At 44.3% G+C, this 142,500-nt stretch overlaps 5 protein-coding genes across 16 annotated transcripts; all 5 read right to left on the bottom strand.

Annotated features, from left to right (window-relative positions):
- Window positions 1-41,232: 41,232 nt before the first annotated feature.
- Window positions 41,233-42,451, bottom strand: LOC100019961 (uncharacterized). Its single transcript, XM_056796496.1, has 4 exons — window positions 42,143-42,451; window positions 41,656-41,752; window positions 41,456-41,556; window positions 41,233-41,367 (listed from the first exon to the last, which is right to left on the bottom strand). Exons 1-4 carry the CDS (start codon window positions 42,434-42,436, stop codon window positions 41,314-41,316), a joined length of 546 nt encoding a protein of 181 aa, XP_056652474.1. The 5' UTR covers window positions 42,437-42,451; the 3' UTR covers window positions 41,233-41,313.
- A 16,005-nt stretch (window positions 42,452-58,456) lies between these two features.
- On the bottom strand, window positions 58,457-60,287 carry LOC103105433 (uncharacterized). The gene is made up of 3 exons (XM_056826260.1): window positions 59,970-60,287; window positions 59,375-59,671; window positions 58,457-58,981 (listed from the first exon to the last, which is right to left on the bottom strand). Exons 1-3 carry the CDS (start codon window positions 60,285-60,287, stop codon window positions 58,457-58,459), a joined length of 1,140 nt encoding a protein of 379 aa, XP_056682238.1.
- A 7,410-nt stretch (window positions 60,288-67,697) lies between these two features.
- On the bottom strand, window positions 67,698-79,549 carry LOC100020073 (zinc finger protein 345-like). 4 transcript variants are annotated; one of them, XM_007492283.3, is made up of 5 exons: window positions 79,485-79,549; window positions 77,418-77,472; window positions 77,184-77,304; window positions 76,513-76,608; window positions 67,698-71,665 (listed from the first exon to the last, which is right to left on the bottom strand). In XM_007492283.3, exons 2-5 carry the CDS (start codon window positions 77,442-77,444, stop codon window positions 69,633-69,635), a joined length of 2,277 nt encoding a protein of 758 aa, XP_007492345.1. In that variant the 5' UTR covers window positions 77,445-77,472; window positions 79,485-79,549; the 3' UTR covers window positions 67,698-69,632. The 4 variants fall into 4 exon arrangements, with proteins under 4 accessions (XP_007492345.1, XP_007492344.1, XP_007492347.1 ...); XM_007492282.3 differs by lacking the exon at window positions 79,485-79,549 and adding an exon at window positions 79,357-79,460; XM_007492285.3 differs by lacking the exon at window positions 79,485-79,549 and adding an exon at window positions 79,357-79,460 and having other exon boundaries at window positions 67,698-69,080.
- An 8,508-nt stretch (window positions 79,550-88,057) lies between these two features.
- LOC100619449 (zinc finger protein OZF-like) lies at window positions 88,058-110,863 on the bottom strand. 3 transcript variants are annotated; one of them, XM_056796494.1, is made up of 4 exons: window positions 109,921-110,863; window positions 104,405-104,531; window positions 95,651-95,746; window positions 88,058-92,842 (listed from the first exon to the last, which is right to left on the bottom strand). In XM_056796494.1, exons 1-4 carry the CDS (start codon window positions 109,951-109,953, stop codon window positions 91,353-91,355), a joined length of 1,746 nt encoding a protein of 581 aa, XP_056652472.1. In that variant the 5' UTR covers window positions 109,954-110,863; the 3' UTR covers window positions 88,058-91,352. The 3 variants fall into 3 exon arrangements, with proteins under 3 accessions (XP_056652472.1, XP_007492348.2, XP_056652473.1); XM_007492286.3 differs by lacking the exon at window positions 109,921-110,863 and adding an exon at window positions 104,640-109,884; XM_056796495.1 differs by lacking the exon at window positions 109,921-110,863 and adding an exon at window positions 107,677-109,884.
- A 1,976-nt stretch (window positions 110,864-112,839) lies between these two features.
- LOC100619491 (zinc finger protein 883-like) lies at window positions 112,840-134,067 on the bottom strand. Of its 7 annotated transcripts, none has more exons than XM_056796491.1 (5): window positions 132,913-133,425; window positions 132,500-132,622; window positions 127,238-127,364; window positions 124,874-124,969; window positions 112,840-113,474 (listed from the first exon to the last, which is right to left on the bottom strand). In XM_056796491.1, exons 1-5 carry the CDS (start codon window positions 133,117-133,119, stop codon window positions 113,455-113,457), a joined length of 573 nt encoding a protein of 190 aa, XP_056652469.1. In that variant the 5' UTR covers window positions 133,120-133,425; the 3' UTR covers window positions 112,840-113,454. The 7 variants fall into 7 exon arrangements, with proteins under 7 accessions (XP_056652469.1, XP_056652467.1, XP_056652463.1 ...); XM_056796489.1 differs by lacking the exons at window positions 112,840-113,474; window positions 132,913-133,425 and adding exons at window positions 113,849-120,032; window positions 133,506-134,067; XM_056796485.1 differs by lacking the exon at window positions 112,840-113,474 and adding an exon at window positions 113,849-120,032 and having other exon boundaries at window positions 132,913-133,441.
- Between the last annotated feature and the right edge of the window lie 8,433 nt (window positions 134,068-142,500).

The raw sequence follows: 142,500 nt of genomic DNA, 5'->3' as shown, positions 1-142,500 counted from the left end.
GAGCCATCCCTTATAACATTTGTGTAGAGGGAATTTCATCCTCTACCCCTCCTGGATTGCCACCAGTTCACCAACATTTTTCACATGCCAGCTCTGCATCTGTGAATGTAAATGAAAGAGGGTGGGTGGAGCCCCCCTGGGTCTTTTGGCACTACTGCCTTGAACAGGCAAGTGAGGAAGGGATGGAGAGTCCTAAAAGGTGGGCTACATACACATGGTCAAACTTAGAGTAAGGTAAAGATTTTATATCTATGCTTATCGACCTTTTCACTCTCAAGTGATTATTAATAAACTTTATGGAAGATAAGAACTTGTAGATATTAAATTTAAATATAACACATTGAATTTTATTTCAAAGTAAAAGAGAAAGCAGAGGAGGAAAAACATTTCCCCAAACTGATTAACACACACACACACACACACACACACACACACACACACACACACACACCATGAATCCTGGCCTTTGCCAAAGGGATGGGTATTAGGAAAGTTAGTCTTCTCGAGTCTTTCCTTTGGGACCAAATTTTGTTCTTCAGTATTTCTCAGCATCCAGTTTCAATTGTTGATGATTCTTTTATTTATATTTACATCACAATGTTAGCATGAAAAATCTGAATACTCTTATGGTGCCTTTGGGGCCTTTCTTTTCATCAGTGCCCTACTTGGTGTAGGTACTAAACTGTGGAATATCTGAGTTAAAGGGTATGAATTTTTTAATCACTTTATTTGCATCATTTCAAAAGACTCTCCAGAATGAATCAAATGAGATCACATTTTAAGAGCATTTAGGATATTTATTTCCTGGCACACTGAAGGCATTTAAAACTTGGAACTGGTAGAGGGACTGGATTTGAAGAATAGTCACAAATGTGTCAATGTCCACTGAATTGGTAATATACTCATGATGACAGCCTCATTTCAAATGCTTAAAAAATGAGCAAATAGAATAGAATAAAATTCCAAAGTGAATAAAATAGAATTTCATACAGATCAGTCTAATGCCTCAAAATACCAAAGGTGTGAGGGGGCCTACAAGAGAAACAGTAGTTGGGAGCTAAGTGCTTTCTTAGTGAGCCATTCCCTATCTCCTTGGGATAGTGCTGTTGGACTACTGTTACAGTCTATTGTGACCACAAAAATGCGGGGGTCAAGACTCTGCATTGCCAAAACTGTAAAGATAATTTTTAGTGTCTTGATTTTATATTAAAAATAAAGTGGTTGCCATGGGAAAAATTCCCAAATATGAAATACCCAAGTCAGCTGGGTTTTATGGAGATTTTAATGAATACAATTAAAGGAATTAAAGAAAGGGGGAGAGAGAGAAAGTAGGAGGAAATAGGGCCTAGGCCTTTCTCCTTAAGAGAGAAAACTAAGTCAGTCTTTAATCACTCACCACAAGATTTTGTTCCAAGCAAGCGCTAGTGTTCAGAGACACCCTTCAGTTTAGCTCAGATAGCTGAACTCCCTTCAGAGCTCAGAGACCCTCCTTTTAAAGAGAATTTTCTCCTATGTCACCTCCCCTAAATTTTCACATCTACCAATCACAGTAGATGCTTTCCGAAGAACTGACCATTCTTAATTCCCATCTTGTTATCACCGTCTCTGGATAGACTAAAACCTCACACCTCTTGCTAAGCTTGCTTGACCTTTTAGTGATTAATTTGACCTTCATAGGTACTTAGCACCTTTTTGTATTAGATCTAAAAATAGACCCAGCTTAAGGGTTTTAGCTTTACTTTAAGTATGGGCTGGGTACCTTTCCATTGTTCAGTAAGGAGTTTTACAACTTTATCTTCCCATAAAGTATGCTTAAGTATGGGTGGAGTAATGGTAGAAGTTCCCACATTCCTGATCAAGTACCTTCATTGTTTAAAATGGGTTTAGCTTAATTAAATCTTCTGAAGTAGAGTCTGAGAAATTTTAAGATTCACAAGTCTGAGAAATGTTAAGATTCACACTATGACCATCCTCACTTGGAGTATGAAACTCCATATTTTTATGGGTGAAGAATTAAAGACAGAGCTCCTTGCCACCCCTACCCTCACCTCCTGTAGGTTTAGAACCAGGAGAACTACTAACATTTCTCACTTCTGACATCATGCTGACAGTTACAGAACCCCAAGGATGAGAAACACTGATAAACTGGTTTTCTTGATAGTGTGGTGTAATACTAATTTTGTAAAATGTTGTGACAGGGGTCTCATGAGGTTGGTTTAAATGACCAGATAAATAAGCATTTTACTTTTGAAGGTATAGTTTTGAAACATATGAATGATTTATGATTGTGCCCTTAGAGAAAGCTCTGTAGTCATTAGCAAAAAGACTGGGATGTCCTGAACTAGGGAGGGTCATTCTTTCCAGTGTGGCTCCTAAAGCTGTTCTATACTCTCATATCCTCAACTAAGTGACAAAAAGGAAAGCAAAGAATGGGTTAAACCACAAACATTTATGAGAAATAGTGTTAGATCAATGAAACATTGTCTTTAATATGATGAAAATGTAATGGGAGCCTGGCACATGTTCAGAGTTCCTTGGATGGCATCCATTGAAATGGAGAGGATGTAGAGTGCTTCTGGGAGACTTGTGATGCCACAGAATGGAAGTGCCTTGGAGAGACTTGAACATGCAAAGCCACTGTGTAAATGGATCTGATTTGGCTCACCACAAGAGCTCTTTTTCAATTATTTGGAGTCAGAATTGGAGACATCTTCAAATAACTTCAAAAAGCTTTTCCTGAGATACATTGTTTGGAGTTCTCAGTGATTCCTTCACTCACCGTATCTGATCAAAGAACCAAGCCTAAGAAGAAAGCCCTTGGGAGCCTTCTCTTCTGAGAACATTGGTTTTGTCAAAGGGATTGAATGTTCTAGGCCTCTAAATTTGTTTTTTTTTTTCATATTAGGTAAAGGAATGGGAATCTCTAGCCATGTGAGATTCAAAAGGTTGGGAGAGAACTCCAGTGTTCCCAGTGTTTGCAGCCAGCTCAACAATGATACCCTAGGGAGCAAGGGGTGATCTTCAAGAAGGACCTTCTGGGTGAGAGCATTGGAGCAGAATATTCTATTTCTCAGCTGATCCACAAAAGGCAGGTAGTAGTCATGATTTCTGGCAGAGATGGGGAAAATGGATATAATTGAAAGGGACAAATAGGGTAACTATATTATGTTGGGGGATTGTGACAGAGGCTGGCACTAGAGAAAACGTGCCAAGCTGAAGAGTATGTGAAATGGATCACCTTGATGGGGGAGGGACCCCAGGAGTGGAAATCCGAAGGAGGAGAAGACTCTGGCTGAGAGAGCAGTCAGTGAGGCCCTCAGTTGGGAGAGGGGGATTAAGACTTTCTCCTCAGGGTTACCCACTTTTCCTGCTGGTGACTGGAAATCTTTCCCCCCAACACTTCCCAATTGAAGAGACTTTCTGAAGAGAAAACCTGAGCACACTTTACCTCAGCTCCTGTTGCCCGGGGGTGAGTCAACCTGACTTTCTCTCAGGGGGCTCAGGCTGCCAAGGCCTGAGTTTCCCCCAGACTCAAGGAGGGAGGGGAAAGGGTTTAGCTAGAGACAGGGACCTCCTTCTCCCTACTCTCCTTTTCCCTTTCTTCCCTGCCTGTTATTTCTTTTCTTTACCTGATTGAGTTAACATTAAAAGTTATCTGTTCCCCAAGCTGAGTGTGAGTGAACGGATCAAGGGGAGACCTTTTGGTCTTGAGTAGTGGAGGGGGGACAAGAGGGACAAGAGCGAACTGGGGAGAGAAGATTTAGCTAAAGAGGGAAGGCAGAAGGGGGAAAATCTTCAAATGCCCTCTCCTCTCTCTGAGGCAACCTGTTACATCTCCTGTCTCCCCTTGTACCCTGCTTTGTGGAAGGGGGTCCTTCTCTCTTTCCCCCTCTCCATACCAAAAGTTCAAACCTCCTTTGGGGTACAAAAGCTTCCCTCTTTTGTCTTTTTTAAATACAGATGGCACCCTGGATTTAAAAGAACCCCATTTATTAAAGAAAAAAGCTTTAGTGACTAATTGTCATCAATTGTCAGTTGTGAAGTTGTTGTCAATTACAAGTCCTGAGGCTATCAGCCTGTAAAGGGTGAATCCCAAATAATAAAATACCCAAGTCAACTGCCAAATTTTATGGTGATTTAATTGATATAGTAGAGAAGATTTTAAGAAGAATGAGGAAAGAAGGGGTTAATACTGGGCAGGAAGATAGGAGGTCTAGAAAGTAAGGGTTTGAGTGAGAAGGAGGAAAGAATCAGCTTGACCTCCAAAGAGGCTTAGCTAAGATGCCCGAACCTGAAATAAGCTCCTGGGCAAACTGACCATCCAATACTCCAAGATGTTGGAACATTTAGCATGCTGCCAGCCAGAGTTGTCTCTCCAGGGAAAGAGAAAGAGGCAGAAACTGACTTGCCTTATATGGACATTTTTACATCACTTTTCTGCATCTCATCTGTACCAATGAGGACTTAGCTTGACTTACGGCCCAGAGGTCTGTCCTTTTTTTGCACATGTCTGTTGAAGGCCATCTCCTCAGATAATTAAATCTTGAGTTTGATGCAGACCTTTCAAAATCTTGTTAAACTGAGTAGGGTGGAGAATGTGGGTTTTCCAAGACCTGATTCTGTTATTCCAAGCATCTCCATTGTTATTGATCAGGAAGTAGCTAAATCAGATCTTCTGAAGAATGGTCTGACCAGGGTGGAGTAGTTTTAAAATTCACCTCGCCTCCCAGGGCGGAAGAAGACTAGTCTCTCTGATAGGTCTTGTAAACATACCAGCTATGAAATAACAATAGTTAAAGATAAGGAGGAAGTAGGAGAGAGAGAGAGAGAGAGAGAGAGAGAGAGAGAGAGAGAGAGAGAGAGAGAGAGAGAGAGAGAGAGAGAGAGAGAGAGAGAGAGAGGTTCCTAGAGCAGAGTGAAGATCCAGGAGAAAATTCATGGGGCCTCCTTCTGTTTTTATTGCAGGGTGTAAGTGGGTAGCACTTGCAAGCACATAGCAATCACAATACAAAGCATAGATAATTCAGATTGGATGGCGAGGTGAAGGTGACACCTTTATGGGCGTGTACATATCACCCCGCGCTTTCGACTCCGAGCCAAAATGTTCACGAGTTTGTCTTAGGCAACAGCCATGTGGCCGGGTCAAGATTCCACTCACAAATATCAGAGTATTACCTTGTGTCTGAAGACACCTTAATCATACAATCATTTAAATTTCATCGATGTGAATATGCTTGGAATGCTACATGAAGTTGTTATTAAACTGTGTATTCCTTCCAATCATCTTAAGGAAGGTTCTACATTCCATCATTTTGTGGCCCTTCTTCTCACAGAAGTGGCAGGTTACTGATTTATTTGTGAATTCCCGCAAAGGGGCTAGGGTCTCTCCCTTATTTTTCAATTGTCTCTTTAACATTTCAATTTCTTTCTTTAAATCTTCCACTAAAGTATTGCCTTCCTCAGGTCTTTTTACACAACCTTTATAAACATAGGTTGCTACTCTCCTCAACTCTTCAAGGTCCATAGAGTCCCAATTAGGACAGCTACTTTTAAAGTAGTCTTTTACCACTGAACAACAATTCTCAACGAATTGCCTATGTATTTGTCTAATGTCTCTTTCTCTGGATAAATCAAGGTCCATATATGTATTCCCTACGTCAATAAGTCTGTCCATAAACTGGGAGGGTGTTTCATTAATATCTTGTCGGGTTCTTTCAAATTTTGACCATTTTTCAGGTCTATCAGAGCAAGCTCTCATGGCTGTCAGTAATGCTTCTCTGGCCTGGTTTAGTTTTGTGTGATCTAGTTCAACATTGGGGTTCCAATGTGGATCTTCAGTTGGCCATTAATGTCCTTTTTTACCTTGTTTTTGATTAGCCAGAGAAATGATATTATTTTTCTCTCTCTTTGTCAAAAATGCTTCTAATAAATTCTCAACATCCATCCAAGTGGGGTCAAAAGTTCTGAATATGTTCTCTAATTTTTTTATCATTAATATTGGTTCTTCCTCAAATGATGGCATATCTTCCTTCAATTTATTTAAGTCCTCAGGGCTAAAAGGTGTATGATGTCTTACAGATACCAAGTTTCCATTCTTATTAAAAGTGGGTACTTCCCTTAAAGGAAATAACCTATGTGAATTATTTGGTACTCCTGTTTCTAGGCTTCTACCTCCATTCTCAGTGGGGTAAGTAGGAGAAATAGAAGAGTTGGGCACATTGAGGGAGAGGATTTGTTGTTGTCCCATAGTGCCAGAAAGATCAGAGGTAGGAAGGATCTGAGAATTGAATTGAGCAGGGTAGGAAGGAGGAGCCAAGGGAGAAGTGTGAAAGGATACAGAGGTATTAGGATTGGAGGAATCAGTAAGGTGTGAAGTGGAGGCATTAGGATCAGAAGTATGGGTAGGGTATGAACTTAGAGTGGATTGTGTAGAGTCGGAAGCGTGGGTGGGGTGTGTACTTAGAATTGAGGGGTCGGAAGCATGGGTGGGGTGTGTACTTAGAGTTGAGGGGTGAGGTCAGAAGTATGAGCAGTGGGAGGAGTGAGTTGGTTAGAAGTAGGGTTTTCTGAGGCTGGTGTGGCAGGGGGAGGGGTGGGTTGGTCAAGAGCAGTGGGTGGGGTGTGTACTTAGAGTTGAGGGGTGAGGTCAGAAGCATGAGTAGTGGGAGGAGTGCGTTGGTTAGAAGTAGGGTTTTCTGAGGTCGGTGGGGCAGGGGAGGGGTGGTTTGATTAGATGTAGGGTTTTCTGGGGCTGATGGGGCAGGGGGAGGGGTGGGTTGGTCAAGAGCAGAGGGTTCTAAGGTAGAGGTAGCAGGAGGAGCAGTGGGTTGGCTAGGAGGGTTAATGTCCAGAGCAAGTTGGGACAGAGATTCTGATAATGTTCCTAACTCTCTTTTAATGTTTCTTATGAAAGCTACAATCTCTCCCTGACTTTCCTCTATAAGCTCAAGCCGAGTATTTAGTTCTGCATTTTGTTGAGTAGTAGAAGGAACATTCGGTTGGTTTGACTGAGAAGTGGGTTTTTTAAGGAAATACACTGTTACAGCTATAACAATCAAAATCCCAAGGGGGAGTACTTTGTCGATTATATTTTGCCATAAGTCCCATGGTATGAGAAATTTCAGAGAGACAAAGAATGCGAATTTTACAAGCTTGGTCATAGAGCTGAATAGCCAGTTGTTAAGTATGTTGTGAACTGGCTGTAACCACATATTTCTAAAGTAAACACGTGGGAAGCAGGACAAGGCCAAAAGCTTTCCCAGGTTTTTCTGGTCCTAATTTAGGCAGTTGCTAGCCAGGACCTTAGGACCCTGTTGCTAAGATCTAAAATAGCTTAATTTAAGGAGAATCAAAAAGGTTTTTTACTCACCTGTTCTTGCAGCTGTATTTTTGAAGCCAAGTTAAAAAAGAAAACAAAACTGACTGATAGAGCAAGTAATAAAGCAAAGAGATAAAGGAAAAAGATTTCACAGAAATTTTTTGAGGGTTTTCTCACCAACCTCGTGGTCAGCCATAAACTGTAATGATTAAAATAGTGGAAGACATAAATTGTTGTAGATATAAGAGTGGGTGAGTAAATTGAGTAAATTGTGACCGCAGAAAATATGGTTTCAAGACAGTGTCTTGTTTTAAAATCAAATATATAAGGTGGTCACCAGGGAAATATTCCCAATTATGAAATATACCCAAGTCAACTGGGTTTTATAGAGATTTTAATTCATCCAATGAGGAATTAAAGAGAGAAAAAGGAAATAAGATGAAAATAATAATTATATATATATATATACATATATATATATATATAATAAAATAAAATGAGAAAAGGATAGGCTAGCCCAGGGCAGCTCTGGCCAACCCAGGCCTTAAGCCCTAAGAGAAAGATCAGTCAGTCCTTAATCACTCACCACAAGATTTGTTCAAGTAAGGATTCTAGTGACACCAGGCCAGCTTCATCTCAGCTGACTTCACCAGCTCAATCCTGAATCTGAATGTCTCTGAGCTCCTATTTAAAGGGAATTTTCTCCTATGTCACCTCCCCTAAGTTCTTCCATCTACCAATCACAGTAGACGTTTTTCAAAGGACAGACCATTCTTAGTTCACACCTAAGGCGGCTTAAATTTTTTTATTAAGTTCACACCAGAAAACTTCTGAGTAAGTTTCTCACCTCTTTGCTCCTTGTAAATTCACAACTTGCCTGACCTTTATAGGTACTTAGCACCCTTTTGTATTATATCCAAAAATAGGCATAGCTTAAGAACTTTTTGTCTTACTATAAGAATGGGTTTAAATACTTTTCATTGTTCAGCAAAGAGTTTACAACTTTATCTTCCCCTAAAGCATGCTTAAGTATGGTGAAGTAGAGTTCTCACATTCCTGATCAAGTACCTTCACTGCCCAAATGAGGAATGGTTCCAATGGGGAACGGTCTTAACCCAACCTTATGAAGTAGGGTCTGGGAATTTTTTAAGATTTACAATCTTAACCTTATGAAGTAGGGTCTGAGAATTTTTAAGGTTCACACCCCTCTAGGGTAAGCCGAGGGTTCCGGGGCTCCAGATCCACTCTAACCCTCTCACTGTCCAGGACTAGTCAGGGAGAGTCAGGCCCAGAGCATGGAGATCATGCTGGGCCAAAGGCACCTCAGGGAAAGCAACAGCCTGTGGCCCGGCTCTCCAGGGTCCCTTTTTAGGGGGCCCTGGTGGCTCCTGGAGGTTCCCCTGAAAAGGCAAAGGGGGCCTGGGGAGGCTGCAACAGCCTCAAGCTACAGCCCTGCTCAAAGACTTCAGAGCTTTCCCCAGAGCCCCTGCCTAGAATGGGGGCTGCCTGTCCTTCCCTCTCCAGAGCTAGCTGAGCAGCGGGCCTTGGGCTTTGGCTCTGAGCTCTGCAGGAAAGGCCCCGGGGCGCCTCCTGAGATAGGCCCAAACTTTCGGGTGGCCGCCCCCCACCCCCTTTGTGGCCAGGGGCTGGAGAGGGTCTTCTTCCGGGGTGCTGCCCCCTTCTTCCTTGTCCTGCCTTGCATGGGACCCGGGGAATGCTGCCAGCTGGCCCCCCCTGACCCTCCTGACCCATGCATGAGGTCACAATGGGGGCTTCCTGGCTGTGTTACGCCTGAGAGGCTGCCCCTTCTTAGCTCAGCTGTCCCAGAGAGCCATAGCCAGTCTGCCCTCCCGGCAGAGAGTGTCCTGGCCCTCCTCCAGCAGCCCCCTCCACCCCCACCCCAGAGCCCTGATCCTCAGGCGCACCGAGACTCCCTGAGCCCAATGAAACCCCAGAAACCCTCACCAGGTGGGGCCCCGGCCTGGGGGGCTGCAGGGCTGCAGGGGAGCCCGCAGGGGCCGGCCAGCCCCCAGCTCCGGCCTGCTTCCTCCCTGCTCCCAGTTGTTCTGCCCGGAGAGCTCCACCTGCCGGAAGAGGAAGTGGAAGCGGAACTATCCTTCCCGCTGTGCTTCCCCAAGCCTGGCCCGCTGCAGAGAGCCATGGCGGAGGGCAACTACCCACCCCTACCCGCCCCTCGGGCCCCTCACGGCCATGTTTGAGAGCGACTTTGTCCAGGTGACCCCAGGCAGGCCGATGGGCCAGGCTGGGGAGGAGGGCTGGGAGGCGGCTGGGGGCCGTGGGGGGGGCGCGGGCGGCCCGTGACCCCCATTCTTCCTCTCCCCCAGGACGAGAGCGCCCCGATGTCCACAGCGGGTGAGAAAACCCTCCTCCTGCCTCCTGCCCCGGCGCCTCCGCCTGGCTCTGGGTTTCTGAGGCCCTTCTGGTCCCTCCACAGAGGCCCCCCCCAAACGGAAGGAGGTGGCCTTCCCGCCCCAGTACCCCGTCCCGAGGACCAAGGGGAGCCCAGGCTGGACCGGGGACAAAGCACTGCACTACCCTGGGCCGCTCTCCCAACTGATGGACCAACAGACGGCCCCGGCCCTCCCGGAAGTGATGTCGGAAGTGATGTCGAGAGCGGAAGCCGCCCCCATGCCTTTCGGGTCCCAGCAGAAGCTCCCAGTCAGGAGAGAAGAGGAGCTGAAGTGGGCGTGGCCCCGAGCGTGCGGGGGCGGGGGGCAGGGGCGGGGGCGGGCACAAGGGCCTGGAGGAGAGAGGGAGGGCTGGTCCTGGACACCCAGCACGCCAGAGTGCGGTGGACCTAGATCAGAGCCCAGACTTTTCGGGAGGAGCACCCCGGGGAACCTAGTGGAAGTGGAAGGTAAAGGACGCCCCCCTCCCCCCTGCTCCCCTGCTCTCTGGCTCGGGGCTCTTCCAGAGGCCTAACCCGGTCCCGAATCCCCCCAGGGCAGCGTCACCATCTGGACCCTCTTCAGACATATTTCCAGCACTCTAAGCCGGTCCAAGGTACTAGGGAGGCTGGGACTGACTGTCAGGCCAGCTGGGCCGGGCCCAGAGGCCCGGCGTGACTCCTCCCCCATGCCCTTGCCAGGCTGCCTCACCTTCGGAGACTTCCTCTTCAGGGCCCTCCAGGCCACCCTCCCAAGAGCACCCCAAGGAGCGGGGCACTGCCAACAAGCTGCCGCTTCCCCAAGAGCAGCTGCAGCCCCAAGAGCTCCCCCAAGACCAGCTGCAGCCCCAAGAGCTCCCCCAAGACCAGCTGCAGCCCCAAGAGAGCTCCCAAGAGAGGCGCCATTCCAAGGGGCACCACCATTCAAAACGGCACCGCCATTCAAAAGGGCACCGCCACTCAAAAAAGTGGCAGCTTCCCCAAGAGCAGCCACAGCCCCAAAAGCTCCCCCAAGAGCAGCCACACTCCCAAAGTCGGTGCGAATGCCAAAAGGCACAGGCAGCCGCGGCTCCGGGCTAAGGTGCGTGACTCCTCAGGGGAGCCCAGAACCGTAGCAGAATATATATTTAAAAAATTAGAGATCTGGGATGCCAGGCAGCACGGGTGGGTCCTCTGCCAGCCTCAGGAAGCCGCGTCGGCCTGGTCCCGGGTCGCCACAGAGCAGCCCAAGGACAAACCGAGGGACAGACCGGAGCCCACCGAGGCCTCACAGCCCTCCGCCAGTTTCAAAGCTCTGCGGAAGGCTATCTAGAAGCCACCGAACTGGCTCACCAGAGCATGGCAAAACTGCAAAAAGGTGGTCTGCACCTGTACCAGGGGCTCCAACTAATCCCCTGCCCAGGCCACCTAACTGCATTAGATTTTTTTTTAATTTTTTAAAAATATATTTTATTTGATCATTTCCAAGCATTATTCATTAAAGACATAGATCATTTTCTTTTCCTCCCCCCCCCCCCCATGGCTGACGCGTAAATCCACTGGGCATTAGATGTTTTCTTGATTTCGACCCATTTCCATGTTGATAATATTTGCATTAGAGTGTTCATTTAGAGTCTCTCCTCTGTCATGTCCCCGCAGCCATTGTAGTCAGGCAGTTGCTTTTCCTCAGTGTTTCCACTCCCACAGTTTGTCCTTTGCTTATGAATGGTGTTTTTTTCTCCTGGATCCCTGCAGATTGTTCAGGGACATTACACCGCCACTAATGGAGAAGTCCATTACGTTCGATTATACCACAGTGTATTAGTCTCTGTGTACAATGTTCTCCTGGTTCTGCTCCTCTCGCTCTGCATCACTTCCTGGAGGTTGTTCCAGTCTCCATGGAACTCCTCCACTTTATTATTCCTTTGAGCACAATAGTACTCCATCACCAACATATACCACAGTTTGTTCAGCCATTCCCCAATTGAAGGGCATCCCCTCGTTTTCCAGTTTTTGGCCACCACAAAGAGCGCAGCTATGAATCTTCTTGTACAAGTCTTTGTGTCCATTATCTCTTTGGGGTCCAGACCCAGCAGTGCTATGGCTGGATCAAAGGGCAGACAGCCTTTTATCACCCTTTGGGCATAGTTCCAAATTGCCCTCCAGAATGGTTGGATCAGTTCACAACTCCACCAGCAATACATTAATGTCCCTACTTTTCCACATCCCCTCCAGCATTCATTACCTTCCTTTGCTGTTATGTTAGCCAATCTGCTAGGTGTGAGGTGATACCTCAGAGTTGTTTTGATTTGCATCTCTCTGATTATAAGAGATGTAGAGCACTTCTTCATGTGCTTGTTAATAGTTTTGATTTCTTTATCTGAGAACTGCCTATCCATGTCCCTTTCCCATTTATCAATTGGAGAATGGCTTGGTTTTTTGTACAATTGATTTAGCTCTTTATAAATATGAGTAATTAAACCTTTGTCAGAGGTTTCTATGAAGATTTTTTCCCAATTTGTTGTTTCCCTTCTGATTTTAGTTACATTGGTTTTGTTTGTACAAAAGCTTTTTAGTTTGATGTAGTCAAAATTATTTATTTTACATTTTGTGATTCTTTCTATGTCTTGCTTGGTTTTCAAGCCTTTCCCCTCCCAAAGGTCTGACATGTATACTATTCTGTGTTTACCCAATTTACTTATGGTTTCCTTCTTTATGTTTAAGTCACTCACCCATTTTGAATTTATCTTGGTGTAGGGTGTCAGGTGTTGATCTATTCCTAGTCTCTCCCACACTGTCTTCCAATTTTCCCAGCAGTTTTTGTCGAAAAGTGGATTTTTGTCCCAAAAGCTGGGATCTTTGGGTTTATCGTATACTGTCTTGCTGAGGTCGCTTTCCCCCAGTCTATTCCACTGATCTTCCTTTCTGTTTCTTAGCCAGTACCAAAGTGTTTTGATGACTGCTGCTTTGTAATATAGTTTAAGGTCAGGGACTGCAAGGCCCCCATCATATGTGTTTTTTTTTCATTATTTCCCTGGAGATCCTTGATCTTTTGTTCTTCCAAATGAACTTTGTTATGGTTTTTTCTAAATCAGTGAAGAAGTATTTTGGTAGTTCAATGGGTATGGCACTAAATAGATAAATAAGTTTGGGTAGGATGGTCATTTTTATTATATTGGCTCGTCCTATCCATGAGCAGTTAATGTTTTTCCATTTGCTCAAGTCTAGTTTTAGTTGTGTGGCGAGTGTTTTGTAGTTGTGTTCATATAGTTCCTGTGTTTGTCTTGGGAGGTAGATTCCTAGGTATTTTATTTTGTCTAAGGTGATTTTGAATGGGATTTCTCTTTCTAGTTCTTGCTGCTGAGCTGTGTTGGAGATATATAGAAAAGCTGATGATTTATGTGGGTTTATTTTGTATCCTGCAACTTTGCTAAAGTTGTTGATTATTTCAATTAGCTTTTTGGTTGAATCTCTAGGATTCTTTAAGTAGACCATCATGTCATCCGCAAAGAGTGATAACTTGGTCTCCTCCTTGCCTATTTTGATGCCTTCATTTCCTTTATCTTCTCTAAATGCTACTGCTAGTGTTTCTAGTACAATGTCAAATAGTAGAGGTGATAATGGGCATCCTTGTTTCACTCCTGATCTTATTAGGAATGCATCTAGTTTATCCCCATTGCAGATGATATTAGCTGATGGTTTTAGATATATACTGTTTATTATTTTTAGGAATGACCCTTCTATTCCTATGCTTTCTAGTGTTTTTAATAGGAATGGGTGTTGTATTTTATCAAATGCTTTTTCTGCATCTATTGAGATAATCATGTGGTTCTTGCTAGTTTGCTTGTTGATGTGGTCAATTATGTGGATGGTTTTCCTAATGTTGAACCAGCCCTGCATCCCTGGTATGAATCCTACTTGATCATGGTGAATGATCCTTCTGATCACTTGCTGGAGTCTTTTTGCTAGTATCCTATTTAAGATTTTTGCATCTATATTCATTAGGGAGATTGGCCTATAGTTTCCTTTCTCTGTTTTTGACCTGCCTGGTTTTGGAATCAGTACCATGTTTCTGTCGTAAAAGGAGTTTGGTAGAACTCCCTCTTTGCTTACTATGTCAAATAGTTTGTATAGTATTGGGATTAACTGTTCTCTGAATGTTTGATAGAATTCACTGGTGAATCCATCAGGCCCTGGGGATTTTTTCTTAGGAAGTTCTTTGATGGCTTGTTGGATTTCAATTTCTGATATGGGATTATTTAAGAATTCTATTTCCTCTTCTGTTAGTCTAGGCAGTTTGTATTTTTGTATATATTCATCCATTTCTCCTAAATTGGTGTATTTATTGCCATATAATTGGGCAAAGTAATTTCTAATGATTGCCTTAATTTCATCTTCATCGGAGGTACTGCCCCCCTTTTCATCTTTAATGCTGTTAATTTGCTTTTCTTCCTTCCTTTTTTTAATTAGATTGACCAGTACTTTGTCTATTTTGTTTGTTTTTTCAAAGTACCAGCTTCTTGTCTTCTTTATTAAATCAATAGTTCTATCACTTTCGATTTTATTAATTTCTCCCTTAATTTTTAGGATTTCTAGTTTGGTTTTCTGCTGGGGGTTTTTAATTTGATCGCTTTTGAGTTTTTTCATTTGCATTTCCAATTGATTGATCTCTGCTCTCCCTTGTTTGTTAATATAAGCATTCAGGGATATGAATTTACCTCTGATTACCGCTTTGGCTGCATCCCAAAAGGTTTGAAAGGATGTCTCGCCATTGTCATTTTCCTCGATGAAATTATTAATTGTTTCTATGATTTCTTCTTTAACTAAACAGTTTTGGAGTATCATATTGTTTAATTTCCAATTGGTTTTAGATTTGGTTTTCCATGTACCATTACTAATCATTATTTTTATTGCCTTGTGATCTGAGAAGGCTGCATTCATTATTTCTGCTTTTCTGCATTTGTGTGCTATGTTTCTGTGACCTAATGTATGGTCAATTTTTGTGAATGTGCCATGTGGTGCTGAGAAGAAGGTGTATTCCTTTTTATCCCTATTTATTTTTCTCCATATGTCTATTAATTCTGATTTTTCTAAGATTTCATTCACTTCTTTTACCTCTTTCTTATTTATTTTTTGATTTGATTTATCTAAATTTGATAATGGTTGGTTTAAGTCTCCCACTAATATGGTTTTATTGTCTATTTCTTCCTTCAATTCTCCTAGTTTCTCCATTAGAAATTTGGGTGCTATATTATTTGGTGCATACATGTTGATTAATGATATTTCCTCATTGTCTAAAGTCCCTTTTAACAAAATATAATTACCTTCCCTATCCCTTTTGATCAGGTCTATTTTTGCTTTGGCTTTATCAGATATCATGATTACCACTCCTGCCTTCTTTCTGTCAGTTGAGGCCCAGAAGGTCTTACTCCATCCTTTAATTCTGACCTTGTGGGTGTCAACCTGCCTCATATGTGTTTCTTGAAGACAACATATGGTAGGGTTTTGGATTCTAATCCATTCTGCTATTCGTCTACGTTTTATGGGTGAGTTCATCCCATTCACGTTCAAAGTTATGATTGTCATTTGTGGACTCCCTGGCATTTTGATAGCCTTCCCTAATTCTAACCTTTTCTTCTTCGGCTCTACCTTTTAGTCCAGTGATTTACTTTCAATCAGTCCCCCTTGTCCCCTCCCTTGATGTTTCCCTTTTTAGTCCCTCCCTTTTTGTTCCCTCCCCCTCCCCCCTCTCTTTCCCTCCCTTTTTGTTTACCCTCTCCCCCTCTCCCCCTTGGTTTTCCCTTCTCCCTACCCTTGTTGGGTAAGATAGAATTCAAGATCCCAGTGGATCTGGATGTTTTTCCCTCTCAGAGTTGATTTCCCTGAGATTAAGGTTTAAGTAAAAAACCCCTCTCTTCCTCTCCTTCTTATAGGAGTTTTCTTCCCCTCCCCTTCCCATGTGAATCTTTGTGTGAGAAAGATTATTCTATTTGGTCTTTCTTTACCCCCTATTTATACATTACATTTTCCCCACATATTAGTATACATAGATTGATAGAAATGTAGACCTTAAAGAAGAGAGTTTGAGTAAAAGAAGAAGATAACATTTTTCCCCCTTTCATTAATATTTACCTTTTCAAGTATTCCTTGCTCTTTGATTTTCGGTATCAAACTTTCCACAGAGCTCTGGTCTTTTCTTTGCAAAAAGTTGGAAATCTTCTATTTTGTTGAATGCCCATACTTTCCCTTGGAAGTATATAGTCAGTTTTGCTGGGTAGCTGATTCTTGGTTGGAGACCCAGCTCTCTTGCCTTTCTGAAGATCATGTTCCATGCCTTACGATCATTCAGAGTAGAACTTGCAAGGTCTTGTGTGACCCTGATTGGCATTCCTTTATATCTAAATTGTCTTTTTCTGGCTTCCTGTAGGATTTTTTCTTTTGTTTGATAGCTTTGGAATTTGGCAATTACATTCCTGGGAGTTGTCTTTTGGGGGTTTAGTGTAGAAGGTGTTCTGTGAGCTGTGTCAGTGGCTGTATTGCCCCCTTGTTCTAGAATCTCTGGGCAATTTTCTTTGATTATATCTTGTATCACCATGTCGAGTTTGGTGTTTATTTCTGGCTTTTCTGGAAGTCCAATTATTCTTAAATTATCTCTTCTCCCTCTATTTTCCAGATCTGTCACCTTGTCGGTGAGATATTTTATGTTCTCTTCTAATTTCTTGGTATTTTGGCTTTGCTTTATTAATTCTTGCTCTTTTACACGATCGTTGTCTTCCAGCTGCCTGATTCTGGCCTTTAAAGCCTGGTTTTCCTTTTCAGTTTGGTCACACCGGTTTTGTAGATGTGTGAATTTCTTTTGCATTATCTCCCACTTTTCCTCCCAGAAGGCTTCCATCTGTTTGGTCATTTCTGATTCAAATTCTTCATGGGTTTGTGGAGAGTTTCCATTTCCTTTGGAAGGTTTCGGAGCATTTTCTTGCATATCTTCTTCTATCTCCTCTGTATTTTGTATTTTGGCTCCATAGAATGTGTCCAAAGTCTCCCCTTTCTTCTTATTTTCCTTGGGATTTGGGGGCTTCTGTGCTTCTGTGGAGTTTGCCATCTCTGAATGGGGAGGATTAGCTTTTCTTATCTCTGTCTGGTGTTCAGAGGCTTTAGTCCTGGGCAGATTGTCGGTTCTATGAGGTTTCCCTGGGTTAAATTGAGTATGCCTCACTGGAACTGGAATGGAAGGGTCGGACCAGGGGGCCACACTCTCCCCCGGCTCTCTGGGTCGGGTTGTTTTCCGGAAGTTGCCTTCAGAATAGCTGGCCGTGAGGCTGTTTTGTCGGCCCTGAGGGTTGCTGTTGTTTCAGAGGACCCTGCTCTTTGCGGGGGAAGGAGTCATGGCTTCCCAGAGCTCTGAGGGCAGTGACTTTCACTGAGACTTGGATAGCAGGGTCCAGCTGGTGAGGCTGTCTTGCCCGCCCTGAGGGTTGCTGTTGTTTCAGACGACCCTGCTCTCTGAGTGGGGCAGGGCTGCGGCTTCCCGGAGCCTTGGACTCTGCGCTCCTACCCCTTAGGTCCGAGTGATCTCGGGTTCTGGCTTTTGAGGGGGGCCATACCTTTTGATCCAGGTCCAGGTCCAGGAGGATGATTCCCAGGGTCTATGCTGTTGATCGTTTTGAATTTCGGCTCCTTAGGAGCTTATAGTTTGAGATCGGTCGGGAAGGGTTTTCCGGAGATCTGAACTTTAGCTTTCTCTAAGCCGCCATCTTGACCGGAAGTCCCCACTGCGTTAGATTTAAGATAGTTTTGTGTTAAATAGTTGTAGATAAGAGAGTGGGAGCCATAAACTGTGATAGTTAAAATGTTTGGGAGCAAGGGAAATATATATATCAATTATGACCGCTGAAATATGTTTTCTACTGTGACTTGGTTTTATATAAATATAAGATGGTCGCCAGGGAATATATTCCCAATTTATGAATATGCCCAAGCCAACTGGGTTTTATAGAGAAATTTAATTTATAATACACTGATTAATCAATAGAAAAAGAGAGAAAGTAAGAAAGGAATGAATGAATAAATCAGTCAGTTGGTTTTATCACTCACCCAAGATCTCTCTAGGTAAGGCTTCTCATGCCAACCTCAGGCTCCACCTTCAAGAGAGCCTCCTTTCAAGAAATGTTTCCAGAGAATTCTCTTCCTTCAGAGCCAGCCTTCTCTCCTGGTCCTCCCACAGAGCAACCTCCTCAGTCCTCCTTCAGAGCCACCTCACTCAGAGCAAAACCTCTCCTTAGAGCAAAACCTCTCAGAGCAAAAAACTCTCCTCCGGCCCCCTCCTGTCCTCAGACCCTGCTATCTTTAAGGACACCATCTAAGTCCCCTCCCCTCAGTTCTCACATCTACCAATCACTGTCGATGTCTCCCCTGTGCCAATGGTGGCTCTAGCTTAACCTAGGACCACCCAGAGGTCTGTTTCCTTTGCACATGTCTGTTGTAGGTCATATTCTCAAATAATTAAATCTTGATCTATGCTGCAGCCCTTCCTAAATCCTGTTAGACTGAGAAGGGTGGAGATTGTAAGTTCCAAGACCTGGTTCTGTCATTCCAAGTATCTCTATTGTATCAATTCTAAAATCAATCATAACTCAAAGAACTTCCTGTTCTATGCTTAAGCATAGGTCAAAGCCCTTTCCATTGTTTAGCAAAAGGTTTCAGTCCTAGAGTAGCCTTAAGTAGGGAGGAGAAGGACCCTCCCATGCCAAGGGTTTTCACATTCCAATAGAGTTCTTACTATCAGTAGGAAATTTTTTCCAAGTATGAAATTTCCCAATGGTGAAATTTCCAACATTCATAGGTCTAAGGAATTTTAAGGTTTACAACTGCTGGCTCACGCGCACAGCGTACCCCAGGCACAAACACCCCAAAAAGTCTTCCTCCCCCACCCCTGCCAAGGCCTCCCCCGAGCAGCCTCCTGGGAGCCCAAAGAGCAAGAGCTCCACCTCACCCTTCTCCTTACTGCCCAGCAGAGCCTCCTCCTCCCCTTCCACCAAGGCCGCACTCCACTCCGGCCTCGTGAAGCCTGGCCAGCCTGGAGAGCTCTCTGCCCAATGGCTTTAGGCCTCCCCGAAGGACCGCCTCCAGGAGTGCTGGTAAGAGTTGCGCCCAGGTATCCATCCCACCCCCACAGCATTTCAGCTTCCCCCTCTTCGGTTCTCACTTGTCTCTGACACCAAATACCTCTTCCCAAATCCCCAGCCCATCAAGGCTCCTCTCTGCCTCTCTCTCCCCAGTGCACCCTAGCTCAGACCCAGGACTCATAGTCACTGAGTCCATAGTAGGAGCCAGAATTAAGGCAATGAGTGATCATGGTCCCAGGATGCCAAGTCTCCATCCTTTTGTCCCCTTGGAGACTCTGTTTTCTTATTTATTCTAAGACAGAAGAGTAACAAGGGCTGGGCAATGGGGGTGAAGGGACTTGCCCACGGTCACCCATCTAGGAAGTGTCTGAGACCATATTGGAATCCAGGTCCTCCCAAGTCACTGTGCTACCTAACCATCCTGACAGACACCCAGGCTTTAAACCCCATTAGGACCCAGGTATCCAGGTCCCCAGGCCTTTACTCCCTTCCAGTGTCCAGAGTCTTGGCCTTCCTGAAGGACCTGGGCATCCAGACCCGCTCCCTCTCCCTGTCCTCTCCATATAGGTTCCTTGGTGTTGGGGAAATGCCTCCTCTCCCTGACAGCTCACTGGAAGAAAAGAATCAGACACTCATTTGGAACTGCTGAGGGGCTTGTGGCCACTGGATTCACCTATTAAAAGGCTGTGAATGAGCACAAAGGAGAGGCCCATGCATGTGTCTCCTCCTACTCCCACCAGTGTGTGTGTGTTTGAGACCGAGAGAGAAAGTCACATTTCCCAGAAGCACCAGAGGCAGCTCCACTGACCTGGGTCATTTGGAGCAGCAATAAGAACAGCAGTCCAGAGTCCACAGGTTGGAACTTGTGTAGGCATGACTTAGACAGAACAGGGGACACGACACGCAGATTAGGGGAGCACAGAACAGCCTGCCTATTAGACCTAGAAAGGTGTCGTGTCTCAAATGACGAGAGAATTGGTTTGCAAACTGTAAGGACTGAATACTCTTTTGTAGCAGTCCAGGCCATATATATAATTAAGATGTAAGGCTTGCGTGTGGACACATGGCCATTCCTGTGCATGGCAATGAACTCCCATCCCAGCATTGCTAAGGTTAAGGCGCGAAACTTAGATCCCTTTGTCTTATCCACCCTGGGATAAACTCCACCTTTACCTTGTTCCAATCTACCAATCAATACACTCTGTATTCCTGATTATGCATTCCGCATCTTTGCATATCAAAGACATTAAAAGCAGCAGCCCACAGGTACCTCCCTCTCTCTCTTGGATCTCAGGCCTTGCCCAACACTGTCTCTCTCTCCTCCTCTTCTCTCTCACCTGGGACCTGGCCTTTGGCCAGGCACTTTCCTTTTCCAGTGCTAATACCTAGCTCTTTCTAATTCATCCTATTATCTACACCCTATTCTCTCAGCCATAGGGTTCCTGCTTGGCAACTAGCCCAAGGAACCTAGGCTAATTTCTCAGCTAAGCTTTAGCATTCCTCTGACCTGAGTGGTGTTAATTGTGGACTCCTGGATGGTTCTTTCCTTTGAGATTTTCAGTGGTGGGAGGGGTGCTTGGGGCTCCATCAAAATCAATCCGGCATGCTTTCTGACTCAATTCATCTCGCCCCCGTGGAATTCAAACTACTCTCCTTTCTCTCTTCTTGAGCCATTCGCGGGCGAGTGCCTCATCTTTCTACCCAGATATTATATATTTTATAAGGTTTATGGGAAAGGGTAGACAGCCATTCCTCTAAGTAACCTGACCACGTGGGCCCTAGCCTGCAAGCCTCTTCCTCCTTCCCTTCACCTGTTCCCGACTTCTTCCTTCCTCCTTCTCTTCTCAGTTCTCTCCCTCTCAAGCCCCAAAGCCTCGACTTTTCTTGACCTACCGTAGCATGTAGAGGGACCGAACCTGGCACAACTGTATTATCTCAGGAATGTTTGATGGACGGGTCAAGTGACTCAGAAGGGGGAGGGAATGAACTTCCTTGACACAAAACGTACAAGAAGACAAGTCATTCCCCAAATGATAAATGGTCAAAGAAGAAGGTCAGGGATGTTTGGAAGAACTCCAAGTGATCTAGAATCATGGGGAAAACTGTTCCTCAATCACTGCTGATTAGAGAAATGCACATTAAAACAGCTCTGAGGTATCACCTCACACTTAACAGAAATGACAAACACTGGAGGGACTAAAGGAAAAATAGGTAAACTAAGGAACAGTTGATAAAGGAGCCAACGGATCTAACCAATTTGGAGAACAGTTTGAAACCAGGCCCAAAGGGCCATCAAACAGCATATCCTTTGACCCAGTGATACCACTCCTGGGTCTGTATCCCAAAGACATCAGAGAGAATGGAACACATGTGGACACAAATATTTCTAGCAGCTCTTTTTGTGGTGGCAAAGAACTGGAAACTGAAGGGGTGTTCATCAACTGGGGAATGGCTGAACAAATTGTGGTAAATGATGGTGATGGAATCCCGTTGTGGGTTTAAAAATTTTTTTTTACCTTCTGCCTTAGAATAGATACTCCATCTAGCATGTTTCTTTGCTTCTGTCCTTGCACTTATAGGATGGAGCTAGTGCATTTGGTCAGCTAACTGCTTCACAGAGTGTTAAATTTATTAAGATTAGCAAAGTTTCGAGCTAGATAGCACAGTAGATAGAGTCAAGCCTAGACTAGGCTGGAGGTCCTAGGTTCAAATCTGGCCTCAGACACTTCCTAGCTATGTGACCCTGGGCAAGTCACTTCACCCTGTAAGAAAACACTCTGAGGACAGATAAAATACCAGAGGTGAAAGCGAGGAGAGGCAAGGAGTTTTCTCTCCTAAAGCAGTGTTAAGTACGGGTGGATTAGAGGTCCTCCCATTTCTGATCCTGGCGAGTTCTCACATCAAAATGGGGAATGTTTCCAGTCCAATGGGGAAATTTTTAACATTCACAAGTCTGAGAGATTTCAAGATTTACAGGCTGTGCCCCACACTTGGAATGGTCTCCCTCGTCATCTCCACCTCTTGACTCCTCTGGCTTCCTTCAAGTCTTAACTAAAGTCTAACCCTCTATAATAAGCCTTTTTCCTAATCCTAATCCCTTGGGTTGTTCGTCTCTAACAAAAAGTTGATTCATTTATTTTAAAGTATTTTTCTGTGGTTACATGATTCTTGTTGTCTCCCTCCCCTCTTCCCTCCCCCCTCCCAGAGTTGACAAGCAATTCCACTGGGTTGTACATGTGTTATCACTCCATACCCATTTCTGTATTATGCATTTTGCAATAGAGCCATCTTTTAAAACCAAAACCCCAAATCCTATACCCACAAGGACAAGGGATGAATGATATGTTTTGCTTTTGGATTTCTGCTCCCACAGTTCTTCCTCTGTGTAGCACACCAGGCATGTTGGCATCTGGGAAGTATGACTGATGCATTGATATTGTATTACCAGACACATGGTCAGACCTCTTGATGGTCATTGTATGGAAAGGTATAGGCCAAAGCACTAGCAAAGGATGGGCAAATTCATGGGCTGGGCCTTGATGGGGCCAGGATTCATCAGCTTGTCAGGTCACCAAATGTTAAAACCTATGTCGTGTTAGGTATTCGTTGATCCACGTTCCTAAAAACCTTCAACAAAGACTGGGGAACTCGTGCGAAACTCCCTCTGACTAGCTCTTAGTAGCCCTTTACTAGCTCTCTCCTCCTTCACTTCCTCTCTGTCTTCCCCTCCTCTCCTCTTAGCTCTCTTGCTTCACTATGTCTCTTTCATAGCGACACGGTCGCTATAGGAGGCACCAGGGAGTTGAGACTCCCCCTTTCTAGCGATGTTGTTGCCCCCAGTGCCTCCTACTAATGCTCAGACTCCCTTGTCTGTAGGAGGCACCAAGGAGTTGAGGCTCCCCACCTATTCTCTTAATCCTCTTATTTCCTCGGAGTTCCCGTTACTCCCCATGTGTTTCTACTTCTGTCTTTGAGTCATTATTATTCTCCCATTTCCTTAGCCTCCTCTCTCCACCTCAGGTTATAACCCACAGATAAATATTCTAGGAATCCCATGGGGGGTTGCTATACTCTGCATGGGGAGAGCTCTCTTTTTTAAGTCCCTCCGAATTGACCTGGGTCATTGCATTGCTGCCAGTAGAAAACTCAGTTACATTTCATCGTGCTACAATGTATCCGTCTCTGTGTACAATGTTCTCCTGGTTCTGCTCCTTTCACTCTGCATCAATTACTGGAAGTCCTTCCAGTTCACATGGAATCCCTCCAGTTCATCATTCCTTACCGCACAATAGGATTCCACACCCATCACGTAGCACAATTTCTTCAGCCATTCTCTAATCGAAGGACACCCTTTCATTTTTTTTTTGCATCCACAGAACGCACAGCTATAAATATTTGTGTACCAACAGGACCTTTCCCATTTACTATAATCTCTTTGGGATGCAAACTCCGTAGTGGTATTGCTGGATCAAAGGACAAGACAAGGAGGATGTAATTCTTTGTGTTCTCTACATCAACCCCGCTTTCATGTTCTGGTGGTAAATGCCAAGACAACAGAGAAAGTTTTACGCTGCTCTTTCCAACACGCTTCCCACAATTACATGTTACATTCATAGATATTTATGATCTCATAAAAGGTAAAAATGAATTTCAGCCTCTCTTGATACCATTGTAACATGGGATCTCAGGGGGTGAATTGTTATACATATTAACAAATTTCCCCACATTTTGGGGTCACTCATTCTTTATCTAACCACCTATTGATGCCGCTATTAGGGAAAAACATATTTCTACACCACTTCAGTTTTTTTTTAAACCCTTACCTTCTGTCTTGGAATTAATACTGTGTATTGGTTACAAGGCAGAAGAATGGTCAGGGCTAGGCAATGGGGGTTTAGTGACTTGCCTAGGGTCACACAGCTGGGAAGTGTCTGAGGCCACATTTGAATCCAGGACCTCCATCTCTAGACTTGGCTCTCAATCCACTGAGCTACTCAGTTGCTCCTCCTTTTTCAAACCACTATTTCAGGATTACAGTAAAGATCTGGTTAGATACCAACATTTTCCCAGGACAACTTGTGCAACCCCATTACATTACAACCCCATAACAAGAGCCTCCATTATTGCTCCATATGGCTGTGACCTGAACACAGGACTGGCCACAATGGCTGAGAAAATGTGAATGAACATGGATAAGCTACTTAGCCCTAGAGCAACCTCTGAAGGTATTTAGAGGCTCTTATCACAGTGAGGAGATCTAGCAACAGACAGATCATCAGGCAATGCTTTGATGCTAACCTCAGGTGAGGAATGATAACAAACTGGCTTGGATAAACCCTTCACAGCTCCCCTGGGCCCCCCACCTCCCCCCCGCCATCTCTCCCCACAACAAACAACCCAGTCCTCTGACCCCGACTCTGCTTTCCTGGCTGTCCCATGTCGTGGGCAGGGAGGTCCTGGGCTGCTTCTCAGGACCCCCATTTGCTGTGCCAGGCCTCGGCCAGGAATATGCCCAGGATGATAAGGACGAGCCCTGCCAGAGCTATGCGGACGATGTTACCCACAGTGTAATCTTGAGCTGAGGACTAGGAGAGCCTCTATGAGTGACTCGGCCTTTCCCAGCACTCCCCCAATGGCCCGCTGTGAGTCAGGCTCCCTCCCCAGCCTGGTGTCCTGTCCAGGAGCTGAGTGGGAGGGACGCCAGAGGGCCTACATCCTGGCCTGGCCTGCAGCGAGTCTCCTGGCTATTTCTCTCCCAATTAGTGCTCATCCAGCCTGTCTTTGGAGAACTCCACAATGGGGGAGGCCCAGTCCTTGGAGGTCATCCCAGTTACTCTTGGACAGTTCTGGTGCCAGAGCTCGCCCCACAGCAACCCTGCAGCCACACAACACCCATCATGAGTCTCCTCCAGTAGTCTGCAATGAGGGATGCTTTGGAGTCTAGGAGGACCTGGAAGACTCGAGTGCAAATGTAATCTCAGTCACTTACTAGCTGAGACATCCTGGGGAAGTCCCTTCAATTGTTTTCCTCAGTTTCCCTAAGAATAAAATGGGGATATCCAGAGTACCTACCTCCTAGGGCATTGGGGAGGGTAAAATGCACAACTTTTGAGAAGACTGTGCATGGTGCCTGGCTCGTGGTCGGTGCTCTATTTGTTCAGTTATTCAGAGTCTTCCTGACCCTCTTTGGGCTCTCTTGAAAGACATACTGGACTTCCGGTTAAGATGGCAGCTTAGAGAAAGCTAAAGCTCAGATCTCCGGAAAACCCTTCCCGACCAATCTCAAACTAGAAGCTCCTAAGGCGCCGAAATTCAAAACGATCAACAGCACAGACCCTGGGAACCCTCCTCCTGGACCTGGACCCGGTTCAAAAGGTACGGCTCCCCTTAAAAGCCAGAACCCGAGATCACTCGGACCTCAGGGGTAGGAGCGCAGAGTCCAAGGCTCCCGGAAGCCGCAGCCCGGCCGGCTCAGAGAGCAGGGTCCTCGGAAACAACAACCCTCAGGGCCTTCTACAGTCCCGGTGAAAGTTACTGCCTGGGGCCTCCGCTGCAAAGAGCTGGTCGGTCCGGGTGAAAGTTACTGCCTGGGGCCTCCGCTGCAAAGAGCTGGTCGGTCCGGGTGAAAGTTACTGCCTGGGGCCTCCGCTGCAAAGAGCTGGTCGGTCCGGGTGAAAGTTACTGCCTGGGGCCTCCGCTGCAGAGAGCTGGTCAAAACAACAGCAACCCTCAGGGCGGGCAAGACAGCCTCACGGGCTGGATCCTGCTATCCAAGTCTCAGTGAAAGTCTGTGCTCTCGGAGCTTGGGGAAGCGGCAGCCCATCCCCCCGCAGGCCGACGAAACAGCCTCACGGCCAGCGATTCTGAAGGCAACTTCCGGAAAGCGAGCCGGGGGGAGAGTGTGGCCTCGTGGTCCGACCCTTCCATTCCAGTTCCAGTGAGGCATATTCAGTTTAACCCAGGGAAAGCCCATAGAACTATCTGCCCAGGACTGCCTCTGAACACCAGAAAGAGACAAGAAAAACTAATCCTCCACATTCAGAGATGACAAACTCCACAGAACCACAGAAGCCCCAAAATACCAAGAAAAATAAGAAGAAAGGGGCGACTTTGGACACATTCTATGGAGCCAAAATACAAAATACAGAGCAGACAGAAGATAATATAAAAGAAAATGCTCCAAAACCTTCCAAAGGAAATGGAAACTCTCCACAAACCTATGAAGAATTTGAATCAGAAATGACCAAAAAGATGGAAGCCTTCTGGGAGGAAAAGTTGGAAATAATGCAAAAGAAATTCACGCATCTACAAAACCAGTTTGACCAAACTGTAAAAGAAAACCAGGCTTTAAAGGCCAGAATCAGGCAGCTGGAAGACAACGATCGTGTAAAAGAGCAAGAATCAATAAAGCAAAGCCAAAATACCAAGAAATTAGAAGAGAACATAAAATATCTCACCGACAAGGTGATAGATCTGGAAAATAGGGGGAGAAGGGATAATTTAAGAATAATTGGACTCCCAGATAAGCCAGAAATAAACACCAAACTGGACATGGTGATACAAGATATAATCAAAGAAAATTGCCCAGAGATTCTAGAACAAGGGGGCAATACAGCCACTGACAGAGCTCACAGAACACCTTCTACACTAAACCCCCAAAAGACAACTCCCAGGAATGTAATTGCCAAATTCCAAAGCTATCAAACAAAAGAAAAAATCCTACAGGAAGCCAGAAAAAGACAATTTAGATATAAAGGAATGCCAATCAGGGTCACCCAAGACCTTGCAAGTTCTACTCTGAATGATCGTAAGGCATGGAACATGATCTTCAGAAAGGCAAGAGAGCTGGGTCTCCAACCAAGAATCAGCTACCCAGCAAAACTGACTATATACTTCCAAGGGAAAGTATGGGCATTCAACAAAATAGAAGACTTCCAACTTTTTGCAAAGAAAAGACCAGAGCTCTGTGGAAAGTTTGATACCGAAAATCAAAGAGCAAGGAATACCTGAAAAGGTAAATATTAAGGAAAGGGGAAAATGTTATCTTCTTCTTTTACTCAAACTCTCTTCTATAAGGACTACATTTATATCAACCTATGTATACTAACATGTGGGGAAAATGTAATGTATAAATAGGGGGTAAAGAAAGACCAAATAGAATAATCATTCTCACACAAAGATTCACATGGGAAGGGGAGGGGAAGAAAACTCCTATAAGAAGGAGAGGAAGAGAGGGGGGGGGGGTTACTTAAACCTCAATCTCAGGGAAATCAGCTCTGAGAGGGAAAAACCTCCAGATCCATTGGGATCTTGAATTCTATCTTACCCAACAAGGGTAAGGAGAAGGGAAAACCAAGGGGGGGAGGGGGGGAGGGAGAACAAAAAGGGAGGGTAAGAGAGGGGGGAGGGGGAGGGAACAAAAAGGGAGGGACTAAAAAGGGAAACATCAAGGGAGGGGACAAGGGGGACTGTTTCAAAGTAAATCACTGGACTAAAAGGTAGAGCCGAAGAAGAAAAGGTTAGAATTAGGGAAGGCAATCAAAATGCCAGGGAGTCCACAAATGACAATCATAACTTTGAACGTGAATGGGATGAACTCACCCATAAAACGTAGACGAATAGCAGAATGGATTAGAATCCAAAACCCTACCATATGTTGTCTTCAAGAAACACACATGAGGCGGGTTGACACCCACAAGGTCAGAATTAAAGGATGGAGTAAGACCTTCTGGGCTTCAACTGATAGAAAGAAGGCAGGAGTGGTAATCATGATATCTGATAAAGCCAATGCAAAAATAGACCTGATCAAAAGGGATAGGGAAGGTAATTATATTTTGTTAAAAGGGACTATAGACAATGAGGAAATATCATTAATCAATATGTATGCACCAAATAATATAGCACCCAAATTTCTAATGGAGAAACTAGGAGAATTGAAGGAAGAAATAGACAATAAAACCATACTAGTGGGAGACTTAAACCAACCATTATCAAATTTAGATAAATCAAATCAAAAAATAAATAAGAAAGAGGTAAAAGAAGTGAATGAAATCTTAGAAAAATTAGAATTAATAGACATATGGAGAAAAATAAATAGGGATAAAAAGGAATACACCTTCTTCTCAGCACCACATGGCACATTCACAAAAATTGACCATACATTAGGTCACAGAAACATAGCACACAAATGCAGAAAAGCAGAAATAATGAATGCAGCCTTCTCAGATCACAAGGCAATAAAAATAATGATTAGTAATGGTACATGGAAAACCAAATCTAAAACCAATTGGAAATTAAACAATATGATACTCCAAAACCGTTTAGTTAAAGAAGAAATCATAGAAACAATTAATAATTTCATCGAGGAAAATGACAATGGCGAAACATCCTTCCAAACCTTTTGGGATGCAGCCAAAGCGGTAATCAGAGGTAAATTCATATCCCTGAATGCTTATATTAACAAACAAGGGAGAGCAGAGATCAATCAATTGGAAATGCAAATGAAAAAACTGGAAAGCGATCAAATTAAAAACCCCCAGCAGAAAACCAAATTAGAAATCCTAAAAATTAAGGGAGAAATTAATAAAATCGAAAGTGATAGAACTATTGATTTAATAAATGAGACAAGAAGCTGGTACTTTGAAAAAACAAACAAAATAGACAAGGTACTGGTCAATCTAGTTAAAAAAAGGAAGGAAGAAAAGCAAATTCACAGCATTAAAGATGAAAAGGGGGACAGCACCTCCAATGAGGAGGAAATTAAGGCAATCATTAGAAATTACTTTGCCCAATTATATGGCAATAAATACACCAATTTAGGAGAAATGGATGAATATATACAAAAATACAAACTGCCTAGACTAACAGAAGAGGAAATAGAATTCCTAAATAATCCCATATCAGAAATTGAAATCCAACAAGCCATCAAAGAACTTCCAAAGAAAAAGTCCCCAGGGCCTGATGGATTCACCTGTGAATTCTATCAAACATTCAGAGAACAGTTAATCCCAATACTATACAAACTATTTGACATAATAAGCAAAGAGGGAGTTCTACCAAACTCCTTTTACGACAGAAACATGGTACTGATTCCAAAACCAGGCAGGTCAAAAACAGAGAAAGAAAACTATAGGCCAATCTCCCTAATGAATATAGATGCAAAAATCTTAAATAGGATACTAGCAAAAAGACTCCAGCAAGTGATCAGAAGGATCATTCACCATGATCAAGTAGGATTCATACCAGGGATGCAGGGCTGGTTCAACATTAGGAAAACCATCCACATAATTGACCACATCAACAAGCAAACTAGCAAGAATCACATGATTATTTCAATAGATGCAGAAAAAGCCTTTGATAAAATACAACACCCATTCCTATTAAAAACACTAGAAAGCATAGGAATAGAAGGGTCATTCCTAAAAATAATAAACAGTATATATCTAAAACCAACAGCTAATATCATCTGCAATGGGGATAAACTAGATGCATTCCCAATAAGATCAGGAGTGAAACAAGGATGCCCATTATCACCTCTACTATTTGACATTGTACTAGAAACACTAGCAGTAGCAATTAGAGAAGATAAAGGAATTGAAGGCATCAAAATAGGCAAGGAGGAGACCAAGTTATCACTCTTTGCGGATGACATGATGGTCTACTTAAAGAATCCTAGAGATTCAACCAAAAAGCTAATTGAAATAATCAACAACTTTAGCAAAGTTGCAGGATACAAAATAAACCCACATAAATCATCAGCTTTTCTATATATCTCCAACACAGCTCAGCAGCAAGAACTAGAAAGAGAAATCCCATTCAAAATCACCTTAGACAAAATAAAATACCTAGGAATCTACCTCCCAAGACAAACACAGGAACTATATGAACACAACTACAAAACACTCGCCACACAACTAAAACTAGACTTGAACAAATGGAAAAACATTAACTGCTCATGGATAGGACGAGCCAATATAATAAAAATGACCATCCTACCCAAACTTATTTATCTATTTAGTGCCATACCCATTGAACTACCAAAATACTTCTTCACTGATTTAGAAAAAACCATAACAAAGTTCATTTGGAAGAACAAAAGATCAAGGATATCCAGGGAAATAATGAAAAAAAACACATATGATGGGGGCCTTGCAGTCCCTGACCTAAAACTATATTACAAAGCAGCAGTCATCAAAACAATTTGGTACTGGCTAAGAAATAGAAAGGAAGATCAGTGGAATAGACTGGGGGAAAGCGACCTCAGCAAGACAGTATACGATAAACCCAAAGATCCCAGCTTTTGGGACAAAAATCCACTATTTCATAAAAACTGCTGGGAAAATTGGAAGACAGTGTGGGAGAGACTAGGAATAGATCAACACCTCACACCCTACACCAAGATAAATTCAAAATGGGTGAGTGACTTAAACATAAAGAAGGAAACCATAAGTAAATTGGGTAAACACAGAATAGTATACATGTCAGACCTTTGGGAGGGGAAAGGCTTTAAAACCAAGCAAGATATAGAAAGAATCACAAAATGTAAAATAAATAATTTTGACTACATCAAACTAAAAAGCTTTTGTACAAACAAAACCAATGTAACTAAAATCAGAAGGGAAACAACAAATTGGGAAAAAATCTTCATAGAAACCTCTGACAAAGGTTTAATTACTCATATTTATAATGAGCTAAATCAATTGTACACAAAATCAAGCCATTCTCCAATTGATAAATGGGCAAGGGAAATGGATAGGCAGTTCTCAGATAAAGAAATCAAAACTATTAACAAGCACATGAAGAAGTGTTCTACATCTCTTATAATCAGAGAGATGCAAATCAAAACAACTCTGAGGTATCACCTCACACCTAGCAGATTGGCTAACATAACAGCAAAGGAAAGTAATGAATGCTGGAGGGGATGTGGCAAAGTAGGGACATTAATTCATTGCTGGTGGAGCTGTGAACTGATCCAACCATTCTGGAGGGCAATTTGGAACTATGCCCAAAGGGCGACAAAAGAATATCTACCCTTTGACCCAGCCATAGCACTGCTGGGTCTGTACCCCAAAGAGATAATGGACACAAAGACTTGTACAAAAATATTCATAGCTGCGCTCTTTGTGGTGGCCCAAAACTGGAAAATGAGGGGATGCCCATCAATTGGGGAATGGCTGAACAAACTGTGGTATATGTTGGTGATGGAGTACTATTGCGCTAAAAGGAATAATAAAGTGGAGAAGTTCCATGGAGACTGGAACAACCTCCAGGAAGTGATGCAGAGCGAGAGGAGCAGAACCAGGAGAACATTGTACACAGAGACAAACACACTGTGGTATCATCGAACGTAATGGACTTCTCCATTAGTGGTGGTGTAATGTCCCTGAACAACTTGCAGGGACCCAGGAGAAAAAAACACCATTCATAAGCAAAGGATAAACTATGGGAGTGGAAACACCGAGAAAAAGCAACTGCCTGAATACAAAGATTGAGGGGACATGACAGAGGATAGACTCTAAATGAACACTCTAATGCAAATACTATCAACAAAGCAATGGGTTCAAATCAAGAAAACATCTAATGCCCAGTGGACTTACGCGTCGGCTATGGGGGGTTGGGGGGGGGGAGGAAAAGAAAATGATCTATGTCTTTAACGAATAATGCTTGGAAATGACCAAATAAAATATATTTAAAAAAAAAAAAAAAGAAAGACATACTGGACTGCTTTGCCATTTCTCCAGCTCATTTTACAGATGGAGAACTGAGGGAAACTGAGGTAAGTGACTTGCCCAGGGGGTCACCAGTGTCTGAGCAGGAAAGCAGGAAATTGGGGGGAAGGTTGATAGGCAGCCTCTGGGAAATAGGAAAGTTTGTCCAGTTGATGCGAATTAGGGCCGCCCCCTGATTGATGAAGGGACCAAAGACACTATTGCTGAGTCTGCTTCCCAGAAATGAAAAAGGATCGAGGGCAGAGGGGACGGATGCCCAAAGATTGGGGAATGACCGAAGAAATCGAGGAGTCTGTTGGAGATGGAATGTTCCTGGGTCCTAAGAAACAAAGAGCAGAGGCCGCTGGGTAGCTCAGTGGATGGAGAGGCAGGCCTAGAGATGGGAGGTCCTGGTTCAAATCTGACCTCAGACCCTAATAGCTGGGTGACCCTGGACAAGTAACCTGACCCCCACTGCCTCTCCCTTATTGCTCTTCTGCCTGTAACCAATACACAGGACTGATCTGAGATGGAAGGTGAGGGTTGCTTAAAAAAGAAACGCTGAGCAGATGGATGAAAAAAACCCTTGAAAAGAGTCAGATAATGAAGGGTGAAATGAGTCAGGGCAGGAGAACGTGACACACAGCCGTGGAACGAATGCCGGAAGAGCAGCTGTTGGCTCCAGGAAGTGAAGCACGACAGGCTTCATTTACCCGAAGGAACGTGACGGTCTCCCAGAGAACATCGCCTGTGTCTTGGGGAGTCTGAGGTGGGGTTGGGCCCCTTCTGGATGGCATTTATTACGTGGATATGAAGTTCAGTGAGCTAAACATGTTGGAGCTTTGAGACTGCATTTGTGTATCCTCTGCTTCTTCTTTGGACATGGACATGCTCGTTTGTAACATTTGGATGAGTGTGTGGGCAGAGAATTCAGGGAGTTGCTTCTTCCTGACTCCCAGGCCAGGGCTGCCTCCACTGTGCCACCTAGTGCCCAGCCACTGTGGAACGTCAGCTGCCATCGTCCTCCTTACTGGTGTGACCCTCTATGAGCCCCAATACCCATCGCGAGGTCTCTATTTCCAGGCTCTCCTCTCACCTGTCACCTCCAAGTGCAGGACGTCACTGGGAGATGATGCTCTCCCTTCCAGTGAGTAAATACAGCTGTAGCTCCCAGCATCCTCAGCCTTCACAGTTTAGAGAGTGAAGTTGGCCACATACCATTGTGGTCTTTGTTGCTCTTCGGGTCCTGACACTCCAGACTTCAGCAGAGAGAATGTGAATTTTTGATTATTATGGTGGGATAACGCCTGGCACAGGAGAGTCACTGTCTCTCCTCCCGTGACCACAGTGCTTGGTGCTCCACGTAAGGAGGGTTTGGAGAAATGTCCTGGGAATGAAAAGAAGCAGAATCAGAAAACAGATCCGGTCATCCCCCAACAGATAAGCAGCCCCCAAACAGGAAGTGTTCAGATGGAGAAAACAGTCCTATACATGAATATGAAAATGCTCTAAATCGCTGTTCATGAGAGGAATGCAAACCAGAGTAATTCTGGGCTCTCCTCTCACACTCATCTGATTGGCCAAAGTGACAAATGTTGTGGAATGTGGAAAAGAGGGATTCTGATACATTGTTGGTGGAGCTGTGAGCTGGAGGGCCCTTCCAGCTCTGAGATGCTGTTTTATCATCTGTTTGCACCTCAAATGCCATGGAGCATCAGCATTGGCCCAAGGTCGGGCTTTCTCCAGCCTGGGGCAGAGGCAGAGAGGGCCCAAGGAAGGAGAGAAAAGGTGGGCTCTGTTGCCTCTTCATGCCAGGAGTGTCAGGAGACAGGAGGATCCCAGAGGCTGGGCAGTGCTGGGCTCTCCAGCAAACTAGTCTGTAGGTGAAGGATTCCAGGAAGAATCTCTGAGCTGAGCCACAGAGAGCTCTGCTCTGGTCTGGTCAGACAGCATTCCTATACATGATTCATGAGCAGACCATGTTCTGGGAGTTTGAACAGAGTGGGCTGAACTTACCACGCCTCTGGCTTGTATGCCATGGATTTGTCAAGCCAATGTAAATCCTCCACATGCATTACCTATCTCTGACATCTTCACCTCAATAAAGAGAGGAAGGACTCGGCCCTCTTCCTCTGGTTCCTTCTTTTCTCTCTCTCTCTCTCTAACCTGCCTGCTGGCCACATGGATCACTCCTGTGATGGAGATCCAGTGGGCCTCTAAAGATCTTCTTTCTTTATTCTTTTCCTTCCTTCTCACCTCACTTCTGATTCCTAAACCAGACATCCTGGGTCATTTTTTATCTTTCTTCATTGTATGCCCAGCAAAGGAAGATAAAAGGGAAGCCATGTCCTTCCATAGCAAGATATGATCTGGTGTCTATCCCTATTCATTAAACTCTCCCTCTGACTTCTTTCTCCTCCTCAAAATCATCTTCCTGTAGCTATTCCCTTTCTGTGTAGTGGCTGCAGGACCGACTGCTACATTCTGGTGCCCATGTGCTTAGAACTCTTCCCCTGCACTCAGAGAACGAGAGTGCACTCAAAGTTGAGGAGACATGGGTGGTGAGAGACTGAAGTCAGATCTCCACTTACACTCGAGAGGCCATCAAGGCAAGGCGCAACTTTTTCAGGGAGAGGGTCTGATTGCTTTAGATTGGGAGGTCCCAGATGATTGCATGGGATCTAATAGCTAAAGAGCTAAAGAAAGCATCAGAAAGAGGGACACAAAGTATTGCAGATCATGTTGAATGCGTGGGAAAGTAGTAAAAGGATTTTGGCGGATCAGCCAATGCAAAATGCCGATGACAAGGAACAGGAACCTTCACAGAATCAAGAGGCAAAAACCTCTGGATTCCACCCCCATTCACATTGGTGATGGAATTCTGAAGTGGGGGAGGTGGTCACCCCACCCCCAGCCTTTCACTGATAGTATTTCTTTACCTGAGACTGTCTTCTCTACTCGGTAAGGCAGTTGGCCACAAAGAAACATTCTCCAGGCTTAATTCTAACCTCTTTACAATAGCCGGTAATCTTTGAACCAAGCACATAACAGCTCATAAACTTCACAAAACCCCAAGGAACTCCTGCATTCAAAAGCAAAAGGGGATGACATGCAGCCCCTCACCCACTTTTCCTGGAGTTCCCCTCTGCAGTATGCCCAACAGCAAATAGCCAAAAAGGAATCAGCTCCAAAGCAGAACTCTTACCCTGAGATATTTACAAGAGATGAAACAGACTTTACAAAATCATTCCAATGCTTATGCATCCCAACCATTTGGCTCGCCTCCACCCCCTCCTGCATTACAAGAGGCCATTGAAAAGGTGTCAGTGAGGCTGAAAACAGCCCATGCAAAAAAGGAAGCAGAATATTTAGCTTCCCCTGTATTCCCTAGGGAAAATCCAAATGTCCAAAATCTCTTACACCAGATGATTGGAAATTAAGAAAAATATTCCCTGCAATTGAGAGCAAATGAGTTAATTGATATGCTGCATTAACTATGGAGGATGAACTTACTTCTCAAGTTTCTGCTCCCAAACCTTTTCCTAACTAGCTACTAACATGGAATTCTTCTTTGCTCTTATCTATGCATGCCCCTAAACCCCATCCCCACTGCCAGCTCACTGCAGGGGCTAACAGGCGTATTTTCCCTTCAAAGAATACTTAATGCAGTATTACAATTATTTTACATCTATAGAAGAAAAAAAGCAGGTAAAAATGCTTCACCGATGGGAATTAAGATTTAAGTTTGAAAGTGCAAAGGGAAATTTACTACAGCCTAAGAATCAGGCATTGAGATCCTGACTTCTAAACAAATGCAAAGCAGGGTGATTCAATATGTTAATCAACTTCGGTTGACTTAAGCTTACTGAGTTAGATAAAGCTAGCTATTTCCAGAGCCAGATTATTCACATCAAGCAAATCTAAGTTTATTGCAAAAGATTTCTTTACTTAAAAATTGCTTACTTCAAAAGTTATGCAAGGAACAAGCTAAAAATCATAAGGTAACTCACGTGCCCCTTATCGATCAGAAGCTATCTGGCACAGGTAAATTTTGAAGGATTAATAGGCAATTGTTATGAGGAATTTAAATGCAATTCACCTTGAAAGGAAGAACACGTGTTTGCTTTGACTCAAACAAAGTGGGACACTTCAAAGGATCAGAATCAATTTACAACAGAGATAGTTTCTAATAGCTTTTTATAATAACACCACAGGTCTAAGCAAAATTAATAAATTGAGGTAATAATATTGAGTTACTTTGAAATTCAAAAAAGGCTAGTTGATGCAGATATGTTGCTCTCCAGCAGCCGGAGCCACAAACCTTCCTATTCCCAGTAAAATTTAGCAATATTTTATCACAACAAAAAAGGATCTAGGAAGCTCTTGGTAACACTGCCAGAGAATCCGGGCAAGCTATTGTGTAAAAACACAAAGGTGAAAAATCTGATTTAAAAGGATCATTGATATAAGGTGGAGATACTGTAAAGTCAAATATAAAAAAATTAAATTGTTCTAATTTAGAGTGGGCGTGGCAAAATTATAAAGGAATGTCTGATTATATTTCTTGATAGGGAAAGTTAAAAATCTTTATCTGACTTATGTCATATGCTACAGAATATTTGGATGAGAGATATTTTATCTGTAATAAAATCTTAATATAAATTCTAGTGTACTTGTAGATTAACTACCAAGGTGAAAACAGAATTTTTTAAGGCTTTTAATTAGATGTGAACCTACATGATCTTTTCCAACCACGTGGCTTGCTTCTAAACAGAAATTAATCCTGCCACGTGGAGGGTAGCATCCCTGCAACTGAGGTTACAAGTTTTTATCACAAGTAAAGCAATTGATTAAAAGGAAAGTTAATATTGAGTACAATGGTTTAAATGACAAGCATGAAATGGTATATGCTTTAGAGAAATTTCTAATACATTCAAATTTTAAATATGTAGGAATTATTAAGATTTTTTAAGCAGGACATAAGATCAGCAAAGATAGAAATTAGCAGGCATTGTTTAAAAAACCCGAATGAAGTTCAGAAACTTTATATAAGATGTATTAATGCAACTTTATCCAAAAAGCAAATTATTTATAATTATTCACTCTCAAAATAATGTAGCACCAATTCTAAAAATGAGACAATCTCAGCAGAGTAGACACATTGTTGGAAGGATTTAATCTGTTAACCAGTAATTAATTATTAAGGTTATTAATTAATCTGTTACCCAGTAAAGTGATTTATTAGTGATTTAAAATTGGCAGTACTGCTACTTACTCAAATTACAAATATTGAAACTGATCATTATATTAATATAAAACCAATGACAAGAATACAAGTTCAAATGTTACTTGCACAATATGATCTATTTTTGCATTGGAATTTTGCAAAGTTTGCAGATAAAGTTGATAATTCTAGTTCCAGTATCAAGATCTTTTCAGTTATGAATTTATATGTAATAGTTTACAAATGATAACATCATTGCACCTGCTTGATAATGATGTGCATACTTTTCTCATCTATTTAAGAACAAACAGAAAACAGTACTGTAATATTGATACTTGTGCAGTATAAATTTTTACAAAACACAAAGTTACATGCGGATAGACAAATGCTTAATATCACAGCACAAATTGGTAAATTCAAGTGTGATTTATGGTATGATGTTTTTATGATTATTGTTTTAAAAAAATGAATATTTAACATCTATGTATGCTGCCTTGCAAATGCAAGGGGAAAATGTTTTTCAAAGGTAAATGGCTGTGAAGCTGCTGCTTTTTAGCAGGCAGATCGCTGGCACTCTCTGCTTCGGCAGAGGGCCAGATCTATTGTACCTCAATATCCTATACAAGCAAGTGAAATGGCTTGCCAGTGGGAAATTTGGTGGATTATATTCACCTCCGAAAGATATCTGCTACATTTTAAGAATTACACATTGTGGAATAAGGGATGCATTGCAACATGCTCCTGTGATAAAAAAAAAAAAACTGAAAACACATGTGATTGGAGATAGTTACTCTCCTGATTTATGGGATTCAGCTCTAAATGAAGAAGTATGCAAAGTGATTACAGATCTTGTAAATAATGGTGCACAGTTAACTATTCCAAACAACTTTGGAATAACAGTGCTTTTAACAGCAATAAATGGGCTGAATTGGATAGCTCATGGTTTATATGCAAGCGATTGCAGAAAGGGCTCAAAGGAATTCATAAGCCCCAAGGTTCAAAAACTGGAAGGACATATGTTCAGTTACTCTCTAACTTAATAAGACCCAATGAGACTTTCATTTGGGGTCGAGATTTTCTGTCTATTTTCTCAGATATGAGAAGTCCATGGAGGATGACCGAAGCATCTAGCTGAAAGAAAGTCTGCCCAGAAAGCAAATAATGCAGAGGTGTCTGGCACAGGACACCAGAGAAAAACAGCAGATGAGCTGGAAAGGCAATAACACTGCCTTATAGGCAGGTCTGATGCACTATCCACACAAATGTACTTTTATGAAAAACAATTTACTTACAGAAGGATCTCATTAATTTGCTTCCAAACAATCTATTATACAAATATATGGGTAATTGTTTTAAGATCAAGCCTTATCATATACCTGAAAATTTCAAATGGTATTTGTACAACATGTAACTCACAATTATTTCATTGGAATTGGTCCATGTTACCCAAATATGATCAAATAACTGATACAATTGGAAATGTTATGTCAGTATAATGAATACTGTCCAATTGCAGCACAAATTGTTGCTATCATTCCATATGTATGCATGATAATTGTCTTATAAGGTTCATTTTATATTTGCAAAGAGAAAATAGATCTTTATTAGTATCAGTCTCATTTAAAAGTCTATGTTATTGGAAAAGGCATTGAAGCTTTTAAAAAGACAAAAGGGGTGGACACGGTATTCCTAAGCACCCATCTCTCCTACACCCCAGAAGGAACATGAGCTAACATTTTGGAATAACAATTCACATGTCATGATAAACGTTGCATTGTATGTTGTCCATGGATTGGGCTGAATATCACCAGGACCTTAAGACTGTCAGGGACCCAACAGGATACCTTGGGTCAAGGGTTTGTTTGTATGTTGACAGAGAGTGAAAACATCTGGTCACCCATCAAGCACGTCATGCCAGCCAACGCTAGACCAGGAAGAGAAGCAGATGAACGTGGATGACATCAGCTAACTATACACCAGCCACAATCAAAGAAACTGTCACTGGTGACCACAAACACACCAAAGACTGACATGGCACTACTTGTAATGACATTTGCTATTAGGCTACTGATGGACGCTTGTCATGCTGACATCCCTTGGTCTGTTACACCCAAACCGATATCCAGAATGTTAACTCAGATGGACTAAAGCCCCCTCGTGTCTGTCAGGGACACCAGATGGATCCCACACTCCAAAGGCTTTATCATGGGAGCAATACGAAATAGCTAATTGTGCAGGTGCCACCATATACCTTTCAGGTTGGATGTCTGTGCTAGATGCTGTCAAAAGGAATTTCTTGTGTGGGCACCGTAAAACTCCTACTTGTATTGTAACAATGCTGCTGCTGACAAAGCAGACATCGGTGTGACTCTCCAAAGAGAAGGACATAGACATGTCTTCATTCATAGCAGAGTTCTAATAGCTCCAACAACAAAAAATGGCGTTTAAAGCAGGATATGCTGCACAGGGTGTACAATGGACAGATGGTCCTGCTGTCACTCTCAACAAGGGATGAGATGCCAGACAAAACGCACTTTGGAATTCTAATCAGGAACCCACGTTATGGAAAAAGATCATTCCCGTCTATGTAGAGATGAGCTTCCCGGCAGTGCCTATGTGGACATTACGTGCCAACCACCATTGGTGTGGTTAACTGTTAATACCATGTGGATCATCATGGAGCCGTGGGCTCCGCAGGACCCTTCTCACCCGCCTTTTCTCTTCCCTTTCCCCCCTGGCCCCAGACTGCAAGCCCAACTGCAAGGTAGGCCAGAGGAGCGAGCGGGCTCCAGCATGGGGAAGGGCAGGAGGAGGGGGGCCTGGAGCTGAGGAGCAGGGCCCCCAGTTTGTGCCTGCAGATGGAGGTGCTGCAGGACATCGAGGTCACCTGCTTCTTCCGGGAGCCCAACGAGCTGTGTGAGTGCTGCACCTGTGAGAGGTGAGCCTGGCGGGAAGTGGGGGGACCTCCGGGGCACCCCTTGCCTGGCCCCGGCATCCCCGCCGCCTTCTCTCCTTCAGGAAGGGAGAAGGCGCCTTCCGCCTCCAGCCCCGGGAGCCCATGGCCTGACTCCCAGGACCTGTGAAAAGTAGGAGCAGAGGGAGCAGAGGGAGACCAAGAGGAGGCTGAAGAGCTACTGGGAGACCCGGGGCCCCCAGCTGCCGGGGGGCCCAGCACTGCTCCCACTTCCACACCTTGCACCGCCTGGACCTGCTGTGTGGTGAGTGTGCTGCTCACACCCCTGGGCCAGGGGCTCCTCCTGTGCAGCCTCGCCCTGACCGCCCTCCCTGTTCGTTACAGCTCTCTGCCAGCCCCTGCGCCTGCAGTCCCTCTGATCGCTCCGCCCTGTGGGTGCAGTGGCTGCCGCAGACCCCCCCCCCTTTGTCCTCGGCCTGCCGGGGGCCACACCCTTGGGTCCCCCGAGTGTCCCTGCACCGGTGGGGCAGCTGCCGGCCCCGGTGCCACCTCCGAGGGGAGGTCACGGTGGTCTTGCCCCCACCTGCTCCTGCCTGTGCCCCCCCTCCCGCCCTGCCCTGCTGCAGGACTGGCACTGGGCCCAGCGCTCCGGGCTGCACTGCATGGTTCGAGTGGACCTGAGCGGCGCCCCCAGCCCTGAGCCCCCCAAGCATCTGCGCCTTGTGGTCAGCCACCGCTCCATCACCCTCCACGTGAATGGGGGGCACTGAGGGTAAGTGGGGGGCGCTCGGTGTTCCCCCGGCCCTCCCCCTCCTGCAGGCTGGCCCTCCACAGCTACCTAGGAGGGACCTGGGCATGCAAGCTAGGCTTCCGCTCAGGGCCGTCTCTCTCTCTCTCTCAACTCCCCCCTCCCTCCCCCAGTCTGTCAGGCTTGTGCAGGACCCCCTGTCCCGGGTTCGAGGGTGCCCACGGCCCAGCTCTTGGGGCCAGACTTTCAGGACTTCTCTTCCTTTCTCTCCCAGCTAGTTCCCTGAAGGCTTGAGCCAGGCGTCCCAGCAAAGTGGGGCGGGGGGGCTAGATTTCAGGGTGCTGCTCCTCCCCCTGTGCTCGGGATCCCCAATCCTTTCATAGGGAGCCCCTTCCTCCTTCCCCTTGCCCGGGGCCCTCTTGGGGGGGGGGGTTATGGGGGCGGCGGCCGCCCTCCCGTCTGACCCGGCAGGGATAACCTTAGCAAGGGGCGGCCGCCACCTGGTGGCAGGAGACCCCAACCCAGCAGGGAGGGACAGCAAGGATCCCTCCCTCAGCCTCAGGATGGTTCTAGACTTTTACCTCCTGCCTCAGTGGCACCCCGCCCCCCCAGGGGGAAAGCCATAAAGGGGGAGGGGAGGGGGCTCCCGCAGCCGCCCCCCCCCTGGCTCTCAGGGAGGCCGCCCCGCCTCATCTTTCTCATGGTGCTATAGCTCCGGTGCCTCCCGGGGAGTGAGGGGAGCGGGGGCCAGCACAGCCAGCCGGGGCCCTCGGCCTCCCCACCCCGGTCCCAGGGATTGCGGACACTGGGTGACGGGCAGTTTGCAACTGGTTTTTTAATAAAAGTCTTCTTGTTAAGCCGGCCGGCTGCGAGGATTTTTCGGGGGGCCCCTCAGATCTTCCCGGGGAACGTCCCCTCCCGGATCTGGTCGGTCCAGCGCTGCACCTGCGGGGAGGCAGGCAGGGACTGAGGCAGGTGGCCCTCCAGAACCTGGGCCCGCCCCTCCGCAGCCCCGCCCCTTCCCCCTCCTCACCCAGCTGAGCGGGCACAGGGAGTGGTAGACCTTGCGGTAGTAGTCGCAGGGGCTCGAGTCCTTGCCCCGCCTCTTCATGATCTTGGTACAGCGGTGAAAGTCTGGGAGGAGGTGCCGGGGTCACGCCGGGGTCACGCCGCGGAGCCCCGCCCCCGCCTCCCCCTGCTGCGGGCTCCGCCCCCCGCTGCCCCCCCACCAACCTAGGAAGTTCTGGTAGCAGTTGCGGGTCTGGTTCTGGTTGGGAAAGCGAGGGTCGAAGGGCGGGGTCGAATAGTTGCTCATCGCGCTCTCTCGATCCTGGGAGGAGGCAGAGACCGCCGGTAGCCTGGCAACCCCGCCCCTAACGGCAGCCCCGCCCACCCCTAACCGCCGTCCCTCCCCTGGACGGCTCCGCCCCGAACGGCGGGCCGGGACCCTCCCCGGAACCTCCCCCCGGCAGCTCCACCTCTCGGGGGGCCGCGCTTCCCTCCCCGCCCCCCATGGGCAGCCTCACCTGGTACCCTCACCCGCGCTGTCCCACCAACAGCCCTGGTGCCCAAGGAGGAAATGCGGCCCCTGGCGACCCCGGGGCCGGAGGTATTCCTCGATTGGCTCTGCCCGCGGCCGTCCCGCCAATGGGATCCCACCACACGCGGGGAACTTTCTAGAACTGTGGCCTCCCTTGCCGCCCCCTTTAGGCAGGCGCACCCCGAGGCAGCGGTGCCCAGCCCGGGCGGCCACCTCGCCGGGTCTTCCCGTCGGTGCTTTGAGACCTCTAGGTAGGAGGGACTCCATTCCACTCCCAGCCAGAAAGGGAGAGTCCCCGGGATTCGGGGAGGCCTGGGCCCTTGAGCCCCCGCAGCGGGTGCCGCCCCTCTTCTGCGGCCGCCGGCCTCTGTGGCTAACTGCCCCGGCCGCTCTCAGGGCGGCCAGCTCCCCTGGCCTTTCCTCCGCCGCATCCCGCCCCGCCACCTCTGCACCCCCCCCTCTCCTGGTTTCCATGGCAACGCCCTCGCTCCTCGCCCCTCCCCCTTGATTTTTTCAGGGTCTTTAGCTTCGTCTTCAGCCGCTAGACCAGATGGACGTGGTCAGGCCCGAGCCTCTCAAACTCTCCTCCTTGCCCCTCCCTCTCTCCCTCCCTTCCCAGTTCCTGTGGCTCCCCCCGGGGGCCATCTTCTCTGCCCACTCGCTCCAGCCGTCCCAGGGACTTCCCTGGCTTCCAGGTCTCTGGGTTCAAGAGAGAACCTGCCCCCTCCCGGGCCTTGGCTGTGCGGGTCCTCCGAGGGCCCCCTGTGGCAGCCCTCCAGGCTCTCCTCGCCCTTCCCCCATTCCTGGCAGCCTGAGCTGCGCCTGCGCAGCCACAGGCCGCTTTCTCCTCTTGGGCCCGAGTCCCGGGAACCTCTTGGGACCCAAACAGCGAAAGCAGGCCATTCCCAGCACCCTCAGCCCCAGCGGGCTGTGCGGGTCCCCAAACTGCCCCAGCCTTTGGTTCCTCTTCTCAGCCTTTGGAGGGGTCATCCACGCTCGCTTGTGAAACACCTACTGGGCGCCAGGGCTGGGCGAACAAGCAGATACTTGTCTTCAAGTGGCGGACCTTCTGGGGAGAGGACCAGCCTCTCTCCGTCTCTCCGTCTCTCCGTCTCTCCGGCACTCCGGCACTCCGGCACTCCGTCTCTCCGTCTCTCCATCTCTCCATCTCTCCATCTCTCCTCTCTGTCTCTCCCTCTCTCTCCGTCTCTCCATCTCTCCGTCTCTCCCTCTCTCTCTCCGTCTCTCTGTCTCTCCGTCTCTCCATCTCTCCGTCTCTCCTCTCTGTCTCTGGCTCTCTCTCCGTCTCTCCCTCTCTCCGTCTCTCTCTCTCTCTCTCCTCTCTGTCTCTGGCTCTCTCTGTGTCCCCCTCTCTGTGTCCCTCTCTCCCTCTCTCCTCTGTCTCAGGCTCTCTCTGTGTCCCTCTCTCCGTCTCTCCCTCTCTCTGTCTTTCTCTCTGTCTCTGGCTCTCTCTGTGTCCCTCCCTCTCCCTCTCTCCTCTCTGTCTCTGGCTCTGTGTCCCTCTCTCCCTCTCTCCTCTCTGTCTCTGGCTCTCTCTGTGTCCCTCTCTCCGTCTCTCCCTCTCTCTGTCTTTCTCTGTCTCTGGCTCTCTCTGTGTCCTTCTCTCTGTCTCTCCCTCTCTCTGCTTTCTGTCTCTGGCCCTCTCTGTGTCCCTCTCTCACTTCTCTGTCTCTCTCTCTGTGTCTCTGTGTCGCTCTGTCTCTCCTTATTTCCCTATCTCTGTCTGTCTCTGTCTCTCCCTCCCTCCCTCTCTCTCTCTGTCTCTCTCTGTCTCTCTCTCTTCTCTCTCCCTCCTTCTCTCTCTGTCCTATTCTATCTCCCTCCCAGTCTCTCTCTCTCTCTCTCTCTCTCTCTCTCTCTCTCTCTCTCTCTCTCTCTCTCTCTCTCTCTGCCTCGATCTTACCCCCACCCCCACCCTGTCTATCTCTCTGTCCGTCTGTCTGTCTCTGGCTCTCTCTGTGTCTCCCTGTCTGTCTCTCCTCATTTCTCTCTGTCTCTGTCTCTCCCTCCCTCTCTGTCTCTCTCCATTTCACCCTCTCTCTCTCTCTCTCTCCCTCCCTCTCTCTGTAGCATTCCAGGCATATTCACATCTATGAAATATAAATGATTGTATGATTACTGTGTCTTCAGACACAAGGTAATACTCTGATATTCTCTGAAATTCCCAGACCCTACTTCATAAGGTTGGGTTAAGACCATTTCCCATTGGGACCATTCCTCATTTGGGCAGTGAAGGTACTTGATCAGGAATGTGAGAACTCTACTTCACCATACTTAAGCATGCCTTAGGGGAAGATAAAGTTGTAAACTCTTTGCTGAACAATGAAAAGGACTTAAACCCATACTTACAAGACAAAAAGTAAGACAAAAAGTTCTAAAGCTGTGCCTATTTTTGGATCTAATACAAAAGGGTGCTAAGTACCTATAAAGGTCAGGCAAGTTGTGAATTTACAAGTAGCAAAGAGGAAAAAACTTACTCAGAAGTTTTCTGGTGTGAACTTAATTAAAAATTTAAGCCTTCTTAGGTGTGAACTAAGAATTGTCTGTCCTTTGAAAAACGTCTACTATGATTGGTAGATGGAAGAACTTAGGGGAGGTGACAGAGGAGAAAATTCCCTTGAAAAAGGAGCTCAGAGACATTCAGATTCAGGATTGAGCTGGTGAAGTCAGCTGAGATGAAGCTGGCCTGGTGTCACTAGAATCTTTCTTTGAACAAATCTTGTGGTGAGTGATTAAGGACTGACTGATCTTTCTCTTAGGGCTTAAGGCCTGGGTTGGCCAGGGCTGCCCTGGGCCGGCCTATCCTTTTCTCATTATTTCCTTTTTTCTCTCTTTCTTTCTAATTCCTCATTGTATGAATTAAAATCTCTATAAAACCCAGTTGACTTGCGTATATTTCATAATTGGGAATATTTCCCTGGCGACCACCTTATATATTTGATTTTAAAACAAGACACTGTCTTGAAACCATATTTTCTACGGTCACAATTTACTCATCCACTCTTATCTCTACAACAATTTATGTCTTCCACTATTTTAATAATTACAGTTTATGGCTGACCACGAGGTTGGTGAGAAAACCCTCAAAAAGTTTCTGTGAAATCTTTTTCCTTTATCTCTTTGCTTTATTACTTGCCCTATCAGTCAGTTTTGTTTTCTTTTTTAACTTGGCTTCAAAAATACAGCTGCAAGAATGGGTGAGTAAAAAACCTTTTTGATTCTCCTTAAATTAAGCTGTTGTAGATCTTAGCAACAGGGTCCTAAGGTCCTGGCTAGCAACTGCCTAAATTAGGACTAGAAAAACCTGGGGAAGCTTTTGGCCTTGTCCTGCTTCCCATGTGTTTACTTTAGAAAAATGTGATTACAGCCAGTTCACAACATACTTAACAACTGGTTATTCAGCTCCATGACCAAGCTTGTAAAATTCACATTCTTTGTCTCTCTGAAATTTCTCATACCATGGGACTTATGGCAAAATATAATCGACAAAGTACTCCCCCTTGGGATTTTGATTGTTATAGCTGTAACAGTGTATTTCCTTAAAAAACCCACTTCTCAGTCAAACCAACCGAATGTTCCTTCTACTACTCAACAAAATGCAGAACTAAATACTCGACTTGAGCTTATAGAGGAAAGTCAGGGAGAGATTGTAGCTTTCATAAGAAACATTAAAAGAGAGTTAAGAACATTATCAGAATCTCTGTCCCAACTTGCTCTGGACATTAACCCTCCTAGCCAACCCACTGCTCCTCCTGCTAACTCTACCTTAGAACCCTCTACTCTTGACCAACCCACCCCTCACCCTGCCCCATCAGCCTCAGAAAACCCTACATCTAATAAAACCACCCCTCCCCCTGCCCCACTGGCCTCAGAAAACCCTACTTCTAACCAACTCACTCCTCCCACTACTCATGCTTCTGACCTCACACCCTCAACTCTAAGTACACACCCCACCCATGCTTCCAATCCCTCAACCCGACAAGATATTGATGAAACACCCTCCCAGTTTATGGACAGACTTATTGACGTAGGGAATACATATATGGACCTTGATTTATCCAGAGAAAGAGACATTAGACAAATACGTAGGCAATTCATTGAGAATTGTTGTTCAGTGGTAAAAGACTACTTTAAAACTAGCTGTCCTAATTGGGACTCTATGGACCTTGAACAATTGAGGAGAGTAGCAACCCATGTTTATAAAGTTCGTGTAAAAAGACTTGAGGAAGGCAATACGTTAGTGGAAGTTTTAAAGAAAGAAATTGAAATGTTAGAGACAATTGAAAAATGAGTAAGAGACTATAGCCCCTTTGCGGGAATTCACAAATAAATCAGTAACCTGCCACTTCTGTGAGAAGAAGGGCCACAAAATGATGGAATGTAGAACCTTTCTTAAAATGATCGGAAGGAATACACAGTTTAATAACAACTTTAGAAGTAATAACTATAGAAATTATGATAATGGTCATAGAAACCAGAATTTTAGAAATTTTAGAAATTATAATAATGATTATGGAAATGACTATAATGAATATAGAAATAAGAACTTTAGAAACAAGAATTATAGAAATAGGAATTGGGAAAATGATGACAGTGCTCAAAATGAAGAAAATGATAATACCCAACAACAAAATATAAGAAATGGAGCTCGTCCAAAAAATACTCGAGGTGCCCTTCAGGGGGGTGCCCAAGGAACATCCCAAACACAATGAAGGTGTCTGAGGGGGGGGGGCTGGGGCACAGGAATCAGAGGATACAACCTTTGATTTTCCAGACCCTGATGTCCTACTACCCGTTGTCCCTATCCACTGCCATCCCCATACTAATGAACCCCATGTTACCTTAAAGGTGGGAAACACTTATTATGATTGCCTCTTAGACACTGGAGCTACCAGGTCTGTATTGAAGAATGTACCAGATTTAAATTGTTATTCTGTTGACTCACAAAGTGTAGTGGGAGTATCAGGAATCAGGAATACCCCAAAGAGTTAAAAAAACTTGCTCCTAGAATGGTGTCTGAGTAAATTTGACCACAGCAAATATGTTTCACTACAGTGTCTTGGTTTTAAATCAAATATAAGGTCGCCAGGGAAATATTCCCATTTATTCAAATACCCAAGTCAACTGGGTTTTATAGAGATTTTTACTTAATAATATAATGAGGAATTAGAGAAAGAGTAGGAAAGGAATAATTATGAAGGGCCTCAAGCCAATATGGCCTAGACCTGAGTCTTAAGAGAGAGAATCAGTCAGTCAGTCTTTTAACATTCACCACAAGGTCTGCCTAAACAAGGATTCTAGTGACACCAGGCCAGCTCCATCTCAGCTGACTTCACCAGAGAGAGCTCCAGCGAGACCTCCTTAGAGATTGTCCTCCAAGAGCTTCCCTTCTCCAGAGCCTCTCTCAAGAGATTCTTCCCAAGCGATCCTCATCAGAGATCCTCCAAAAGGATTTCTCCAAAAGGATTCTGCTTTTTCTTATATAGGGGTTTTTCTCCCATGTCACCTCCCCTAAGTCCTTACATCGACCAATCACTGTAGACGTTTTCCAAAGGCCTGCCCATCTAAATTCCTGCTAAGTTGACCAATCTCCTCAGTAAGTCTGAATCAGAAAAAATGCTGCTGTGTTGACCAATCTCCTCAGTAAGTCTGAACAAGAGAAAACACAGCTGAGTCAGCTAATCTCATCAAGAGAAAACTTGTCCGACCCTTTTAGGTACCTAGCATCCCATTGTATCAATTCTAAAAACAGGCCTGGCTCAAAGAACTCCTTGCCCCACCATAAGCATGGATCCAAGTACTTTCTTTGTTTAGCAAGGAGTTTTCTGCCCTAAAGCATTCTTAAGTACAGGTGGAATAGAGGTCATCCCATTTCTGATCCTGGCGAGTTCACACATCAAAATGGGGAATGTTTCTCAGTAGGGAATTTGAGGATTCCTCAATGTGGAGTAAAATTTTTAACATTCATAAGTCTGTGAAATTTTAAGGTTCACAATGGCAAGTACCTCTATAGATTCATACAGGATCTGAGGGCGGTGAATAATCACATTATAAAGAGACACTCTGTAGTTTCCATCATAAATACTATTATTTCCTCTATTCCTAGCCCAGCTACATACTTTACAGTAGTAGACTTGTGCTCAGCTTTCTTTTCCATACCTATACATGAGAACTCCAGGCATATTTTTGCTTTTACCTGGAAGGGCTCACAATATGCATGGAGTCCTCTGCCACAGGGTTATGTGGAAAGTCCGAGTTTATTTGAGCAAATTTTGAGCCAAGACACAGTCAATATAAAATTTAAAAATAGCAAATTAATCAAATATGTAGATGATCTACATATGTAGATGAAGCAGTTAGCTGACCAAATGCATTAGCTCCATCTTATAAGTGCAAGGACAGAAGCAAAGAAACATGCTATATGGAGTATCTATTCTAAGGCAGAAGGTAAAGATTTTTTTTAAAACCCACAACAGGATTCCATCACCATCATTTACCACAATTTGTTCAGCCATTCCCCAGTTGATGGTCACCCCCTTCAGTTTCCAGTTCTTTGCTACCACAAAAAGAGCTGCTAGAAATATTTCTGTCCACATGGGTTGTTTTTTTTTTTCATTCTCTCTAATGACTTTGGGATACAGACCCAGGAGTGGTATCACTGGGTCAAAGGATATGCTGTTTGATGGCCCTTTGGGCCTGGTTTCAAACTGTTCTCCAAATTGGTTAGATCCATTGGCTCCTTCATCAGCAGTTCCTTAGTTTACCTATTTTTCCTTTACTCCCTCCAGTGTTTGTCATTTCTGTTAAGTGTGAGGTTATACCTCAGAGCTGTTTTAATGTGCATTTCTCTAATCAGCAGTGATTGAGGAACAGTTTTTCCCATGATTCTAGATCCCTTGGAGTTCTTCCAAACCTCCCTGACCTTCTTCTTTGACCATTTATCAATTGGGGAATGACTTGTCTTCTTGTAAGTTTTGTGTCAAGGAAGTTCATTCCTTCCCCCTTCTGAGTCACTTGACCCATCCATCAAACATTGCTAAGATAATACAGTTGTGCCAGGTTCGGTCCCTCTACATGCTAGGGTAGGTCAAGAAAAGTCGAGGCTTTGAGGCTTGAGAGGGAGAGAACTACGAAGAGAAGGAGGAAGGAAGAAGTCGGGAACAGGTGAAGGGAAGGAGGAAGAGGCTTGCAGGCTAGGGCCCACATGGTCAGGTTACTTAGAGGAATGGCTGTCTACCCTTTCCAATAAACCTTATAAAATATATAATATATGGGTAGAAATAGTATTCAGTCCTTACAGTTTGCAAACAAATTCTTTCGTTATTTGAGAAACGAGATCTTTCTAAGGCTAAGAGGCAGGCTGTTCTGTGCTCCCCTAATCTGCGTTTTGTGTCGTGTCCCCTTTTCTGTCTAAGTCATGCCTACACAAGTTCCAACCTGTGGACTCTGGACTTCTGTTGTTATTGCTGCTCCAAATGACCCAGGTCAGTGGAGCTGCCTCTGGTGCTTCTGTGACTTTCTCTCTCTCTCTCTCTCTCTCTCTCTCTCTCTCTCTCTCTCTCTCTCTCTCTCTCTCTCTCTCTCTCTCTCTCTCTCTCTCTCTCTCTCTCTCTCTCTCTCTCTCTCTCCCTCTCTCTCTCTCACACACACACACACACACACATACACACAAACACTCACACACTGGTGGGAGTGGGAGGAGAAACACACATGGGCCTCTCCTTTGTTCTCATTCACAGCCTTTTTTTAAAACATTATTTTATTTGGTCATTTCCAAACATTATTCATTGGAAACAAAAATCATTTTCTTTTCCTCCCCCCCATCCCACCACCTCTCCCATAGCCGGTGCATGATTTCACTGGGTATCACATGTGTTCTTGACTTGAACCCATTTCCGTGTTGTTGGTATTTGCTCTAGAGTGTTCATTTAAAGTCTCTTAGTCATATCCCCTCCATCCAAGTAGTCAAGTAGTTGCTTTTCTTCGGTGTTTTTACTCTCAAAGTTTATCCTCTTCTTGTGGATAGTATTTTTCTCCTAGATCCCTGCAGATTGTTCAGGGACATTGCATTGTCCCTAATGGAGAAGTCCATTACCTTCAATTGTACCACAGTGTATCAGTCTCTGTGTATAATGATTTCCTGGTTCTGCTCCTTTCTTCCTGCATCACTTCCTGGAGGTTGTTCCAGACTCCATGGAATTCCTCCAGTTCATTATTCCTTTGAGCACAATAGTATTCCATCACCAACAGATACCACAATGTGTTCAGCCATTCCCCAATTGAAGGGCATCCCCTCATTTTCCAATTTTTGGCTACCACAAAGAGTACAGCTATGAATATTCTTGTACAAGTTTTTTTCCTTATTATCTCTTTGGGGTACAAACCCAGCAGTGCTATGGCTGGATCAAAGGGCAGAGTCTTTTATCGATCTTTGGGCATAGTTCCAAATTGCCCTCCAGAATGGTTGGATCCATTCACAACTCCACCAGCAATGAATTAATGTCCCTACTTTGCCACATCCCCTCCAGCATTCATTACTTTTCCATAGCTGTCATGTTAGCCAGTCTGCTAGGTGTGAAGTGATACCTCAGATTGCTTTGATTTGCATCTCTCTGATTATAAGAGATGTAAACCACTTTTTCATGTGCTTATTAATAGTTTTGATTTCTTTGGCTGAGAACTGCTTGTTCATGTCCCTTGCCCATTTATCAATTGGAGAATGTCTTTTTGTACAATTGATTTATCTCTTCGTAAATTTGAGTAATTAAACCTTTGTCAGAGGTTTGTTGCTTCCCTTCTGATTTTAGTTACATTGATTTTGTTTGTACAAAAACTTTTTGATTTGATGTATTCCAAATTATTTATTTTGCATTTTGTGACTCTTTCTAAGTCTTGCTTGGTTTTAAAATCCTTCCCTTCTTAAAGGTCTGACATGTATATTATTCTGTGTTCGCCTAATTTTCTCATAGTTTTATTCTTTATGTTCAAGTCATTCACCCATTTTGAATTTATCATGGTGTAGGCTGTGAGGTATTGATCCAAACCTAATCTTTCCCACACTGTCCTCCAATTTTCCCAGCAGTTTTTATGAAATAGTGTATTTTTATCCCAAAAGCTGGGTTCTCTGGGTTTGTTGTATACTGTCCTGGTGAGGTCACTTACCCCGAGTCTATTCCACTGATCCTCCTTTCTGTCTCTTAGCCAGTAGCCAAAACAAATTGTTTTGATGACTGCTGCTTTATAATATAGTCTGAGATCTGGGACTGCAAGACCCCCTTCATTGTTTCCCTGGATATCCTTGATCCTTTGTTCTTCCAAATGAACTTTGTTATAATTTTTTCTAAATCAGTAAAAAAAAATTTTGGAAATTCAATGGGTATGGCACTAAATAGATAAATGAGTGCGGCGAGAGGGACTGGCCAGCAGCCCTCACACAAGAGGAAAGATAGATAGACGTTTATCTTTGGGGGAACCAGGATCTGAAGCCAGGAGGGATGGCAAGAGAGAGAACCAGGCACCAAATACATAAATCGAGCCCACAGATTTTAGCTCCAGCCTTGCATTTCATAGATACATGAGACAGTGAGAAGACCATAACACAACATCATGGGCAACAGAAATAAGCTTAGAGATCAATAGAGACAAGCCACAGTCCTTAAACTTGTGCTTTTAGCACGGACTCTTACAGCTTAATGATAGGGATTAGAGAAACAGAGGTGCTGAGCATGGCCAGAGGCCAGCTCCAAGAGAGAGAAAAAGAGATAGTAGCAAAGGAAGAGAGATGAGTGGTAAAAGCTGGGCTGGGTCTGTGAGCTCGTCTTTTATTAGTTTCCACATGCAAAGATAAATAATACATATTAATTAAAGACATAGCAGATTATCATTGGTAGAAAGGTAAATTGTCATAAGATCAGCCTGGGTAGAACAAAGAAACCAGATTTCGTGCCCAAACTAGTTGGGATCAAAGTTCATTGCCTTACTGACCATGCGCAGGACAGAGAATGTGCTCTCCTCAGGCCAACTTTATAGCTTAAATTTATCTCTTTTGAGTAAACAAATCTGCGGGCTGCTACATCGAGTTTGGGTAGGATGGTCATTTTTATTATATTGGCTCGTCCTACCCATGAGCAGTTAATGTTTTTCCAATTGTTCAAGTCTAGTTTTAGTTGTGTGGAGAGTGTTTTGTAGTTGTGTTCATATAGTTCCTGTGTTTGTCTCGGGAGATAGATTCCTAAGTATTTTATTTTGTCTAAGGTGATTTTGAATGGGATTTCTCTTTCTAGTTCTTGCTGCTGAGCTATGTTGGAGATATATAGAAATGCTGATGCCTTCTGCAGGTTTATTTTGTATCCTGCAACTTTGCTAAAGTTGATGATTATTTCGATTAGCTTTTTGGTTGAATCTCTAGGATTCTTTAAGTAGACCATCATGTCATCTGCAAAGAGTGATAACTTGGTCTCCTCCTTGCCTATTTTAATGCCTTCAATTTCTTTTTCTTCTCTAATTGCTACTGCTAGTGTTTCTAGTACAATGTCAAATAATAGAGGTGATAATGGGCATTCTTGTTTCACTCCTGATCTTATTGGGAATGCATCTAGTTCATCCCCATTGCAGATGATATTAGTTGATGGTTTTAGATATATACTGTTTATTATTTTTAGGAACAACCCTTCTATTCCTATGCTTTCCAGTGTTTTTAATAGGAACGGGTGTTATATTTTATCAAAGGCTTTTTTTGCATCTATTGAAATAATCATGTGATTTTTGTTGGTTTGCTTGTTGATGTGGTCAATTATGTGGATGGTTTTCCTAATATTGAACCAGCCCTGCATCCCTGGTATAAATCTTACTTGATCATGGTGAATGACTCTTCTGATCACTTGCTGGAGTCTTTTTGCTAGTATCCCATTTCAGATTTTTGCATCTATATTCATTAGGGAGATTGGTCTGTAGTTTTCTCTGTTTTTGGCCTGCCTGGCTCTGGGATCAGAACCATGTTTGTGTCATAAAAGGAATTTGGTAGAACTCCCTCTTTGCTTATTATGCCAAATAGTTTGTATAGTATTGGAGTTAGCTGTTCTTTGAATGTTTGGTAGAATTCACTGGTGAATCCATCAGGCCCTGGGGATTTTTTCTTAAGAAGTTCTTTGATGGCCTGTTGGATTTCTTTTTCTGATATGGGATTATTTAAGAAATCTATTTCTTCTTCTGTTAGTCTAGGCAATTTATATTTTTGTAAATATTCATCCGTATCACCTAGGTTGGCATATTTATTGCCATATAGTTGGGCAAAGTAGTTTTTACTGATTGCCTTAATTTCCTCTTCATTGGAGGTGATGTTCCCCCCCTTTTCATCTTTGATACTGTTAATTTTCCTTTCTTCTTTCCTTTTTTTAATTAGATTGACCAGTACTTTGTCTATTTTGTCTGTTTTTTAAAAGTACCAGCTTCTAGTCTTGTTTATTAGTGCAATAGTTCTATCACTTTCGATTTTATTAATTTCTCCCTTAATTTTTAGGATCTCTAGTTTGGTTTTCTTCTGGGGGGGGTTAATTTGTTCATTCTAAAGTTTTTTGATTTGCATTTCCAATTCATTGATCTCTGCCCTCCCTAATTTGTTAATATATGCACTCATGGTTATGAATTTTCCTCTAAGTACTGCTTTGGCTGCATCCCATAGGGTTTGAAAGGATGTCTCACCATTGTCATTTTCCTCAACGAAGTTATTAATTGTTTCTATGATTTCTTCTCTAACTAACTGATTTTGGAGTATCATATTATTTAATTTCCAATTAATTTTTTATTTGGCTCTCCATGTACCCATACTGATCAATATTTTTATTGCTTTATGATCTGAAAAGATTGCAGTTATTATTTCTGCTTTTCTGCATTTGAGTGCCATGTTTCTGTGACCTAGTTTATGATCTATTTTTGTGAATGTGCCATGTGGTGCTGAGAAGAAGGTGTATTCCTTTTTGTCCCTATTTATTTTTCTCCATATGTCTATTAACTCTAATTTTTCTAAGATTTCATTCACCTCTTTTACCTCTTTATTTATTTTTTGGTTTGATTTATCTAAATTTGATAGTGGTTGGTTCAAGTCTCACACTAATATGGTTTTACTGTCTATTACCTCCTTCAATTCTCCTAATTTCTCCATTAGAAATTTGGAAGCTATTCCGTTTGGTGCATACATGTTGATTAGTGATATTTCCTCATTGTCTATATTCCCTTTTAACAGAATATATTTACCTTCCCTATCCCTTTTGATCAGGCCTGTTTGTGCTTTGGCTTTGTCAGATATCATGATTGCAACTCCTGCCTTCTTTCTATCAGTTGAGGCCCAAAAGGTCTTACTCCATCCATTAATTCTAACCTTGTGAGTATCAACCCACCTCATATGTGTTTCTTGAAGACAACATATGGTAGGGTTTTCGGTTCTAATCCAATCTGCTATTTGTCTATGTTTTATGGGTGAGTTCATCCCATTCACGTTCAAAGTTATGATTGTCACTTGTGAATTCCCTGGCATTTTGATATCTTCCCCTAGTTCTGATGTTTCTTCCCTAGCTATATCCTTTTGAACCAGTGATTTACTTTAGGTCAGTACCCCTAGTCCCCTCCCTTGGTATGCTTCCCTTTCTAGCTCCTCTCTTTTTATGCTCCCTTCCCCTACCCCCTCTTTTTCCCTCCCTTTTCATGCTCCCTCCTCCATCCCCCTCCTTAATTTCCCTTTCTTTCTTACCCTGTTGGATAAGATAGTATTCAGGATCCCACTGGATCTAGATTTTCTTCCCTCTCAGAGTTGATTTCACTGAGAGTAAGGTTTAAGTAATACCACTTCACACTCTCTTCCTCTCCTCATATGAGAGATCTTCCCCTCACCTTCCCATGTGTATCTTTGTATGGGAAAGGTTATTCTATTTAGGTCCCCCTCTATTTCTTGAAGTAAATCTTAGTATTGTCGATGCTTCCCCCCTCCCTTTTCCTTTCTTTGCCCCCCCTTTCACCAAATCATCTTGATGCCCCAATCTTTCCCTATGCGTGATTCTTCTAACTACTCTTATGGTGCATACAATTTTTGAGAGTTACACAATACATTTTCCCCACATATTAATATATATAATTTGATGTAAATGTAGTCCTTATAGAAGAGAGTTTGACTTAAAGAAAAAGATAAGATTTATCGCCTTTTCCCTTTCTTTCATATTTCCCTTTTTATGTTTCTATTGCTTTCTGTGATTGGATATCAAATTTTCCACTAAGTTCTGGACTTTTCATAGCAAATGCTTGGAAGTCTTCTATTTTGTTGAATGCCCATACTTTCCCCTGGAAGTATATAGTCAGTTTTGCTGGGTAGTTGATTCTTGGTAGGAGACCCAGCTCTCTTGCCTTACTAAATATCGTGTTCCATGCTTGCGGTCTCTTAGTGTGTTAGCCGCTAAGTCATGTGTGATCCTTATGGGAGCCCCCTGTATCTGAAGCTCCTCTTCTTGGCTTCTTGTAGGATATTCTCCTTTTCTTGGAAGTTCTTGAATTTGGCGATTAAATTCCTGGGGGTTGTCTTTTGGGGATTTAGTATAGAGGGTGTTCTATGAACCCTTTCTATTTCTATTTTTCCCCATTGCTCCAGAACATGTGGGCAATTTTCTTCTATAATCTCCTGTAGTATAGCATCAAGGTTTTGTTTCTCTCTGGTTCTTTGGGCAGACCAATAATTCTCACGTTGTCTCTTCTTCCTCTGTTTTCCAGGTCTGTGACCTTTTCAGTGAGATATTTTGTGTTTTCTTCTAATTCATAATTTTTTTGGCTTTGCTTTATTAATTCTTGCTGTTTTGCATGCTCACTGTCTTCCAGTTGCTTAATTCTGGTCGTTAGGGACTGGTTTTGTTTTCAGCTTTGTCTGCCCTTCTATTAGATGCTTCCAGCTCTTTCTCCAATTGTGAAGTCTTGTCTATCAGACTGCTGATCTCTTTCTCCCATTTTTCTTTCTAGAAGTTTTCCATCTTTTGGGTAAGCTCCAATTTGAGTTCTTCCAGAGCTTGTGGATAATTTCCATTTTGGGAGGCATGTTTTGATTTTGTTTGGGATTCATCCTCTTTCTCTTCTTTTCCTTGGGTACTCCCACCATAAAAGTTTTCAATAGTCACCTTTTTCCCTTTCTTCCTGGAGGCTTGATTTTGGGCCATGTGAGCCATCGCTTTGGTGGTTTTATTCCCCTTTCCTTTTTGGTCTGGGGTCTGGGTGATATGGGCGGGTTTCTGTGAATTTAGGTTGCCTTGGACTAGTTCTTCCCAGCCTCTGAGGTTTCTTGGAGTGCTGGCGCCTTTGCTCAGCGTGGCCACCCCTTTACTCAGCGCAGCCTCTCAGTGGGGCCACCCCTTTGTTCAGCTCAGCCTCTCAGCAAGGTCACCCCTTTGCTCAGCATGGCCGCCCCTTTGCTCAGTGCAGCCTCTCAGCGAGGCCGCCCCTTTGCTCAGCACAGGATTTTCCCGTGAAACCGCCCTGAGAGGTCGTTTTCTTGCAGTCTTTAGATCCCAAGGACCCTGGTGTGCCCCCCCCCCCGCAGACAGAGATGCTCCTCACTTACTCGCTGTCCCAGTGAGCGCTCTGATACCTTAACTCTGGTTTGGTGGGGGGTGGGGGAGAAGGGCGGCTCAGTTCATGTTTTTGTACAAGCTTTTCCTCCGCCTTATAGTGTGGAAATGTTCAAGCCCCACGTACCTTCATTTCTGTGGGGTACTGGAGAGTCCCTCTGTTCTTCCAAAGGTGATTTTTATGCTCTTTTGAGGTAGTCTATTTCGTTCCGTGCTGGGGAGAGGAAGTGATTCGCGTCTAGATTGCAGCCATGTTAACCCAGAAGTCCGCTCACAGCCTTTTAATAGGTGAATCCAGGGGCCACGAGCCCCTCAGCAGTTCCAAATGAGTGTCATATTCTCTTCTTCCAGTGAGCTGACAGGGAGAGGAGGCATTTCCCCAACACCAAGGAACCTATATGGAGAGGAGAGGGAGAGGGAGTGGGTCTGGATGCCCAGGTCCTTCAGGAAGGCCAAGACTCTGGACACTGGAAGGGAGTAAAGGCCTGGGGACCTGGATAGCTGGGTCCTAATGGGGTTTAAAGCCTGGGTGTCTGTCAGGATGGTTAGGTAGCACAGTGACTTGGGAGGACCTGGATTCCAATATGGTCTCAGACACTTCCTAGATGGGTGACCGTGGGCAAGTCCCTTCACCCCCATTGCCCAGCCCTTGTTACTCTTCTGTCTTAGAATGGATACTAAAACAGAAGGTAAGGGTTAAGGGGTGGGGAGACGGGGCCTTTGAGTCTCTGAGGGGACAAAAGGATGGAGACTTGGCGTCCTGGGACCATGATCACTCGTTGCCTTAACTCCGGTTCCTACTATGGACTCAGTGACTACGAGTCCTGGGTCTGAGCTAGGGTGCACTGGGGAGGGAGAGAGGCAGAGAGGAGCCTTGATGGGCTGGGGATTTGAGAAGAGGTATTTGGTGTCAGAGACAAGTGAGAACCAGAGGGGGAAGGTGAAATGCCATGGGGGTGGGATGGATGCCTGGGCGCGATTCTTACTGGCACTCCTGGAGGCGGTCCTTCGGGGAGGCTTAAAGCCAATGGGCAGAGAGCTATCCAGGATGGCCAGGCTTCACGAGGCCAGAGTGGAGTGCAGCCTTGGTGGAAGGGGAAGAGGAGGTGGCTTCCCCCACTTGAGGAAGGAGGTTCTGCTGGGAGGTAAGAAGGGTGAGGTGGAGCTCTTGCCCTTTGGGCTCCCAGGAGGCTGCTCGGGGGAGGCCTTGGCAGGGGCAGGGGAGGAAGACTTTTTGGGGTGTTTGTGACTAGGGTATGCTGTGTGCGTGAGCCAGCAGTGGTCTAGGTGGCCTGGGCAGGGGGTTTCTTGGAGCCCTTGCTAGAGGTGCAGAACAAGTTGTTGAACTGTCTATACGCTTTTGTGAGCACGGTGGCTTCTGGATGGCCTTCTTTGGCAGAACCTTGACATGGGCAGAGGGCTGTGAGGCCTGGGTGGGCTCCGGCCCATCCCTCGGTTTGTCCTTGGGCTGCTCTGTGGCGATCCGGGACCAGGCCGACGCTGCTTCCAGAGACGGGCAGGGGACCCACCTGGGACACCTAGAATCCCAAGCCTCCAACCTATCTAGAATACCTTCAGCAATGGTTTTGTTTGACTTTTGTTCTAGGGGCTCCCGTGAGGAATCTTGTCCAACCAATCCAGAACTTCAGAATAAAAAGGACCTTTGAGATTACCAAGCCCCAAGTGCCCTCCAATATCTCCAGGGACAGAGTGCTCGCCCGCTACTTCAGCGGCTCTTCTCCATCCCCCACCTGCTGTTTCAGGAACACTGGGGGCCCAGTGGATCCTCTCTGGGATACCCATAGGCATGGACAGATCACTTCTTACCTGGAAGATCCCTTCTTTATGGGCTTGTTGAAGATCTTCTTTATGGCTCTTAGGCACGTGGTAGCTCTTTGTAAAGGCTCCACTCTTGGGGGCCCTCCTGAGGCTGTGGCCCCTCTTGGGGACAAACCGGCTCTTGGGGATGCGGTGGCTCTTTGGAAAGGTGCCACTCTTGGGGCTGTGGCTGCTGCGGCTTTTTGGAATTTCGCCACTCTTCGGAGTGTGGCTGCTCTTGGAGAAGCTTCCGCTTTTTGGAATGGCAGCTCTCTTGGGGCTGTGGCTGCTGCAACTTTTTTGAATTTCGCCACTCTTGGGGGCCCTCTTGGGGATGCTGCTGCTCTTGGGGATACCTCTGGTCTTGGGGGTGCTCTTGGGGGTGTTCTTGGGGCTCTAATGGGTCATTGAGCATGGAACTACTCTCTTGAGATTCAATTTCGGAGCTCTGCAGCAGCCCTGAGTAAGACGAGCTCTTGGAATCCTCGTGATGGCCCAGCCAGGAGGACAAGGTCTGGACTGGAGTCGAGCACGACGGGGACCTGGAGGGCCCTGAACTTGAAGTCTCCGATGGTGAGGCAGCCTGGCAAGGGCAGGGGGAGAGGAGTCACGCCAGGCCTCCGGGCCAGGCCCAGCTGGCCTGACAGTCAGTCCCAGCCTCCCTAGTACCTTGGATCAGTTTAGAGTCCTAGAAATAACACTGAAGAGGGTCCAGATGGTGATGCTGGGCTGCCCTGGGGGGATTCGGGACCAGGTTAGGCCTCTGGAAGAGCCACGAGCCAGAGAGCAGGGGAGCAAGGGGGGAAGGGGGCGTCCTTTACCTTCCACTTCCACTAGGCTCCCGGGGTGCTCCTCCTGAAAAGGGTGGGCTCTGATCTAAGGAAGCAACCCATGGGACTCTGGCCTGCTGGGTGTCCAGGACCAGCCCTCTTCCCGGTCCTCCCCCAGCCGGGCCCACCGGCCTGCCTGGGGTCACCTGGAAAAAGTTACTCTCGAATATTTGCGTGAGCTGCCCGAGGGGCTGGTAGTTGCCCTCCGCCAGGGCTCTCTGCAGCGGGCCAGTTTTGGGGAAGGAAAGCTCTGCTTCTGGCAGGTGGAGCTCTCCAGGTGGGACAACTGCGAGCAGGGAGGAAGCAGGCTGGAGCTGGGGGCTGGCCTGCCCCTGCGGGCTCCCCTGCAGCCCTGCAGCCCCCCAGGCCGGAGCCCCACCTGGTAAGGGTTTCTGGGGTTTCATTGGGCTCAGGGAGTCTCGGTGCACCTGAGGATCAGGGCTCTGGGGTGGGGGTGGGGGGGGGCTGCTGGAGGAGAGCCAGGATACTCTCTGCGGGTAGGGCAGACTTGCTATGGCTCTCTGGAATAGCTGAGCTAAGAAGGGGCAGCTTTCCAGGCAGGTTAGAGAGCCAGGAGGCCCCCATTGTGACCTCATGTATGGGTCAGGGGGGTCAGGGGGGGCCAGCTGGCAGCATTCCCCGGGTCCCATGCAAAGCAGGACAAGGAAGAAGGGGGCAGCACCCCAGAGGAAGGCCCTCTCGAGCCCCTGGCCACGATCTGGGCGGGGGAAGGGGGGGCACTCGAAAGTTTGGGCCTGTCTCAGGAGGCACCCCGGGGCCTTTGCCGCAGAACTCAGAGCCAAAGCCCAAGGCCTGCTGCTCAGCTAGCTCTGGAGAGGGAAGGACAGGCAGCCCGCATTCTAGGCAGGGGCTCTGGGGAAAGCTCTGAGGTCTTTGAGGAGGGCTGTAGCTTGAGGCTGTTGCAGCCTCCCCAGGCCCCCTTTCCCTTTTCAGGGGAACCTCAAGGAGCCACCAGGGCCCTCTAAAAAGGGACTCTGGAGAGCTGGGCCACAGGCTGTTGCTCTCCCTGAGGTGCCTTTGGCTCAGCATGATCTCCATGCTCTGGACCTGACTCTCCCTGACTAGTCCTGGACAGTGAGAGGGTTAGAGTGGATCTGGAGCCCCGGAACCCTTGGCTTACCTTAGAGGGGTTTGAACCTTAAAAATTCTTAGACCCTACTTCATAAGGTTGGGTTAAGACCATTCCCCATTGGGACCATTCTCCATTTGGGCAGTGAAGGTACTTGATCAGGAATGTGAGAACTCTACTTCACCATACTTAAGCATGCCTTAGGGGAAGATAAAGTTGTAAACTCTTTGCTGAACAATGAAAAGGACTTAAACCCATACTTATAATAAGACAAAAAGTTCTTAAGCTATGCCTATTTTTGGATGTAATGGACATGGCAGAATTGTATAGGAAGGTCTAATTGTATTTCTTAAAAGGCAAAGCTAGAAAGTTAAAAATATTTCTCTGACTTTTGTCATTTGCTACAGAATATGCAGACAAAGAGATATTTTATCTGTAATAATATTTTAAAATGGATTCTAGTATAACTGTAGGTTAAATACCAAGGTATAAACACTATTTTTTCAAGGCTTTTAGAGGTAAATCCACATGGACTCTTGCGACCATGTGACCAAAACTATTTGGAGCTGGCAGTTTGATAAATTGATCCTGCCACATGGAGGGCAATACTCCTACACGTCAGGTTACAAGTTTTTATGACGAGTATTGAATATTATCAAAAGGAAAATTAATACTCAGTGCAATTGGTTAAATGACAAACAGGAATTGGTATATGCTCTAGAGCAATTTCTAATATCTTCAAATTTTAAATATGTAGCAATCATTAAATTTTTAAACAGGACATAAAGTCAGCAAGGGTAGAAATTAGCAGATATTATTTAAAAACCTGAATGAAGTTCAAAAACTGTACGTAAGGCACATTATTGCAACTTTATCCAAAAAGCCAATTATCTATAATTATTCAATCTCAAAATAATATAGCATCAATTCTAAATAGGAGGCACATTCTCCGCATTGCCTGGCAGCAGAGTGAACACAGGGCTGGAAGGATTCAAATTGTTAATCAGTAGTCAATTATTAAGGTGATTAATTAATTTGTTAACCAGTAACAGTGACTTATGTGTGGTTTTGAATTGGCAACACTACCACTTACTCCAATGGCATATGTTGATCCTGATCATTGTATCAGTCTAAAACCAATGACTAAGATACAAGCTCAAATATTACTTGCACAATATCTATGTTGGCAATGGAATTTGGCAAAACTTGTAGGTCCAATTGATAGTTCCATTCACATTATCAAAATCTTTTCAATCTTGAATTTAGATATGATAGTTTAAAAATAATAACATCAGAGCAATTGCTTCATAATGTTGTGCGTTCTTTTACTGCCTAAGACAGTACTGCAATATTAATGGCTGCACAGAACAAATTCTTACAAAAAGCAAAATGGCCTACAGATAGGCAAATACTTAAGATCACAGCACAAACGGGTCAAATCAAATGTGATTTCTGGTACGATGTTTTTATGATTCCTGGTTCAAAAGGCAAATGGCCTGGAGGACACTGCTTTTAGCAGGCACAGATCACTTGCACTCTGTGACGCATCAGAGTGCCAAGTCCAGTATTCCTCCATATTTTATGCACACAAGTGAAATTGGCTACCAGTGCAAAATCTTGTGAATGTTATCATGTCACTCGTGCACCTCAAACAGGTGTCTGAACTGGACATTGTGGACTGAGGGAGGCATTACTACATGCTTCTGTGGTAAACAATTGGAAAGCTGACATGTGATGGGAGATAATCAGTCTCCTGATGTATGGGATTAAGCTCAAAATGATAAAGTATGCAAAGTTATTAGAGATCTTTTAGATAATGGTGCATATTTAACTATTCCAAAACCCCTTTGGAGCAACAGTGCCTGTAAGAGCAGTACATGGCCTGAAATAGGTAAACCGTGGCTAAAATGCAAGCAATTACAAAAAGGACTCAAAGGAATTGATAAGCCCCAAACTCCAAACACGAGAAGGATTTATTTTCAGCCACTTTCTAATGTAATAAGACCCAATAAGGCTTTCATTTGGGGTCGAGATTTTCTGTTTATCTTCTCAGATACCAGAAGTCCATGGAGGAAAACTGAAAGCATCCAGCTGAAAGAAAGTCTGCCCAGAAAGGACAAGGCAGATGTCTCTGGCACCGTCCACAATGTGACACAGAGGCCAGACAACAGAAAAAGCAGCACATGGGCTGCAGAGACAATAACGATGCTTCCTATGCAGGTCTAATGCAATATTCACACAAATGTACTTCTATGTAAGACAATCTACCTAGAAAACTATCATTCATTTGCTTACAAATATTCTATTGTGCTAGTTATGAGTGTTTGTTGTAAGATCTAGGTTGATCATGTACCTGAACACTTCAAATGGTATTTGTACAATGTGTAACTTGCAATTATTTTATTGGAATTGTTCTATGTTACCCAAATATGTTCTAATATCAAACGATACAATTTGAAAGGTTCTGACAGTACATGGAATACTGTCCAACTGAAGCACAAATTGTGGCTATCGTCCAAAATGTATATATGATAATTACCTTATAGGGTTCATTTTATATTTGCAAAAAGTATAAGTCTTCATTAGAATCAATCTTATTCAATAGTCTATGTTATTGGAAAAGGCATTGAAGCTTTTAAAAATAAAAAAGGGGTGGACATGGTATTACTAACCATCCATCTCTCCTACACCCCAGAAGGAATATGAGCTGATATTATTAAATCACAATTCCCATGTCATGATAAACGTTGCATTGATTGATATACGGGGATTGGGCTGAATATCACCAGGACATTAAGACTGTCAGGGACCCAACAGGATGATAACTGTGGGTCGAGGTTTTGTTTGTATGTTTACAGAGAGTGAAAACTCCTGGTCACCCACCAAGCACGTCATGCCATGTGGCACGGGACCAGGAAGAGAAGCAGACCAGGAACATCAACAATGCCAGCTGATTGCATAACAGGCACGTTGGAAGAAACCATCACTGGTGACTATAACCACACCAAAGACTGACATGACACTGTTTTTAGTGACATTTGTGACAAGGAAATCACTTTAAAAGACTGATATATATTAATTTAAAGTCGCCAAGGAATTCAGCTATGTAATTCCTAAATGAAAACTCAAATCAGCAGTCAACCTTTTATGGAGTTTTTAATTACAAACAGGAGGAAGAAAGGTATTAGAGAGAGAGAGAGAGAGAGAGAAAGGGGAGAGAAGGGAATAGGGCTTAAATACCCACTCTGTTTAGGCTGGGCCAAAAGGCCCAAGCCCTTAGATAGCTGAGGCAAAGAAAAGAGATCAGTCCCTATCACTCACGTGACCAAAATGGAGAAACAGTCTCAGGGACCTCCACCTCCAGCTTCCTTCAGAGCAAGCTTCTCAGAGCACAACCTCTCAGAGCAAAACCTCTCCAACCACCCCTCAGTCCTCAGACCCCTCTATCTTTAAGGAAACCATCCAAGTTCCCTCCCCCTCATTTCTCACATCTACCAATCACTGTCCATCTCTTCCCTGTGCCAATGGTGGCTCTAGCTTAACCCAGGACCGCCCAGAGGTCTATGGCTTTGCACATGTCTGTTGAAGGTCATATTCTCAAATAATTAAATCTTGATCCTTTGCTGCAGCCCTTCCTAAATCCTGTTACCCTGAGCAGGGTGGAGATTGTAAGTTCCAAGACCTGGTTCTGTCATTCCAAGTATCTCTATTGTATTGATTCTAAAATCAATCATGACTCAAAGAACTTCCTATTCTATGCTTAAGTATAGGTCAAAGCCCTTTCCATTGTTCAGCAAAAGGTTTCTGTCCTAAAGAAATCTTAAGTAGGGAGGAGAATGACCCTCCCATGCCAATGGGGTTCACATTCCAATAGACTATCAGTAGGAAATTCTTCAAGTATGAAATTTCCCATTGGTGAAATTTCCAACATTTATAAGTCTAAGAAATTTTAAGGTTTACACGTTGACTATTATTCCACTGATGGACAGTTGTCATGCTGACATCTATTGGTCCTTTATACCTAAACCAACATCAAGCAGGTTAACTTGTATGGACTAAACCCCACTTGTACATATCTATGACATATCTATGACACTCCAAAGACTTTATCATGGGATCAAAATCGAAACAGCTATGATTGTTTAGACACTAACGTATACCTTTCATTTTGGATGTCTGTGTTATATATATGTCATGAGGGAATTTATTGTGTGTGCATTGTAAAACTCCTACTTGTATTGTAAGAAATGCTACTAGTAACAAGGGTACCGACATCAGTATGACTCTCCAAAGAGAAGGAGATAGAAATGTTTCATTCCCAGCACAGACCTAGTAACCCTGACCACAAAAATGATGTTTAGTGCAGGAGATGCTGCACAGGGCTGTTTATTGGACCGATGGTCCTGATGTCACTCTTAGAAAAGGGCTGAGATGTCAGGCAAAATGCACTTTGAAATTCTAATTAGGAACCCAAGTTATTGAAAATTGATCATCTACATCCATGTGTAGATTATGTTCCTGGCAATGCCTATGTAGACATTATGTGCCAACTGCCATTGCTGTAGTTAAATGTTAATATCATTGTTGATCATTAGTCCTGAAACTCCATCTTCTTGGGGAATATCTTTATGGGAACTCTTTCTTGCTCTCTAACTCCAGTCCCAGAATTCAGGCAGGCCACTGGATTCGGGGTCTATTAGCTTCCACTTCAAGTACTGGAAGACGTTCTGGTATATGAAAGTAAAGCCTCAGCAGTAAACTGAGTGCTCTAGGTTGGACAATCTCTGTGGACGCGCAGTTGTTGACCCTCCTGGGTGTAATAGGTTATTGCACACATACATGGAGCAAGGGCAAAGTATTCCCTCAGTTTCCCCTTTTGGAGTATGTATTGAAAATGGGAAAAAATGGGCACTAATAAGCTTGTAGAAAAAGCACATGGAATATTATTCATTGACAACTAGGAAAAATAAGTCACATCAAACTCTATATGAACAAGAAGTTGTAGAAATTGCTTCTACATAGAAAGCAAATCAAGCTTCTGTTAATCCAAACATTGGTTTGGTGGAATGAATTTTGCAAACATTGGTTACGGTATATTCTTGGTTATTCTATTGAATGGTTCATTTACCCAGAAGCAGAGATTTAAATAAGGCTCATATAAGAAACATGCAGCCAGAAGGTGCAAGGTCCCTTCAGTAGCTTTATGCATGTTATCTCAACAACAAATCAAAATGTAACGTTTATGGCCATTTTGATACTTGAATTGATGTTTGCACTGCTGTTTGGAAAATGTAAAAGATGTGAATATATTTGGTATGCGATTCAAAAACAACAAAAAGGGGATGAGAGAAAGTATTTTAAGAACATTTTTATACCATTTTTATATCACTTTTCATTTTATTGAGCAATCTTGATTTGATGCTCTCACTTTATTTTCTCTGAATACTTTGATTCTCCTCTGTTGTTTTTCTTTTCTTACATTTTGAAATATATTTCAAGTACTTTTAACACTCCGATCCTGAGCAATGAAGGTGCAAAACTTTTTCTCTTGATATGTACCCAACAGTGTGCGATTATGAGAACATGACAGCATTTGGTAAGTTGCAGGTGACTATCCTGGGAGACCATCACTGATTGCATGAAAAGGGAATGCAGAGGACACCTCAATGGGCCAGACAGCCAAAGCCACACACAGACGTATATTCCATAAGAGATGGATGGATGTGGGCTGCTGAGGTTGGAGGTACTGGGACACGGTGTTTGACACCCTCCTTCGCAGGTGGCTCGAGTATCAAAGTCCAACCGTATTGCCATGTGGCAGGCATCTGGGCGGGTATATCCCTAAAATGCATAATCAGGACAAGGGAGAGAAGGGAAATTTCCCTTCATATCCACATACAGTCATCTTTTCTTTGGCTATGAAAGCTCTGGCACCTTCTTCTAATCCTAACTGTGTGTGGGCACTATCTGCTAATGCACCTGTCCTATGATCTATGGGACTGCTACCTCAATAATTCAGGATAATTCGAGGGAAGATCATTTTCTTATTATTTTTATCATTACTTTAAACTTTGATGAGACTTTTATCTTCGATTTTCATTACTAAGCATTGAGATCATTTTTATCTCTACAATATTATTAATAAGGTGAGAGTGAAATTGTTATTATTGTTGACAATCACAATTACTTTTCACAGCCAGAGGTTTGGCTACATATTTTGGATGTTTACTTTGAATCACTTGAAGTATCAATTGATGATGCTACATGATTTTTCTATTTTTAATTTTACTCCCAAATTTCGTTACATTTTATATCACTCACCTTTCACTTCATTTGATTTTTAAAACAAAAAAGGGGGATATGTAGCATTCCAAGCATATTCACATCTATGAAATATAAATGATTGTATGGTTACTGTGTCTCCAGACACATGGTGATACTCTGATATTTGTGAGTGGAATCTTGACCGGGCCACATGCCTGTTGCCTAAGACGAACTCATGAACATTTGGTGTAGAGTACATCCCTCTGAGAAAGTGCAGATTGGAATCAACATGCCCAAAAGGAATCACCCTCACCATCCCATCCAATCTGAATTATCTATGCTTTGTTACGCGGTCATTGATCCTGGCTATCCCCAATAAAGCCTGGGGTAAAGGCGTGATTCCCTCTCTTGCTCCAGTGATCTTGAAGCTTCACTACTATCTCTTTACTAAGGCCTCTCTGGGCCACATGCTCTCTATCTCGGAATCTTTACTTCCACTTGTCTGCAAACTTCTCCCATTCTCCTACCTAGGAGAATGTCATAGGGATCACGCCTGCCTTGTCAATTACTTTGACTTGTCCGTGTCTCATTCTTCACTCATATTCTCAGACTCCTCACTCCCTAAGTCCCAACCCACAAAGGAAAAATCTCTTGCACTGCATCAGTCAGAATGAAGCGAGATAGTTGCCCAAAGACATCCACGTGCGGTGTCCAGACAAATCAAGATGACTGGTGATGGTGGGATGCAGTGGATGACCTCAGCTTCTTCCATGACTATAATGCTCCACAGTGCATGCTTCAGTCATCTTCATGGCTACTGGAACAAGTTTTTCTCATCTGCCCCTTCCACCAGAGGAAGTCTTTCATGTGCCTGGAGTAGACACCCCTTAACTTACAGACAGGTTTGAGGCCTGCCTGGGGTATGGCCACTGGGCATACTACAGTTTCTTGGAACCATAGGCAAGACCAGGGTGGCATGTGTATGCCAAAAGAGGAAATCAGCCCTGAAATGGGCTAAGCAAGCCCTTCTACCACAGATGCTTGTCTTTACTGAAAACTCATACACCCCAGTGCTTAATGTAGAGATGTGGGAAATGATCACTCAAGGAAGGCACTTATGGTTATAGACTAGTTTATTGGAAGAAAACATCAGAACAGGAGACCTGCAATAATAGCCTCAGAGGTGTAGCTGCCTTGGACTTGAATTTTCCTGACTCTGGGGTTCACAGTGGGTTTCATCAGATGCAAAATCCTTAGTGTCACTTAGGATAAAGATACAATGGTGGGCAACCTACTGACACTCCCCCCTTCCAGTTGAGGAGGACAGCTGGAATTTTCTAGCTACAGTGGACAAGGGCACCTCCAAATATGTTCATCCTCTCTGCCCCAAATAGAATCCCACTGTAGGAACTCTCTGGCACATGCTTGCCACTTGGATTGCCAGGGAATCAGTCCAGATTGCTAGCCTCCAAATGCCCACAAAGACTTGAGAGAATACAAATAGCTACCAACCCATATCCTAATTTTCTCATTCTTAAAAACATTATGAGAATGATCTATGTGCATATTAAAGATATTTGGAATGAAAATGTAATAAGCAGGCTACCCCCCCCCACCAAAAAAAATTCTCTACATCAGACATCCTTAGTCACAATTAGTTGACTGAATGGTGCCAAGAATACAAGACCTCACAATATATGCTCACCGACTACCAAAAAACCCCAAACAATAGACATTTAACTAGATAGAGCAAAGTACCTCCTCAAAAGACTCCCCCCCCCCCAAAGGAGGGTCTCATGCATATGTTAAGTTCATACAATATTCCTTGATAAATACATTCACAAAGATGACAGTGCAACAATACCCGAATCTTTAATGTTATGAGGCACAAACAGGGAAATGTATACTTGCCCAAATCCATATTTTTGCCACTGCTGTGATGGATTTTTTGCACCAGGTATAAAATGGAGGCGATTTCCTACAGCAGATTTCTATTAGAATGCAAGCTCCTTGCTTTATTTCCCCAGAATTTCTGCATAGTGCTTGCCCTAATCTAAGGTCTTAATGTATGTTTTGTTGGTGTCACCTAACTTGAAGAACTGTCCTCCAATGCTGTCAGTGGATAATATTGGGTAATCTAACTACATCCCTCCCTGCTCACCTCCTATCCCCTGAAAATTTGAAAACTGCAGGGTCTTTTCAGTAAGACTCATAATTATTAAAGGAGAGCTTGGCTTAGCAATTGATACTGGATAAAGCAAATGAATGAAAAATTTCTGTTACCTGTGATTATGACATATAGCTATAGACATATAATCCATTGAATTACCCCATTAGAACAAGTTGCTAGAGCAGAAATTATAGTGAGGAAATTATGCACCAATATTAATGACCCCACAGTTTACTGGCTTGTCAACATAAATGATTTTGTAAGGATGGCATATTGTTGCATGTATTGGAATACCACCATCTCCATGGAAACAAAATTTGCAGATGACCTAAAGGAAAGAGAAGGTGAATCTAGGTAAGCTATGATATTTTTCCAGTGATGATCTGTGTGCAAGAAATGGCATAAGAGATACCATTGAGGAAACACATGACCAGAAGTTAGGTGAGGTCATGTGGAAAAAGTGAAAGCTTACAGGTGGACACTTAATAGGAACTTATAAAATGCAAGATACCAGAGGATGGTCTGTAGCATACAAGATGGATTCTTGGGGGTAGGAGCTCTATGGGATGATGTGGATGAAAATTACCACAGATGAGAGGGTACAATGGGTGGCAATCAATATTGATGGAAGGAATACCTCTGTCAGTGAGACCACAGATTCACTAAAAGCATTAAAGGAAAATGAGAATGAGAATCTGCCCACACTATAACATGACCATATATTCTTGCTGCTCTGAGGTGTCTGTTGAGAACTGAACCCTACCTGAAGGGCTTTACATTTTCACCACATTTACTATACTTCTCACTACTAGAAATGATCTGATGTTTGGTAAGGCTTCCCCACATTCATAGATGAATGACCTTTTCTCAAAAACAAAAATCAAACACAATCCTTGATAGCATCAGCTGCAGCTAAAAGCCGGTTGCATTTATTATATTTCTCAGCTTCTTTCCTATGTGTTTTCTGATGCTCAGCAAGGGATGTGCTTTGGTTGAAGGCTCTGTCGCACTGATTACATTTGTAGGGTTTCTCCCCAGTATGGATTCTTTGATGTCGGGTAAGGTTCATATTCTGGCTGAAAGACTTTCCACATTCATTACAGTGATAGGGTTTCTCTCCCGTATGAGTTCTCTGATGTCGAGTAAGATTCATACTATGTGTGAAGGCTTTCCCACATTCATTACACTTATAAGGTTTTTCTCCAGTATGAATTCTTTCATGTTGAGTAACTGAGGAGCTATTACTAAAGGCCTTGCCACATTCACTACAATTATAGGGTTTTTCTCCGGTGTGAATCCTCTCATGTTGAGTAAGTGATGAGCCATTGCTGAAAGCTTTACCACATTCATTACATTTATATAACTTTTCTCCAGTGTGAATTCTTTGATGTCGTGTAAGGTTCATACTTTGGGTGAAGGCTTTTCCACATTCATTGCATTTATAGGGCCTCTCTCCAGTATGAATTCTTTGATGCTTAGTAAGACTTCCTTGCTGACTGAAGGCTTGTCCACATTCATGACATATGCAAAGTTTCTCTCCAGTATGAATTTTCTGATGACGGATAAGGCTTGTGCTCTGACTGAAGGTTTTTTCACAGACATTACATTTGTAGGGCTTCTCTCCTGTGTGAATTCTCTGGTGTTGAATAAGAGTTGTGTACTGGCTAAAGGTTTTTCCACATTCATTGCATTCATATGGTTTCTCTCCAGTGTGAATCCTATTATGTAGAATAAGAGTTGAGCTGTTGCTGAAGGCCTTACCACATTCATTGCATTTATAAATTTTCTCTCCTGTATGAAGTCTCTGATGTTGAGTAAGGTGTATATTTTGGCTGAAGGCTTTTCCACATTTTTTACACTTAAAGGGCTTCTCTCCTGTATGAATCCTTTGATGTTGAATAAGACTGCCCTGTTGACTAAAGGCTTGTCCACAGTCACCACACTGATAGGGTTTCTCTCCAGTGTGAATTCTCTGGTGTATACTGCAGGATGAACTGTTGCTGAAAGTCTTACCACATTCATTACATCTAAAGAGTTTTTCCCCGGTATGGACTCTCTGATGTCGGATGAGGTTTGTGCACTGACTGAAGGCTTTTCCACATTCACTACATTTATAAGGTTTTTCACCTGTATGAATCCTCTGGTGTCTAAGCAGGCTTGTGTGCTGACTGAACAATTTCTCACATTCATGACATTTAAAGGATTTCTCTCCAAATGGAATTCTCTGAAGTGGAGTAAGGGACAAGCTGTCACTCAAGACTTTCCTACATACATCACAAACACAGAGATTCTCTCCGGTATTAATTCTCTGATGCAGAGTAAGGGACAAGCTATCACCAAAGGCTTTCCCATGTTCATTATATATGTAGAGGTTCTCTCCAGTGGAGGTTTTCTGCTGTTGTGTAAGGTCACCTTGGTGAGAGGTTTTCCCAAATTCATAACATGTATAAGTTTTCTCTCCATTAAGTATTCTATGATACTGAACAAGGTCTGAGGAGTAACTGAAGGTAATACTACATTCATCATAATGACAAGGTTTTTTCCCTGAGGCAATCCTATCAAGTTGAATTAGGTCTGTATGTTGTTCAAAGCAAAGTCGATGTGAATCATACCTAGGGATACTCTTTCCAGCACTCTGTGGTGTCATAAGAATTGGGTCTGAACAGAAACGTCTCTCAAAGTCATTATATTTCTGACCCCTTGGCTCCTCAGTTTTCTTGTGGGCAAGTGGTATTTGCCTGACATTTCTCTCCTGGTTCCCCTGATGCCTCTTAAACCTGCTACCACATTCCCAAGATTCCCCCCAATTAGAACCCCAGGAACCATGCCAGGTAAAGCTTTCTTGGAATGATTTTTCCATAGCAAAACAAGCCTTTGCAATTGCCTCCTTGGTTTCAAACCTGGCCTCCCAATCTGAAAAAAACAAGAAAATGTAAATGTCCCATGTTCCACAGACAATCATCAATCAGTAATCATTTATTAAGCACCATACATACATACATACATATATACATATATCCCAATACTGTGCTAAATGCTGGGGTTACAGAGGAAAACAAAAAGCAGCCTCTGCTCTCAAGGAGCTCACAGTCTAACAGATGAGACAGCATATAAACAACTATAGGCATACCAGATAGTTACATGATAAAATGGAAATAAGCAATGATGGGAAAACAATAGCTGGAAAGCCCACCTGTGGCAGGTGAGATCGGGATCTGAGTCTTGAAGGAATCCAGGAGAGCAAGGAGGTAGAGGTGAAAAAGAATTCTAGGCAAATAAAAGGCGTGAATTCAGGAGACAGAGCATCACCTTCAAGGAAGAGAAAGCAGGCTGGATTTGATAGAGGACATGAAGGGGAAAGGAGAGTTAAGGATGATATCCAGGCTGTATTCCTGAGTGACTACCAAGATGGCAGTGCCTTTGCCAAGAAAGGGAAAGTCAGGAAGAGAAGCAAGGGTTTGGGAGGAAAGAAAATGACCTCTGTGTTTCACTAGCTTACAGGGTATCTAGCGCAGGATTTCCAAGAGGTAATTAGTGATGGGAGAATGGAACTTAGGAAACAGGGTCTCCAAAATGGAGGAGGAGCTATGTTGCAAAAACCCCAGAGAGAATCCATTAGAAAAGGAAGATCAGCAATGTAAAAGGCTACAAAAAGGAACCGAAAGGAAGCAAAAAAAGTCATCTGATTGGGCAAAAAAGAGTTCACTGGAGACTCTGAAGTGCTTTCAGGTGGATCAGGAGATCAGAAATCAGACTGCAGCAAACTCAAAAGGTAATGAAGGAGGCCCTGACTGTAGCTTTCTCAAGGAAATTTGACTGAGATGGGGAGATTAGATAGAGCACCAAAAAGTACAAAAAAGTGAGGGCATTTTAAGGGGGAGGGGACGGGTTGGAAATATGGTCATGGCAGCAGGGAAGGAGTTACAGTGCAGAGAGATTAAAGGTTAAAGACTGGGGAATATTGCAGATTAGAGACTAGGGAAGTTGAGGTTATTAAACGAGGCAATTCTGTAGAGGAGTTTGAAAAGATGGGTTTAAGGATGCCAAAGAGGGATTTGCCTTAGGGAGAGGGTCACATCTTCATACCAGACAAGGGTGAAGGAGAGAGTAGCAGAAGGCATCTAAGTGATATGAGATAAAGTGGGGACAAGAGGGAGTTCTTGTTGCATGGCCTCAATTTATCCTCAGAAAGGGAAGCAATGGGAGAGCCTTGAGGAAGGACAAAAAGAACTGGAATCGCCACTGTACTGAGTGGGAAGAGTGAATCAACAAGGGAAGTATATAAAGCTGCCTTGCTACAATAAAGGCCCAGGGAGGATGATCTAACAAAGCTGTCATGGACCCGGTTACTGTGGTTATGACTTTCTCCAGCTCCATTAAGAAGCACACAAAGAGGTGGCCAAAAACTGGAAAACGAGGGGATGCCCATCAATTGGGGAATGGCTGAACACATTGTGGTATATGTTGGTGGTAGAATACTATTGTGCTCAAAGGAATAATAAAGTGGAGGAATTCCATAGAGACTGGAACAACCTCCAGGATGTGATGCAGAGCGAGAGGAGCAGAACCAGGAGAACATCGTACACAGAGACTAATACACTGTGGTATAATCGAACGTAATGGACTTCTCCATTAATGGTGGTGTAATGTCCCTGAACAATCTGCAGGGATCTAGGAGAAAAAAACACTATTCATAAGCAAAGGATAAACTATGGGAGTGGAAATACCAAGGAAAAGCAACTGCCTAAATACAGCGGTTGAGGGACATGACAGAGGAGAGACTCTAAATGAACACTCTAATGCAAATATTATCAACTTGGAAATGGGTTCGAATCAAGAAAACATGTAATGCCCAGTGGATTTACGCGTTGTCTATGGGGGGTGGGGGGAGGAAAAGAAAATTATCTATGTCTTTAATGAATAATGCTTGGAAATGATCAAATAAAATATATTAAAAAAAAAAAGAAGCACACAAAGAGCAGGGAGAGCTCTAGATTGTGGAGTTTGGCAAGGTATGATCAGTGACAGGAAGAGAAGAAAAGAGTTTCACCCAGAGGGTTGAGCTGATTCACGGAAGAATTAAGGCAAAGAAAAGAGGAAAGCGTAGGCGTGATGGCCTAGGAAAGGACTGAGGGAAGGAGAGATTGGAGGTCCCAGTAGAGACTGGATGATGGGAAGCTTTGATCAGATAAAGGAATTTCAGCATCCATAAACACAGAACTAGAACCTTTGAGGGAAATGCTCCTGACAATGGAGCCTCACTATTCACCATGGCTTCCAGGAGCAAATATACGCTTCTTCTATTTACCCTTCATAGATCTTCATAGCTTGGTCCCTTCCCATCTTCCCAGGTTTCTTAGACTCGGCTCCCTTCCACAGAATCCAGGCTGACCTGTTTACTATTCCTCATAAGTGACATTCCAGCTCCTCCAACTCTATCAGCTCAAAGGTCCCCTTCCCTTCTCAGGACTGACTTCCAAGGAGTCCTCATTGATTGTGAAAGAACCTTCATTAGCTTGGGAGCTCCTGAAGGGCAGGCCTGTTCTTATCTGTCAGCCCCAGGCCGTGCGGCCCCATAGCCTGGCTCAGGGGACGTGGGCACTCCGAAAATGCTTCTTAACCGATGGATCTGATTCATTTACTTACCTCATTTGTCTCCGAAGGATTGTGGCGAGGCTCACATAAGAATAAGGAGAACAGTGGGCAGCTGGGTAGCTCAGTGGATTGAGAGCCAGGCCTAGGTTCAAATCTGACCTCAGACATTTCCCAGCTGTAATGACCCTGGGCAAGTCATTTGACCCCCATTGCCTAGCCCTTACCACTCTTCTGCCTTGGAGCCAATACACAGTATTGACTCCAAGATGGAAGGTAAGGGTTTAAAAAAAAAAAGAATAAGGAGAACAACACTACAAGCTAGCTCCCCCTTGTACCACAAGGAAAGGTTTGAAAGTGGTTTAGAAATATCGCCTTATTGACCCTCACCACAGTCCTGGGAGGCAGGTGGTAGCACCATCTTCATTGGGCAGATTTTGCAGGGAAGGAAATGGAGGCAGACAGAGAAGATGACTTGCTTAGGTCACATTTGAAGCCAGAACTTCCTGTCTCTGAAGTCCAGTGTGCCACCCAGCTGCCTCAGAGAATGTCTACAAAGCACTTTGCAAACACGGTTCACAATGAGGTGATTATTCCCCCAGCACTGCCAGGTGTCCAGTACATGTTCACGATCACCGAGCGATGAGCACACAAGAAGCACAGACTAGGATTGCCAGACAAAAGTCTTGGGGAAGAGAATGGAATCAGCCAATTCGAAGCCAGGAACCACTCCGGCTTCCCTTTCTGGACCGATTTCACATGACTATCTTCACGTGGGGGGCTCCAGACAGACATGGTGGTCCACCGCAGCGTTTCCATCCTTTGCGCAGAACCTTCCCTTCCTCACCTCCCCCTACAAAGTGCTGTGGTCATTCATAGTCGTACCCAAGGGAAGGGTTTGGGCTTTTGTAGAATGCCTATGTGCCAGGCACGGTGCTAAGAGCTCATCAGAGAGGTATCATTATGGTGCCCATCTGACAGCTGAAGAAGTCAAGGCAGATAGAGGTTACATGATTTGCCCAAGGTCACACAGCTCCTCTTGTGTTTGAGGCCATGTCCGGGTTTCCTGACTCTCCTGCGGGTGTCTTCCCTCTCCTGGTTGCCCAGGCTGAAACGAGGGCCCCATCCTTGAATTCTCCATCACCTTCTCCATATCACATCTCCATATCACATGGGTCAAAAGTTCCCATTGACTTCGGTTTGCTGATGTCCCCCTCGTCCATTTTCTCCTCCCTATTCCCGCTGTCCTCACTTAGATGCAGGCTCCGGTGGTCTCCACCAGCCTCTCCCGACAGCTCTGGGCTTCATTCGCTCCCTTTCGGCTGGTGCCCTCTCCCCCTTCAGAACATTTTCTGAGAATACTTGGGCCGGGGATTGACTTCTAACTCGCTCAATGGTTCTTCCATGCAGCCCTGATCTGGCATTGGAAGCTTTGCCCACTGCAGTGCCATTCATTCCTAATTCCAAGCCTTGGTTCCAGCCACAGAAATCTACTCCCAGAGAGCCTGAGGTGGCACCACTGACTCACCCCTGCTGGCCCTGGTCCCCAACATCCTCTCTCCCTCCTTTTCTCTCCTCCCAACCTGAACCCTGGAAGGACATCAAAGTGGAAGAAAAGGCGGGGGGCTGGCCTCGCCCAATGGGCCCAAGAGGAAATGACCGGCCAGGGCAGGTGCTGGGGCGCTGCTGCTGAGCACAAGGGGGAGCCCGAGGGGAAGAATGCTGCCCAGTACGTGCCGGGGAGCCAAAGGACGGGACTGGGAGCTCAGGATCTCATGGAAAATGGACCCACCCAGCCAGCCTCCTCCGAGACAGGCTGGATGGACTGGAAATAATCCAGAGGGAGACCTGGGGGGGGGGGGGGAGGCGCCAGCTGAGCACAGGGCCGGGCCCAGGGGAAGCCTCAGACAGGACAGCACCAGAGCTCCCTCCTCATTCTGGAACCAGACTCCTCCCCTTCCGTTCCGGGCCCCTCCTCCCAACACACCCGTATGTGGGCAGGTCTATACAACCCGCAGCCGTTTCCCAGAACTATGCGGGTGACAGTCCCAAAGCAGGGGGCTGTTGTGCTTGGAACATGTCTCTTCACACGCACACACATGAGCCCGTGGGTGAGGGAGGAGGGGCTTTGGGCGGGGCCTCCCTCGATTCCTGCCCCGCCCCCTCACCTGGAGGTAGGCTTCTGGCCGCTTCTCCTTCGGGCATCCATGGCGCTTCGCTCTGCTCTAACTGGAAGATCACATTCGGCTTGGAGACGGGATGGCCTGCTCGTGGGGAAGAAGCGGAAAGCTGGGAGCGAGGCGCCCCGAAGGGCAACAGGAGCCCCTCCGGGACCCTCTCTAGGCTGTGCTCCTCGGCCAGCCCCCCCCATGGCAGCCAGGGGGCGCCCCTGCTCTGGCCTCTGCCCAGCCCGACTCCTCCTCCCGCAGGGCTGACAGTTCTGCTGAAGTCTCCGGGGCTCCACACAGCCATGGAGCGCCTTAGGGGGCCCTGCAGACGGGCCGCGGGTCTGGGCGCCCCCACCGTTGCCCCAAGCCCGAGGCCCGACGCAGGTCCCTCCGGCCCGCCCCCCTGACAGCCGCCCCTCCCTAGGCTGCCCTCAGACGGAGACCCCCCTCCCCCCAGCCCGTCTGGTCTGCGCGGGGAGCCCAGGGAACGGAGCAGAAGCGGGAGGGAAGCCGCCGGCGAGAAGGGCAGAGCCGGAGCCAAGAGAACAGTGTAGACGACCACAGCGTCCCCGCAGGCGGCCCTCCCCCTCTTGGTCTTTGCTCCGAGGGCGGCTCTCCGGAGGGGAAAGCCAGGGCTCGCCCGGCCCGTGTGCGAGGAGGCGCCTCCTTACCCAGCGACGCCACGTTCCGGTAGTTCTCGAGCATCACCTCCCTGTACAGGGCTCTCTGCGCCGGCGCCAGCAGCTGCCACTCCTGCCGCGTGAAGTCCACGGCCACGTCGCGGAAGCTCACCTGAAAGGCCGCACCAGGCGCTCGCAGGCCGCCCCTCCCCCGCCCGACGGCCCAGGAACGTCCCGGAGGGGCTCACAAGGTGGGGCGTCCCAAGAGGGTCGAAGCCAACTTACCGGAGCCGGAGCCGGCCCGGCGGCCATCGTCACCTCCTCCTCCTGGGCGGAGCTCCTGCAGGAGGGCAGAGGAAAGGCTGGGGGCGGGGCGGGGCGCGCTGACCCCGCCTCTTCCGGCTGCCCCCTTTAGAGCTGGCAGTCTCTGCCTTCTCCCCTCCGCCCAGCAGAGCTCCCAGCAGGACCCTCGGGAGAGGCGGCGGGCCTGGAGGCAGGAAGCTCCGAGTGCGAGTCCCGCTACCAACACATCCCTTGAGCCCCGGAATCAGGGCCATCTCCCAGTCAAGGGAGGAGCGGCCTGCCGGGATGGCCCAGAACCCCAGGCTGAGCCAGGAAGCGGGCCGGGCTGGAGGGCAGGCCGCATCCCTGACCCGCTCGAAGCTCCTCTTTGGTCTGACTCCTGGGGGGGCACAGCTGCAGCCCCCCACGCCAGGCCAGTCTCTGCAGGGGCTCTGAGCACCGCCAGGGGGACCCATGGGGGAGGGGAGGCGGGGGAAGGAGGGGAGGGGGAGGGGGAGGAGGCCGCGGATGCCTCCTTAAGCTGGGCCCTCCCATCCTCCTGGACCTGATGGGCCCCTCCAACCCACATCGGAATGCCTGTGGCCGCCCATGTTAAAGGGAGAGTGAAGGCACGACCGTGGGAGGAAGCGATGGGCTACTCCCTGGCTCAGCCATTCCAGGCCAGCATCCGGCCCCGGGGGGGGGGGCGGGGCTCAGAGGGCCGCGGGGGAGGGAGGCGGTCCCAGGACCGGGGTTCAGATTCTGGCCTTGTCACTGGTTGGTGCCTCCTTCAAGGCATCTCTTCCAGCTCAAATTCAATGACTGCCATCCCCACACACATGTCCCATGACACACGTGTGTTATAGGTTTGGGAGCCAGCAGGGGGAACAAGAAACAAGCGCTGGTTTAGATGCCTCAGTACTGGGTTCGAATCCTGTCTCTGCCACTTCTTAGAGCCTGAGCTGGGGTGGGCAGAATGGCCCTTCTAGGCCATTCACATTCCCCAGGGGAGCAGCCCAGGGTGCTGGGGGGCCAGACCTTCACCTGAACCCCTGGAAGGGAAACAGGGATGGAATCAGGAAGCCCTGAGGGGGAACTGGGCCTCAGACCCTGGGGGGGGGGGTGTCACTTCAGCTCCCCTTCCCCTTTCTGTAAAACGGGCAAAGGCCCCCAGCCCAGGCTTGTGAGGAATTCGGGCATTGCCTTCCCTGTGGAATGAGGGACCCAGGAGAGCAGGGGCACAAAGAGGCAGTCCGCCGCGCCCCCGCTCCTCCAGGGCCGGAGCACATTTACATTTACAGCAAGAGCCCCTGTGTGCCCAGCACTGTGCTAAGAGCTTTAAAGTTCTCCCTGAAGGCCACAAGCCCCTGGGAGGGACGAGGGCTGCTCTTCTCCCGTTTTACAGACCAGGAACGTGAGGTAACTTCCCGGCCCCCACACCTAGGGGTCCCATTTGAACCCAGGGCTTCCTGACTCCTGGGGGACTTCCAGGGCCCAAGACAGCCCCTGAGGACCCATGCCAGGCCTCACGGCCTCCCCGATCTTAGGAGAAACGCGGCTGGGGGAGGGCTGCGAAGGGAGGGGTTACCCCCGAAGGACCGCCCGGCCCCAGCCAGAACGGCTGAGTGAAGGGGGGAGGGGCCCTGAATCCCCGCCCCTCCCCCAAAGCACACACCGGGCAGCGGGCGAACCAGCGAGGAGCGCGGGGAGCTCAGCGCCAGGGGGTCAGCCCGGACCCCAGCCGCCCCTTTGCCCCGCCAGACCCACCCCGACCCAGCAGCAGTCCCTCTGCCAGATACACAAGCACAAGCCCCAGCCCCTCCCCTGGTCACACACTCGCACCCGTGCACACACGCCCCTGGCCCAAACCCCGCCCTCTCTTGTACACCCACACACGCCCGATCCGAGACACTCACGCTGGCACGCACACTTCCACACTCACTGAGTCAAGCCGGGTCAGAGCTGCTCTACGGACGCCCTGGGAGAGCGGTGGTTAAGGAGGGGAAAAGGAGCCCGGGCCACGCCTGCGCACTGACTCCCTCCCCTCCTCCCTCCCCCGCCCCTACTCACCCAGCAGGGCCCAAGAACAAAGAGCCGAACAAAAAGCCCGGCCCCGGGGAAAGCTGCGCCTGCGCACCTAGAAATTCCCAGCATGCCCTGGGGCTCTGCACGGAGGTGTGCGTGGTGTCACTCTATCAGCATTCTGGGAAATGGAGTCCGTCCGTGAGGCGCCCTTCTAGCCTGGGTGGAGGGGCCACGTGCGCAGCTGCGAGGCTCTGGGAGGACTGAGGCTGAATGTCGGTGGAGCACAGCCACCCTGTGGTTCTGGTTCTCGTGGCTATCAGGGCTCTTAAAGGGAGCCCCTGTCTAGCCCAATCCTACAGCACACCTCCTCCAGGCATCTCTCCTCTCCTTCCCTGGCACAGAGGAGGCAGCGAGCCCCCTTTGGGGCCTCCCTGCCTCCCTCCGGTCCCGTGCTGCAGACCAGAGTCCATCCAAACCGTCCTGAGGAGTCTCCCAGAGCCCCTCCTTCTCCACAGCGGGGCTCCTGCTTGCAGGCGATTGATGTCTCCGGAGGCCCGGAGGACTGGATCATTGCAAAGCCGGCATCCCTCACCATCCTACAATCAGGAATTAGAAACCTCCCAAAAGCCGTGGGAAGAAACGTGCTACCCGTAACAGTGTCGATTTTATTTAGCTTTTTAAAGTTTAAAAATTCTGAGCTGACATAGCACTGCTGGGTCTGTACCCCAAAGAGATAATGGACACAAAGACTTGTACAAAAATATTCATAGCTGCGCTCTTTGTGGTGGCCCAAAACTGGAAAATGAGGGGATGCCCATCAATTGGGGAATGGCTGAACAAACTGTGGTATATGTTGGTGATGGAGTACTATTGTGCTAAAAGGAATAATAAAGTGGAGAAGTTCCATGGAGACTGGAACAACCTCCAGGAAGTGATGCAGAGCGAGAGGAGCAGAACCAGGAGAACATTGTACACAGAGACAAACACACTGTGGTATCATCGAACGTAATGGACTTCTCCATTAGTGGTGGTGTAATGTCCCTGAACAACTTGCAGGGACCCAGGAGAAAAAAACACCATTCATAAGCAAAGGATAAACTATGGGAGTGGAAACACCGAGAAAAAGCAACTGCCTGAATACAAAGATTGAGGGGACATGACAGAGGATAGACTCTAAATGAACACTCTAATGCAAATACTATCAACAAAGCAATGGGTTCAAATCAAGAAAACATCTAATGCCCAGTGGACTTACGCGTCGGCTATGGGGGGTTGGGGGGGGGGAGGAAAAGAAAATGATCTATGTCTTTAACGAATAATGCTTGGAAATGACCAAATAAAATATATTTAAAAAAAAAAAAAAAAATTCTGAGCTGAACTCCCCCCCAGAGACCATTTCCATGAACCAAGTAGAACAGAAGATTCTCTGCGTGCATTTCTATTTCTCACTTTATTTTAAAAATCTTAATATATTACCTTTTCACAAAATTGTGTAACAACATATATAATCACGCAAAGTTATCAAGGGAGAAGCTGGGTGGCTCAGTGAATAGAGAGTCAGGCCCAGCCAGAGACGGGAGGTCCCGGGTTCCAATCTGGCCTCAGACACTTCCTAGCTGGGTGTCCCTGGGCAAGTCACTTCATCCCTGTTGCCTAGCCCTCACCACTCTTCTGCCTTGGAACAAATTCATTCTAAAACAGAGTGTAAGGTCTAAAGAAAAAAGTATCTAATACATTCCTTGCATTATTTTCCAAACTGTCTGCTTATAGCTAAATCTGAATTTATGAAGATCGGTCTTCCTGGCCACCACATACTTAATGTCCCGACATTTCTACTCTCCATTAATTGGCTCTTTGATTAATATGGGCTTGGAGGAGGGGGAGAATCCCAGCCCTAGTCCCCGACGTGCTGCTATCCAGGCCTACCCAAAGTTGAAAAAATATCAGCAAATAAAATATTTGTAGGAAAATCACCATCATGGAAAACCAATTCTCCCGCCAACCATTTCCCTTTATATTCTCCGTCCCGTATCCATCTCCTCTGGGTCAGGAGGCGGGTTATAGAGCCCCTGATGAACCCCTAGTATACTGGCTGACCCTTAAAAGAAGAGCCGCGAATAGCACGGAAATGGGGATCGAGTGATAGTGTTTGTACAGCCCAGTGGAATGGCTTGTCAGCTCTGGGAGGGGGAGGGAAGAGAACATGAATCATGGAAATGTGGGAAAATATTTTAAACTGATAAGAAAGTTGATGTTAAAAAAGAAAAGGTGGGACATCTTTCCAAGTGACTTGCTTTCCCAGTGTGACCTTTATGAAATCTGCATCCATTCACAAAGCACTGAAACGATCTGTGTTTTCTGATCTCTACTTTTCCCGTGACGTCCACATACCCAAATTCCAGTTGTTGCTCCATTGTGGGACATTCCCTCCCACCCTCAGTTCTTTGGTAGAACAAAAGGAGACGGCAGCCATATTTTTGTACACTTGCGTCTTTTGTCCTGTCTTCAGTGGAATATGGCTGCTCCTAACAGGAGCTCTGAGGCAGTCTATGTAGCCCGTTTCACATCAGTCAGTCACTGGGCGTGCCTTATTGCCCCGACCCCTTCCCACGCAGTTCTCTCATCTGTCATGTGTGTCGTTCACATGGGGACCACGAGGAGCCCCAGAGTTGAGTTGATGCGCAGTTACCTAGTACTGATTTGTACAATGCTTGGCTTTTAATGGCATTCATCTTCTTCCTGACTTTTCCCAGGTGAAAACAAATAAACATATAAGGAACTTCCAGTTGAGGGAAAGGACATTCCCTGTATTCATGATGCTCCTCTTACCACCATGATCAGGCTGAAATGCTTTCCAGTTACGAGTGATTTGGATTGGTGGTTGTAGAGGGACCGTATTTTCCCCAAATACTCATTGGTAATTGCATTTCTCCCTTTGAAGGTACCTATTTATCAAGTCTGAACTCGGACACTCCCAGGTTATACGATCCTGTGCAAGCCGCTCAGCTCACATTGCGGAGCCTTTTCAGTTCCTCTGTCTTAGAAATGATACAAAGCCCGAAGAGAAAGGTTTAACCAATACAGGAAGCTGTCTGATCACAGCTCTCGACTCTGTCTGTGGCACCCATTCTCCATATCCCATATGGAACCAGCATCTCTTTTCTATGTACCTTGCCTATGAGTCCTTGCAAGCAAGACTTCCTTCAATCTGCTTCCTGGTTGTAATGATGGGGAGTAGGAAAGAGAACTTTTGGGGGTGAATGGAATGTTGAGAGCTCTGCAGTGTATGAGGCAAGAAGGACAGTTGGGAACAGAACAAGGACTTCTGGGAAATTCTCCTGAGGAAGAGGGTTAATGGCTTCCCTTTGGGGCAGCCTGCTGCTCCAGGATCTTCTTGCAAGGGCTGAGCACCTGAAAGGGAAGCCAGGGCCTGAGGGAACACAGGTGGAAGGGTTAAAGATAAAGGCAGGAAGGACTTGGGTAGAGAAAACAGACACAAGGACACAGGATTCTTCAGCCTGCCAGCTCCTCCTCAGATGGTCAGAGAGAGGGTCAGACAGGTGAACTGATTCTTATTGGGGTTTCCAGGAATGGGGGATGTGGGATGGTCACTCAAACAGGTTGTGGGATGGAGACATTAGCATCATATTGGCAATCCGCGCAACAAGACCAAAGAAGGAAGCTGACACAATGGCATGGCTAGTGCCTGACCAGAAGCTCATTGGGAAGTCCTGCATCCACCCTCTCATTCAGAAGCTAAGCGTGTGTCCTGGCCATTACACAGATGCTATAGACAGCCTATATGTTGCTGGCCAGCATTCCAGACTGCAGACAAGGGGAGAGGTTCGAGTTCCACAAAATTTGAGCCCCAATTCAATTCAAGGGTACAGAAATCAGCCATGTGGGAGGGAGGGGAGGAAAAGAACATGATTTTTGTAATCCTGGAAAAATACTCTAAATTAATCAATTAAATAAAAGCAGTCTGAGATGACTTAAATGTGAAATAAATCAATAAAAATACCCATAAAAATAAAATTTAAGTTTTAGATTAAAAATATGTATGTGTATACATATATATTTTAATACATATATGTATATCCGTTATATATATCCATAAAGGGGGCAGCTGGGTAGCTCAGTGGATTGAGAGCCAGGTCTAGAGACTGGAGGTCCTGGGTTCAAATATGACCTCAGACACTTCCCAGCTGGGTGACCCTGGGCAAGTCACTTCACCCCCATTGCCTAGCCCTTACCCCTCTTCTGCCTTGGAACCAATACACAATATTGATTCCAAGATTCCAAGGTAAGGGTTTATATACATACATATATATATATTTAAACGTCCTCACCACTGTGCTTCCCTGTCATTCGCCACCCCCTCTTGGGCTCCAGCTCTGCGTGCAGGGAGTCTCCACCTCCACTGGATCTTTTCTCCTAATCTGAGTCAGCCCTCCAACAGAAAGATGTCCCAGAATGGGGAAAGTGAGTCAGAGTTGAAGTGACTTGCCCAGGGTCACACAGCCACCAAGTGTCTCAGGCATGATTCCACCCCAGATCTTCTGGATTCCACCCATGTTTCTCTCCAGGAGTTCCCATGAAGGCTCCAGATGAGGTCTCCCACCCACTCTAGCTAGTGCCCCAGGGGTCGGCCCTCACTGTATGGGAATGGAACAGCGAGAGGACAGGAAATGAGACCAGCCTTCCCCATGGGTGGGCCCCAGAAGGGTCATCCTGCCCATCCCAACTGAGGCCATGCAAAGGGGCAGAGACGGGATTTGAACCAGGGACTGGGGCCTCCCAGCCCAGTGGGCTTGCTTCCTGTTGTACCCTGCTGGCTCCCAGACATATAACCCACAGGGACCAATGAGTGTGTGTCAGGGCTCTGGCGGTCTCCTGGGGTCACGGAGTGTCACCTGGGCTGACTCCTGTTTCACAGAAGGACACACTGACGCCACAGAAGAGACAGACATGTGTCAGAGGCAGAATCTGAACCCAGGGGGATTTCCAGAAACAACTCCGGCTGTGGCTGTTAAGGGAAGGCTCAGCTCAGGGTCTGGGGCACAATAGGTCCTGCTTCCAGGAGGCGAACTTCACCGGGTAACTCTGGGTAAAAGCACAGCGTGAAATTGTGCATCCTGAAGCTGGGGGAGGTTCAATGGAAGCCTGGAAAGGAAATCAGGACAAGGCCGGTGGAAGGGAGCCAGAAAACGAGATCTTTGTTTCCTTTGGAAGTGCTCCCGGTTTTGAGGAAGAGCTATCATGCTGCAGAATAAAACTCTTCAGCCAGTGTGTGTAACTACCAGCCACAGGATTTACCTGTCTAAAGGGTAATATGGAAACATTATGAATTGAATTTTTTTTAATCCCTTACCTTTGTCTTGGAACCAATACTGTGTGTTCCTTTCAAGGCAGAAGAGCAGTAATGGGGGTGAAGTGACTTGCCCAGGGTCACACAGTTAGAAAGCAGCTAAAGGCAGATTTGAACCCAGGACCTCTCTGGGCCTGGCTCTCAATCCAGTCAGCCCTTCGCTACCTCCATTGCTACTCTGATTAATGCTTTAATGGAATATAACTCCCAGATAGTAGATAACCTCATACAGGACTTTAGATGTGATTAAAAATCCAAAGGGCAATAAATAAATGGAAGCAATTTGGTGGAGGGTCATTTGAAAGTTGAAAATAGTTTTGTTTTAGGTTTAAAACAAAATATTTTTTATGAAAAAGGTGAAATTTGGCAAACTTATAAAGGCGTGATGTGGAAAAGCAGCTTCTCTTACAATCCAGATGTTGGTAGACTACGAACTAAACTTTAAAAAGGTGAAAAACTACAGTTTAAAAAAGTATGTAGTTTATCTGCCCTGCTGTCATGTGTTTGTGTTTTCTGAATTGTAATTCTAATTTCAGTTATAAATCTTATTCTGAAGCAATGAGTGTCATTCTGTTCTTCTTTCCCTCTCATTTCTGAAAATGATGAAACAATTGCTTAAGGTTATTGTATAACTAATAGTATTGTATAATGTTGACTATAATATAATCTAAAGGGGCAGCTGGGTGGCTCAGTGGATTGAGAGCCAGGCCCAAAGATAGGAGGTCCTGGGTTCAAATCTGATCTCAGACACTTCCCACCTGTGTGATATGAATTTGTTTTACTCCACCCTGCTTAGTCTTTAGAATTTTAGCAACCTGGAATGTAGACACCCCCACTTAAGGATTAAATGTGGGGGACGAAGGTCTATGACCTGCCTGTGCTAGTAAGTGTGGAAAGGAAAAGTAAAGCAAGTTCTAGACTTTCTGTCACTGAGTTGGAATCAACAGCTGTTGGAGTTGTCAACATAGAAATCTAGAGATCTCCAGTTTATTTAGTTGGGAGGTAGAAACCCCAGGTTTTGACCTTGTTACAGGAGAGTTTTCCCCCTGAGGGAAGGTCCCACTGCATGAGACAATAGACATCCACTTCAGGTAGGAGATAGACCCCATCCAAAGTCAAGTAACTCTTTTGTCTCCAGAAGCCTTTCCCAGTATATCACATCCTCCTTCTGAGGATCAAACTCAGGACCTTCAGCTTGTGAGACTGATGCGCTACCTACTGTGCCAAAACTAAAGTGAATGTCTATTGTCTGGTGAAGTGGAACCTTCCCTCAAGAGAAATTTCTAGATTTACAGTGACAAGGCCAAAACCTGGGGTTTCTACCTCCCAACTAAATAAACTGGGGATCTCTAAATTTTCATGTTGACAGAGTATTAGAGAGATACTGACAAGACTGACAGTTGGTGGGGGAAGGGGTAACTGGGAGTGGCAGTTGGTCTTGTGACTAGGACTTCCTTCCTGGCCCTGGAACTGGTAGGAGGTCTCTCTCCCAGTCTCTGGATATAAGTGGTTCTATTCCCAATTTTCCCAAACCCAACGTTGTGCTCTCCCTGGATTCCTATGATCGTGTCATCGACAAAAGGACTTAAGGGAAGCAGTTTGAACTGTAAGGTTGGTCTTTAGGGGTATCAGCCCAAAGAGACAGGCCCAACCAGTTCTGAAAGTTGGAACTTTCTTCTCTTGCTATCTACTGCTAAGACTTTGAACTTAAGAAAACTAGCACAGATTAGCAGGAATAAAAGAAACCCTTCACCAGGCTGTGAGGCCTGGCCTCAGCTCCAAAGCTGAGACTCAAACCTCATCTAGGGACATCCCTCTTCCCTCTTCCCTACCTCCCCAATCCAAACTTGTTATTAAAATTTATCTTTATTTGAACATCTCAGTCAGATAAGAGGACTAATATTTCTGGGGACATAGAAGGAGCTGAACCTCAGGACAGCCAGTAACTATAAACAGTCCTTATTGGATCCCTGCTGGGCGACTAAGTCTTGGGGGGGAGGCTTGTCCCTCAGAAGGGTCCATGCTTATCTGCTCTGGGGTATCTTCCACATCAGTTCAATAGAGAAGACGTCCCCTGAGGCTCATAAGTAACCCATTTCTCGGGAACTCCATTTTTCAAAAATAGCCTCTCGTCAGGGGGCATCTCTCTCCTTTTACCTTACCGGCAGCCATATTCCCTCTCTCCCTTCAACTCCTACATTCCGTTATAAAACCTTCAGTATCCCCTGCCCTTCAGCCCCACCTCATTTTCACTATAAATATGACACAAGTGACAATTCAGAAACAACTGGCTGACCCTCTGGGCAGACCAAAGCCAAGTTTAAGCCACCATTGATACATACATGTGAGACACAGGAAGTGATGTAAAGAGCTGCCTTTATATTTTGCATCACTTCCTGTGAGAGGGACTTGACCATGGAACTCAACTGTGGAGGAGCTCAAGGGAGAAACTGCAGACTGCTTCCCTTAGACTGTCATATGGTGAATGAAAAGGCTGACTCCCCTTTCCTTGGCTTTTCTGGAGGCACAGGCCCTTCATCTTGGAGGAGGCCTCATGGTTGGAAGCTGTGCTAGATTTAATCCTCTGTGCCACCCCCCACCCCCCCTTGGGGCCTCTGAACTTGTGCCTGGTATCTCTCTCCTTTCCTCTCATTCTTTCTTCCTTAATATTTTCACTCTATTGTAAATAAACCACCATAAAATTCCATTCTGACTTGAGTATTTCATTGGGATTTAGAATTTAAATCCCTGGCGACCACCTAAAAACATTCAGTCCAACCATAAGTTTTACTTATAACAGTGACCCTGGGCAAGTCACCTGACCCCCCTCCCCGCATTGCCTAGCCCTAACCACTCTTCTGCCTTAGATTCTAATATGGAAGGTAAAGGTTAAAAAGACCCATATATATATATATATATATATATATAGTGGCACCTCGACACACAAATTTAATTTTTGCCATGGTCAGGGTTGTAACTCAATTTGCTCATGTGTCAAATCAAACTTCCCCATTTAAATTTTGAAAAATGTATTCAATTAATTAACTTAGAATATTTTCCCATGGTTATATGATTCAGGTTCTTTCCCTCCCCTCCTCTCCCCCTCCCATAGCCAATGAGTGATTCAGTTGGGCTTTACATGTGTCGTTGATAAAGACCTATTTCCATGTCATTAATATTTGCAATAGAGTTTCCATTTACATGAATGGAAATGCAACTAATTCATTTTGGCCCCCCCAAAACACACAAATTTTTTGTCTTATATGCTTTTTAATATTAAAATACACTTTAGAAATAACAAATAAACATATTCCTAGATAATAAGAAAGAACGTAAAGAAATAAACTTGCTTATGAAATGTGATTTACCTTCAAGGTCCTGCAAAGATGCTGGAGGAGATGGTTTTCATTTCGTGCGCTATCACTTAACAGAACTTCCTCTCGCCACACAATGCTACATGTGGGTGCAAAATTGATTTCAGACAATACTTAGGATACGTAACTCAATGGCTTTTTTTAAAACTTTACTTATCATCATTTTCTTCACTGAATTTTGGCTGTTTTGCCACACTTTCCTCGATTTCACCAAAAACCTTTCCATGAAAGTTGGTTTCTTCCTCCCTTTCAGAACGTTTCCGATAATGTGTGAAACAAGTGTCCTTACGCAGCTCCAACGCAGGACCTGCTGCAACCTTTTCTGGGTGTCTTTTCAATAAACTGTTTTAATTTTTTCCCAAATCCTCAACATTTCTTTAACCTCTCTTGTACTGATTAGCTCATCCACCTTGGGCTCCTCCCATAGGAGGAAGCTCGTGATTCAAATATCTGCTCATGACTTAAAGCAAAAATCCGAATTGTGACTGCTCGTATCTCAAATTGCTTGTGCTTAAGGTGCTCATGTATCAAGGTACTGCTGTATAGCGTTATTACATATTATATAACATGTTATAAAATGATAATAGAATATAATGTATAATATCATTAAAACCCATCAAGTATCCATTTGGCTATATCTGAAAAGAGAAAATTGAAGAGCTCTTTGTAAATCTTCGGGTTTCCTTATGAGTGAAGAGTAAGTGAAATTCCTCTCCACCCACTTCTCCATTATAACAATTCATTGATTAGGGGGTCAGTAATTATGAGAGGGAAGAGCGACTAGGACTCTGTTCATCTTCTAACCTGTTTTATTACATGATGTTCAGATTCTAATCGATAAAGAGTATAAGGGCACGTCTTCAAGGATAACATGGTTTAGGAATGAGGACATGAAATTCCCATGAACAAAAAATGGGTCTCCTTCACCAGCCCCCTGAGAAAAAAAAGTGTGACTTGGCTCTTGCTTATAAAGAATTGTGTCCTGCCTCTGATTGGCCTGTCAATCTTAAGACCTCCACTGAGAGTCTTCATTGGTCCATAATACAAGAGACAAAGTGGACTTGGAGACTTCAAATCCTTCCTCATTACTTCGTCCCAGAGGGTTTGGATCTCTGCTGAGACCCAGAAATAAGCCAACTGCATCATGAGCCTGAGTCTTTAGATACAATGCACTGAACAGTAGGGGTTAGGGCTCCTATCCCTTCCAAATCTTCCCCGGGTACTCTTATTTTGCTTGTTTGTAAGATCCTATGTATCAGCAAACTACAGGAAACAAAGCAAATGCCAATTAACTGGGAAAGAAAATGGAACAAATGCCATGAAATACTGAGGAGGAATAACAAACATTATGATTAAAGAGAACAAGTCCCTATTATTGCAGTATGAAATTGGGGTTGTTTAAAGAGGGCTCTTCTGTGGGGCAGTCTAATGAAGTCTGTGCTGCAGCAAATGGCCTTTCTTCTGAATTAGCTACATTGGGTCTAACTCCAGCATGACATGTCCAGTGTTTAGTCAACTATGAGCTCAAAGTGAAGCCCTTCCTGCAGCCATTGTTATAGACCTTCTCCATCCCTCCTCCAATTTTTCTCACTTTTATTTTCTGTCATGATAGCCAATCTCATAGGAGTGGGGTAGGTAACCCAGACTTGTTTTAATTTGCTTTTCTCTCATTCCAGGAAGAATATTGTTCTCTACTGATCATATCTCTCTTCTCCTCCAACCCTGGGTATTCTATTTTTTTTTTTACCAAATTACACTGAAAACAAAAATCCAACTTTTAAAAAATATCGAGCCTTCAATTTTCTACCCGTGGCCACTGAAGAGATGGTAAGCAATCTTCCATAGATTTTACATGAGCAATCATGCAGAACCTTTACGGAACAAAAAATCACATAAACAAAAACTAAGAAAGTAAAAAAAAAAATTTTTTTCTTTGGTCTGGATTCTGACTCCATCAGTTCGTTTTCTAAAAGCAGAAGAAATTTTTTATTGAGTTTTTGGGGATTGTTTTGGATCACTGATTTTTTTAGAAAGGTTAAATTCATAGACATTCTTTATAAAATAATGCTGTCCTAGTTCTGCTTACTTTAGTCTGCATCAGGTTTTGTTTTGTTTTTTTGAACCCTTACTTTCTGTCTTAGAATCAATACTGTGTATTGGTTCCAAGGCAGAAAAGTGGTAAGGGCTAGGCAATGGGGTTAAGTGACTTGTCCAGGGTCACACAACTAGGAGTGTCTGAGGCCAGATTTAAACCTAGGACCTCCTGTCTCTATGCCTGGCTCTCAATCCCCTGAGCCATCCAGCTGCCCCCTATATCAGGTCCTATAGATCTTTCCAGGTTTTTCTGAGCTTCTCTTGATTGATATTAATTTGTATACAATAATATTCCATTACAATTATATACTATAATTTACTCATCTATTTCCCAATTGATAGGTTTCTCCTTACTTTCCTATTCTTTGCCACACTAAAAAGTGGTATTTAAATTTTTTTTTAAATGCATATAGGTCCTTTTCCTTTCTAAAATGCCTTTTGGGCATAGTTTCAAATTGTTCTACCCAAAATGGTTGAATCAATTCAAACCCCCCCCAATAGTTCATTAGGCATGACCTCTAACTGAGTCTTCTTACAGGAAATCCATATGGAACTGGTCTCCTCAGAAGGCATTTTCTCATTCTGGAGAGGTTCAAGAATTCCATCCAAAAGGAATTCTCAGGTTGGGAATAAAAGATGATTGCTGCCTGAAGGCTTGACCACATTAATTATATTCATAAAGTTTCTCTCTAGTGTGGATCCTCTTAAATAAGTTATAAGCGTGGCAACTATAAGCTCAGTCTCATTCATAAGGTTTCTTTCCTGTGGGGATTTCTCACATGAATCAACTGTGGAGCTTTAGGTGAAAACCTACTCTAATTGGTTACATTCATAAAGTTTCTCTCCAATGTGCATTCTCTGATATTTGGCAAGATAGTCTCACCAAGTGAAAGTCTTTCCACATTGATTACATTTATAAAAATTTTCTCCAGTGTGCATTCTCTTATAACTAGCAAGATGGCCCCTTCATGGGAAAGCCTTTCCACATTGATTACATTCAAAAGGTTTCTCTCCAATGTGGATTCTTTGATTTATGGCAAGAGCTACTCTACATGAAAGCCTTTCCACAGTTTACATTTATAGTTTCTCTCTATTGTGAATTCTCTGATGCTTAGCAAGATGGCTCCTTTGTGTGAAAGCTTTCCCACATTGTCTGCATTCATAAGGTTTCTCTCCAGTGTGGATTCTCTGATGCTTAGCAAGATGGCTTCTCTGGGTGAAAGCCTTTCCACACTGTTTACATTCATAAAGTTTCACTCCAGTGTGGATTCCTTGATGGATTGCAAGATGACTCCTCTGTGTGAAAGTCTTTCCACACTGTTTACATTCATAAGGCTTCTCTCCGGTGTGCATCCTCTGATGTTTGGCAAGACAGTCCCGCCGTGTGAAAGCCTTTCCACACTGTTTACATTCATAAGGTTTCTCTCCAGTGTGCATTCTCTGATGTTCAACAAGATTAGAGCTCTGTGTGAAAGCCTTTCCACATTGTTTACATGTATAAGGTCTCTCTCCAGTATGGGTTCTCTGATGGATGGCAAGATAGCCCCTCTGTGTGAAAGCCTTTCCACATTGTTTACATTCAAAAGGTTTCTCTCCAGTATGGATTCCCTGATGGATAGCAAGATGGCCCCTCATTCTGAAAGTCTTTCCACATTGTTTACATTCATAAGGTTTCTCTCCAGTATGGACTCTCTGATGTTCAGCAAGATGGCCCTTCCGTGTGAAAGCCTTTCCACACTGTTTACATTCATAAAGTTTCTCTCCAGTGTGGATTCCCTGATGTATATGAAGATGGCCCCTCATTCTGAAAGCCTTTCCACATTGTTTACATTCATAAGATTTCTCTCCAGTATGCATTCTCTGATGTTTAGTAAGATAGCCTTTCAGTGTGAAAGCCTTTCCGCATTGCTTACATTCAAAAGGTTTCTCTCCAGTGTGGATTCTCTGATGTATGGTAAGGTAGCCCTTCTGTGTGAAAGCCTTTCCACACTGTTTACATCCAAAAGATTTTTCTCCAGTGTGGATTCTCTGATGTTCAGTAAGATGGCCCCTCCGTGTGAAAGCTTTTCCACATTGTTTACATTCATAAGTTTTCTCTCCAGAGTGATGAGAACCAAGCTTAGAGTTTGCTTTCCCACCTTTATTACTCACAAAAAACATCTCTCCAGTATTACTTTTTTTATATTTAATGAGGTCTAAACTCCAGCTGAAGGTCATTCCCTCTAGATTACCTTGATACATGGGCATTTCAGGAAATTTCTCATGGGTCTGAATAAGTTCTACTTCTTCAGGAAAGCATTTGCTGTATCCACTGTGCTGACAACAGTCACATCCTGAGGTCAATTTCTTATACTGATATAATGTTGAATATTGTCTGAATTTCTCTGCAGTTTCATCAAATTCACATTCACTCTTAGGATTTTTATTTATCTTGATATTAGAGTCACAGATTTCTCTCAAAATGAAGTCACAGGGACCCTCATTCATGAATCTTTGGGGGCCATATCCATCCACAAAAAGGTTCACTTTTGTAGACATGTCCTTCACTTTGAAATTGGTCTCTGCATCTGAAGAAAACAAATAATGATATAAACACAGTAGGACATACACACATGGAAATATAAGTTTCCTCTGAGGGCAGAAAATAAACTGATCTTTACTCTATTTCCCCAGGCAAAAAGGAATTTTCATACTTAAACAATAAGAACCAGTTTTTTGATAAATCATTTGAACACAACTGCAAGGTGGTTGATTTTAGAAATACCTTCAGATACAATAACACAGAAATTTCACAACAGACCTGTGACACAGGCAGACCTATGATTCTCATCATACTTCACAACTCAGGTCATGAGTTCAGAATGGAGGAGTCACATGACCAATTAATCTCCCTGCAGCTAGACAACACAAACTTGTGTTTTAAAATGGCTCTGAACCCTGGGAGACTTCATCTCCCAGGACTCCCTATCCCAACTTCCTCAGATACCTCCCACTTCCTTTGTGGGAGGTATCTGAGAAAATATAAAAGAAGAGAGAAGTGGGGGGGTTGGGGTTGGTTGGCGCCTTTTCTGGAGAAGAGCCTTTTCCCAGGAGAGAGCCTTTGGTCATAGTTGTTGGAGATCAAATTTTCTTTAGCCTTTCCCAAACCTTTACTTTCCTAGCCCAATAAACCTATCTAACTATCCCTTGAGTCTGGCTTGATTCAATTTAAATCCCAAACATAATTATACCAAAAAAAGAAAAGCCTGGTCAATTTCCCTAGTGCAGCTGGGGAGGGGGGCAGATACCTTCCCTTCCTTTCCCTACCTACCTTTTCCCTCCATCTTCACCACCAATAAACTCTGTGCCTGAGCATACTCTGTCCATAGTACTAGGCAGTCTTAATCCACTGTCCTTTCTCTCTTTCCTCTAACAGTCACTTGTTGACTATTCTTATAATTTTGACAATCTTGAGTAACCTTCCAGAAATCCTCTTCTCAATATGTTGTACGCACTATCACACGGTCATGCTTGGTAAATTTTACATGCTATTCTGAGAAACAAGTTTACTCTTTATAACTCTCATGCAGTAATTTTCAATGTAGAATATAATTTTTCTTCTTTTCTTTACAAATATAAAGATATTATACTATCTAGTGTAGATATAATAGATATTCATATTATATCATAATCTGTCATATATTATGTCTCATACTCTATATTAAATGTATCATTCTTCTCTCAGGAAATGAGCAGCACTATTCAGTGTTAGTCCTCTTGAACCATCCTTTTAGTTGTTCATGAAACTTTGGAGTTTCAAAATGATGTCCAAGGGGGTCACAGCTAAAAATTCTTTAATGGTGACTTATTCAGTGAAGAACTGCCCAGTTTAATTAATAATACTTTTTTTTTCAATTGGGATAACAAGCTTATGAATGTTTTAGCACTAAAAGGTTTCTTTGTACAGTGATTCCAGACCATCATGATTGGACATAAAATGATTTTGATGTTCATGTAATGACTGATAAACTCTCATTCCTAAATAAGGGCAACATCAAATTGTTTACATATAGCTATAACACTGACAAACAAGTGCCCGTCTATTCCCATGGACACTCACAGGTATGCACATATCTTCATTTGCTTTCTAGATTCTCCAACAAAGTAGCTGTCTCTTTCTAAGGTTACCTTGTCATCTACTCTCATCACTCTTGTAATCACCTAGTTAAGTGTTAGAAATCTCCACATTATTCCATTACAAATAGCAGGTTCATTGAAAAATGTGTTCACTGTGCCCCTTCTGTTTGTCTTGGGGTTTGGCACATAATAGGAACTTCATAAAAGCTTCCTGCATTGAAAAAACCTAGGAAAGAACTCCAAATGGTAGGCTCAGCCCTTTTTGGATAAAGTTTCAGGCTCCTAAGCCTCCATCAATGACTTTTGAGAAGGCCAATACTTTACCATTGGAAGGAAAGTGACAGGCCATTGTGAAGATGTGGTTAACTCTCCCCTCACCCACTTTTAGATTTAATCACCACTATACACTCCACTTTTCCTTAATCAAGGTCTATAACCCACATGTGCTAAAACTGGGTGACAAATCAGAAACGACTGACTGCCCCCTGGGCAGTCCTAAAGAAAATGCTAACTGTGATTGGTCCATGTAAAGTAGAGGAAGGTACAGGAGGAAGTGATGTGAGGAAGCATCTTTAAAAGCAGTTGTAACTTCCTGTGAGAGGAATCTCTTTGGAGTTCGGAGTTTGAGTTGCAGTTGGAGTTCAAGATGGAGGCTGGTGAAGGATCAGCTTGTGGACCTAGGACTGGTGAGGTAGCTCTTGGATCTTTCTTAGAATTACCACATGGGTGAGTGAAAAGGCTGACTCCTTTACTGGCTTTCTGGAGGGACTAGCCTCTGGAAAGGCCCCCATCTTGGAAGAGGTTTCATGACTGGAATCAATGCTTTATTCATCACTGGGCCCTTGGCTGAAGGCTCAGGACTAATTAACCCTGCCTGGGTTGAGCCAGGGGCGGGAGCAAAATATGTAGTGTGTTCAGTTAGACATCTCACTCTATCCTCTTTCACATTTCCCTTATTTTTACTCTTTCTCCTTTTGTAAATAAACTACCATAAAAAGTCCTTCTGACTTGGGTAATTAATTTTGGTGACCACATTTCTTATAAGTTAATCCAAACTTTAATTTTTAACCCTCACACCATGGAAATCAACCCATTCTCTCCTTTTATAGAGGAGGTTTAGTTACTTGCTTAGGATCACACTACTGCAAATAAATTCCAAATTTGATATACCTTCCCCCAAGTCTACCACTCCCTTCACTATACCAGATAGAAGTGTCTTGGAATAACAGGTCTCATACACTTGCTTTCATCTCACTCACCAGAACAGGAGCTCCTTGTACCTTTTTGCTCTAGCAGCCATGGTGATTCCCCTTGTTGAAAAGAGGGGAGCAAATCTTCTCCAGGAACTAGAAGTCCTGGGCATAAGGAAGAAGGAAGGGATGAGAAAAGAAAAAGAAATGATTTAGTTGTCTTAACAGAAAGGGGAATGCAAGCACAGCCTACAGCATGGTTTCTATGGTATTCACTTTTGGGATATTTGTAGTAGAGCAGAGATCATTGAAATTAGAAAATTCTATCTTTATAAAGAGGTCAGAACTTGGAGTCAGAAAAACAAATTCAATCTAATCTCAGAGAGTTGGTAAGTGGGTGCCTCTGGGCAAGTTATTTAACCTGTTTGCCTCAGTTGCATCAATTATGAATTGAGGACAATAAGAGTATTAAATGCACAGGGATGTTGCGAGATGTAAAAAATAGGCTCGAATACAGGACTACAATCCCCATGAGCCTTTGCTCCACTTCCCCAGAATGCCTTGTAATCTCACCTGGGCCGAGATCGAGAAGGTATTTAAGCTGATTCAAAGGCTTTTGAAGAGCTCTCTCTTGGGACTTGGACTTCCATTTGGGGCAGATGTGGCTTTTTTTCCTAATGTAGGTGAGGTTGTGTCTAGGCCACTCTATGGCCTGGACACGTGTCTCTTATCCTGTATTTTCTTAATCTTCAATAAACCTCTAAACAATATAATACTCCTTGCAGAGAGAAACTAATTTCTACCTGCCTCAGTCTCCCCGTCTCCCCTAAATTTTAATCTTTACAGTGATTAATAATGATTATGAATTCCTTTACCCAGTGGAGGACATAGAGCAGGTAATTTAAAATGCTTATTCCTTTCCTTTCCATTCCTATCATCTGGCCTGCAATTTGAGGGAAGAATGAAGGAGAAATAAGAATAAACTTGCTAAGCTAGGCAGAATTATAGGGGCACTGAGGTATAGTTTTATACTTTTAAATTTTATTTCCATATTGTTTATTTTTGTAAGTGAATAATCATATTAAACCACAACCCCCAAACAAAACTCCAAAAATAGAGAAAAATCATTTGCTTTCATCTGGAATCTGGAATCACACCTCAACAGTTCTTTTTCTGGAGGTGGATAACATTCTTTGTCATAAATTGCTTAGAATTGTCCTTGGCCATTGTATTGCTGAGTTATCACAGTTAATCAATCCACAACATTGCTGTTACTGTGTATAATGTTCTCCTGGTTCTGCTTATTTCAATCTGCATCAGTTCATGTAGGTCTTTCCAGCTGTTTCTGAAATTATCCTGTTCATCATTACTTAGAGCTCAGTAGAATTCCATCATCATATGCCACATTTTATTCAGCCATTTATCAACTGATGGACATTCCTTCAATTTTTTTGCTACCACCAAAAGAGCAGTTACAAATATTTTTGCACAAATAGGTCCTTTCCCCATTTTTTCTGATCTCTTTGGAGTACACATCTAGTAGTGATATTACTGGATCAAAAGGTACACATCACTTATAGCCATTTGGAAATAATTCCAAATTGGTCTCCAATATGGATGCATCAATTCACAACTCCACCAGCAATGCATTGTGTCCCAATTTTGTCATGCTCCCTACATGTCTCTTTCCTTAGCTGTCATATGGCCCAGTTAGACAATGATAGGAGTTAGGTGTAACTCAGTGTGGTTTTCATTTGCATTGCTCTAATCAAGAGTGATTTAGAACAGTTTTTCATATTATTTTTTATAGCTTTTGATTTCTTCATCTGAAAATTGTATATTCATATCCTTGTCAATTGGGGAAAGTGAAATGATCCAGCCACATCACGATCTTCTGGTGTGGGTCTAAACACCTAGAAGGGAAGCCAGGAGCTGTGAGAATATGGGTGGAAGGGTTAAAGATTAAGGGAGAAGGGACATAGGTAGCAGAAGCACACAAAAGAGGCACAGAGATCACCAGTGTCATGTAAGCCTGTCAGCTCCTCCTCTGAAGGTCGGAGAGAGCCAGCATGAATGAGATGAACTCGTTTAATTAAGGATGGAAGCAATGGGGGTTGTGGGATGTCAATCAAACAGGCAGCACATCAGAAGTTTTAACATAGTAGTGACAATCAAAAGTCAACAAATGGCAAATATTTTCAACTTAATAGTCAAAATAATTCATTTTACATCTTGTTATGTTTTCTGTCTTTTATTTGATCATAAATTCTTCCCTTCTCCTTAGGTCTGACAGATAAACTATTCTATGTTGCCCTTATTTACTTAGAATATAAAACTTTATGTCTAAATCATAAACCCATTTTGACCTAATTTTGATATAGGGTGAGATATTGAACTATACTTAATTTTTGCCATGTTTTTCTAGTTTTCTCAGCAGTTCTTGTCATATAGTGAATTCTTGCCCCCAAAGCTGAGATCTTTGGGTTTATCAAACACTAGATTGCAAAGGTCTTTTAGCCCAATCTATTCCATTGCTCCATCATTCAATTTCTTAAACAGTACCAGATTATTTTGATGATTACTGCTTTACAGAACAGTTTATGATCTGGTACTGCTATGCCACCATCCTTCACATTTTTTTTTCATTAATTCTCTTGATATTCTTAAAATTTTGTTCTCCCAAATGAACTTTTATCAATATTTTTTCTAGTTCAACAAAATAATTTTTTGGTAGTGTGAACTTTAGTTTTACTCCACCCTGCTTAGTCTTTAGAATTCTAGCAACCAGGAATGTAGACACCCCCACTTAAGGATTAAATGTGGGGGAGGAAGGTCTATGACCCATGTGTGCTAGCAAGTGACAAGTCAGAAACAACTGACTGACCCCCTGAGCTGTCCAAAGCCAAGTTTAAGCCACCATTGGTACATGTCAGACACAGGAAGTGATGTAAATAACTGCCTTTATATTTTGCATCATTTGCTGTGAGAGGGATCCTTTTTGGTCTTTGGCGGTGGTACTGGACTTGGAGGAGCTCTGGAGTGTGGGACCTCAGACTGCTTCCCCGAGACATCCACGTGGTGAGTGTTAAGGCTAACTCCCCATTTCCTTGGCCCTTTCTGAAGGCACTAGCCTCCAAGGAGGCCTCTCATCTTGGAGGAGGCCTCATGGCTAGAAGCTGAGCTAGATTTAATATTCTAAGAAGATCCTTTAACTGAGGTCTCTGAACCTGCCCTGGCTCAGACCATAAAATTCCATTCTGACTTAGGTATTTCATTGGGATTTAGAATTTAAATCCCTGGAGACCACTAAAATTATATTCAGTCTCAACACTAAAATTTACCCTTAACAGTAGTTTCGTTGGAATGATACTGAATAAATAAATTGAGGTAAAATCATCATTTTTATTATAATAGCTTGGCCTAAACATGAGTGATTAGTGTTTTTCCAATTGTTAAGATATAACTTAGTTTATGTGAAAAGTGTTTTGTAATTGTATTCATGTAAATCTTGTGCTTGTCATTGCAGATAGATTCTCTGGTGTTTTACACTGTCTAGTTATTTTAAGTGGAATTTCATTTTGTAACTTGCTGCTGGGCTTTGCTGGATACACATATAGAAAGGCTGATGATTCACATGGGTTTATTTTGTATCCTACACTCTGCTAGTTATTATTTATTTCAACTAGTTTTTAGGTGATTCTCTAGAACTCTCTAAGTACAGCAGCACATCATCCACAAAGAGTGCTAGTTTAGTCTCCTCACTGCCTACTTTAATCCCTTCAATTTCTTTTTCTTCTCTCATTGTTAAAGCTGGCATTTTTAGTATAATATGAAACAAGAGTAGTGATAATGGGCATTCCTGCTTCACTCCTGATCTCATTGGGAAGGCTTCCAACTGATCCCCCTGCAGATGAAACTTGCTGCTGGTTTTTTGTTTTAAACCCTCACCTTCCATCTTAGAATCAATACTGTGTATTGACTTCAAGGCAGAAGAGGGGTAAGGGCTAGGCAATGGGGGTCAAGTGACTTGCCCAGGGTCACACAGCTGGGAAGTGGCTGAGGCCAGATTCATTGCTGATGATTTTTGATAGATACTACATATAATTTTAAAGAATGGCCCTTTTATTCCTTTGCTTTCTAGTGTTTTTTAAGAATAGGTGTTGTATACTGAGGAAGGCCTTTCCTTATCAACTGAGATAATCATGTGATTTCTGTTCATTTAGTTATTGATATGGTCAGTGGATTGAGAACCAGGCCTAGAGACGGGAGGTCCTAGGTTCAAATCTGACCTCAGACACTTCCCAGCTGGGTGACCCTGGGCAAGTCACTTGACCCCCATTGCCTAGCCCTCACCACTCTTCTGCCTTGGAGCCAATACCCAGTATTGACTCCAAGTCAGAAGGTAAGGGTTTTATTAAAACAAACAAACAAACATTATTTTATTTGATCATTTTCATACATTGTTCATTGGAAACAGATCATTTTCTTTCCCCCACCCCCCACCGCCGCACCACCCCTTCCCTAGCCGATCGATGCGCGATTCGTCTGGGTATCACATGTGTCCTTGCTCTGAACCCATTTCCTTGTTGTTGGTATTTGCATTAGGGCGCTCATTTAGAGTCTCTCCTCAGTCATATCCCCTCCACCCCTGTAGTCAAGCAGTTGCTTTTCCTCGGTGTTTTTACTCCCTCAGTTTGTCCTCTGCTTGAGGATAGTTTTTTTTCTCATAGATCGCTGCAGCTTGTTCAGGGACATTGTAAAGCCATTACTGGAGAAGTCCATTACGTTCGATTGTACCACAGTGTGTCAGTCTCCGTGTACAATGTTCTCCTGGTTCTGCTCCTCTCGCTCTGCATCACTTCCTGGAGGTCGTTCCAGTCTCCATGGAACTCCTCCACTTTATTATTCCTTTTAGCACAGTATTATTCCGTCACCAACATATACCACAATGTGTTCAGCCATTCCCCAATTGAAGGGCATCCCCTCATTTTCCAATTTTTGGCCACCACAAAGAGTACAGCTATGAATATTCTTGTACAAGTCTTTTTCATTATTATCTCTTTGGGGTACAGACCCAGCAGTGCTATGACTGGATCAAAGGGCAGACAGTCTTTTAGCACCCTTTGGGCATAGTTCTAGATTGCCCTCCAGAATGGTTGGATCAGTTCACAACTCCACCAGCAATGAATTAGTGTCCCCACTTTGCCACATCCCCTGCAGCATTCATTACCTTCCATAGCTGTCATGTTAGCCAATCTGCTTGGTGTGAGGTGATATCTCAGAGTTGTTTTGATTTGCATCTCTCTGATTATAAGAGATGTAGAACACTTTTTCATGTGTTTATTAATAGTTTTGATTTCTTTAACTGAAAATTGCCTATTCATGTCCCTTGCCCATTTATCAATTGGAGAATGGCTTGATTTTTTGTACAACTGGTTTAGCTCTTTATAGATTTGAGTAATTAGACCTTTGTCAGAGGTTTTTGTTCTGAAGATTGTTTCCCAATTTGTTTCTTTCCTTCTAATTTTAGTTACATTGGTTTTGTTTGTACAAAAATTTTTTAATTTGATGTAGTCAAAATTATTTATTTTACATTTTGTGGCTCTTTCTAAGTCTTGCTTGGTTTTAAAGTCTTTGCCCTCCCAAAGGTCTGACATGTATACTATTCTATGTTCACCCAATTTACTTATAGTTTCCTTCTTTATATTCAAGTCATTCGCCCATTCTGAGTTTATCTTGGTGTAGGGTGTGAGGTGATCCAAACCTAATCTCTCCCACACTATCTTCCAATTTTCCCAGCAGTTTTTATCAAATACTGGATTTTTGTCCCCAAAGCTGGAGTCTTTGGGTTTGTCAAAAACTGTCTTACTGAGGTCATTTACCCCAAGTCTATTCCACTGATCCTCCTTTCTGTCTCTTGGGCTGAGCACTCTTAAAGCTGCTAGTTCAGTCTCCTCTAGGGATTGCCCATGGCTTGCAGGACTCACCTGGAGCCTAGGGGCTTCATCACAGACTTGAATTGGACAAGGGACTTCAGGCCTCACTGCAGCCTTGTGCCAGGTCTTTGGATTTCAAGGCATATGCGTAGAATGCACTGATGTAGGCTCAAGCAGGATCGTAGGGTCTTGAAGTTGGCTTACACCCAAGTTCAGAACCTGGCACAGTGGGTGTGGGGGGGTGGATGGTCTGCACTCCTGGATGCAGTTTTACTTCCAGTTCCCCCTTATCCCCAGTAATAGACCCTTTCTGCTTATCTTTCAAGTACTTTTCCTCAAGAGTGTCACCTCATTCTGACCCATTAGTTTTTTAAACCCTTACCTTCCCTCTTAGAATCCATACCATGTATTGGTTCTAGGGAATAAGAGTAATAAGGACTTGGTAATGGGGGTCAAGTGACTTGCCCAGGGTCATAAAGCTAGGAAGTGCCTGGAGCCAAATTTGAACCCAGTACCTCCCATCTCTGGCCCTGTCTCTCAATCCACTGAGCCACCCATGTGGCCCGACTTTACTCACTTTGAAACACTGTTTAAGGTTGGTTTGAGATTTTCTGAGCTATTCCAGCTTTTGTTTCTGTTATGTCACCTTCCTGGCTCTGCCTCCCCCATTTAATACCTCTTAAAAAGAAAGGATTTCTAAAGGCCAGACCCATACCAAAGGGGAAGGGGCTGCCTTGACAGGAAGAGGGTTTCCTTCAATACCCATCTGAAAGGAAAATCTGCCTGGGTATTAACAGAGAATTTGTACAAAAAAACCAGGTCCAGCTAGAGGCTAGACTAGATGACTTCTGAGATTAGCTTTAAAAATGTAAATCTGTTACACTGGTTTTCACCTGAAGCTACCTAAAACAGAAGAGATACAAATTCATGATCAAGGAAGGAAAGTCCCAGCTTCTCAGCACATAATTCAAAGACTTTTTTTTTTTTATTTTTATGAAAAGCAGGCAGGAGGACCCTGTGCAGAGATCAGCACTTTTACTTTGTTAATAACTGATAACAGCTCAAAATCCTGCACTTTTCTATTAATAAGCACATGAAAAAGTGCTCTACATCTCTTATAATCAGAGAGATGCAAATCAAAACAACTCTGAGGTATCACCTCACACCTAGCAGATTGGCTAACAGGACAGCTATGGAAAGTAATGAGTGCTGGAGGGGATGTGGCAAAGTGGGGACACTAATTCATTGCTTGTGGAGTTGTGAATAGATCCAACCATGCTGGAGGGCAATTTGGAACTATGCCCAAAGGATGCTAAAAGATTGCCTACCTTTTGACCCAGCCATAGCATTGCTGGGTTTGTACCCCAAAGAGATAATAAGGAAAAAACTTGTACAAGAATATTCATAGCTGCGCTCTTTATGGTGGCAAAAAACTGGAAAATGAGGGGATGCCCATCAATTGGGGAATGGCTGAACAAATTGTGGTATATGTTGGTGACGGAATAATACTGTGCTAAAAGGAATAATAAAGTGGAGGAATTCCATGGAGACTGGAACGACCTCCAGGAAGTGATGCAGAGTGAGAGGAGCAGAACCAGGAGAATAATGTACACAGAGACCGATACATTGTGGTACAATGGAATGTAATGGACTTCTCTACTAACAGCAATGCAATGACCCAGGACAATTCTGAGGGACTTATGAGAAAGAACATTATCCACATTCAAAGGAAGAACTGTGGGAGCGGAAATATAACAATCCGGCCAGTGGTTGCTATATAATTTTTCTTTGTGGGTTGTAACTTGGGAAGGAGAAGGGAGCCTGAGGAAAATGGGTGATAAATGAAGACTCAAAGACAAGTTAATTGATATGGGGAGTGGGGCTAACCCCTTATAAGGTTTTCCTTTGAAGGTTAATTAAAGGAACACCTGAGAAATAAGGAAACATGTGGAGGTAAGAATTCCTAGATAAGAAACAGGTGGGTGACAGTGTCCTGAGGAAAGATAAGGAGAGATAGGAGGAGGAAGAACTCAGAGAATGCAGGAATCAAGAGAAATAGCGCCCCTCACTCCAGCATTTATTGAGATGTAGATTGGGAGGTGTTCAATGAATATGTAACAAAGCATAGGTCTTAGCATTGGTTGAATTGATTGTGACTAAAACAAAGAAGTGGAGGTAAATCCAACCACCCCTTTGCAAATAAGTGTGCTCCCAGTGAAAGTGTCAGCGTTATGTTAATGACCAGTACTCTGAGCTGAGGCAGTGTGGCCCAGTCAAGACCCAGCTCATGAATTTGCCTGTCCCTTGCTAGTGCCTAGGACTGTCCCTTTAACATCAAGAGGTCTGACCATGTGTCTGGTAGTACAATATCAATATATCAATCATACTTCCCAAATGCCAACATGCCTGGTATGCTACAGGAAACACCAAAGAAAAACAACTGCTTGACTACATGGGCCGAGGGGTATATGATTGGGGATATAGACTCTAAATGAACATCCTAGTGCAAACATCAACAACATGGAAATAGGTTTTGATCACGGACACATGTAATACCCAGTGGAATTTCACGTCAGCCGTGGGAGGGGATAAGGGGAGGGAAGGAACGTGATTCTTGTAATCAGGGGAAAATGATCTAAATTGACTAATTAAATAAAATTTTAAAAAATAATAATAATAAAAAGAAAAATATGGCAACATTTATGTTGCTACTTTCTAAGTTTTCTTCTGATATGTTTTTGTGGATATTACATATTAAACATTCTTTTGCATGTTGGAAATAATAACTCTTCTATGCACCCTTCCCCCCCAATCCTGCATGTTTCATTTGAAATGAAGACATTGCATTAATGGCAGATTCAGATTTCACAGAGGAAATGGCCCTTACCCACAGAGAGTAGATTCTGCACATTCTCCAGCATGACTTCCATGTACAGCTCCTTCTGAGAATGGTCCAAGAGGCGCCACTCCTCCCGGGTGAAGTCCACAGCCACATCCTTGAATGTTATTGACCCCTAAACCAGCAAAAGTCACAAGATTTAGAGCTCAGCCTGCAAAATTTATCCAATACAGTCCTAATCAACTAACTGGAAGAAACTGAAGCACACAAGGAAGGGACTTACCCAAACTCCTAACCTTGAAGAGTGTCAGAGTCAGAACTCAATGGAATACTGACAAAGGCATTTTGTGTCTGAAATGAGAATGATGTTGGAAGAGGAAAACCTGGAGAAGTTTCTAACTTTGAACTGCTTTTCCCTATGGAATCAGGGAGACAGGAAGTGCCGACTTAGGAGGGAGATTCTGTGGAGGAGAGAGAAGGTGATCAAAAATTCCTCTCCAATGGCAGAATTGATCTGGTAAGAATATTTTATGATGTGTTTGTGAGAAAGTAGCGAGTACTGTGTATTCTGGGTGGAAAATATTACCAGGATTAAATGAGGAGAAAACAAGGAAAAATAAATTCTCTACATACTTTCCTAAAAGGCTGAAATACTCTTATCTAGATGAAAGCATAAAGATTCCAGAGACATGCGAGATCAGACTCCGATTCTAGCTAAAATGACTGGTGTTATATTGGAATTTGGGGAAATACTGGGTAGGATATACATAAACCAAATATCTCGTCTTTGCTTTATGATGAATTTTACTTATTAATGGAATACATTCATTCACTTTAATATTTAATTACAAAGAGTAACTGATGAGGAAAGGGGTTCATTTATTAAAAATATAACATTTATTAATTGGGGGTGGGGATTGACCTAACTCATAAGAAAGACATTGCCAGCATAATGACTAGAATTCTCCAGAGGCAGAATTTCTTCATTTAAAATTAATTTCTTAATTGACGGGTCACTTAACATGGTCAATCAATTCCCCAATCTGAAAGAAAAAATGCAGTTCTCTCCTCGAGCACAGGTCTGTTCTCTTTACTTCTCTTTCTCTGTCTCTTGTCCTTATCTCTCTCTCACTATATATCTATATAGATAGCTAGATAGCTCACCACTCAGTCCTTCTCCTGAGATGTCAGATTCATAAATAATCATTGAGGAAGGGGACTTAGGAGACCCCAGTTCTTCCTTCATTACTTTATCACAGGAGAAGCAGGTCCTTGTCCATACAAGGAAGCTTTCTGCAGCCCCTAGCACACTCTCAAAATGGGTCACGGTTCACCATGGTTAGCCAGACCTGACCTTAATCCTTTTAGCTTAACAAAGGTAGGGAGGTTCTCCCTTAAATTTCATAATCTGTGAGCAAGGGGATAGATAGCAAGTCTAGAGTTTTGACCTTGGCCAGGCTAGAGGGAAATTTATTCCACAAAAATATCACAATTCAACATTCATTTTCAACATCAGTTTATTTATGAAAAAACAAGCATCTAAGAGTAGCCCTGGAACTCTGCGGATCAAGGAACACGAGATGGAGTTAAAAGACAGACTGAGGGATAACTGACAAGCTAGTAGCCAGATCTGATGATTTCATGATGCCATACCACATGGAAATACACCAATACACAGAAAAGTCACAAGTTACTCAGGGGAAATGTGATCCAGAATCATCACAGATGGAGATCTTTATCTGGCAGAAGTCAAGGAGATGATTCTCGAAACATATGAGGGTAGGATCCCTTTTTGACTCGGTATCCCCACTTTATCACATTTCCTTATGAACAGGAATATTTCCCACCCCCTTAGTCTTGAATATGGTTGCAAAATGGAATTGTTACTATGCCACTGATTGACAACTCTGACTCTTAACTGAAGTCAAACAGTGTTGAATCAATCACTCTTTGCACTGAGGCTGAGGCCTAAAAGGACCAGTGTTAATGCTGTTATACTTCTGTCCCTGATTTTTCTTTGATGGAGAATGTGTATAATCAGAGTGAGTGGCCAATAGAGAATATGAGCATAATGCAGATTGTAAGATGGAACTGTGTTTCAGTCTATGTGTGCTCATTCTGTATCCCAAACAACTAAGTCAACTGGTCATGGAACTGTCTGCTAACATTAACCATATATAAGATGACAGAGAAGCATACTGAAGATGAAGTCCCTGAAATAGTTCATTCTTCCTAAATATATATATTGTATATATTTATATATTTTTATTATATATATATATATATATATAAATATAACTAGTGTTTGTGTAACATCTTCTCCATTTGACTGGGGTCGACAACAAAATATGTTCTACTACAGGCAACTCAATGGATATACACTGCTGTCTATATACAATGGGGAATGACTTACGTATATTTGCACCCATTCATGTTTTTGTTTTCAGAGGATGATAATTAGATTCTTGTAAGTTAATTCATTTGTGGAATCACTGAACCTGGGGTTGAGAAATTCATTAGCCAAAAAGCATTGTTGCGTGTGTTTTTATCTATAGAGTTAGAACCCCAACTGCATCTAATCCTAATGGAATTGAAATGAAAAATATTGAGAAAGCAAACGACTAGATAATCCTGTTATGTTCAATGTAAAGGGTTCTAATTAGACATAGAAAGACCTAAAGTTTCTGAGGTTAAAAATATTTGAAAAGCTGTACTAATCTGTCCTGAGATCTACTGTATAAAATATTTTAGTAGGAAAATCGAAAGAATCACTATAAGCAATAGGGAACCATCTACTAAAAAGGAGACCTATTCCTGACTAACTGAGAAAAGATGGTTTTTGAATCTCAAACAATTGCCTGGCACTTCTGAAATCTGAGATGGAGTTTATTGACACTGAGGATGGACTATCACATTGCAAAGAAGTCTGATGTTAGTTAATGTCTGTCACTTGTTATCGTATGACCTTTGGTTTCTGGATTACTCTTTCTATGCACTCATTTTTTTTCTGTTTACAAGCTAAGAGGATAAACAAGAGATTTAAGACCATCACTGTGACACCTGTATAAATGGAGATTTTGAACCTTAGACTTCATTCCCCAGAATGTGTCTCCATGTTAGTGGGATTATAGGGAATTCTGGGAAATACCAAGGACTTCTGAGGAAGGAGGCCTAAGGTTCAAAATCTCCATTTAGACACACCTTAGGCCAAACCACTTCAGTGGCATGATAGTTTCTCTTTCTTTCTCTAAGAAAAAGGAATTTATGCAATGAAATTTTCTGATTTTTCTTTTTCTTTTCTTTTTTTTTTAAACCCTTACCTTGCATCTTGGAATCAATAGTGTGTATTGGTTCCAAGGCAGAAGAGTGGTAAGGGCTAGACAGTGTGTGTTGAGGCAGGTTTCTGTCCAACCTAACCAGCTGCTGCAATGGCTGCCGGAAATCAGTTAAATCACCGGAAAGCTTCGCTCATAAAGATTCCTGTAACTAGAGAAGACACTGATCAAGTTGTCTGGCATGAATATGAATAGCCTCGTGTGACACACTGGATTCTAATCCACACAAGGGTCTCAGTCCAGAATATTGTTTCCAATAAGCGACTCTTGGTTTTATCAGAAGTCCGGGTGTTCTCTTAGACTAGGTCAGACAGACCCTCAACCTGGAATTCATTTTCTGATTGGCAAGAGGAATTCTCTTTCCTGAGTCCATCCAATTCAAGCTTCCAGATGCTGACTAAAGTTGGCACCCAAACACGGGCATTAACCTTAACCACAAACACCTTAAACACGTCCTCCTCATTAAACAGAGCATCTGAAGTGGTGCCCAACAATCCACCAGTCCTTGCCAGCTCTGTGGCGCGCACATTGCTATTTGGATTTGTGGGCATTTGTTGGTATATCACAGAGAATATTCTTTTAGAAAAGAATTCCACAAAATGATACTCGTTAATGTGTAATAACCTTGAGGAATGCCGTAATGGGAAATAGCCAGCTCAATCTTAAGAAATGTATTAAATTAGGAACGTCTTTGGTTGCAGAGCCTGTGGGACATGTTGTTGATAAAGGGGGCCCTGAAGCCATTTTCAATGCTTTAAAAAAGTTTGAAAGCTAAGGCTCTCTGCGAAACACTGGAGCATCAGCCAAAGGCAGCTGCCTTGTTCGATGGAGCCATGAATCAAAACACGACATTAACGGAAGAAAATGTGGATTTGAGTTCAAAATCACGTCATCTGACAATATCATTGAGGCTGTATTTGCGTTCTGTATCCTGGCAAGGCGATGCCTGTCCTGGACGGCCCTCTGGGTGAAGAACTCCTCATCTGCGCCCTCCGCAGGGCTTCACAGGATGCTGATAGGGGGGTTGTGCACCGCCTGCATGTCACTGACCAAGAACCAGCCAACACAGGGGGAGCCTTTGGGTAAGTAACTGCAGTTGGGACGAGCCAGCCCAGGGAGGGCACAAGCCACGGCAGCCGTCCATTACAACAGCACTATTGGAAGGGATGGAGTTTGGGGTGTCAGACATCAAAGGCTTCTGGGGGAGGAACCCCAGCTGGAGGCCCTGCAGGAGGAGCCGGGCTCCCCGGAATGGCGGGACTCGCTGGCCTGAGGAGGTCCAGGAGACAAGCTCGGCCCGGCCGGGGTTGTTTGAGCCTGGGAAGATTTAGGCCAACTTCGGGCTTCCCCAGGACTGCGGCTGGGAGAGGCTCCTCCGGCCTCCGGAGTCTGAGAGCTCTGCAGGACTCCGTCCATTCTCTTCTCTTACCTTGTGCTGGACTCAATCAAAGGCTCCAACCCTGACCAAAGCCCTCTGCCTGCCGCCTGCTGCCCTCCTCTGCACCCTGCAGCCTGGCAATGACCCGTCAGACACCCGCAAACACCTGCCCCGGCTCTGGGGACCCTGGCTGGGTGCCACCTGCAGCTGCCACTGACCAAGGTAAAGTTTGGCTCTTCAGCTTGGATCGAGGGCCCAGAGACGCCTCTGACCCTCACAATGTTCTCCACGGAGGGAACAAACACGGAGGAGCTGCAGGAACCCACAAGGCTGGGCACAGCTCAGGAGGCCGCCCTGTCAAGAGCCCTTTGATGGCACCTTCGTGCCAGGCCCCGCCTCCCCGGCTCCCCCCCAGGCCTGCTCTCCTCCCTGGGGCAGCTCTCCTGGGCCAGCCCAGCCCCCTCCCCTGGCGCCCCTGTGCCCAGCTCGGTGCCAGCCCTGCCAGGCTCTTCCTCCTGGGGCTGAGGAAGCCCAACGCTGGCTGTCACCCCCCCATTCCCAGCACCCACCAGGGAGGCTCTCCTGTGGCCAGGGGGGAGGGGCTGTGAGCAGGGACTGTGGGGAGAAGCTCAGGGCCCACCCTGGGAGGGAGAACAAGGTGCTGGAAGTGCTCAGCAGCGCCCGCCCCGCCCCACCCCCACTTCCTCCTGTCTAATAAGGCCCAAAGGCCTGGCAGGGGTGGACCCACTGCTTGACCGGGGAAGCAGCCCCCCCCCATCCCCTGGCCCGGAGGAGCCTGGCTGGAGCCCTTCTCAGCAGCCCTTCCAGCCCTTTCCTTCGGCTGCACTCACCTGGGAGGGGGCCCTCGGGGTCCGGGGGGCCATTCCTCTGGCAGCGGGCTCTGTGCGGGGCCACCCTGGGGTGCTTCAGAGGGGTTACTGGGGGATGGAAGGGTGTCGATGGGCTACAGGGGGGAGCGGGGGAGAGCGCATTGGCTTTTCTTCAGGGCTCCTTCCCTGGCTGGTGGGCAGACATCCCCCGCTGCCCCTGACCAGGCTCACTCCCGGCTGCATCTCCCCTGGGCGTATTCGGAGCTTAACATCCCTTTTCGGGAAGGGCCAGACCAGCCCCGCCCCCCCCTGGGACTGCAATCCCCTCCCCCAGCTGTCGCCAGGCTCCGGAGGGGAGGAGGGCTAAGTCCCGCCGCGGCTCCTGGTCTACACAGAGCCTCCCCTGCCTGACCCGGGCACTTCCTTCTTTACCCCTTTTCTTTGCTTTTTTAAAGTGATGGACAGACAGACACACAGAGACACACATTTACACCCAGGCACGCCACACTAATCAGCACTCTCCGCAGGTCAGCCGCTCTTTCTGCACATGCGCACAAACTTCCGCCCACACTCCAGGCTCATTAACCGGAACTGGTCCACCCGGGTCGTCCCATTGCCAGGATTGAGGAGCAGAAAGTCTCAGCTGCCGAAGCAGAGTCCCCGGGGCCTCCCCTGCGCACTGACTCCCTCCCCTCCCCCTCTCACCCAGAAAAGGTCCAAGAACCACAACTGTACACCTTCCAGGAGCTAAGACTGCCCACAGGAGATTCCCAGAGTGCTTTGAGGCTGCCACAAGGGGAGAGCCAAGACAAGAGAAAAGTCAGTAAACAGGCATTCTGGGAAATAGAGTCCTCGATGGGGGGGAGGAGCCAAAATTGCAAGAAATCATAACTCAGGCTTTGTGGGAAATGGAGTTCCGCCAGGGCCCTCTGGGAGTAGAGTGCTTGTGGGGGAGGGGCTATACACTAATTGTCCCCCAGACTTGAGGGGCTGCAGCCTTCCACCCGCCACCCCCTTTTTCCCTCCCAACCCTGACCTGCTTCTTCTTCAGACTGGAAGCTGCTGTGCCTAATGTGTCCATTGATTGAATCAATGGATCCATCTTCCCAAAGACCTGGGATGGAGGTGCTAGGATTCCCTTTCTGACAGAGATGGAAACTGAGGTACAGGGCAGCAGCTGACAATCCAGGCCCAGGCCCAAGGCCCCCCTCCCACACCTTCCCTTCCTTCAGGGATCTCTCTGAAGGTCCAGCAGCTCCTTCTACTTTGGGCCTTGTGGCTTGGGGGTGATACCGAAGGAGACCCTCCTCAGCTGGTCCAGAGCCCCAGGAGACCCAGAGGAAGCAGCTGTTTTCCCCCAGATCCTCTCTGGACCACCTGGGTAAAGGAATCAGGTGACTCAGAGGCTGCCCTATTGGGCCTGGAACCCCCAAGATCTGGGTTCAAACCTGGCTTTAGACACTGCCCAGAAGGGGGAGCCTGGCCAAGGCCCTTCCCAACATCTGCCTTAGTTTCCCCCATGGTGAGATCCAGACAATAAGAGCCTGAGACGGGGGGCTGGAGGGAAGGTGGTCCAGAGAGGGTCTGGGGGGAAACAGCTGCTTCCTCTGGGTCTCCTGGGCCTCTGGACCAGCTGAGGAGGGTCTCCTTCAGTATCACCCCAGGCCACAAGGCTCAAAGACCCTTCAGAGGCCTGGGGGAGGCCCAGGAACCCCTCCTGCCCTCGAGGAGGCCACAGAAGGCAGCAGCAGCCCCTGAGCCCAGGCTTGGTGCCCTGATGGACAGAGGAAAGTCTGGGAGTGTCTGTGTGTCTGTCTGTAAGGCTTCTGGGCTCAGGCTGTTGAGGTCTGTCTGACTCTTTCTCCCCCCACCCCCTTTCCCCTCTTTGGGGCTTTCTGCATAGAGTATGGGCAGCTTTGCCCTTCAGCAACTCATTTGCCAGAGGAGGAAACTGAGGCAAGCAAAGTGACTTGTCCAGGGTCACTCAGGGGGTGATCTCAGGCCTCCCTGACTCCAGGCCCTGACTCTAGCAGGCACTGAGGGGCTAAAGGCCCTGGAAGGGCTTCTCTCCCAGACAATTCTTCCTTTTCTGGCCTTAGCACCAGGGCGGCTGCTCTGAAGTCCTCTCTGCTGCCTCTGGGGGCTCAGGAGGAGAGAATACACAGGCCTGGGAAGTGTCCCAGGACACATTTGAACCCAGAACCTCTGCTCTCCAGGCCAGGCTCTCTCCACTGAGCCATCTGGCTGCCTCTGGATTCAGCTTCTTCAGAGATTTCCCCCTACATCCCCCCTGAGCCAGGAGTCCTGTCCTCCCTGCAGTCTGGGCCCCCCAACTTCCCTCTCCTCCAAACAGAAACATCACCCCTCTGGGCCTGCCTCCATGCTGGCCTCCCTGTCCCCCCTGGACAAGGAAGGGGCCTTTCCCTGAGCCACCCCAGGACTTTTGTCTTCCAAAGGGAAGTGGTTGGCAGGGAGGTACTTTGGGGGCTGGGGGTAGGGGGACGTGGGGCATGGAGGGTCCCCCATCCTCCAGAGACTGGAGCAGAGCGGGAAGAGGTCTGTGTTTGTGTTAGCTCCATGGGAAGAGGAAAGGGGAAGCCTGGGATGAAGATGGAGCCAGAAGAATGGGTACATGGATATATGCAGACACGGGTACATGCAGGAAAGGAGGAGACTGGGCCAAGGAGCCTCTTAGCAAAGTCTGACCCAATAGGGACATTGATGAACTTGCCTTCAAGGATCCCTTTCTTCCCCAAAGGGTAGAGAAGACCCCAAGTTCTTCACTTCACTGGACATGCCCAGGCCTGGTGCCAGTGTTCCGGGGCCCAGAGCTCAGCTCTCCCCGGCCTGGTGAAGGACTTGTTCTTTGTAACTGGACAAGGAGCTCTCCCAGCATTGGGGAGACAGAACCACCCTTTAATCAGGGGTTGGTGGAACTCTGGGCAACCCCAGCCAGGCCCCAGGAGGAGAGACTGCTGCCAGGAGCATTCCGAGTGCGGGCCAGCTGCCTGGAAGGGCTCACCCTGTAGCTGCTCAGACAGCTGGCAAGAGGTACCGAACTGACTGAAGCATTTGGGGGGCCCAGACGGCTTAGAGTCCAGCCTGGCTGCACACTCAAACGGACGACTGGGTTTGTGTGTTTGTGAGTGGAGCAAGGCAGCTGGTGTCTGCCCACCCTTCACCCTAGGATGGGGGATGGAGGGGGCCCAGGAGAGAAGCGAACACGGCAGGAATCAATCAGCATGGCTGAGGCTGACTAAAGCTGGGGACGGAAGTCGAGCTGGAGTGCTGGAGTCGAGTTTATGAAACCCAGGACGGTTCATCTCATTTGGGACCAATCAAAATGGAGGATGCGTTCCTCGTGGCATGAAGTGCTCTAACTTAGGACTTTAAAAAGGCTTCTCACAGAAGACTGAGTACTGAAGTTCTGAGGCTGACCTGGGATTTGTCTGTATTGTATTTCTTCAATTATTCTAATAGCAGAGAAGAATTTATTCAAAGATGATCTCCAATTTGCTATCATTGTGGCAAAAGCTCTTTCAGTTCATCTTCATCTCAGGAGGTGGAGTTACAGGCTGCAAGAGAGAGTGAGGTGAGAAGGCTCGGGTTCTCCGTTATCCTGGTCCTGAGCAAAGATGGTCTTTGCCCTCATTCCCCACTGGCTGGTCACTAGAGACTTACAATCTATACACAGAGGCGAGCTAATCAGAATGCAGACCAGCGGTCATTAGACGAAATAGTCGCTTGGTCCTAGCCAATAAAAGAGCACATTTTAAATGCGGCTTATCTGCATGGTTTTCAACCAATGAGAGGAGGAGGTGGTTCTCTACTACTCTTGAGTTTCAGCTCCTACAAATCTTAGTGCTCTTATAAATTTGCATGACTTATATGTTCACTATGTTGAATTAGAAAATATAATTATTTCTCAAGGAGATTTCAGGAAAGGAACAGAAGAACCTGATAATTTTTATTGATATGATTGTTAACAACAAAAGATAGGTTCTAACCCTAAATGTAATGGAGAGAGCTACCATTTGAGGTTAAATTGTATGAAATGTAATTGGAAGAAATGCTATGGAAAAAATTAATTGGTGATGCAAGCAGCCACTTGGGCGTCTTTTGGTAACTGCAGGTATAGCTTGGTATCATGCATGTATTTTAAATAAAATCCAAGATTTTGATTTTTCTTTTGAGAAAGATCTTCAAGAAAGAAGCTTGCTAATTCCTAAATCCAGAGAATATTCAGAGAATGAACTGTTGCAGAAAGATGCCAGAAAACCCACACTACATCAAGAAGATCAGAACGAACTTTGGATATGGTTGATTGAACTGAACTTTGATTGAACATTTATTGTAAATGTACACTTTTATGCCAAAGGGGACTGCCCCTAATTTGGCTTTCTGTCAATGTGCCTAGCAAAACATTGGTTTTGCTTTCTTTCTTTTCTATTCCTCCCTAACTACTGTAATTTCTTCTTAGAAATTGAATATTGTATACATCTGTAGTTAGAAGTGGTTTAGGACTACAAGATTATTATATTAAATGATCAATGGGGAGACGTCTCCCAATGATCATTGGGGGGATTGTGAATCTTAAAACTACTCAGACTCTACTTCAGAAGATTTGATTGTTATTCCCCATTTTTAACAACGGAGCTTTTTGGTCAGGAATGTATTGAGAACTTTTAAAATTAATCCACCCTACTCAGACAGTGCTTTAGGGGAAGATAAAGTTGAATGCTCCTGATTGAACAATGAAAACTCCCTAACTCATACTTATAGTGAAGCTAAAACCTTAAGCTAGATCTATTTTTAGATCTAATACAAAAAGGTGCTCAGTACCTATAAAGGTTAAATTAGTACCTAAAAAGTCAAGCAACTTACAAAAGGCAAGCTTAACACAAAAGGTATGAAGTACTCAGTAGATTTAATCTAACCAGAGAAGGTGAGAAAAAAAGATGAGAACTAAGAATGAGCAGTCCTGGGAAAAAGTGTCTACTGTGATTGGTAGACGCGAAAATTTAGGGGAGATGACATAAGAGAAAATTTCTTTAAAAGGAAGGGACTTATTGAGTTGGAGTAGTTTTTGGATTAGAAGTTAGTTGTAGTTGTAGTTCAGAGGTTTGGAGCTTGCTTGAAGACAATCTTTTGGTGAGTGATAAAGACTGACCTGCTCTCCCTTGGGCTCAGGCCTAGGCCATTTGGCCTAGGAACTTTCTACTATTTTCTTTTTCTCTCTCTCTCCTTCCCTTAATTCCTTCATTTATATTAATTAAAACTCTCCATAAAATCCAGCTGACTTGGGTATTTTCATATTTGGGAATCTTCCCATGGCGACCACTTAATTTTAGATTTTAAATCAAGACACTAAAAATTATCTTTACCGTTTGGCCAAAACCTTTACAGTTTTGGCAATTCACAGTCTTGGAAAACCACATTTTTTTGGCACTTACAGTTTTTAACATTTACACGGGAAAGCTGAGAGGGTGCTCCACTGAAGTCCCTAGAAAGAAACTTCAGTTGTATATCTGGCAAGTTTATACATGGCTGTACATCATTGCCAACTGATATGTACCATTAATTAATACTCCTAACTAGGGGAGCACTCCTCCCTTATTGTAGTTATGTCCCTCTTGTCTCCCCATATGACAAGTTTTCTATAATCATGAAAGGTAAAAAGTCCCAGGTAGGCATAATGCTGAAATAGATGGGAATTGAAGATGCAGATATGTAGAATTTTAGCCATTTAAACAGTCAAGTAGATGAATCCTGAGTTTTGATTATCAGTAGGAAAGAATGGCCTATGATCCATTTACTTGAATGTGGTGTTTTAATAGGGTATTATCTGACATATACAGAAAGAAAGCATATCCTGAAAGTGCATAAGACTTAAAGGAATCTGTGTGATTTTTAGATTTTTCTCCATCTTGCTTAGTCTAGCACCCAGGAATGTACACACCCACACTACACTGGCATGTGCTAGCAAATGACAAATCAGAAACTGACTGTTCCCTGGGCTGTCCTAAGCCAAGCTTGAGCCACCATTGGCATATATGTAAGACGCAGGAAGTGATGTAGAGAACTGCCTCTGGAGTTCCTGTCACTTCCTTTGGAGAGGGATGAAGCCAGTTTGATCCTGGAACTCGTGGTGGAGGAGCTCCCTCAGACAGCTTCCTTGAATCAGTCACATGAGTGAAAAGACTGACTCCCCTTTCCCTTGGCTCTCAGGGGAAGGCCACCCTTGGCCAAGGCCTTGAAGTCCTTTCTGGCTCAGCTTGAACTGGAGCAGTTTTGAGTTAATTCTCTCTCTTTCTTAATTTCTTCCTCCTATTGTAATTAAGTCACCATAAAATTTCATTCTGACTTGAGTGTTTCATTTAGGATTTAAGAAATTAAATCCTTGGCGACCAATAATTATTACATTCAATCTCAACCCTAAATTTAACCTTTACAGTCTGGCTAATCCGTGAAGGCTGTGATGAGTGCCCTCAAAAATTTCCCGAATTTTCTTTCCTCTTACTCTACTTCCTCCTCACTCAGTCAGCCTTTTTAACAGCTAACTTGGCTTCAAAACGCAGCTGCTACAGCAGGGGAGTATAAAACAATTTTTTCACTTCTTTTTTCTCCTTAAATTGAATTGAAAACAGCAGTTTTTCCTTTTAACCTTAAGCAGCAGCTGGGGAACCTGTTTATAAATAGGGAACAAACAATCTAATTAGCTGACCCTTGCTGATCAGCAGTGAGGAAACTCTGGGAAAAGGAGTCCTTGCTTTGATCTCTCAAAACAAAAATGGCTAGATCACCAGAGTAAAGGTAGTGAGCCAGCTTAAAGCCCACTTTCCTGCTTTTCAGACTCTAGTTTTAAAAAATTTAAGTGGGCTTTGCTCAAAGAGGATAGCACATGGTCCTAGTAGTTTTAGCCTGAGGGCTAAGGAAGGATCACTTGTGACCTCTCCCAAACTTAGTTTTGAAAGGAGCCTCAGCCTCAGGCAAAAGACTTTGTTTTTGTCTGTCTTTTGTAAACCTTAAAATTTCTTAGACTTATGAATGTTGGAAATTTCAGCATTGGGAAATTTCATACTTGGAAAAAATTTCCTACTGATAGTAAGAACTCTATTGGAATGTGAAACCCCTTGGCATGGGAGGATCCTTCTCTGTTCTACTTAAGACTACTTTAGGACAGAAACCTTTTGCTAAACAATGGAAAGGGCTTTGACCTATGCTTAAGCATAGAACAGGAAGTTCTTTGAGTCATGATTGATTTTAGAATTGATACAATAGAAATACTTGGAATGAAAGAACCAGGTCTTGGAACTTACAATCTCCACCCTACTCAGTCTAACAGGATTTAGGAAGGGCTGCAGCAAAGGTCAAGATTTAATTATTTGAGAATATGACCTTCAACAGACATGTGCAAAGCCACAATATGATACAAACTCTTTCACAAAATAAGCAAAGGAGTCCTAAGAAATTCTTTTTTATGACACAACTATGGTGCTGATCCCTAAGTCAGGAAGACCAAAAGCAGAGAGAGAAAATTACAGTCCAATTTTCTTATTAAAAATTGATGTAAGAATCTTAAAATACTAGCAAATAGCCTAAAGCAATATATCACAACTTCCCCAATTGTTTGTTAGTATATCAATTATGTCACATTTCCTCTAACTTTTCTCACCGTCCTTTTTTGTCAAAACAATCAATCTGATAGGAGTGGGGTGGTAACTCCGAGTTGTTTTAATTTGTATTTCTCTATAAAATAGTGATCAACCTCCTCCTAAGGAAAACATGTCCCCCAAGAGTACATTCATTAGGTTTCTCTGTACTATGAATCCTCTGATATAAAGTCAGGATCTCTGCTTAAAAGTCTTCACACAGGGAATCCATATGGAACTAGTCTCCTCAGCATTTTCTCATACTGAACAAGCTCTGAACTCTCCATTTGAATGTCTTTTTCTCATTCATGACAGGGACAAGACTTCTATCCAGAAAGAATTCTCAGGTTGGGAATAAGAGATGATTGCTGTCTGAAGGCTTTACCACATTAAATTATATCCTAAAATTTCTCTCTAGTGTAGATCCTTGTCTGTTAAGTGATCTAAGAGTGGCAACTACTGAAAGCTCAGCCTCACTCAGAATGCTTCTTTCCAGTGTGGATTTCTGACACAAAACAATTGTGGGGCTTTATGTGAAAACTGTCCCCAAATTGATTACATTTATAAAAATTCTCTCCAATGTGGATGCTCTGATATTTAGCAACATAGCTCCCTTGTGTGAAAACATTTCCACACTGTTTACATTCATAAGGTTTCTCTCGTGCACATTCTCTAATATCAATTTGCAACACTGTTCCACAATGTGAAAGCAATTCCACACCGTTTATATTCATAAAGTTTGTCTATAGTGTGAATTCTCTTTGGCAAGACTCCAACATCTTGTAAAAGCCTTTCTACACTCTTTACATTTGTAACTTTTCCATCCCCTGTGGATTCTTTAATGTACAAGACTGGAGCTTCGTGTAACAGTCTTTCCACATTGTTTATATTCACACGGTTTCTCTCTAGTATGGATTCTCTGATGTTTAGTAAGATGGTCCTTCTGTGTGAAAGCTTTTCCACATTGTTTACATTTATAAGGTTTTTCTCCAGTGTGGATTCTCTGATGTGGAGCAAGAGCAGCCCTTTGTGTGAAAGCCTTTCCACACTGTTTACATTTAAAAGGTTTCTCTCCAGTGTGGATTCTCTGATGTTTGGCAAGATGACCCCTCCGTTTGAAAGACTTTCCACAGTCTTTACATTCATGAGGTTTCTCTTCAGTGTGGAATTTCCTATGTTCAGCAAGAGCAGCCCTTTGTGTGAAAGCTTTTCCACATTGTTTACATACATAAGGTTTCTCTCCAGTGTGGATTCTGTAATGTTGGACAAGATAGGCTCTCATTGTGAAAGTTTTTCCACACTGTTTACATTCATAAGGTTTCTCTCCAGTGTGAATTCTCTGATGTTCAGAAAGACTGAAGTTCTGTGTGAAAGCTTTTCCACATTGTTTACATTCAAAAGGTTTCTCCCCAGTGTGGGTTCTTTCATGTCTGGCAAGATTACCTCTCAGTGTGAAAGTCTTTCCACATTGTTTACATTCAAAAGGTTTCTCCCCAGTGTGGATTCTTTGATGGCTGTCAAGATTGCCCCTTACGGTGAAAGCTTTTCCACACTGTTTACATTCATAAGGTTTCTCTCCTGTGTGAATTCTCTTATGTAATGCAAAACTGCGATGCCATGTGAAAGACTTTCCACACTGTTTACATTCATAAGGTCTCTCTCCAGTGTGAATTCTCAGATGTTGTACAAGACTGTCCTGCCATGTAAAAGTCTTTCCACAATGTTTACATTCATAAGGTTTCTCTCCAGTGTGGATCCTCTGATGTTCAGAAAGATGGCCGCTCTCTATGAAAGCCTTTCCACACTCTTTACATTTATAAGGTTTTTCTCCAGTGTGGATTCTTTGATGCCTGACAAGATTGCCCTTTAGAGCAAAAGCCTTTCCACATTGTTTACATTGATGAGGTTTCTCTCCAGTGTGAAGTCTCTCATGATTAGTAAGTCTGCACTTCAGACTGAAAGCCTTGCCACATTGTTTACATTCATAAGGTTTCTCTCCAGAATATATTATCTGATATGAACCAAGCCCAGAGTTCTGACTTAAAGCTTTACCCCCTTTACTACTCATAGAAAACATTTCTCCAGGACTTATCTTTTTATGTTTAATGTGGTCCAAACTCTGGCCAAATATCATTCTCCTTAGATCACCTTCATAAATGGGCATTTCAAGTTTCTCCTGGGACTGAACAAATTCAACTTCTTTAGGAAAATATGTGCTGTATTCACTATCCTGAAAACAGTCATTTCTTGAGGATAATTTCTTATACTGATTTAAGACTGAATATTGGCTGAATTTCTCTGCAGTTTCATCAAATTCACAAAGACTTTTTGAATTTTTATTTCCCTTGACATCAGAGTCATATATTTCTCTGAAAATGAAGTCAAAGAGACCCTCATTCATGCATCTTTGGGAGCCACATTCTTCCACAAAAAGAGTCAGGTTTGTAGACATTTCCTTCACTTCAAAATTGGTCTCTACCTCTAAAGAAAAAAAAAGTGATATTAAGCACAGGAGACACACACAGAAATATAAGTTTTTCCTTCTTGTTCCAGAACATAAACTGATTTTTATTCAATTTCATTAGGCAAAAAAGAAGTGTTCAAACTTAAGCTGAACCATTTGGGCACAACTGCAAGATGGTTGATTTTAGAAATACCTTCACATGTAATAATATTGAAACCTCACAAAAGCTGGCAGATCCAAGATAGCAGCTTAGTGGCAGAGAATGCTGAAACCCCTCTAACAATCCTTCCAAACCAATCTTTAAAAAGCACCTCAAAAAGATAGGAGTCACAAACCAACAACAGAAGAGAATGAAGAGGCTCTCCTCTTGAACCTAACAGCAAATGCAGGCAGAGAGAGTTGATGTTTATGGAATATAGAGGAACCAGAAGTGAAACCACACACATGACTGCTGACTGCTCCCATAGGTGAACTTCAGTACTCAGGCACTCTGCCTACACTAACAGAGCACCCCATACCCACCCCTTGAAGTCCCAGGCCCTGGCACCAGTCTCAGTAAAGGTGGGAAGTCCATAGTACCTGGCCCTTTAAAGCCTACACTATGGTGAATCCCTTAGCCAAAATGGCTTAGAGTGCTGAGGCCTGCAGCAAGAGGAGACAAAATCAGAAGCTTTTACTAACTCTCAGTCCACAGACAAAAAAAAGGCCAGGAAAATGAGCAAACAGCAAAAGAAACACCTAGAGAGTGTTTCTCTATCTCTATCTATCTAGAGAGATAAAGAGCAAGGTACAGAGTCAATAGGGGATGGTGAGATCCAAGCAATCACATGCAAAACTTCAACTCACATAAAAAAAAGGATGAGTAGCAATCATGATCTCAAATAAAGCTAAAGCAAAAAAGGATCTGATTAAAAGATATAAGAAAGGTAATTACATCATGATAAAAGGTAATATAAAAAATGAAATAGGGGGCAGCTGGGTAGCTCAGTGGATTGAGAGCCAGGCCTAGAGATGGGAGGTCCTAGATTCAAAGTGGCCTTACTATGTGACCCTGGGCAAGTCACTTAACCCCCATTGCCCAGCCCTTTGACCACTTTTCTGCCTTAGAACCAATACATAGTATTGATTCTAAGATGGAAGGTAAGGGTTTAAATAAAAAAGAGAAGAAAATGAAATAATATCAGTACCTAATATATATGCAATAAAATGTATAGCCTACAGATTTTTCAAGGCAAACTAAAGGTCTCTCAGGAGGAAATAGGCCATAAAACTATGCTAATGGAGATGGTCAAACTTTCCCTATTAGTACTAGACTAATCTAACTAAAAATAAACAAGAAAGAAGGAAAGGAAGTGAACAAAATTTTAGGAAAAGTTAGATTTAATAGATATCTGGAGAACATTGAATAGGGATAAAAAGGAATATACCTTCCTTTCAATATGATAGTTTACATATATAAAAATTAACTATATATGAGGGAATAAAAACTTCACAACCAAATACAGAAAAAGAGAAATAATAAAAACTTTTTCCAGATCATAATACAACAAAAATTTTAATCAATACAAGTTCATGGAAAGGCAAATTAAAAATTAACAGGAAACTAAATAATTTAACTCTTTAAAATGGGTGGGTCAAAGAACAATCCTGGAAATAATCATTGATTTCATTGAAGAGAATGACAAAAAGAAGATATCAAAATTTAGGGGATACAGCCAGAGAAGTACTTAGATGAAAATCTATATTCCGGATTGCTTACATCAGTAAAATAGAGAAAAAGCAGATGAATGAATTGGAAATGCAACTTAAAAAAAACAAAAACAGAAAAAGAACAAATTAAAAATCCCCAATAACAGACTAAATTAGAAATCCTAAAAGTTAAATTAATAAAATTGAAAGTAAAAGAACTATTTAACTAACAGGACCAGGAATTAGTACTATACAAAAATGAAACAGATTAATTAATTAAAAAAGAAAAGAATAAAATTATCAGTATCAAAAATTTAAAGGGTGATTTCCCCTCTAATCTAACGAGAAGGAACTTAAAACAATTATTAGGAGCTACATTGACCAGTTATATGACAATAAATTTGATAATCTAGGTGAAATGGATGAATATTTACAAAAATATAAATTACCAAGATTAACAAAAGAGGAAATTAAATAATTAAATAATTCCATCTCATATGAAATTTGAAGAACTCATCAATGAACTTCCTAAGAAAAAATCCTTGGGGCCAGATGGATTCCCAAGTGAATTCTATCGAATATTTAAAGAGCAACTAACCCCAATATCATACAAAGTATTTTGCAAAATTAGCAAAGAAAGAGTCCTAACAAATTATTTTTATGACACAAAAAATGGGGAAAATTTTTATGACAAATTTCTGATAGAGGTTGCATTTCTCAAATATATAAAAAATTAAATTAAGTTTATACAATGAAAGTCATTCCACAATTGATAAGTGGCCGAAACATATAAATACACAGTCTTCAGATGAAGAAATCAAAGCTATCAATAATCATATAATGAAATGTTCTAAATCCCTGTTGATTATAAAAATGGAAATTCAAACAACTATGAAGTACCACCTGACACCTATCAGATTGGCCAATATGACACTAAAGGTAAATGATAAATGTTAAAGGAGATGTGGCAAAATTAGAACACTAATGTATTACTGATGGAGTTGTAAATTGATCCAACCATTCTGGAGGGCAAATTGGGATTATGTCCAAAGAGCTATAAAAGAATGCATTCTGTTTTATACAGTAAAAACACTACTAGGTTTATATCACAAAGAAATTTTTTAAAAAACGGGAAAGGGATTTTTTGTACAAAAATATTTAGAGCTTCAACGTGCGCTGGCAAGGACCTGGAAACTACACAGATGGCTCAATTGGGGGAAATGACTGAACAAATGGTGGTATCTGACTATAATGGAATATTATTGTGCTATAAGAAATGATGAATAGGAAGATTTCAAAAAAAGCTGGAAAAAATGATGTGAACTGCTGCAGAGTGAAATAAGTAGAACCCAGGAAAACACTGTACACAGAAAGAGCAATATTATAGAACCATCAAATGTGATAAACTTTGTAACTAACACCAATCCAACGAACCAGAAAAATTCTGAGGGACTTATGACAAAGAATGCTATGCACTTCCAGAGAAAGAAATGTTATAATAGGAATGCTGATGAAAGTATATGACTTAATATTTCTTTATCTGGATATATATTTTAGCATTTTGATTTTATGAGATTATTCCTTTAGAAAAATGAATAATATGGAAATGTGTTTTGCATGAGAAAACCTTTATAATTCAGACTAAATTCCTTGCTAGCTCTGGGAGGGAGAAAAGACAAAGGGAGGGAGACTATTTGGATCATATAACTTCAGAAAACTCATGTGGGACTTTATTAAAATTAAATAAACCAGAAAACTCACAAAAGATCTGGGACACAAGCAGGTACAGGATTCTGATCTTATTTTATAACTCAGGACATGAGTAAAGAATTGAGTGACCTCACCAACCATTCTGCAGGTAGACTAGAACTCAAACTACCGTAGCATACTCCCTCTACAGTATTGGAAAGTCTGTCTCCAGTGCCCTGTCTCTCCTTTAAAAGTCACTGGTTGAAAAAACAAAAGCTATTGGTTGACTGTTCTTATAATTTTGTCAATCTAAAGTCACCTTCCAGATATTCTATTCTTGTCCTTTTGAATGCATTATCACATGGTCATTCTTGGCAAATTTTATACGCTAAGCTGAGTAACAAGTTTTCTCTTTTTAACTCTCATGCAGTAATTTTCAGTGGGGAATATGTCTTCTTCTTTTCTCTACAGATGCAAGGATATTATGTGCCATTTAGTGCAGACACACTAAGTATTCATGTTATTTCACAATCTGTCATATCTCCCTATATGGAGTACTTCATCCCTCTCTCAGGAAATGAACAGCATGAATGAGCATTGGTCCTCTTGAACCATGTCCTTTTAAGTGGTTCATGAAACTATGAAGTTTCAAAATGACATCGAAGGGGTCACACCTAAAAATTCTCTAATGGTGCTTCATGTAGTGAAGAACTGCCTAGTGTGGTTAATAATACTTTTGTCAGCTGGGACAACAAGCTTATGAGCTTTTCAGGGCCAAAAGTTCCTTTCTGTAGTGATTCCAAACCACTGTGACTGGACATAAAACAATGTTGATGTTTATGCCGTGATTAGATCAAACTCTCACCCTCTCTAAGGGCAACATAAAATCAACTCCATAGAACCATGGAACTGACAAAAAAGTGCCTGTCTGTTCCCATGGGTAGACACAGGTATGGACACACCCTCATTTGCTTTCTAGATAAGGTCACCCTGTAATCACTTCTGATCATTCCTGCAATCATGCAATCAAAGAGTTCGAAACAGCTGCATTTTCACAGCAGAAATGGCAGGTTCTATGAAAAATGTGTCCGCAACATCCCTGGTGTTTGTCACAGGGTTTTGCACATAATAGGAAATTTATAAATGTTTGCTGCCTTGAATAAACCTAGGAAAGAGCTCCTAGAGCAGAGCCTCAGTGCTTTTGGAATTAAGTTCACAAGAATGACTTCTGAGAGGACCATTACTTTATCACTGGAAGGCAATGACAGGCTATAGAGCTCAACCCAATCTCCCTTGTTATAGAGAAGGAAACTGAGTCTCAGGGATTTAGTTGCTTGCCTAGGATCACACTACTGAAAGGTGTCTGTAAAGAAATTCCAAGTCAGGTCTGCCAGCCCCCAAGTCTAGCCCTCCCTTCACTACAACACATTAAAACCTTTTGGGATAACAGCCCTTATACACCTGCTTTTATCTCTCTCACCTGGACAGGAGTTCCTTGGGCTTTTTTCCTCTAGCAGCCATGGGGATTCCCCTTGTTGAAAAGAGGAGAGTATATCTTCTCTAGGAACTGGAAGCCCTGGGCATTAGGAAGAAGGAAGGGATAAGGAGAGAAGAATGAATATAGTTGTCTTAATGGAAAGGGGACTTGCAAGCAAGACCTATAGGACAGTTTCTATGGTATTCACTGTTGGGATATTTGCAGGAGGGCAGAGATCATGGAACCCATTTGAAATCAGAAACTTCTATCTTTATTTACCACTTGTCATAGAAGGATAGGCACACTCTACAACTTCCATTATCTAGAAAGTAAAGGCAGTTGGAAGTTGTGAATCTTAAAAACTACTCAGACTGTACCTTAGAAGATTTGGTTTAGCTATCCCCTTATTGTAACAATGGAGATACTTGGTCTAATAAAAATCAGGAATGTATTGGGAACTTGGAAATTACTCCACCCTACTCAAACAATGCCTATGGGGAAGATAAACTTGTAAACTCCTGATTGAACAATGAAAGTCCCGAACTCATACCTTATAATAAAGCTAGAACCTTAAGATAGGTCTATTTTTAGATCTAATACAAAAAAGGTGTTAAGTACCTGTAAAAGGGTAAATTAATCACAAAAAGGTCAAGTAACTTACAAAAGGCAGGCTTAACAAAGAGGTGTGAAGTACTCAGAAGATATAATCTAACCAGAGAAGGTGAAAACCAAAGAAGATGAGAATGGGCAGTCCTGGAAAAAAGCGTCTACTGTGATTGGTAGACGTGAAAATTTAGGGGAGGTGACATAAGAGAAAATTTTCTTTAAAGGGAAGGGGAAAAAGTCAGTTCAGGCTAATTCAGTTCGAAATGGAGTTAGGTTCTGAACTCAGTTCCGGAAATAGTTTTCAGTAGAGGACTGGAACCTTGCTTGGATATGGTCTTGTGGTGAGTAATAAAACTGACTCGCTCTCCCTTAGTCTCAGGGAGGAAACTTTGGCCTAGGCCTTTAACTACTGCTTGGCTCAGCCAGAGTCAGAACAGTTTAAATTAATTCTCTCTCTCTCTCTCTCTCTCTCTCTCTCTCTCTCTCTCTCTCTCTCTCTCTCTCTCTCTCTCTGTCTCTCTCTCTCTCTCTCTCTCTCTCTCTCTCTCTCTCTCTCCTTCTCTCTCTCTGCTTCCCTTAATTCCTTCTCTATCAATTAAAATCTCAATAAATCCCCAGCTGACTTGGGTATTTTCATATTTGGGAATTTTCCCATGGCGACCACTTATTTAGATTTTAAGTCAAAGCACTAAAATTATTGTTACAGTTTTATCCGTACATAGGGAAGGGATAAGAGATCAGAACTTAGAGTCAGAAAAACAAATTTAATCCACTCTCAGACAGATGGTGGTGTAGGTGCCCCTGGGCAAGTTAGTTAACCTTTGTTGGCCTCTATTACAAATGAAAGAGTACCAAACTCAGCAAGGATGTTGTGATATTAATGATAATTACAACCTCCATAACTAGTAGAGGACACAGAGCAGGTATTTTGAAATGCTTATTCCCTTCTCTTCCTTTCCTATCATGTAGCCTGGAATTTCAGGGAAGAATGCAGGAATAAGGATAAATTTGCTAGATTAGGTAGGAGTAGGGGCAGTGAGGTATAGTTTTATTCTTTTTAAATGTTATTTCTGGGGGTAGCTGGGTAGTTCAATGGATTCAGAGCCAGGACTAGAGATGGAAGATCCTAGGTACAAACTTGGCATCAGACACTCTCTAGCTGTGTGACTTTGAGCAAGTCACTTAACCCCCACTGGCTAGCCCTTTCTACTCTTCTGCCTTGGAACCAATACACATATTCTCCTGGTGCAGCTCCTTTCACTCAGCTTCAATTCCTGGAGGTCATTCCAGTTCCCATGGAATTCCTCCAGTTCATTGTTCCTTTGAGCACAATAGTATTCCATCACCAACAGATACCATAATTTGTTTGGCCATTCCCCAATTGAACGGCATCCCCTCATTTTCCAATTTTTTGCCACCATAAAAAGTTCAGCTATGAATGTTCTTGTACATGTCTTTTTCCTCGTTATCTTTTTGGGATACAATCCAGCAGTGGTATGGTTGGATCAAAGGGCAGACAGTCTTTCAGCACCCTTTGGGCACAATTCCAAATTGCCCTCCAGAATGGCTGGATCAATTCACAACTCCACCCGCAATGCTGTCCCAATTTTGTCCCAATTTGGCCATGTCCCCTCCAATATTTATTACAGCACTTTTGCTTTTTTAATCACTGACAAGGGCTCAAATTCCTGTACATGTGGCTTGGAGTGAAGACATTCCCTTAATGGCCGATCCAGAGTTCACAGAGGAAATGGTCCTTACCCACAGAGTGCAGATTCCAGGCATTCTCCAGCATGACCTCCCTGTACTGCTCTTTCTGAGAAGGCTCCAACAGGCGCCACTCCTCCTGGGTGAAGTCCACAGCCACATCCTTGAATGTTATTGACCCCTAAACCAGGAAAAGTCACGGCATTTAGGGCTCAGCCTGCAGAATTCATCTAGTACAACCCTCATCCACTGACTGGAGGACACTGAAGCACACAAGGGATTTACCCAAACTGCTAACCTTGAAGAGTGTCAGAGCCAGCACTGGAGACCAATCAGAGCCCAGTGGGATACTGACAAAGGCATTTTGTGTCTGAAGCGAGAATCATGTTGGAAGAGTAAAACCTGGAGAAGAGTTTTACTCTGAAATGCTTGCCAAGATGAAATCGGGGAGATGGGATGTGCTCTCTGAATGAAATGGGAGATTCTAGGGAGGAGAAAGGGAGAAGATGATCTGAAATTCCTCCCCATCCCAAGTGTCAGAATTGATTTGGGAAAAGTATTTTTTTTTAAAACCCTCACCTTCCATCTTGGAGTCAATACTGTATATTGGCTCCAAGGCAGAAGAGTGGTAAAGGCTAGGCCATGGGGGTCAAGTGACTTGCCCAGGGTCACATAGCTAGGAAGTGGCTGAGGCCAGATTTGAACCTAGGACCTCCCGTCTCTACGCCTGGCTCTCAATCCACTGAGCAACCCAGTTGCCCCCTGGGAAAAGTATTTTTTAAAGACTTTGTGAGAAGGTAGCAAGTAGTAAATGCTCGGGGGGTTGGCAGTATGGGAAGGGGGGAAGGAAATTACTAATGATTAATGAGGAAAAAATAAAGAAAAAAGAATTCTGTATTTGATTTTCTAGAAGCCTGAAACATTCTTATCTAGATGAAATCATGCACAGGATGCCAAAGAGTTATACGGGATCAGAGTAATTCTAGTTACTTGAATAAGAGCAGTCTGGTGTTATATTGACAGTTTGGGGATCCTTGGGTACGATGTGCCTTAGCCAGAACATCTTGTCTTTGCATTATGATGGTCATTAGTTCCTGGAATATATTCCATCATTTAATATTTAGTTACGCAGAAAGAAGAGAAACTAGGAGGAGGAGAGAAAGGGGTCTTCATTCATTAAAAATAGAACCTTTTGTTAACTGGGTTGGGGATGAAGCTAATTCATAAGAAAGACACCGACAGGGTAATGATGAGAATTCTTGAAAGGCAGAATTTCTTCATTCTAAATTAATTTCTTAATCACTGGTCATTTAATGTAATCAGTTGACTCTCTCCACAGTCTAAAAAAGAAAAAAGACTGTTTGTTCCCTCCTCTAGCACAGGTCTCGCGTCTCTAGCTCTCTCTCTTGTCCTTATTTTTCTCTCACATTATATAGATCATATATCTCCCTGGTCACCCACCACTCAGTCCCTCCCCTGTACATCCCTTGAGATCTCAGACTCATCAATGATCGCTGAGGAGGGGGATGTGGGACACCTCAACTCCTCCGTCATTACAAGCAGGTCCTTGTCCATACAAGGAAGGTGTCCTTCCCAGCTTTCTGCAGCCTACTGACTGGCCTAGTACACTCTCAAAATGGGTCCAGGTTCACCACGGCTTGCCAGACCTCCCTTAAACCTGTTAGGTGAACAAAAAAGGGAGGTTCTCCCCTACTTTCATAACGGGAGGGGGGTGAGAGGAAGGAGACAAGGCTGAAGTTTTGACCTTGGCCAGACTAAAGCGATGTTTGGTCCACAAAAATATCACAATTCAACATTAATTTTCAGCAACACTTCATTTACAAAACAACAAAACATCTAAGCCTACCCTGTAACTATGGAAACCTGGGGATTAAGGGTCAAGGGAAGAAATTCAGAAGCAGATTTGGGGATAACCGACAAGGCAGTGACCAGATCGGACAATAACATGCTCCTGGGCAGGGCTCTTCTGTTTCCAACCTGCTCCATGGAAAATCTAGGGGACACTTGGTATTGGATATTCCTCCATTTCACCCCTTCCTGGCTCATCCCCTACTTTTTAGCCTGGAATGTCTCTGGGACCCCCAGAGGAGGAATAGTTTGAGGAAAGGCTGAGAGTTTCCAAGCATGGGAGGACACACTTCCCCAGACCCTCAATACAATCTAGAAACCTGAACCCCTAATCCACTATCCTCTGCATCCACCCCACCCCACCCACCCCTGCCATGGCTTTTTCCATCCCCATGACTACACTATGTGTAACATCCTCCAAGAGACACCTAAATATCTTGAGACGAACATGTCTGAGCTACTGTTCTTTGGGCCACAACCAGCATTCCCTCGCCCACAACAGTAGCAGGGGCAGGGCAGGGAGGCCAAATTACTCCTGACCTCTCTGAAGGGCAAGCATAGAGTTCAGAGAGGAAAGATTAAGCCCAGGGAAAGGGCAGCCACCACCACTGGCAGGGGCAGCCAAAGGTCCTCATTCAGATATACCTAGCACCAGAAGGCAGACCGACCTCAGCCCAAAGGAAAGCAGGGAAATCTGGGTTCAAAGGGAAGAAGGCAGTCTGTTTTGAGCTTCTCTACTCTGGGTGGGTTCTAGTAGTCCCCAATGCCCCACCTGCCCTGCCTCTGAAGTCCCCAAATCACAGCTGTCCTCCAATGGCACCCAAAGCCAGGACCTCAGCCCCCTGCCTGCCTCTCCATCCCAAGTTTGGTCCTCCATCATCTCCATTATCTGGAATGTCACTGCCACCAGAATGAACCCTCTTCACTCTAGACTCCTGCTGAGCATCTAAACACCCCAGAGCTTGATATTTCATCTGAGCAGCCACCTATCAAGCTGGTCACTCTGAGAGCTTCCCTTCCATGCTCCAGGAATCCAGAGACCCTGGGCTCTTTGCTCCTCACATTTGACTCCATCTCCTGGCCTTGCATTTTCCCAGGCTTCTCAGCCTCCTCCCCCAGCCTTCACTACTGTCCCCACTAGTCTCAGCCTCCTGAGGGCACTGAATTCCTTTAGGTCTGGACACACATTTCATCTTCTGCAAGAAAACTTCATCGACCATTCTTCTTGGTTTCTTTTCCTACAATTTATGTTATACATATTGAAAGGAAAGTTGTTTGATTGTCTTTTTATTACTGATCATGAAACGTGATCACATACATAATCCTTTGGGCAAGTAACTGCAGTGACAATCTTTCAGAGTTAGACCCAATTATTCCACGAATTGAGTATACCAATTAGAGCAGAAGATTGGCCATCGCAGTGGAAGGGATGGAGTTTGGAATAGTAGAGCAATGAATGACACTGAAGACTTCTGTTGGGAGAATGAAAGCTTTAGGTCTGTGTCGTTATCTAGGAAAGGCCTGCAGAAGGAGCTGCTTCACTGGGAATGGGAAGTCCACTGCTGGCCTGAGAGATCACAGGACAACAACCTTGGCAGGTTCAGGTATTGTTGGATCCTCTGAAGATTTAGGCCAGCTAGAAGCTCCCCAAAGCACTGCGGCCCAGAAAGGATCCTGTGACCTAAGTAGTGCAAGGCTTCTGGAAGATTCACTCAATTCTCTTCTCTTAACCTCGTACTGAACTGAGGACTTTGTATCCCATGTTCAAACCTGTGTTACCAAACACACTGCACGTTTCTTAACATCCTCTGGGCCTTCTGCCTTGTTAATCACTTAAGCAAATTTCCTGTTCAAAAACCCATAAAACATTTTGTTGTCTGTCTGTCTGGGATCTTTGCTTCAAGCTGGGTGAGGTGACAGCCCCAGCTCTAATTTATCACAAGTCAAAGTTTGGATCTTCAGCTCGGAAGGATGACCCAGACGTTTCTTTATTTCTTACCATTTGTCAAGATGATGTGATTAAGGAAAGGATTCAGGATTCTGAGATCCCTCACGGAAAAGGTCTGGGGACACTCAGGAGCTTTCCTTTTAGGGGGACTGTTTTCTGACTCCCCGTTAAAGATCCCACTTTGAGCTGAGGTGTGCCCATCTCTTAAGGAGGAATTTTGTTCATAGTTTCTGTTAAATCTTTCTGGTCAGAGTATATTCTTGTTACTATTCTTTTCTTTAGAATTTCTAGTGAACAACAAGAGGCCCACAGGGGTAGTCTTATATCTCCGCCAGTTTCATTTGGTGAACTGTCTTCACCAGAGTTGTGTGGACTTTGTCTGTATCTGGGTGCTTTCCATTCCTTCTCAGAAGAGAAAATGTGTTTAGGAAGTCTGCCCAACCCTATCCGAGTGGGTTAAGTGCCTGTTGTTGCTGTTTTCACTCAGGAGCTCTAGGAATAGTCTGCCTTTGAGGAAAGTTTAAAGTTGTTCATTTGATAAACTTGCTTCAGTACCTCAAAAAAAGTCTATACATTTCGCATTGTTCTTAAGGGAACCGGCTACTAAGAAAGGATTCATTTAGGGACTTCGATTCTGAGAATATAAAAATCAGTCAAATTATCTTAACGGGCTATATATGTGTGTGTGTATAATATATCTATACTTTTAAATAGCCATCATATTTTTAGAAAGGCTGTGCTAGATTTCTGATGCGATAATGTTAGAAATAGATTGTGTATCCATTTCTAAATTGTTGTCTTAAAGAGCAGAAAGGAAAAACCTTAAAGAAATCTCAACTACTGAGCTGAGAGGCTTGCAATATGGAGAAACAAGCCCCACAGCTCCAGCTCCACTGTGTTACTCAACTTCTGTATGCCAAAGGTCAGAACCCATCTCAGCAGAGGATTCTGTTTTTAAGCCTAAGGCAAGGAAATAGCCCTCAAAAAAAGGAGATAAAATTGCATAACATTCTCAAGTTCACTATTTTTGTTATTTACAAGTTTTTATTTGAAGAATTAATTTTGAATATTTTCCCATGGTTCCATGATTCATGTTTGGATGGATGTTTGATCATGAAGTTAGTAATCCAAAACCATAAATAACTCAGAAGGAATGTGATCCCAAACAATCACAGGGGGAGATCTTTATCTGGCAGGGATGTGCTGGGCCGTGCCTGGAGTTGTGGGACCCCTGGACATCCCCTGCTGAAAGGGTGTCACACTGGGGGGTGGATGAATGAATAGCAGCGCCTGGGCCAATCTGTCTAAAACCTGGGCCGGCTCATTCAGGCAGGGGCTACTAAGGTTGGTAAACCTCTGGAATGTGGTGTAGGTGGGGGCAGCCAGGGCTGTCCCTGGAGCTTACACTGAGCTCAAGCAGTGATGGCACCCCTGCTCACTTGGCAAAGACACAGGTCTGAGTTCTGCTGGATTCTGGCCTGGGGCTGGACTGCACTCACCTGGGAAGGGGACCTCGGAGTCCTGGGGGGCATTCCCTCTGGCTCTGGGCTCTCTGCTTGGGCCACAATGGGCTCCTTCAGGGGGTGGCAGCTTGAAAGTGGGGAGACTTCCTCCTTGTACACCTGTCGGGAATTAGAGAGGGGGAGGGCTCAGAGGGGCTCCCAGACCTTTCCCCTGGCCTCAGGGGAGGCTCTCCCCACAGGAGGGGACAGGGAGCCTCCAGCTTGGAAAGGGCCTTGGACTGGCCAGGAAGAAGCCTCCCCACCCCCTCTGGCACCATCCTTTGCTTTTGCAATTCAGAAACTGCATTGGGAGGAAAGGGTGTATGAGGGAGACTCCTAGGAGGAGAGGTTACTGGTTAATGGGGGCAGGGGTGTAGATGGGCATCAGGTGGGGGTGGGGGAGAACGTACTGGATCGGGGATCCTTCCATGGTATACGGGCATCCCCCGCTGCCCCCTGACCAGGCTCCCGTTGGCTGCTTCTGCCCTTGGCATGTTCTGACCTGAATGTCTTCTTTGGGCAAAGGCCCCGGCCAGCCCCTCCCCCATCCTGTGACTGCACTCCCTCCCTCTACCGCCTCCTGACTCCCCCTGCGGGGGAGGGCAAAGCCCCGCCATGGCTCCTGGTCCACACAGAACCTCCCCTGCCTGACACGTGCACGTCCGTGTTTGTCCGTTTTCTAAAGTCCTTTAAAGTTAAATGATGGACAGTAACACAGATGAGAAACTGAGTCACTCACCGACTCCCACCCCCGCCCACCACACACATTTAGATCCAGGCACGCCACACGCAACAGCCCAAGCCGCAGTTCTGCTGCTCTACTTCTGCACATGCGTACAAACTTCTGCCATAAGCTTCCGCCCACACTCCCTGGCCTATTAACCCGGAACTGGTTCCCCCGGGACTTCCCATTCCCAAGATTGAGGAGCAGAAAGTTTCAGCTACCGAAATAAGGCCCCCGGGGCCTCCTCTGCACACTGACTCCCTCCCCTCCCCCTCTCACCTAGAAAAGGTCCAAGAACCACAACTGTGCACCTTCCAGGAGCTGAGGCTGCCCACAGGAGATTCCCAGAGTGCTTTGAGGCTGTCATAAGAGGGAGAGTCAGGACTAGGGAAAAGTCAGGAAACAGGCTCTCTGGGAAATGGAGTCCTCCACAGGGGGAGGAGCCAAGGCTTGCAAGAAATCATGACAGGCATTCTGGGAAATGGAGTTCCGCCAGGGTCCCTAGGTGTAGAACGCTGGTGGGGGAGGAGTTATACACTAAGTGTCCCCCAAACTTGGGGTGGGGCTGCAGCCTTCGACCCGCCACCCCCATTTTCCCTTCCAACCCTGCCCTGCTTCTTCTAGACTGGAAGCTGCAATACCTAATGTGTCCATTGATTGAGTCAATGGATTCATCCTCCCAAAGACCTGGAATGGAGGTGCTAGGATCCCCTTTCTGACAAAGAAGGAAACTGAGGCACAGGGCAGCAGCTGACAATCCAGGATCAGGCCCAGGTCCAAGGCCCCCCTCCCACAGCTTCCCCTCCTCCAGGGATCTTTCTCAGCATCCTGCTGCTCCTGCTTTGGGGGGACCCCAGAGGATCCCCAAAGGAGGAACCAACCCTATTCTCACAGGAGGAATTGGGTGACTCTGGGGCTCCCCTCCTGAGCTTGGAATCCCCAAGATCTGGGCTCAAATCTGGCCTCAGACACTGTCCATATGGGGGAGCCTGGCCAAGGCCCTTTCCAGCCTTTACCTCAGTTTCCCCCATTGTGAGATCTAGACAATAAGAGCCTGAGCCAGGGGGCTGGAAGGAAGGTGGTCAAGAGAGGATCTGGGGGGAACAGAGCTGCTTCCTCTGGGTCTCTTGGGACTCTGGACCAGCTGAGGAGGGTCTCCTTCAGCACCACCCCCAGCCCACAAGGCCCAAAGAACCTTCAGAATTCTAGGGGAGGCCCAGGAACTCCCTCCTGTCCTTGAGGCCACGGAAGGCAGCAGGAGGCACTGAGCCCAAGGTCTGAGCCCTGATGGACAAAGGACAGTCTGGGGGGGGGGGTGTCTTTCTGCAGGGCTGCTGGGCTCAGGTTGTTCAGGCTTGTCTGACTCTCCCTTTGGGGCTTTCTGGGCAGAGGCTGGGCGCCTTTGCCACGTCCTTCTGCAGCTCATTTGTCAGGGGAGGAAACTGAGGCAGGCAGAGTAAAGTGACTTGTCCAGGATCCTGCAAGGGGTGATCTCAGAATTCCCCTCCTCCTCCCTCTCCCTCTCCGGCACAACCCCTGCCTTTTCCCAGCCTCCCCCTGCCATGTTCCTCTTCTAGTTTAAGCCTCCCCTTCTCGGTCCCAGTCAGGTCTGAGTCAGGGCTCCAGGAAACCCAGAAGGGCTGGGAAGTGTCCCAGGACACATGTGAACGCATTTGAACCTCTGCTCTCTGGGCCAGGCTCTCTCCACAGAGCTGTCTGGCTGCCCCTGGAGGCAGCTTCTTCCCAGAGCTTTACCCCTACATCCCTCCTGGGGCTTCCAGTCCTTCCCTGCCCCTGCTGCCCTCCCCACCCCAGTGTTGTGTAATTTCTAAGCACAGGAACACAATGTTGACTTAGAAAGAACTCAGAAATATTAAATAGTCAGGAAAACCACTCTTTAGTCAAGAGAAAGGGGTTCAATGCGATAGTAGGTCTTCACCCGGAGCTGCGAGCTTGAGGTCGCTCTGGACAATGAACCCTGGGAAAGCCAGCCCTGCTAGATTGGGCAAGTCCAAGGAGCCATTAAAGTTGGAGAGCTTAAATACCTTTCTAGGTGAAACATGGGGGCTGAGGATGAGGGGAGCAGTTGATTGACTTTACAATACTAATAAAGGAAAATGAGGAGTTCCAGACAGGAATAACAGTGAGGGGCTGATCCTTTCCAATGGACACAAAAGGGAAAGACCCAGTCAAGGGCTGGGCCACTGAGGTAAAGGTCTTTGGCCTAAGGGGAGAAACCATTGGGACAAAAGGGATACCTAACATCTTAAAGTCTATTATTAGTCTGAAGAAGGATTTTCCCTCAGGGAGGAACTCTCATGCAACAAGATCAAACCTGAGGCTTTCCCCTTTAAGCTAAGTAAACTAGGGTTCATTTAATCTTTAGAGGCTACTAGTTTGTGAGCTTCTAGATTCCACATTGACAACAAATAAGAGAAACTGAGTCTCCAAGCCAAAAACAAGTAGAGTTCTTGGGAGAAGGCTGGTCTCACAATAAAGTCAGACTTTTGGTCAGGGTCAATGACCCAGAGCTTTGTCAGAGGACTTCTTTTATGCCCAAAGAATTAGACAACTTCTATACCAGCACAAAAATCATTCAGGACAGTGATAAAAATAGAGAGATATGGATTGGTGGAAGGAATCAGGACTTGCTTCTCATTGGCTAATAGAAGTCATGTGATTATGGCTGAACAGTCATTTGGCAGACAAGGAGGGATCCTGAACTGTTGTTGTAAAGGATAAGAGTGGGTGGGGCTGGGTGGTCCAGAGGCCTCGAACCCAGGCCTAGCAAGGTATGCTGGATCCCATATTCAGGACCCCAATTACTGCTTAGGTGCTGGATGTGGTCATTTGTAGCCAAAGTCTGAAGTGGAGGCCCAGAGGGGAGAGCCCACTAAGAAGGATAACTGTGCTATACTTAATTCAGAACCTCAGACTTGTAGTAACAAAAGGACCATTAAAAGGATTTTACCTCAGGGCAGACAGGGAGAAGGTGGTTACTCTTCCAAACAGGAAGTTGATTACAAGCATGGCATACCTGATGAAAGAGCAATACCGTACCTATTTCAGACAGTTTCTACCATGCATGGGTGCACTGATCCTTTTACTTATCTTGCCTGAGTTTAGGGGAGAATCAACCCTTTGCCATTCTGGCCTGCCCAGTCTCTAAGATTCATTCAATTTGGAATTCCTTCACACTATGCTCAACAAGGAGTTCTCCCTCACTATGAGAGATCTAAGAGCACTGACAATAGGGATATGAATGGATAGAGAAAGGAACTTTAAAGAATCTGGAGGTGAGATTTTAAGCATTTTTAGACTCAATTTTTTATGAAAATCTCTGTATCTTATTGTATTTTGCTGATAGTCTGCTTTAAGATTTAATTTGGTTGGTTTTAAGTTCATATATTAATGTATTTAATACTATTCTGTTACACTGAATTAGTTTAACCTACTGTTTTAACTATTAGATATATTCTGTTACCTTTCCCCTATAACTACCAAACAAAATATTGTAAAATATTGTAAGAGCCCATAAACAGCTTTTTTTTTCATTTTGCATTTGTTAATTGTCATATAGATTATGGATGCACTCAACCTGGCTAACAACCTTTGAAAAATTTAATAAGCTAAGAATTTAAATGGTAATTCTAAGGGGCCTTCAGAAATAATTTTAATTAACTAGTGGTTTCAGAATGGATGATTTTAAAATATTTATATTATAAAGAATGTTGTATTAAAGGTACAGAAACAAAGAAATGTTCCGACTAACGTGTTATATGAAGCAGGAAGCCAAAAAAAGAGCTGCAAAACTCTTAAGTTTAATTTACTTCCACCAGAAAAATCTAGATTTCTTGGTGATGTTCTAGACCCAAATAAGTTTTATTTTGTTTAAAAATATATTTGCCTAGGTTGAAAGATTTGCTACATCTATAAAAAGTGTGACAAATATCTATCAGTTCATAGGTTGTTTTTTATGTCATACAGAAACTTATGATAGTGGATTTTTTTGCTATTGTAATTAACTGGGTTATTGTGGATTTTGGGGACTTTGGTACTTCTTTGAATGTGCATTGCCTACTGTATTACTGTTTTATTCTGTACCCACACTGTGGTTCGTGGTCAAGTGTAAAAAATATTGCTATTCAAATTGCAAAGTTTAAATTCCTTTTGAGAAGAATTTTAAGTAAAGAAAGATGCTACCTCTCTGAATCCAGAAACTGAACTGTTGGAGAAGACACCATGAAGAAGCCTCCAGACCACAAGCTGCACAAGAAGATCAAAAATTGAACTTTGGGTGTACTTGATTGAACATTTATTTGTATGTATATTTTCATGCCAAAGGGGACTGCCCCCAACTGGCTTTTTGTCAATGCGTCCAGCAATTATTGGTTTTGTTCTTTTTTTTCTTTTATCTTCAAATTATTGTAATCTTTAAGTTGATTATGTTTTCATGATCCTTTTGGGGAAAAAAATGTTTGTTTGTTTTTTCCAAAAATGATCACATGGAGATATGTAAAAATGGAGACTTGAACCCAGGACTCCAATCCCCAGAAGACCTTGGACACTTCCCAGGATGCTTTGTAATCTCACTGAGATCCTCACCCGGGCAGGATCAAAAGTTCTATTTAACTGGTTGTAAAAGCATACTGAACTCTCTTTCCTGTTCCCGCTTGCAAGCAGAGGGATCTCTCATGATGTAGGTGAGGTTGAATGGGCCTCTTGGCCCACCTAGACACATGCTTTCTTACTTATATTTTCTTAAAGTCTTAATCTTAAATAAATCTCATAAAATATAATACTCCTTGACAGAGAAACTAATTTTTACCTGCCACAGCTTAAAAACAAAAATTTTAATCATAACATCAAGTTAAAAAGAAAATAGATCTCATTTTTTAGTGAGGTATACAAAGGTATTCTACCTCTCCATTCTCAGTGTGTCACTGATTGTAAGCTATATGTATTTTTAATTTTTAAAACTCTTTTATTATTGTTTTTGCTTGCATGTGCAATATAATATTTCAGTTTTATTTTTATCTCCTTTTTGTATTTGAAGCACGTCACCAGCATTAAGAAGATTTTCTTTAACTTTTTGATTTTGCAGTAATATAAATTTAAAAATATATTTGCTATAACGTTGATGCATACCCAAAAAGCTTTAGATCATAAAAATGATGCCATTGATTGTTTAAAAAATATTTATGGGACTTTGCTTAATGATTCTCTGATTCCAGGAGAAAGGGAATACAAAAAGAGCCATTAAACAGTGCCAAAGAAGCACAAAGTTACTTTCATAGTGCCTATTGAGCACAAGGTAAAAGAGATTAAACCAATCCTACGTGGATTGATGACATTCTGTACAAAGAGTGCAAGGACTTGATCATGTGTGAGACTCAAGGTTGTGGCTGTTTAACATGTGTTAAATGCAGGACTTCCTTGTAACATGCACTCTATATCAAATGCATACACATCAATTGTTCTTGCTCCAGTATCCCTGAGAAAAATATGTAAAATCAGACCAGAGAATGACACTTCCCTATCAGTCCTTTTTTCTCTCTTATAGTATGGTAACTTCTTGTAGTCTTGGCTGCAAGTAGATAAGTGAAATATTACTACATTTTGTAGACTTGTGGATAGACATTACTTTAATTGGACCCTGATTCAAGGATCTGTTATAAATGTGTTTTTCTTTTACTTAGAATTTTTACATATAAGACTTTGATAGTCTATATTTCACCCAGAAATTATCTTTTTAATTTGGATTTTTTTTGATGTTTTGATTTCTCTGCCAATTGATTCATATACCTCATAACTTAGCCATGCATCCCTAAGTGATCCCTGTGTTTTTCAATCATCCTCTTCAGGGGGGTATGTATAATTATTATTATTTTAAATTGTAAAGTTTAAATTCTTTTTGAGAGTAATTGAGAGTAATTTTAGGTTAAGAAACATGATACCTCTCCAAATCCAGAAAATGAACTCTTTGGAGAAGGCACCATGAAGATGCTTACAAAGACTACATGATGCACTAGAAGATCCAGAGTGAAATTTGGGATGTGGTGATTTGAACTGTGTGGGGTTGAATGCATTTGTTTTGTATATATACTCTTATGCCGAAGGGGACTGCCTCCTAACTGGTTTTTTGTCAATGCGCCTAGCAATTATTGGTTTTGTTCTCTTTCCTCTTATCTTCAAATTATTGTAATTTCAAAATTGTTATGTTTATAAGACCCACTGCAGAGACTAGTCTTCCTCGGCTCTCAGGGAGGAATGCGTAATTGGAAATCTGTTACCCTAAAAAAAGAACTACATATTCCGAGAGCCCACTGATTTCCTGACATTATGTACTTCCTGTAGAAAGAGGATAAAGGGAGTGGGCATTTAGGCTCTTGCTCTTGGGGCATGATGTAGCATCAGCGGTGATGGTGGTAAGGTGGGGAAATTTGAAAATGACTAACCAGCTGTAAATCTTGAAATTTCTCAGACTTGTGAATGTTAAAAATTTCCACATTGAGGAATCCTCCGTTGGAACAAATTCCCTACTGGGAAACATTCCCCATTTTGATGTGAGAACTCGCCAGGATCAGAAATGGGAAGACCTCTACTCTACCCGTACTTAAGACTGCTTTAGGGGAGAAAAATCCTTGCTATGGGAGGACCTCTACTCTACCCATACTTAAGACTGCTTTAGGGGAGAAAACTCCTTGCTAAACAATGAAAATACTTGGACCCATGTTTATAATAAGGCAAGGAGTTCTTTGAGCCATGCCTGTTTTTTAGAATTGATACAATGGGATGCTAGGTACCTAAAAGGGTCGGGCAAGTTTTCTCTTAATGGGATTAGTTGACTCAGCTGTGTTTTCCCTGGTTCAGACTTACTGAGGAGATTAGTCAACACAGCAGCATTTTTTCTGGTTCAGACTTACTGAGGAGATTAGTCGACTTAGCAGGAATTCAGATGGGCAGTCCTTTGGAAAAAGTCTACAGTGATTGCTAGATGTAAGGACTTAGGGGAGGTGACATAGGAGAAAAACCCCTATATAAGAAAAAGCAGAATCTCTTGAGAAAAAAATCCTTTTGGAGGATCTCTGATGAGGATCGCTTGGGAAGAATCTCTTGAGAGAGGCTCTGGAGAAGGGAAGCTCTTGGAGGACAATCTCTAAGGAGGTCTTGCTGGAGCTCCTCTGAGGGGACTCTGTCCCTCTGGAGGCTCTGGAGAGAGGCCCTTTGGAACAGTCTCTGGCTGGAAGGCTCTTTAAGGAGGACTCTGGCTGGAACTCTCTCTGTGGTGAAGTCAGCTGAGATGGAGCTGGCCTGGTGTTACTAGAATCCTTGCTTAGACAGACCTTGTGGTGAGTGTTAAAAGACTGACTGATCTCTCTCTCTTAAGACTCAGGTCTAGGCCATATTGGCTTGAGGCCCTTCATAATTATTCCTTTCCTGCTCTTTCTCTAATTCCTCATTATATTATTAATTAAAAATCTCTATAAAACCCAGTTGACTTGGGTATTTGAATAATTGGGAATATTTCCCTGGCGACCACCTTATATTTGATTTAAAAACCAAGACACTGTAGTGAAACATATTTTCTGCGGTCAAATTTACTCACCCTCTCTTATATCTATCACAATTTATATCTTCCACCATTTCAACTCATTACAGTTTACAACATCACTCTTTTAACTGTTACAGTTTAAGGCCTTCAACCATTTTAAATCTAACACAGTCATGAGCATGTGGTTTTTATTTTTATTTTGTATCCTCTTTATTCTTTGATTTCTGATGATCATTTAATAAACCTCATAAAATATTATGTTTTTATTATATGAGATATAATTTTAAATTTTACACTAGGGAGGGCAGGAGTCAGGCTTTTGGGGGCCAGGCCTAGAGGTGCCTGTAGGAAAGGGCTCCTTCTGGGCTCCTAGGGGCAGTCAAGCCTAGGAGGACACTCCCAGGGTGCTGGGTGGAAGCAGGAATACTTGGGCTTCATATCCGTGAGTCTCCCCTTGGAGCTGAGACTTGGGTGGCTGCTGGAAGCCAGCTGTGCCATTGTGGGGATCAAATTGGTGTAGGCTGGGGCAGCTCCCTCCCCCAGTCCTGGCCTCCCTATCCCTTGGGCCTCATCTACCCCATCTAACCTCTTGGCCAGTGTGTGCCAGTGATGCCCTGGTCAGACCTTCCCCCAAGGCCCAGCAGCTGGCTCAATCCCTGCCCTGCTCCTTGTCCAGCCCCCCCAGCATATTCCAAAGGTCCTGGACTGCCATCCCTGCCTTCCCCATTGGGTCACAACTGTCTGGCCTTATCCCCCATGAGTCACGGGTCATAGAGGCTTGGTCTGGGCTCAGCCCATTGAGGATTCCCAATCCTCTTCTGCCTCCTAGTCTCTGGGGGAGAATGGAGGAGTTCCCTGAGGTCCAAGAGAAGGAGGCAAAGATGGAGGCCAGGCCTCCTCCTGTTCAGAGCTATTTCATCTCCCAGCTGGGTCCTCCCTGCTGCCTCCCCTGAGGGCAGGCCCAGTCACCTCCCTGGAGGCCTCCCCCTCTGGGCCTCCCTTTAGGGCTCCCTCCCAGCTCAGCCTGGACAGGCCCAAAGTCTGGAAGAAGGAGAGTATGGAGTCCAGGGAATGGCCCAGCCCGGACACCCCCCCATCCCAGGCCTGTGTATTCTCTCCTCCTGAGCCCCCAGAGACAGCAGAGAGGAATCCAGAGCAGCAGCTGAGACTTGTCCAGAGAGAGAAGCCCTTCCAGGACCATTAGCCTCTCAGTGCCTGGAATCAGAGAGGCCTGAGATCTCCCCCTGTGGGACTCTGGACAAGTCTCTATTCTGCTTGCCTCAGTTTCCTCCCCTGAAAAATGAGCTGCAGAAGGATATGTCAATGTCACACAGCCTCTGCCCAGAAAGCCCCAAAGGGAGAGAGTCAGAGAGGCCTGAACAGCCTGAGCCCAGCAGCTCTACAGAAAGACACACAGACACTCCCAGACTGTTCTCTGTCCATCAGGGCTCCCAGCCTGCTGCTGCCTTCTGTAGCCTCCTCAAGGACAGGAGGGGGTTCCTGGGCCTCCCCCAGGCCTCGGAAGGGTCTTTGGGCCTTGTGGGCTGGGGGTGGTGCTGAAGGAGACCCTCCTTGGCTGGTCCAGAGGCCCAGGAGACCCCGAGGAAGCAGCTCTGTCTCCCCCCAGATCCTCTCTTGACCACCTTCCTTCCAGCCCCCTGGCTCAGGCTCTTATTGTCTGGAACTCACAATTGGGGAAACTGAGGTAAAGGCTGGAAA

This window comes from Monodelphis domestica, chromosome 4 (assembly GCF_027887165.1).
Source record: "Monodelphis domestica isolate mMonDom1 chromosome 4, mMonDom1.pri, whole genome shotgun sequence".
In the NCBI taxonomy this organism is placed as follows: Eukaryota; Metazoa; Chordata; class Mammalia; order Didelphimorphia; family Didelphidae; genus Monodelphis; species Monodelphis domestica.
This window is presented reverse-complemented; position numbering and strand designations above follow the sequence as displayed.

Coding starts and splice junctions, on each gene's coding strand:
- LOC100019961 (XM_056796496.1), bottom strand. CDS start 42,436: ATGGAAACCAGGAGAGGGGGGGGTGCAGAGGTGGCGGGGCGGGATGCG. Junction 41,753..42,142: donor CTGGGCACCGCTGCCTCGGG/GTGCGCCTGCCT, acceptor GCCTCCTCCCAG/GATCGAGAGAGCGCGATGAG. Junction 41,368..41,455: donor CCCTGTGCCCGCTCAGCTGG/GTGAGGAGGGGG, acceptor GCCTCCCCGCAG/GTGCAGCGCTGGACCGACCA.
- LOC103105433 (XM_056826260.1), bottom strand. CDS start 60,287: ATGGAGATCATGCTGAGCCAAAGGCACCTCAGGGAGAGCAACAGCCTG. Junction 59,672..59,969: donor AGACAGGCCCAAACTTTCGA/GTGCCCCCCCTT, acceptor CCCCCACCCCAG/AGCCCTGATCCTCAGGTGCA. Junction 58,982..59,374: donor TCGAGAGTAACTTTTTCCAG/GTGACCCCAGGC, acceptor TGCCCTTGCCAG/GCTGCCTCACCATCGGAGAC.
- LOC100020073 (XM_056796493.1), bottom strand. CDS start 76,816: ATGGCTGTGTGGAGCCCCGGAGACTTCAGCAGAACTGTCAGCCCTGCG. Junction 71,666..76,512: donor GGCCAGAAGCCTACCTCCAG/GTGAGGGGGCGG, acceptor TGTTTTTTTCAG/ATTGGGAGGCCAGGTTTGAA.
- LOC100619449 (XM_056796494.1), bottom strand. CDS start 109,953: ATGGCCCCCCGGACCCCGAGGGCCCCCTCCCAG. Junction 95,747..104,404: donor GCAGAATCTACTCTCTGTGG/GTAAGGGCCATT, acceptor CCTTATGCCCAG/GACTTCTAGTTCCTGGAGAA. Junction 92,843..95,650: donor TACAAGGAGCTCCTGTTCTG/GTGAGTGAGATG, acceptor TGTTTTCTTCAG/ATGCAGAGACCAATTTCAAA.
- LOC100619491 (XM_056796485.1), bottom strand. CDS start 133,119: ATGGCGGGGCTTTGCCCTCCCCCGCAGGGGGAGTCAGGAGGCGGTAGA. Junction 127,365..132,499: donor CTCCGAGGTCCCCTTCCCAG/GTGAGTGCAGTC, acceptor TTCCTGGTTTAG/GGGTCAATAACATTCAAGGA. Junction 124,970..127,237: donor CTGGAATCTGCACTCTGTGG/GTAAGGACCATT, acceptor CCTAATGCCCAG/GGCTTCCAGTTCCTAGAGAA.